This window comes from Marmota monax, unplaced genomic scaffold (genome assembly GCF_021218885.2).
Source record: "Marmota monax isolate L192 unplaced genomic scaffold, Marmota_monax_Labrador192_F-V1.1 WCK01_AAM20220418_F8-fsc00004, whole genome shotgun sequence".
NCBI lineage: Eukaryota > Metazoa > Chordata > Mammalia > Rodentia > Sciuridae > Marmota > Marmota monax.
The window spans coordinates 12,862,428-12,992,936 of NW_026692881.1; the positions used below are offsets into that span (position 1 = coordinate 12,862,428).

Here is a 130,509-nt window from a genome sequence, read left to right on the forward strand (position 1 = left end):
AAGCTTGTAATACTGCATTAAGTGCTACATTTTGAGCTGATTGTTTGGGTACTAAAAATGTAAAAGTTTGATCAGGGGTAACTGCTGCTGCTGTACCATTATTTGACCCATCAGTGAATATATTTGGAGCATTCATGATAGGGGTTTTTCTTGTCATCTTTGGAAAAACTACAGGATGCTTTGGCGAAAAAGACAACAAAGGATTAGATGGTAAGTGATTATCAAATGAAACATTAGATTTACACATGATTATTGCCCAAGTATATAACTCATTAGCTAACTCATCATTTTGATCCATAGTATATGGAGTAATAATTTTATTGGGAGAAATCCCAAACACTCCCTTTGCTGCTTTTATTCCTTTGAGTATTAATTGTCCTACAGCCTCAGGATACCTAGTAAGAATAGTGTTAGGAGAATAAGATAAATGTATCCACAATAATGGGCCTTCTTGCCAAAATACTCCTGTAGGAATATTTTTTGTTGGTAGTACAATAAATAATAAAGGCAAACTTATATCAATTCTATCCAAATGCATATTTTCCATATGTCTTTCAATGATTTTTAATGCCTTTCTTGCTTCAGTCATTAACATGCGGGGTGAATTTAGATCTGATGGACCTTTTAGGATATCAAATAAAAGTCCTAGCTCTCCTGTTGGTATGCCTAGATAAGACCTTATCCAATTTATGTCTCCCAATAACTTTTGAAAGTCGTTAAGTGATTTGAGTTGATCTACTCGTATTTGAATTTTTGGTGGACGGACCATGGTTGAGGATAATAGAACTCCTAAATAATGAATTGGAAGATTTAATTGTACTTTATCTATTGCTATCTCTAGATTATAATTTTTTAATAAATTTGTAAGTGTGGCATAACATTCTAGCAATGTGTTTTTATCTTTATGTGCCAACAACACATCATCCATATAGTGAAATATTTGTAGTTCAGGATTTTGATTTCTAAGTGGCTGGATTACTTTGTTAACATAAATTTGACACATAGTTGGACTATTAGCCATCCCTTGAGGGAGTACTTTCCATTCATATCTCTGATCAGGACCTTCATGATTTAGTGCAGGGATAGTAAATGCAAAATGTGGACTATCCTCAGGATGAATTGGAATTGAAAAAAAAACAATCTTTAATATCTATAACTAAAACATACCAGGTTTTTGGCAAAGCAGACAATTGAGGAATCCCCGATTGAGCAGGTCCCATAATAACCATCTCATTATTAATGGCTCTTAAATCTTGCAATAATCTCCTTTTACCAGATTTCTTTTTGATGACAAAAATGGGAGTATTATGGGGAGATACGGAAGGTTGTATATGTCCCTACGCTAATTGTTGTTTGACCAGGTCATGGGCTGCTTGTATCTTTTCTTTAGTCAGGGGCCAGTGAGGAACCCACACTGGTCTTTCTGATTTCCAAGTAATTTTGATTGTCTCAGTGGCCCTTTCTGAAAATCCAATCCATGTCTATTTATTCCTTGATGTATTTGAATTGGTGCTGTTATACCTTGTTCTTGTTCTCTTAATCTTTTTTCTTTCCTAAAGCCTTGTCTAGCCCTAGTAGTGGGCGGGTTAGGATTGATGTTATTTGTTAATGTCAAACCTAATTGATCCAGGACATCTCATCCCCATAAATTTATAGGAAGATGATCCAATACATAGGGCTGTATAGTTCCTTCACATCCTTCAGGATCCTTCCAATCTAATACCATTGCACTTCTATGGGGATTAGTTGCCACTCCTAGGCCTCGAAGCGTTTGAGTGGCTTGTTGTAATGGCCAATGTTTTGGCCATTCTTGACGAGATATGATGCTAAGGTCAGCACCTGTGTCCAGTATCCCATTAAATTCATGTCCTTGAATATTTAGTTTTAGCATGGGGCGAGAATCTAAATTTAAAGACAGCATAGCCCAATCTACACCTGTGGAGCCTAATCCCCTGGAACCTCTTTCTACAGTACAATTGGAAAATTTATCATGCAGACTGGGTATTATTAATAACTGTGCTATTCTATCTCCAGGTGAAATTACTGATATACCTCTTGGAGAACTAGCTATAATTTTTATTTCACCCTCATAATCGGGATCAATTACCCCAGGACTTATCATAAGTCCTTTTAGTGTAGAAGAACTGCGTCCCAATAATAAGCCTACTGTTCCTTGGGGAAGAGGTCCTTTTACTCCTGTGGGAATGATTTGAACTCCCATCTCTGGAGTTAGTACTGCTGTGGCAGAGGCACAGATGTCCAACCCTGCTCTCCCTCTAGTTTGTCTGATGAGGGATTTAATGGATAATGTGTCCTGGGCACTACCCTTATGGTGTTGCTGGGTTCCTCCATTCCCTCGTATATTTGTGGTTTTGGGCTCCGGAGCATTGGGCCCCCCAGTCCATTTTTTGGCAATGGAGCCTCATGCCTTTCTCCATGATATCGTGGGTAAACACTTGGTCCTCGTCCATTTTTTGATAACAGAGTACCCTCTATGGTGGTTTGAGAACGGCATTCATTAGCCCAATGTCTCCCTCTACGGCATTGTGGGCAAATACCCGGTATTCTATTCCTTTGATACCTAGCTTTGTTAAACCCTCCTCCTATGGGGCTACTCCTTTTAAAATGTCCTGTTTGATCACAATTGTAGCATGTTTTTGGCCTGGCATCTAAAGCCTGTTGTACTGCTGCCAAGACTTGCCCTTGTTCATTAATGTCTCTACATAATTTAATATATGTGTTTAAATCTTCATGTCTCCATGGTCTAATGACCTCTCTGCAGCAACGATTTGCTTGGTCATAAGCCAGTTGTTTTATAAATGGCATTGCCTGTTCTGTATCCCCAAATATTCTGGAAGCTGTTTGAATAAGCCTATCTACAAATTCAGCGTAAGGTTCATTAGTTCCTTGTATTACCTTAGATAATTGTCCTTGTAAATCTCCATACCCCTATAAAGTTTTCCATGCCCTAACCGCATCTACAGCAATTTGTGCATATACACCAGGATCATATTCAATTTGTTGCCATTGACCCTCATAAGGTCCTTTTCCTAACAACATTTCTAGATTTCTTTGAGGATAACCAGCTGCTGCATTTCACCTAGCTGTCTCCATGCAAAATTCCTCATTGGCAACCTTCCATAACAAATATTGTCCTCCATTTAGCACAGATCGACACGTTAGCCCAATCTGCTGGTGTCATGTCCAAGTTGGTAATAGATTTGACCATACTTATGGTAAAGGGTGCTTGCGGGCCATAGGTTGTACAGCCTCCTTTAATTGCTTCACTGTTTTAAAATCTAAAGCATGGTGAATTCGTTGCCCTCCTGCCTGCTCAAGTACAGGGCATGCTAATCTTTGAGGTCCTGCCTCGGGATTCCGTCCATCAACTACGGGAGTTGAGGGCCACTCAGCTGTAGATGGAGCTGTTGGTTGAATTACGCCCTCTGGTGATAGAACGTAGTTAGTAGCAGCCTCCTGTTGTAGCTCCCCCCCTGATGGTTGTTTTTCCTCTAAGCTTTCTTCCTTTAAATTTTCCTCTGTCTGACTAGCTCGAGAGACCTTCTCTTTTGCTTGACCTAACATGTTTTCTACCATAGTCTGGACCTCTAACAATTTACTTAACAGTCTTTCAGTTTGTTTTTTTACTAATTTCTAATCTACTATAAAGGTAATGCAACCCAATAAGATAACATAAAACAAAACTGAAACAGAATGAAACAAAAACGGAACAAAAAATGGTTGTATCAATTTTCTCTTTCTCAGGGCCGAACAACTTCAAACCTTGAGCCAACCATTTTTCCCAGTTTGCCTGAGAAAATTCCAGGGATAGGCAGCTTGAAACAAAAACAAAATAAATCAAAACAAGAACACATTGTTTTTTGAAATGGTCACCCATTCTTTCGCCTTCCCTCAGGGGTGAGCAATTTTACTCACCTCCAAGCTTCAGGTGTTCCCCGTACGGGCCACCAATTGCCACAGTCTAGCTGGGCACAAAATCACGAGCCACTCAAGCAGGAACAAACTTTATTTTTGAAACTGCCACCAATGCCCCGTACGCTCCCGGGAAGATAGCCGACTGACCCACGCAGCTTCTCCTGGGTTCCAACAGGAACTCCCTCCTCTGGAATTCCCTCCTACCGCACTTCCCCAACCATTGGGAACTCTCCAGGAGTCCCGTAGCAGGCCGAGGTGAACAGCAGGAGTCCAATATCCATATGAATGCAAATCTTAACATAATCATATCATCTCAATGGCTTGCTGGCATCACCTTTCAACCAAAAATGCCATGCATCATATTACTTGGCTGTGGCTCTTAACAATTGATAATCAGAGATAAGCATTATTATAGACATAATCAGAAATTTTGCAAGCCAGAAGACAGTATGATGACATCTTAAAGTGTTGAAGGGAAATTGAAGTCATCTTAAAATTTCATAGTAAAATGTCCTTCAAAAAATGAATATATAACAGGACCCCAAATGTACAAAATTACAAGAGACTCACACCAAGTCACATTATTATGAGAATACCTAACATACAGAATAAGGATAGATTTTTAGACTCTGCCAGAAAAAAAAAATGACATATTACATTTAGGAGGAAACCAATTCAGATCTCAGCTGATTTCTCAACCCAGACTGTCAAAGGTAGGAGGTCTTGGAATAATATATACCAAGCTCTGAAAGAAAATGGATGCCATCCAAGATTACTATATCCAGCAAAATTAAGCTTCAGAGTTGAAGATTAAATTAAAACCTTCCATGATAAACAAAAGTTAAAAGGATTCACAACTAGAAACATGCACTATATAACATTCTTGGCAATTTTTCTTAATATTTTTTCAATATTTATTTCAAATTAAAAACTGGAAATAAACCAAATTGACTGGGAATACAAATCATATCTCAATAATAACCTTGAACACTAATAACCTAAACTCATGAGTCAAAAGATACAGACTGGCAAATTGGATTAAAAAACAAGACCCAACTATATGCTGTCTCCAAAATACTTTATAGGCAAAGACATACACAGACTGCAGGTGAAAGGATGGGAAAAAACATCACTCACATGGATCATGTAAACAGGCAGGGGTTTCTGTCATGTCAGATGAAGTGGACTTAAGCCAAAGTTAATCAGAAGAAACAAGAAGTATATATCATACTGCTTAAAAGAATTATATGTCAATAAGACATAATAATCATAAATTATTATGCCCCAAACAATGGAGCATCTACATACATCAAACAAACCTCTCTCAATTTCAAGAACCAAATAGACCACAACACAATAATACTGGGTGACTTTAACACACCTCTGTCACCACTGGATAAATCCTCCAAACAAAAACTAAACAAAGAAACTTTAGAACCAAATAGTACAATCAGTAACTTACAATTAACAGACATGTAGAGAATGTTTCATTCATCAATGATTGAATACACTTTCTTCTCAGTAGCACACGAATCCTTCTCTAAAATAAACCACATCTTATGCCACAAAGCAACTCTTAGCAAATGCAAAAATATAGAGACAATACTTTGCATTGTATCAGATCATAATGGAATGAAATTAGAAAACAATGATAAAATAAAAAATAAAAGCTACTCCAACACCTAGAGACTAAGTAATATGTTATTGGATGACAAATGGGTAGCAGAAGAAATCAGGAATGGAATAAAAAAAGATACTTAGAAATAAATGAGAATAGTAATAAAATATATAAAAATCTCTGGGACTCTATGAAGGCAGTTCTAAAAGGAAAAATCATTGTATTGAGCTCATTTATTAAAAGAATAGAAAATAGTCAAATAAATAACTTTACATTATATCTCAGTGTCCTAGAAAAAAGAGAACAAATCAACACCAAAATCAGTAGAAGGCAGGAAATAATTAAAATCAGAGCTGAAATCACTGATATTGAAACAAACAAAAATTTTAAAAATTGACAAAAAGCCAGTTCTTTGAAAAAATAAATAAAATTGATAAACTCTTAGCCATGCTAACAAAGAGGGATAAAGCTTAAATTATTAAAACATGATGAAGAAGGAAATGTCACAATGGACACTATGAAATACAAATGACAGTCAAACTATTTTGAAAATCCATACTCCAATAAAATATAAAATCTTGAAGATATTGACAAATTTCTAGAGATCTATGACTTACCCAAATTGAATCAGGAGGACATACATAATTTAAACAGATCTATTTCAAGCAGTGAAATAGAAGACTCCAACAAAAAGTCTACCAAGTAAGTAAAGCCCAAGACCAGATGAATTCTCAGCTGAGTTCTACAAAAAAATTCAAAGAAGAATTAACACCAATCTTCCTCAAATTACTCCATTGCCGCAGTCTAGCTGGGCACAATTCAGGAGCCACTTGTCAAAAGAAACGAACTTTATTTTTAGAACACACACACCGCACCACACAACTCTTCAGGAAAACCCTCAGAGCCCAACTGCCACCACCAACTTCCCACAAGCCTCTCAATCTCCCCCACTCCTCCTACTCTTGAGGCCCATTGGCTGGGTCGCATGGGCGGAGCCAAAAAAGTCCCCCAGTGAGCAGCTCCGTGGTCTGAAAGGGCGGGGAAACAACACAATGAGCATCACCATAGAGGAGCCAATCAGTTGGCAGCTAGAAGTTTGCTGGGGCCGCTGTGAGCCAATCATCAGCTGGCAGTTGGAAGTTTGCTGGCAGCTGGAAGTTTGCTGGGGCCTCTTAGACTGTGGCTCTCAACATCTCCCCCTCTCTGTTTAAACAACAAGCATGTGGCTTCGGGACCATGCCTGCCTTAGGTTGTCCAATAATACATATGGTCTTTACCCATCATCAGATGAGCTGACCTCAAGGCGTCATGCTCCTGTCTTAGGTTGGTACCATTGCAATTGGATCTTACCCATCATTGACTACCAGTCCAGCATACAGCCACACCTGTGGATAGGTATTTGTACCAGCGGGGGGGTGAGATTCTTTGCCTCACCTCTGTTGGCCCCCAAATTTTAGCTGAACGACCATCACAAGCAGAAGGGAGGAGGATACACCAAGCCAATTGATGGCTCCTTTTGGAAAATTTGTACCACTAATGACACCATCAGCAAAAATACCCCAACACGACCACAAGTCACTGCACCAACAGATAGTTCACAATGCATACAAGTGAGTTCACAATGCATACAAGTGATACATAGTCCAGGCAAGTTCTGCAAGCAGTTCAGTGATAGCTATTGCAGAAGCTGTAGATTGGTTTTATCTTTGTCTTCACCGGCACTGGGATGAAGATAGGAATTCTGGCAATAATGGCTAAAGAAAAAATTATGTAACATTCCAGAAGGCACTAAAAGAAAACAATTTTCTGAACAATTTATATTATCTTGAACAGAATTATTAAATATAATGAAAGGGAAAGGTGAAAGTAAACAAACAGATCTGTTAACCTCCTTTTTTGTCCACATATTAAAACAATCCTCAACAGCTGTTTACCCAATTTAAATTAAACCATTTAAATCACGTGAATAAAAAAAAAATATTTGGATCCATTTTTTCATGAGGGCTCATCATATATGATATATGGACATACATACATACAAACATACAACACAAAACACAAGTGTGCACACATAATATAATACATACACCACACAACATAATAGTAAAGACCTTATAACTTGTTACAGGTGAAATCTCCATTGCAATGTTTAAAAACTCTATAGTCAAAAAATAGAACTGATCAGCAAAACATTAACCTAGGTCTGTATGAGCTCAAAAAACAAAATAGAACTTCATGATGTGGGAAAGGGTAATAATAAAATAGATATTGAAAAAAGCATCCTGGTTCTGCCGCAGATGTAAGAATAGCCAAACTGGAGGTTTGGATATCAGCTGTTATAGATTTGAGCCAAATCATCTTCTTTTTGGTCTGTAGAAATCGCTTTAGTTAATCTTTCTGGAATCCAAATCCGCTGCTGTTCTCCCTGTGGAAACACACAAACAGACCCCTGACTCCAGACAATCACTGGGTCAGGACCTTAGTTAATCTCTCTGGAATCCAAATTGGCTGTTGTTCTCCCTGTGGAAACACACAAACAGACCCCCTACTCCAGACAATTACTGGGTCAGGACCTTTCCATTATCCTGTTAGAATATCCTTCCAAAGTACCTTGGGCTTATGTACCTTTTTTGGACACATATGCCTTTCCACAGCACTAAGCCCTGATGAATCCAAATTTAAAAAGTTTAGAGTAAAAAGGGTTATTTTAAGTTTATCTTTGGGGAATATATACCCCTTCCCAATTCCCTCTTTTTGCTTTAATAAGTTCATTTTAATAGTTTGATGAGCTCTTTCAACTATGCCTTGTCCCTGTGGATTGTATGGGATTCCTGTTATATGAGTAATGCCAAATGATGAGCAAAATTGTTTAAAAGGTAAAAGTATAACCAGGGGCATTATCTGTTTTTAACTGTTTTGGAATGTCCACAGTGGCAAAATTTTGTAAGCAATGAGCTATAATATCTTTAGTTTTTTCTCTGGCATGAAGGGAGCCCATCAAAAATCTGGAAGAAGTATCAACTGTAACATGTAAATATTTTAATTTTCCAAATTCTGGTAAATGTGTGACATCCATCTGCCAAATATGGTTAGGTATCAGTCCTCTAGGATTGACTCCAAGATTAATTTGTGGTAAAAAGGTCACACAATTTTGACATTGTTTTATTATTTGTCTAGCTTGTTCCTTAGTTATTTTAAAATGCTTTTGTAAAGTATTAGCATTGACATGGAACTTTTTATGAAAATTTGTAGCTTCTTCTAGTGTAGAGAAAATATGTATGCCATGTGTAGTTTTATCTGCTAAATCATTGCCCAAACTAAGGGCTCCAGGCAATCCTGTATGTGCCCTGATATATCCTATAAAGAATGGATCTTTTCTGTCCCAGATTAGACTTTGTATAGTGGAAAGCAAAGAGAAAACAGTAGAGGAAGTGGAAATCCTACCAGCATCTTCAAGGGATACTATAGCATTAACTATATACTGACTATCGTAAAATAAATTAAATACAGAGTCTTTAAACATCACAAAAGCTTGTAATACTGCATTAAGCTCTACCTTTTGAGCTGATTGTTTGGGTACTAAAAATGTAAAAGTTTGATCAGGGGTAACTATTGCTGCTGTACCATTATTTCACCCATCAGTGAATATATTTGGAGCATTCATGATAGGTGTTTTTCTTGTCATTTTTGGAAAAATTACAGGATGCAATGACCAAAAAGACAATAAATTAGATGGTAAGTGGTTATCAAATGAAACATTAGATTTGCACATGATTATTGCCCAAGTATTTAACTCATTACCTAACTCATTAATTTGGTCCATAGTATATGGAGTAATAATTTTATTGGGAGAAATCCCAAACACTCCCTTTGCTGCTTTTATTCCTTTGAGTATTAATTGTCCTACAGCCTCAGGATACCTAGTAAGAATAGTGTTAGGAGAATAAGATAAATGTATCCATAATAATGGACCTTCTTGCCAAAATACTCCTGTAGGAATATAAAGGCAAACTTATATCAATTCTATCCAAATGCATATTTTCCATATGTCTTTCAATGATTTTTAATGCCTTTCTTGCTTCAGGTGTTAACATTCGGGGTGAATTTGGATCTGATGGACCTTTTAGGATATCAAATAAAGGTTCCAACTCTCCTGTTGGAATACCTAGATAAGGCCTTATCCAATTTATGTCTACTAATAACTTTTGAAAGTCATTAAGTGATTTGAGTTGATCTACTCGTATTTGAATTTTTGGTGGACGGACCATGGTTGAGGATAATAGAACTCCTAAATAATTAATTGGAAAATTTAATTGTACTTTATCTATTTCTATCTCTAGATTATAATTTTTTAATAAGTTTGTAAGTGTGGCATAACATTCTAGCAATGTGTTTTCTTTGGGTGGTAATAATACATCATCCATATAGTGAAATATTTGTAGTTCAGGATTTTGATTTCTAAGTGGCTGGATTACTTTGTTAACATAAATTTGACACATAGTTGGACTATTAGCCATCCCTTGAGGGAGTACTTTCCATTCATATCTCTGATCAGGACCTTCATGATTTAGTGCAGGGATAGTAAATGCAAAACGTGGACTATCCTCAGGATGAATTGGAATTGAAAAAAAACAATCTTTAATATCTATAACTAAAACATACCAGGTTTTTGGCAAAGCAGACAGTTGAGGAATCCCCGATTGAGCAGGTCCCATAATAACCATCTCATTATTAATGGCTCTTAAATCTTGCAATAATCTCCTTTTACCAGATTTCTTTTTGATGACAAAAATGGGAGTATTATGGGGAGATACGGAAGGTTGTATATGTCCTTCTGCTAATTGTTGTTTGACCAGGTCATGGGCTTCTTGTATCTTTTCTTTAGTCAGGGGCTACTGAGGAACCCACACTGGTCTTTCTGATTTCCAAGTAATTTTTATTGTCTCAGTGGCCCCTTCTGAAAATCCAACCCATATCTGTCTGTTCCTTGATCTATTTGTATTGGTGCTGCTATACCTTGTTCTTGTTCTCCTAATCTTTTTCCTTTCCTAAAACTTTGTGTAGCCATAATAGTAGGTGCATTTTGATTGATGTTATTTGTTAATGTCAAACCTAATTGATCTAGGACATCTTGTCCCCATAAATTTACGGGAAGATGATCCAATACATATGGTTGTATAGTTCCTTCACATCCTTCAGGATCCTTCCAATCTAATACCATTGCACTTCTATTGGGATTAGTCGCCACTCCTAGGCCTCGAAGCGTTTGAGTAGCTTGTTGTAATGGCCAATGTTTTGGCCATTCTTGAGGAGAGATGATGCTAAGGTCTGCACCTGTATCCAGTAGCCCATTAAATTCATGTCCTTGAATATTTAGTTTTGGCATGGGGCGAGACTCTAAATTTAAAGAAAGCATAGCCCAATCTACACCTGTGGAGCCTAATCCCCTGGAACCTCTTTCTACAGTATGACTGGAAAATTTATCATGTAGGCTGGGTATTATTAGTAACTGTGCTATTCTATCTCCTGGTGAAATTACTGATATACCCTTTGGAGAACTGGCTATAATTTTTATTTCACCCTCATAATCGGGATTAATTACCCCAGGACTTATCATAAGTCCTTTTAGTGTAGAAGAACTGCGTCCCAATAATAAGCCTACTATTCCTTTGGGAAGAGGTCATTTTACCCCTGTGGGAATGATTTGAACTCCCATCTCTGGAGTTAGTACTGCTCTGGTGGAGGCACAGATGTCCAACCCTGCGTTCCCTCTGGTTTGTCTGATGAGGGATCTAATGGACAATGTGTCCTGGGCACTACCCTGATGGGGTTGCTGGGTTCCTCCATTGCCCCGTATATTTGTGGTTTTGGGCCCTGGAGCATTGGGCCCCCCTGTCCATTTTTTGGCAATGGAGCCCAATGCCTTTCTCCACGATATCATGGATAGACACCTGGTCCTTGTTCAGTTTTTGATAATGGAGTATCCTCTATGGTGGTTTGAGAACGACATTCATTAGCTCAATGTCTCCCTCTATGGCATCGTGGGCAAATACCCGGTATTCCACTCCTTTGATACCTAGTTTTGTTAAACCCTCCTCCTATGGGGCAATTCCTTTTAAAATGTCCTGTTTGTTCACAATTGTAGCATGTTTTTGGCCTGGCATCTAAAACCTGTTGTACTGCAGCTGCCACGACTTGCCCTTGTTCATTAATGTCTCTACATAATTTAATATATGTGTTTAAATCTTTGTGTTTCCATGGTCTAATGATTTCTCTGCACCAACGATTCGCTTGCTCATAAGCCAGTTGTTTTATTAATGGCATTGCTTGTTCTGTATTCCCAGAAACTCTGGTAGCTGTTTGAATAAGCTTATCTACAAATTCAGTGTAAGGTTCATTAGCTCCTTGAAACAGAAATGGAGAAAAACCTTTCCAAACCCATTGTATGAAGCTGGTATACATCCTGATACCAAAACCAGACAAAGACACATCAGGGAAAGAAAACTTCAGACCAATATCCTTCATGAACATAGATACAAAAATTCTTAATAAAATTTTGTCAAATTGTATACAAAAATATATTAAAAAGATAGTACACCACAATCAAGTGGGGTTTATCCCAGGGATGCAAGGTGGGTTCAACATAAGAAAATCAATATATGTAATTCATCACATGAATAGACTTAAAGACAAGAATCATATTATTATATCTATAGATGTAGAAAAAGCATTTGACAAAATACACTAGAAACACTAGGGATACTAAGCCCAAACCTCAACATTGTAAAAGCTATGCATGTTCAACCGAAGGTCAATATCATTCTAAATGGAGAAAAATTGAAAGCATTCACTGTAAAAATTAGAACAAGGGGGCTGGGCTTGTGCTCAGCTATAGAGTGCTTGCCTAACAAGTGTGAGGCCCTGGGTTCAATCCTCAGCATCACGTAAAAATCAAGGTATTGTGGCCAACTACAACTAAAAAACAAATGCTTTTTTAAAAAATTAGAACAAGGATGCCCTCTTTCTCCACTTTTATTCAACATCATCCTTGAATCTAGCCAGAGAAATTACAAGAAATTAAAGGGATAAAAATAGGAAAAGAACAACTCAAACTATCCCTATTTGCCAATAACATGATTCTACATTAAAAAAAATTCCCACCATAAAACTTCTAGAACTCATAAAATGAATTCAGCAAAGCAGCAGGATATAAAATCAACACCCATAAATCAATTGCATTCCTTTACATCAGAATTTAGGAAAACAATCCCATTGTGTGTTTGTGTGTGTGTGTGTGTGTGTGTGTGTATTTGGGGATCAATCTAATGAAAGAGGTGAAAAACTTTTACAGTGAAACCTACAGAACTCTAAAAAAAGAAACTGAGGAAGACCTTAGAAGATGGGAAGGTATCCCATGCTCTTGGATAGATAGAATTAAAATTGTCAGAATGGACATACTATCAAAAGTGCTATACAGATTTAATGCATTAAAATCCCAATGACATTCTTCATAGAACTAGAAAAGGCAATCATGAAATTCATTTGGAAAAGTAAGAGACCCAGAATAGCCAAAGCAATCCTTAGCAAGAAAAGTGAAGCAGGAGGCATCACAATACCTGACCTCAAATTATACTACAGAGCTATAGTAACAAAAATATCATGGTATTGTCACCAAAACAGGCATGTAGACCAATGGTAAAGAATAGAAGACACAGAGACAAACCTACATAAATTCAGTTATCTCATCCTAGACAAAGGTACCAAAAACATACATTGAAGAAAAGATAGCCTCTTCAAGAAATGATGCTGGGAAAACTGGAAATCCATATGTAGTCAAATGAAATTAGACTCCTATCTCTCACACTGCACAGCTCAACTCAAAGTGGATCAAGGACTTGGGCATTAGAACAGAGACCCTGTGCCTTCTAGAAGAAAAAGTAGGCCCAAATCTCCAATCATGTTGGCTTAGGAACTGACTTCCTTAACAAGACTCCTCAAGTGCAAGAAGTAAAATCAAGAATAAATGGGATGGAATTAAACTAACAAGCATCTTCACAGCAAAGGAAACAAGAACACGAAGAGAGAGCCTACAGAATGGGAGAAAATGTGTGTCACCTAAACCTCAGATAAGAGGATTAATCTCCAAAGTACTCAAAAACTTAACACCAAAAAGACAAATAACCCAATCAAATACAAGGAAAAATGTTTGACATCTCTGGCAATTAGAGAAATTCAAATTAAAACTACACAGAGATTTCATTTTATCCCAGCCAGAATGGCAATTATTAAGAATACAAGTAAACAATAAATGTTGGTGAAGATGTGGGGGAAAAGGTACATTCATATATTGTTGGTGGGACTGCAAATTGGTTCAACCACTCTGGAAAGCAGAATGGAGATTTTTCAGAAAACTTGGAATGGAACCACCATTTGACTAAGTTATCCCACTCCTTGGCATATATCCATGAGACTTAAAATCAGCATATCACAGTGATGTGGCCACATCAATGTTTATATCAGCTCAATTCACAATAGCTAAGTTATGGAGCCAAACTAGGTGCCCTTCAACAGATGAATGGATAAAGAAAATGTGGTACATATACAGAATGGAATATTACTCAGCTATAAAGAATGAAATTAAGGCATTTGCCAGTAAATGGATGAAACTGGAGACTATCATGCTAAGTGAAATAAGCTAACCCCCCAAGAACAAATGCTGAATGTTTTCTCTAATATGCAGATGCTGGTTCACAGCAAGAGGTGTGGAGGAAGGTCAAAGAAGAATAGACGTACTTTGGATTAGACAAAGGGTACTGAAAGGAAAGGAGGGGAAATGGGACAGTCGAATGAATCAGACATTACTATCCTATGTACATATATGACTACATGACCAAGTCTACGTCATATCCAACCAGAAGAATGAGAAGTTATACTCCATATATATATAATATGTCAAAACATATTCTACTATCATGTATAACTAATAAGAACAAATAAAAAGTACCTCTGAAAATGGGATAAAATTTTGAAATAAAAAATGAAGATATAGAAAATACAATATAACAATTTTGAAATGTGAGCTAACTCATCAGCAGTAACATTGCACTATCTGAAATGTTAAATTTTTCAGGTGGAAGGAACATGATACCAGGTTGATATATGAATCTACACAAAGAAATCAAGAGCACCGTTTGTCCCTCTCATTGTTTATTTTAAGGAAAAAATTAGCCATTAAATGCAAATAATAATAATAATAACAAAAACTTTACAGAGGTTTTTTTTAACACATAGCAGTAAAATGCATAATGGCAGTAACACAAATTCAGGAAAGGGGGAATGGAGGTGCACTCTTGTATTTGAAGAATGACTGTGAGTAGTCCAAGATGTATGTTGTATACCTATGTTTTAGAAAGCACAGCTGTCAATATTGAAGATAGAATAGATTTTTTTGAAAACCCTCAATTCAACAATAGGCAAAAAGGAGGCAAAAGCAAAAAGAGGTGGTAAAATATGGAAAACAAGTAGGAAAATGGAGGATTTAATCATATTAGAAATGATATAGAATGCGAATTATATAAACACTTATTAAAAGGCAGAAATTGTCAGAGAGAATAAAAATTATAGATTTCAGAAGCAAAACTAATACTAAGGATCAAGAGGAATATCTCAATGTTAAAGAGATCCATTTATTAGGAAGATACAATCCTAAAGGTATATGCATGTAATAATAAAGCTTCAAAAAACATGAAGCAAGTCAGACAGAATTATAGTAAGAAATCAACAAAACTACAATTAGGATTGAGACATTTACACACTTATCTCTCAGTAATTTAAAAAAAAACTAGCAAAAAAATATGTACTAAGGACATGAGAGGAAGACTTGAGCAATATTATCAATCAACTTGAACTAAATGACATTTACAAACTGACATCTATACTCCACCCAAGAAGAGCAGAAGGCACCTTTGTTTTTTATAAGTGTGTATGGGAAATCTACTAGATAATTACAAATTTTCAATAAATTTAAGAGAACAAAAAACAGAATTCCATTATAAATCAGTCTTGGAAAAAATATTTGGAAAAATTCAAAATCATTTGGAAATCCAACAGCATGTTTCTGATTAGCCAGTAGGTTAAAGAAGAAATCACAAAGGGAATTTCAAAATGTTTTAATCTAAATAAAAGTAAGAAAACAATATCAAAATTCTTTGGATGTCATTAAAGCTGTGTTTGGAGTGAAATTTTTCAGCTTTAAATACTGTTATTAGAAAATATTCAAGATTTTGAGGCTGGGATTGTGGCTCAGCAATAGAGTTCTTGCCTAGTGCAAGGCCCTGGGTTCAGTCCTCAGCACAACACAAAAATAAATAAATAAAGGTTTTTTTTAAAAAAGAAAAATAATCAATATTTAAAATCAATTATATAGGCTTCCATCTTTAAAAAGTATATAAAGAAGAGCAAATTATATTCAAAATAAGGAGAAGGAATAAAAAATTAAGTGTCCATGGAAACCAATGAGTAGAAAACAAACAATAGAGAAAATAAATAAAACCCAAACCAGAGTCTTTGGAAGGATCAATAAAATTGATAAACCTTTAGCTAGACTTACTAAAACAACAAGAAAGCAGATGTTTATTACCAATATCAGGAACGAAAGTGGGAGATTACTATGGTTTTGCCATATCTTAAAAGTATTATATTAGAATATTATCATCTTTATGAGAGTACATTTGGTATCCTGGTTGAAATAGAGTCTTTGAAACACACAAAATTAACAAAACACACAGAAGAAACAAAGTCACAATATCCTACATATATTAAAGAAATTAAATTCACGAAAGGGGAAGATGGCGGCGAGGGGAGTGCATTGCCCCCGTGTGCCGCGCCACAGTGTGGGAGAATGACGAGTCAGGACGGCTAAAGGCTATCTTGTTAGGAATTTCCAGCAATAGTGGGGTGCTCCGGAACCTGGAAGAAGGATTTCCATCGCACGAGGATCAGCTACGGGGGCTCAAACGCGAGAGATTTGTCCGCATGGAGGGTCACACTGCTTATTCAGCAAATCGCCCCGCGGCTAGAGTCTGCGGTGCGCACTGGGAAACGAGGAGATAGCGACACAGGGATACAGCGCTGCAGTTTCCGCGCGCTTCTGCCAGCTGTGCAATTACCTTACTAGGTGCTGAATTCTGGGTTTGAGACGGGGGAAGGAAGCGGTCCAATTTAGTCTCCACACCGGTCAGACCACAGAGGAGGCCAGCAGCCACCATCTTGGAGTGCTGACGTCACCATCCCTGTTTTCGACTGATCGCAGCTCATTCAGCCATAGAACAGGTAATTTCAGGCTGCCATTCGCCTGCGGCTTGCAGACAAATTACTCAGGCTCAGTGCTGAATAACCCGCGGAAACTGCTTCTTGGAGCCTGCTCTTATCAGAGCATACACCCAGCACGGAGCGGCCGAGTTCCGGCTCCCGGAACTGCTCTGGCCCAGGGCTAAGGAGCCCACGGAAACTGCTTCTCGGTCCGGGTCCTGCTGAGTACTATGGAGGTAAATACCAACCGAGCCTTTGTGGGCAGTGGCAACAGGACTGAGACGGGGCCTGTGAGGGCCGGTCAGGACTCACCCGTTGCTTTGGTCACCCGGCAAAGGGAACAAAATGCTGCCATTCGCATAGGATACCAACATGGCAGAGATCTGATATCATCAGAAAGCGGTGGAGGAGAGAACTTCATCAATACCAGCGGCGACAGAAACAGTTGGTCTCCTAGTAGGGAGGGTGAGTCACAGACACCCGAGTCTCTCTCACTTTGTCCTTGAGCCAGAGGGGAGGAGTGGGGCCGCCGCCTGCGCCCAGAGCAGGCCCAGCGGCTCACCGGCATGGTGGTCGTGTGACCCCAATTGGAGAGGGGGCAGAGCGGAGCCGCCACCCGTGCCCGCAAGGTGGGCAGACCTGCGACCAACCTGCAGATCAGGCCCAGCGGTCCGCGGGCATGGTAGGAGGGGCAGGGCAGAGCTGCCGCCTGCTCCTGCAAGGTAGGCAGACCTGCAACAGACCGGTGGATCAGGCCCAGCGGCCTGCCGGCATGGTACACACGTCACCCCAATTGAAGTAGGGGCAGAGCATACCCGCCGCCCGCACCAGGAACAGGCCCAGCGACCTGCTGGCATGGTAGTCACGACACCCCAATTGGAGTAGGGGCAGAGCAGAGCCACCACCCGTGCCCGAAAGGTAGGCAGACCTGCGACCGACCAGCGGGACAGGCCCAGTGGCCTGCCGGTGTGACAGACACATCACCCCATTTGGAGTAGGAGCAGAGCAGAGCCTTCGCCTGCACCCGGAACAGGCCCAGAGGTCTGTGGGTGTGGTAGACAAGTCACACCAATTGGAGGGGGGGCAGAGCAGAGCCCCCGCCCGCGCCTGCAGGGTAGGCAGACCCGCGACAGACCGGCGGATCAGGCCCGGTGGCCTGCCGGTGTGATACACACGACACCCCAATTGGAGTAGGGGCAGAGCAGAGCCGCTGCCCGCGCCCGGAACAGGCCCAGTGACCTGCTGGCGTGGTAGTCACGACACCCCAATTGGAGTAAGGGCAGAGCAGAGCAGCCGCCCACGCTTGCAAGGTAGGCAGACCTGCGACCGACCGGCAGAACAGGCCCAGGGGTCTGCGGGAGTGGTAGACAACTCACACCAATTGGAGGAGGGGCAGAGCAGAGCCGCCGCCCACGCCTGCAAGGTAGGCAGACCGCCGCCCAACCCTGCAAGGGAGACTTTTCAACTACACAAGAGCAATATAAATATATAGGAGGAAAATTTTTTCAAAAACACAACAGTTTCACCAAGCAGAAAGAAATGCAAGCAGTATGAAAAGACAAGGAAAGAAAGGACCACAAGCAATGCAGGTCAACTCAACTTTAGAAGAGGTAACACCTGCAGCAGATGGAATGTCAGATAAAGAATTCAGGATATACATGCTTCAGATGATCTGGAGTATCAAGGAAGACATTAGACAGCAAAATCAGACAATGAAAGATCACTTCGACAATGAATTACACAAACAAATCCAGGAAGCAAAGGATCAAATATACAGGGAGATAGAGGTTATAAAAAACAAACAAACAGAAATCCTAGAAATGCAGGAAGCAATAAACCAACTTAAAAACTCAATTGAGAATACTACCAGCAGAGTAGAACACTTAGAAGATAGAACATCAGACAATGAAGACAAAGTATTTCAACTTGAAAAGAACATAGACAGCTCAGCAAGACTGTTAAGAAACCATGAGCAGAACATCCAAGAAATATGGGATAACATTAAGAGACCAAACTTAAGAGTCATTGGGATACAGGAAGGTATAGAACTCCAAACCAAAGGAATGAGCAATTTATTCAATGAAATAATACGAGAAAACTTCCCAGACTTGAAGAATGAGACAGAATCCCAAATCCTAGAAGCCTACAGGACGCCGAATGTGCAAAATCATAAGAGATCCACACCTAGACACATTATAATGAAGATGCCCAACATACAGAATAAGGAGAGAATTTTAAAAGCTACAAGAGAGAGGAAGCAGGTTACATTTAGGGGTAAGCCAATCAGGATAACAGCTGATCTTTCAATACAGACTCTGAAAGCTAGAAGATCCTGGAATAACATATTTCAAACACTGAAAGAAAATGGGTTCCAACCAAGAATTGTGTATCCAGCGAAATTAAGCTTCAGGATGGAAGATGAAATTAAAACCTTCCACAATAAACAAAAGTTAAAAGAATTTGCAGCTAGAAAACCATCTCTTCAAAACATCCTCAGCAAAACATTACAGGAAGAGGAAATGGAAAATAAGAATGAAAACCAACAGTGGGAGGTAGGACAGTAAAGGGGGGGAAAATAATCAAAGAGGAAAACAAACCATGTTTAGTAACAGAAATAAACAAATATGGCTGGAAGAACAACCCATATCTCAATAATAACCCTAAATGTTAATGGCTTAAACTCACCAATTAAGAGACACAGGCTAGTAGAATGGATCACAAAACAAGACCCAACAATATACTGCCTACAGGAGATGCATTTGATAGGAAAAGACATACATAGGCTGAGGGTGAAAGGTTGGGAAAAATCATATCACTCATATGGACTTCGGAAACAAGCAGGAGCATCCATACTCATATCAAATAAAATAGATTTCAAGCCAAAGTTAATCAAAAGGGATAAAGAGGGACACTACATACTGCTTAAGGGAACCATACACCAACAAGACATAACAATCATAAATATATATGCCCCAAACAATGGTGCAGCTATGTTCATCAAACAAACTCTTCTCAAGTTCAAGAGTCTAATAGACCACCATACAATAATCATGGGAGACTTCAACACACCTCTCTCGCCACTGGACAGATCTTCCAAACAAAAGTTGAATAAGGAAACTATAGAACTCAATAACACAATTAATAACCTAGACTTAATTGACATATATAGAATATACCACCCAATATCAAGCAGTTACACTTTTTTCTCAGCAGCACATGGATCCTTCTCAAAAATAGATCATATATTATGTCACAGCGCAACTCTTAGATAATATAAAGGAGTAGAGATAATACCATGCATCTTATCTGATCATAATGGAATGAAACTGAAAATCAATGATAAAAGAAGGAAGGAAAAAGCATACATCACTTGGAGAATCAACAATAGGTTACTGAAAGATCAATGGGTTATAGAAGACATCAAGGAGGAAATTAAAAAATTCTTAGAGATAAATGAAAACACAGACACAACATATCGGAATCTATGGGACACATTGAAAGCAGTTCTAAGAGGAAAATTCATTGCTTGGAGTTCATTCCTTAAAAAAAGAAAAAACCAACAAATAAATGATCTCATACTTCATCTCAAAATCCTAGAAAAAGAAGAGCAAAACAACAGCAAAAGAAGTAGAAGGCAAGAAATAATTAAAATCAGAGCTGAAATTAATGAAATCGAAACAAAAGAAACAATTGAAAAAATTGACAAAACTAAAAGTTGGTTCTTTGAAAAAATAAACAAAATCGACAGACCCTTAGCCATGCTAGCAAAGAGAAGAAGAGAGAGAACTCAAATAACTAGCATACGGGATGAAAAAGGCAATATCACAACAGACACTTCAGAAATACAGAAGATAATCAAAAATTATTTTGAATCCTTATACTCCAATAAATTAGAAGATAGTGAAGGCATAGATAAATTTCTTAAGTCATATGATCTGCCCAGATTGAGTCAGGAGGATATAGACAACCTAAACAGATCAATGTCAATTGAGGAAATAGAAGAAACCATCAAAAGACTGCCAACTAAGAAAAGCCCAGGACCGGATGGGTATACAGCAGAGTTTTACAAAACCTTTAAAGAGGAACTAATACCAATACTTTTCAAGCTACTTCAGGAAATAGAAAAAGAGGGAGAACTTCCAAATTCATTCTACGAGGCCAACATCACCCTGATACCTAAACCAGACAAAGACACTTCAAAGAAAGAAAACTACAGACCAATATCTCTAATGAACCTAGATGCAAAAATCCTCAATAAAATTCTGGCGAATGGGATACAAAAACATATCAAAAAAATTGTGCACCATGATCAAGTAGGATTCATCCCTGGGATGCAAGGCTGGTTCAATATACGGAAATCAATAAATGTTATTCACCACATCAATAGACTTAAAAATAAGAACCATATGATCATCTCGATAGATGCGGAAAAAGCATTCGACAAAGTACAGCATCCCTTTATGTTCAAAACTCTAGAAAAACTAGGGATAACAGGAACATACCTCAATATTGTAAAAGCAATCTATGCTAGCCTCAGTCTAGCATCATTCTGAATGGAGAAAAATTGAAGGCATTCCCTCTAAAATCTGGAACAAGACAGGGATGCCCTCTCTCACCACTTCTGTTCAACATAGTTCTCGAAACACTGGCCAGAGCAATTAGATGAAAGAAATTAAAGGCATAAAAATAGGAAAAGAAGAACTTAAATTATCACTATTTGCAGATGACATGATTCTATACCTAGCAGACCCAAAAGGGTCTACAAAGAAACTATTAGAGCTAATAAATGAATTCAGCAAAGTGGCAGGATATAAAATCAACACGCATAAATCAAAGGCATTCCTGTATATCAGCGACAAATCCTCTGAAATGGAAATGACGACAACCACTCCATTCACAATATCTTCAAAAAAAAAAAAAATCCTTGGGAATCAACCTAACAAAAGAGGTGAAAGACTTATACAATGAAAACTACAGAACCCTAAAGAGAGAAATAGAAGATCTTAGAAGATGGAAAAATATACCCTGTTCATGGATAGGCAGAACTAACATCATCAAAATGGCGATATTACCAAAAGTTCTCTATAGGTTTAATGCAATGCCAATCAAAATCCCAACGGCATTTCTTGTAGAAATAGAGAAAGCAATCATGAAATTCATATGGAAAAATAAAAGACCCAGAATAGCAAAAACAATGCTAAGCAGGAAGTGTGAATCAGGCGGTATAGCGATACCAGACTTCAAACTATACTACAGAGCAATAGTAACAAAAACAGCATGGTACTGGTACCAAAACAGGCGGGTGGACCAATGGTACAGAATAGAGGACACAGAAACCAATCCACATAACTACAACTATCTTATATTTGATAAAGGGGCTAAAAGCATGCAATGGAGGAAGGATAGCATCTTCAACAAATGGTGCTGGGAAAACTGGAAATCCATATGCAACAAAATGAAACTGAATCCCTTTCTCTCGCCATGCACAAAAGTGAATTCAAAATGGATCAAGGAGCTTGATATCAAATCAGAGACACGCCGTCTGATAGAAGAAAAAGTTGGCTACGATCTACATACTGTGGGGTCGGGCTCCAAATTCCTCAATAGGACACCCATAGCACAAAAGTTAATAACTAGAATCAACAAATGGGACTTACTCAAACTAAAAAGTTTTTTCTCAGCTAAAGAAACAATAAGAGAGGTAAATAGGGAGCCTACACCCTGGGAACAAATCTTTACTCCTCACACTTCAGATAGAGCCCTAATATCCAGAGTATACAAAGAACTCAAAAAATTAGACAATAAGATAGCAAACAACCCAATCAACAAATGGGCCAAGGACCTGAACAGACACTTCTCAGAGGAGGACATACAATCAATCAACAAGTACATGAAAAAATGCTCACCATCTCTAGCTGTCAGAGAAATGCAAATCAAAACCACCCTAAGATACCATCTCACTCCAGTAAGATTGGCAGCCATTAGGAAGTCAAACAACAACAAGTGCTGGCGAGGATGTGGGGAAAAGGGTACACTTGTACATTGCTGGTGGGACTGCAAATTGGTGTAGCCAATTTGGAAAGCAGTATGGAGATTTCTTGGAAAGCTGGGAATGGAACCACCATTTGACCCAGCTATTCCCCTCCTTGGTCTATTCCCTAAAGACCTAAAAAGAGCATGCTACAGGGACACTGCTACATCGATGTTCATAGCAGCACAATTCACAATAGCAAGACTGTGGAACCAACCTAGATGCCCTTCAATAGACGAATGGATAAAAAAAATGTGGCATTTATACACAATGGAGTATAACTCTGCATTAAAAAATGACAAAATCATAGAATTTGCAGGGAAATGGATGGCATTAGAGCAGATTATGCTAAGTGAAGCTAGCCAATCCCTAAAAAACAAATGCCAAATGTCTTCTTTGATATAAGGAGAGTAACTAAGAACAGAGTAGGGACGAAGAGCATGAGAAGAAGATTAACATTAAACTGGGATGAGAGGTGGGAGGGAAAGGGAGAGAGAAGGGAAATTGCATGGAAATGGAAGGAGATCCTCAGGGTTATACAAAAATACATACAAGAGGAAGTGAGGGGAAAGGGAAAAATAATACAAGGGGGAGAAATGAATGACAGTAGAGGGGGTAAAGAGAGAAGAGGGGAGGGGAGGGGAGGGGAGGGGTGATAGTAGAGGATGGGAAAGGCAGCAGAACACAACAGACATTAGTACGGCAATATGTAAATCAATGGATGTGTAACTGATGTGATTCTGCAATCTGTATATGGGGTAAAAATGGGAGTTCATAACCCACTTGAATCAAAGTGTGAAATATGATATATCAAGAACTATGTAATGTTTTGAACAACCAACAATAAAAAATTTAAAAAAAAAAGAAATTAAATTCATAATTTAAAACCCTCACATAAAGAAAGCTTCAGCCCTGATGTCTTTGTCAGTGAATTCTGTGAAAATATTAGGAAGAGTCAAGTGAAGTAATGCACACCTGTAGTCCCAGCTTCCCAGGGAAGCTGAGGCAGGAGGATTGCAAGTTCAAGGTCAGCAACTTAGTGAGACCCTAATTCAAAATAAAAAATAAAAGGACTGGAAATGTAGCTCAGTGGCAAAGCATCCATGGGTCCCATCCATAGTACTGATAAAAAGCATTAGGAAAAAATAGTGTCAATATCAATAAAATAATACCAGTGCTACATAAATCTTCTCAGAAGAGAAGGGAACATTTTTCTTGTTATCGTATAGGTCCAGTGTTAACACTGATTCACAAACCTGGCAAAGACATTACAAAAAAAAAAAACTATAAGCCAGTGACTGTTATAAATATATATGCAAAAATCCCAAATACTATATTAGCAAATGAAATCTGACCATTTATAGAATTATAGAATGGATGATATGTCATGGTTAAGTCAGGTTTACTCCAGAAAAGGAAAATGGAATATTCACAGTACAGATACACACCAAGGGACTTGTATCTAGAAAATACAAAGCATACTTACTGCTTGTTAAAAGGGGAAGAATAATTCTGTTTTTGAAATAGACAAAATATTTGAAGACACATTTCATGAAAAAAAGACATGAAAAGATGTATAATATCAGATACCAGGGGCAGGAAGCAACTGAAATCTCACACATTGTCAGTACAATTTCGTAGTTTCTTATAATGTCAAATATTCACTTTCCATGTGACTCAGGATTATCATCCCCACATATTTACCAAAGAGAAATGAAAACACATATTCACATAAAGGCTTCTACACAAAATGTTCATACAATTCATCCATTTAGCCCCAAACTGGAAACAACCAAATTCCTATCAATAAATGAATGGAAAAACAAATTGATGCATAGCCACATGAAGGAATATGATTTAGCAATGAAAAAGAAAAGATGTGATACATGTGAATATATGGATGATTCTCAAAACCATGCTGACCTTCAAATGGGCCATTTGAGTTTTCAGTTATGATAACCTCGTTTGTTGAGAATCGACTATGTCATAATAGATAAGCATTTGGATATGCTAGTCTCATTAAAAACCCTTTAAGGTAAATGAGTGTTTTTTCCTAAGTTTCCTCCGTTTCCCTTTTTGATGTCATCTAGCATTTTAGAACTTTGGGCATGGGTTAATCCAGTAGTCTCTAGCCTCTTCATTTTCAATTTCGTACTGTCAGAAAGTTTTTCACAAAGCAATACTTCTTTATGTCATCATGAAAACAAACAAAAATAAAATACAACTGGTATTCATGTTAACATTGAATACAATTCTTTGTAGACCCAGTCCTTCCTCCAAACCTCAGAAGAATACCTTCTAAGATTTCTTACTAAACCAATAAAATATTTTTTTCTCATATCAGTAAGTTGACTTGTGAATGTAAGTCTTCTGACTTGTTCTGATAACCTACTCCAGGAGTTGACGTTGACATTTTTTTCTTAGCTTTGCATGATTAAAAACATAATCTGGTTCCCTCTCCAGACTTTTCTCCTTTGGTTAGAGGGACTTCCATTCTTCAGGTTATTCAGGTTTGAAACAATGGAGTCCGTGGATCATCTCTCTTTTCTATCCCCCCATATGCAGACAATTAACTTTTTTGTATTTATTCATTACATATTTCTTTTTCATCTATTTCTTTATATAGGACCCCAACCACTATGATAGTTTAGGCCTCTGTCTCCTCACAGTAGGTTCTGTGATAATCTTCAACTTGGTGTTCTGTATTTTTAGACTTCCAAGTGGGAGTCTAGAAATATAGAGTCTTGAGTTTTCAGTTATGAAAACTTCATTTGTTGAGAATCGACTATGTCATAATAGATAGGCGTTTGGATATGCTAGTCTCATAAAAACCCTTTAAGGTAAATGAGAAACCAAACTCATTGAATAATTTGTTCAAGGTTATAACAGCTGTTGGGGGACAGAACTGGCAGGAATTCTATGTAGGCACCAAAGCCCATTTATATGTAAGAAACAGAAAACAGGTGAGATTTACAACACTCTACATTGGCAGAGGGAGAGGATGAGCCATAGCAGTTGAGATGCAGTTTAGAGCACATTGGTAGGTACTATTTTATTCCCTCTTTCAATTTTTTATTCAAGTGTTTTTCTAATTAGAGGCTATTCTTTTAAGTACAGTATTTACTAGACAAAAGTTCTGCTTTAAATTTTTATAAAATGATAGCCCTGATTAAAATATATTTGGATACCTTCAAGGATACTTCCTTTCATATGCCTGACACTAAGACATCCAGCAAGCTCAGTAATTGTTGACTGGATGAATGAATACTAGTGCACGCTTTTGAATATTTACAATTTTTCTTTGTTTTTTTTTTGAATATTTACAATTCTTAATATGCTCATTGAGCAAACCCATTAGGCAAATTGTCTTATCATCTCCATCTGACAAAGGGAAAAACCAAGTTAATACCATCTGTTGTATGGGTGAAGCTGGGATTAGATTTGAGACAATTTATTCCAAAGCTTTGTTCTAAACCACACCAGTATCCTGTTTCTCATCTAGGGGAGGCATTACTTTCAGGGTTATCCAGGTTTCTAATAGAATAGTAGGCCCATTTTGTTATGTCAAAGTTTAAGAAGAATGTAGAGTAAGGTTCCTTCCTGTCTCTGTTGTTCACTTGAATAGACTTGCCTTGTATCTTTGGATCTTTGATCCATGGTTACGCCTCTGGCCCCTGGATTCATGAAAATTGATGAGAGATTTTGTGCATCTATATTAATACATTTTTCTCCTTGGGCAAATGCCCATACTCTCAGCAGATCCAAAGAATTTTACAACTACAAGAAGATTAAAAACCACAGACATATAGAAAACATTTGGGATTTTTCTTGAAAGATAATCAAGATTATTAAATGCCCCCAAATGTATATAGGTGGATTTATTTGAAGAGTTATCCACAGCTTATTTTTTATCTTTATAAAGGAGATATTGGTTAGGGAACTAGGATGTTGATTATATAATGTTGATTATATGCTAGCTTTTTAAACTCTGTATGATTACCAGAAAGATATATATATATTTTTTACAACTGCAAAAACCAAGGCTTAGAGTGGTAAGAGGTAAGCCGAATGATCTGGTGATAAATGGTAGACCTAGGATACCCAGAAGTGTCTAACTCTAAAGCCAATATTGTCCCACCTCGTGGGTAGACACAACCACTAATTGCCCTGGGTATTTGTGTGCAGCTAGCCTTGTGGAGCAGGTCCCTTAGTTATTTCATGCAACTCTATCTACAATAGAGGCTGTGTTATGTGTCATTTTAAGGACATTTTGAAGAACAGGAATTCAGTCACACTTTAAGATTATGTCCCAAGTGCTGGTGGCTTTTTTTCTTTTTTCCATTGCTGCATTCTGATCTCTGGGACTCCCTGCTAGGCAAAGCTGACCCAGCTGCAGTGACTAACTTACAACATAGTGCAGGCTTCTGATGGCCACAGGCCAAGCCTTCCTATCTCTGTCCACTTGAGTAAACTTGCAGCCTTCCTATTACCACAGCTGCAGTCTGGTTTGCAACATTCTTGAAACAGAAACAGGAACTGGGATGGTGTGTTTCCTTTTTAGCTTCTACATCATGTACTTCTCCTTGACTAGCATCTCCTATCCCATCACCTACCTTGCTTGAGAATTTCTCTGTGAACAAACACTTGTTTGTGAAGCCTTGAAAATTACAACCAGGCTTTTGAGATCTCTTGAAGGCTTTTCTTGCCTCCTCCAGAACACACTTGCAGAGGAAGGTTTTAGAGAAGCAGGTAGTGTTGCCCTCCAGTGGACTCTTCTATGCAATTGGGGGTGGGGAGGAGATTGGCATGTTGGATTGGGTATTTCTCCCAACACTGGGATAGAGAGAATTCTTCTGCAGAGAAGGCCTCCTAGGGCTCTCAGCCCCTGCTCCAAGAAATCCAGCTCAGCAGTGCTGAATATCAATTTGAAGTTAGTGTAATCTTACAGCTATTATCCTCCACTTTACTGGGATAGACCACTTGGGGGAGGAAAGTGGGGACCAGGCAGAAGAGGCAGTGATGGAGCCAGGGTCATGGTGGCAGCAGAAAAAATGAATGAGGATTTACTTACACTGAAGAAAGCAGATAAGAACTGACACTTCATACTGTAAGTGGGTTCTTTGCTTTACAAAAGATTACCCATTTTCTTTAAGTTGTGAATTGTCCTTTTAAATATATTCTAAATTACTCCACTGTTGACTTAAAAGGGGAAAGAAAACTTCCCATACACAAAATTTCCAAAAACCACACCTATCTGATTTCATTGTAGAAAGTATATATGAATTGTATTAGTTTTCTAGGGCTGCCAAAACAAAGTGCCACAACCCAGGTGGTTTAACAACCCCAGGAATTTGTTATCTTCCAGTTCTCGATGCTTGAAGTCTCCAATCAAGGTGTCAGCAGGGTCAGGCTCCCTTTGAAACCTGCAGGGGGTACTGTCCTTGCTTCTTCTGCAGGTTTGTCAGCAATCTCTGGCACTCCTAGGCTTTAGGTGTGTCATTCCATCCCCTCATCTGCATGTGGTCTTCTCCTAGGTGTCTCTATGCATATACACAGACAGATCAATGCATATCTCTTTGTGTCCAAATCTCTTTTTTTAGAAAGACACCAGTCCCTAGATTAGCCCCTACCTTCTTGACATCACCTTAACATGACTATATCTGTAAAATCCCTGGACACAACTCAACCCATAACGTAGTTATCATGAAATACAACACTTAAAAATGCCATTATCTTTGTGAGTCTGTGAGTTACTCTGAAGTCATTACCTTCTACCTTTCAAAAACACTTTCAGATACTGTTTTCTTATTCAGTGATCAAGTGTGTTTCTCATCTAGTTATTAGTCTTAATTAGCTGCTGTATCATTCCAGTGCAGTTACACAGTGAAAAAGAGGGCTTTGATATGAAAAGTATAATATATTTCTGGGCTGATGTTGAACCTTGGACATGGCTGCTCACAATGGTACCTTTTATTCCTTTAATGTTCATCAGTATCTGCTTTTCTGCCTTTGTTCTGTGGGATGTTTTCCTTGGAACTGTCTTTTCCATCTACTTTTTCTGTCATCTTACTTTGAACTTCATATCAAGTTTAGGTTCCATTTAATAGGCATGCAGATCAAAGAGGGCATAATTATCTTTAATAAGCAAACCTAACAGCAGAATCCTGGAGAACTTTCAGAAAGTTCATTTCCTTATACATCTACCATGGTTGGGGGCACATACAAAAGGATCCTTGTCTGCACTTAGAAACTCCATACATTACCTATAGTATTTTGTTTTTCTACACATTAAAATTTTAACAAAGACAAAGTTGGCAGACACTGACAATAGACAATTTGGCTACATTTGTGCACTGGCGACCATTGTGGGGCTTACATTTTCAACATCTTTGTTTTATCCAAGAGTAAAGTTTTCTCATTTTGAAATACAGTGTTCTTGAACGTGGATGTAGCTCAGCACGTGCAAGGTCCTGAGTCTGGTCCCTAGCAACGCACCCCCCACACATACATACACAGAAGAAGTACAGTGTTTGTTTCTTGTAAGACTGAAAACACTTTATTCCTATCTCTTTTAAATACATTTAGTTGGAGAATATCAGTAGCATGGTAACTCATCCTCTCCAGGTGTTATTTTCTCAGGTCAGGCAACAGGTGGTCACAAGTATGTGTGAGCATCTTATAAAGGAGTGGATGACGACCTCAACAGCTGCCTTTATCTTCTATTTTATTACTCATGATTCATAATCCAAAATATGAAGTTTTGGTGCTTTTTCTCAAAAGGAGAAACTTGAGGGAAATGTCTGAAGCAAAGATATTGACCTTCTTCTCCTTTCTTCATGAAACTTTAACTGCATATTTCAGTCTTGTGGAATCTTTTGTGTTGTTCTGACTGTCAATAAGAACCAGGGGACTGTGCTGATGATTCTTGATGATTTCAGCAACACTTCCAAAGTACTAGAGGAAGAAAATACAAATGAGTTAGAATGGGCACTTATGTGAACTTCACCTTCCACTCCTCTCATCTTCTCTCCTTTTCTCAACCGAGTAAAAAGTTATCAGGTCCCGGTCAACATTCTGCCCCCAGAAATGCGGTTTAATAGGGCAGAACCCTTCAGGGTGGCACACTCTGGACTTTCCTGTATTTAGTAAGATGAAAACACACTGGCATCCTCAATTAGTGTAACTTCTCGGGGTACTTACTTCACTGAGTTATGATACAATATTTTAACATCTTGCTTTTTAATTAATGTCAAACATGAAATTATCATACAATATATTTTTATATTCTTGATAAAACAAATTAGTATGTCACACAAGTCTTAGATATAGGGTGCTGCAATTTGGATCTTGAATGACTCCCAAAGGTCCATGTGTTAATGGTTTGGTTTTCAGGGTGGTGATTTGGAAGATAACGGAAATTTTAAGAGGTGGAGCCTAGTAGGGGGCTGTCTTTAGTTCACTGGGTGTACTGCCCTCAAGGGAGGGTATAGGGACTCTGGTCACTTTCTCTCCCTTTTTTGTTTCATCAAGCATTCCCACCATGTTCTGTTGCCTTGCTGCAGGTCCAGGCAACAGAGCCAATCATTATAGACTGAAACTTCCAAAACTGTAAGAAAAGTAAATTTTTCTCTTTGTAAGTTGATTATCTCAGGTATTTTGTTATAGTGACAGAAGCTGACTAAAATGCAAAGACCAAAGTAATAAACTAACCTTAGAGTTTAGTATTGGAGAAAGTTATTTCTAGATAAATTTATGGTTTTTTTTCTCTTCAACATGTAAAGAAATCTTTATAAACCCTCATATTTCCATACATGCTTGGCTACTAGAGTTAACTCAGTGCTTAATTTACAATGAAATTTCATGATAGCCTCTTACTATACAGATTGTTTTGCTCTATTTTAATCCCTCTTGTATGTAGGTTTTAATTTAAGGATGTCACAAATTTTGTTGTGAAAAGTTATCAAAGTTTTCAACGTAAGATTAAATAAAATGTAACCCAGACAATGAAATAAAATGCCTTGGGGATACAAGAGTGCTATAAAATAATTTTTAATATTTATTTTTTCATTGTAATTGGACACAACATCTTTATTTTGTTTGTTTATTTTTATGTGGTGCTGAGGATTGAACCCAGGGCTTCTCACGTGCTAGGTGAGCACTTTACCGCTGAGCCACAACTCCAACCCCAAAATAATTTTTAAAGAGGTAATTATTCAACAGCAGTGCTGATAATTTAGTAATTAATATCAGTTTTTCTCATCATCTCTTAGTTTTTTATATAAAGAAAAATATCTAGAATAAAAAAATTTTAGAGCCTTCTGTTTGAATGACTTCCAAAATCTATATATTGACTAAAGCATTCAGAATATTGGTCAACCTTTTCAAATGGGATACCAGTTGTCTTTTAAATAACTGGCCATTTGAATATTAGGTAAGAGAGGGGAGGGAAATTCAAATACTTTTATTTGAAAAGAAAGTTCTTTCTTTCTTTTCAAATATCTGTCCCTTTTGCAATCAACAATGAAATTCTTTTATAATAAATCCCCTAATACAAGCATTCTGTTTGCTTGGCATAGAAAGCTATTAAGATTAATGCAGTTGGAAATTAAATTTCTAGACTAAATGGCCAGGAAATAAAATATCATAGCCTCTCCGAAGTGGGCTGTAAGTGAAAAGGTGTGTTCTCAACCCAGGAAACACAGAAGAGAACTGCTCCATGAACACTAGCAAGCACCTCATTCTCTCCACCCAGTCCCTGAATATGTTTGAGTACTGTTCTGTTGCAGTGTTGGGGACTGAAATGTTTGCAGTAGGGACTTGCCTTGAGTTGAAATATTTAAAGTAGGGAATGGAATTTAAGCATATCTGTAATTTAATGGAAAGCTGAATTAGGCATATTGTAGTTGCAGTTTTCCCTCAGTTCTGTTTTTTTTTTTCTGTTCACATTGAGTTTATTTGAGATATTTACATAAACACAGAAAAAAAAATGTTTGATAACTCAAAAAATCTCATGGCCAAAAAACTAAAGCAGACAGTTGTCAAAACTGTAAAATTACTCAATACTGTATCAACCAACGCCAAAAAAACTGCATGGAAAGTTAAACAATTAATAAGTTAGTTATTTACTGACCCCTATGCACAAACACATATACACACACTTCTGGAAAATATATCCATACACACGGTCAGTATTATGTAACCTAAATTTTCATTCTCCATTCAGATAATCAATATATAGAGACAGGATTTTCTTATTATAGATAATTTAAGTAAGGGTTTTAATTGACTGTCAGTACATTCAGATGCCATCATAATAATACATACTAATATTTTGACCCAGGGGATGGATATGTTAGGAATGGGGTGAAGTACTGGGTATTAATTCTGGGATAAGTCAAGAACTTCCTAGCAGGACAAGAGAGCTCACAGCCCCTTCAGAGGCTCAAAATTTCTGAGAGAATTTCAGGACCCTTAAGCAGGATAGCTCCCTCACCCAACTTTAAGCCTCACAGAGAAGAGCTGGACCCCAGAGGAGGCTTTAAAATGAAATCCTCCCTCCAAAGTCATTGTTTCCTACCAGGATCACCACTATCTCCTGCCATTGATTGTGATTAAGAAGAATTTTTAAAAATTTGTAAGAATAAAATTTTCAGCAAGAATGAACAGTTTCATGAATGAAGAAAAGCAGCTAGTTTTGTTAAGTGTTTAACTTATGTTAAATGACAATGCATTTTTCCCCCTACAACTTAAAATCTGCCACTTAAAAGCCAAGTTTGGTCTTAGTGGTCTCTGAATTAAGAGTTTCGCATTTTATGATTGAGATTTTATTTTAAAACCCAAGCTATAAAAACTCTAGGAGAAACAGGGAACAGCTTTGTGACACTGGATTTGATAATGACACTAAAAAAACCCAGGCAGCAAAACCAAAAATAGACAAGACGACATCAAACTTAAAAACGTCTGTTCATCAAAGAGCACAATCAACAAAGTGAAAAGGCAACCTAAGAAATGGGGAAAATATTTGCAAATCATTTATCTGTTAAGGGGTTAATATCGTCCAGAATATATAAAGAATCCTTAAAACAGAATGAAATAAGCAGATCAAAACATAGATTAATGTTTTGAATAGACATTTATCCAAATATGATATACAAGTGGCCAAGAAACATATGAAAAAGGTGCATTTAGTAATTATCAGAGAAATACAAATCAAACCCACAATGAAATATCACCTCACTCTCATAAGGATGGTACACACACACACACAGACACACACACACACAAACATACACACACTAACAAGGGATGTGAAAAAGTCAAACTTTTGAACAGTGTTGGGATTTAAAAATGGTTTAACTACAATGGAGAAGTGTGGTGATACTTCAAAAAATGAAAACTAGGAGTGTGATATGATCCAGCAATCCCACTTCTGTATGTATACTCACAAGAATTAAAAGCAGGGTCTTGGAGAGTTATTTGCACACTCATGATTATAGTAGCACCATTCGCAACAGCCCCAAAGTGAAAGCAACCCAAATGTCCATCAGTGGAATGAATGGATAAATAAAATGTGGTGTATATACATAATGAAATACTATGTAGTCTTAAAATATTTCTTAAAAAGGAAGGAAATCCTGTCACATGCTACAACATAGAGGACATTATGCTCAGGGAAATAAGCCAGTCACGAGAAGGCAAATACTATACGATTTCACTTATATGAGATATCCAAAGTAGTCAAATACATAAAAATAGAAAGTATAAGGGTGGCTACCAGAGGCTGGAGGGAGAGGGGAAAAGGGAAGTTGTTTAGTGAATATAGAATTTCAGTTTTACAAGATAAAAAATATATGGAGATCTGTTTCACAACAATGTAAATGTAATCAAACCTACTACATCATACTTAAAAATGGCAAATATGGTAAGAGTATATGCTTATGATAAGTATTTTACCACAGTTTTTCTAAAAAGCTAAAGAGAGAATACAAAAGAACTTTTATCTATTTTCCTGCTTATAACTACTCAACCAACATTTCAAGACATTTATTTAATAAATATTTATCAGGTACTCACTGAAGCCAGTCATTGTATTCTGGTTCTGGAAATAAGTGTACAAGATATGTACATATGGTCTTATCCAGTGGAGAAGACAATTGTGATATTTTCTCACAAGTTCTGAGTTTGGAATGGGTGTGGCTCTTTCTGAAGGAATTTGGACAACAAATATTTCTTAAACTTTGTTTATGTTGTTTTCTCTGCTTAAATTATTCTCTCTCCACTTTTTTCATTTTTCTTCCTCCAACTATTATTCTTTTTTAAAGTGATTTTTAATTGATTTTATTTTTTAAATACATGACAGCATTACAATTCTTGTTACACATATAGAGCACAATTTTTCATATCTTTGTATATAAAGTATGTTCATGCCAATTCATGTCTTTATACATGTACTTTGGTTTTTTTGCATTACAATTCTCATTACACATATATACCACAATGTTTTTAATATCTCTGTTTGTATATAAAGTAGGTTGATACCCAATTTGTTTCTTCATACATGTACTTTGGATAATGATGTCCATCACATTCCACCACCCTTGCTAATCCTCTGCCTCGCCTCCTCCCTTTCCCTCCCTCCCCTCTTCCCTATCTAGAATTTATCTAATCCTTCCATGTTCCCCCTCCCTACCCAACTATGAGTCAACCTCCTTATATCAGAAAAAAACATTCAACATTTGTTTTTTGGGGGGATTGGCTAACTTCACTTAGCATTATCTTCTCCAAGGCCATCCATTTACCCGAAAATGCCATGATTTTATTCTTTTATTGCTGAGTAAAATTCCATTGTGTATATATACCACATATTTTTTATCCATTCATCCACTGAAGGGCATCTAGGTTGGCTCCACAGTTTAGCTATTGTGAATTGTGCTGCTATAAACATTGATGTGGCTCCTTGGAAATCTGGGAATGGAACCACCATTTGACCCAGCTATCCCTCTCCTCGGACTATACCCAAAAGACTTAAAAACAGCATACTACAGGGACACATCCAACTATTATTCTATTAATTAAATTCAACCCATCATTTAAGACTAGAATGAGTTTCACCCCCTTTCTGGACCATCTGTAGATTATACTGACTCATATTTCAGGGCTTATTACAGGAACAGGCCAGCTAAACTGAGATATGCTAAGTTTGGGCTATGGTCCAGGTTAACAGATGTGTTGAAGTTCATGTATGGTTGATATTTAAGACCCATGTGATTTTCTTCCCCATGCTGCAGGCCCATAAGCTAATTCTGGTCTAAGAGCTGTTTCAAATCAAGCTCCCACATCTTTTCTGGCTCCTTCCCTGCTCACCTACCTTGATACTGGAATTGAGATTCCAGGTCTCAACTTTGCAGGTCTAGACCATGACCTTGATTTTTACAACCTTAATTCTCCATGACATTTCAACCTTCATTTATACATCCTCTTGGATGAATATCTTAGGTCAGAGTAACCGTCTCTTTTCTGTTTTCTCATAGGAAATACTTCCAAAATAAAGTATTTTATCTTGTTTTCTCTTTATGACATGTAAGCAAGCATAGCACTAAGCACTCATAGCCTTGTTCTTCATCTCTAGCACATAATACAGTGTGATGTCACTGTGCTCCACGTACGGTTACAGAATGGGAACAAGAGGGAAATTACTGACCTCTTCACCATTTTTCTTTCTGCCCAAAGCATATTGTTTCGTTGCTTCAATAAATCGCACAGGAATATTATATACTCGCTTATTAAAGAATACAACTAGTGTATATGGCTGTTTGGAATCATGGCCAGAACTTTTTCGAATAAGAAATGATCCATCCTGTTTAATAAAAGAAAAGCATAATTATAGTTAGTATTATTTATGTTTGTACAGGCTACAATCAATTTACAAAGAATACCTATATTATATTCAAAACATGATTAAATAGCTTTATTTTTTATTATTAATTATTTTATTTTATTTTATTCCAAGGAAATAGTTCAGCTAAATACAGAAATCTATATCCTGATCAAGGTCAATACTAGCTTTTTTTTTTTTCAAACAAAAACTTTCTTTTTAAAATTACATATATTTGACTTCCCAATAATCCTATGAGATTTCTTTTTTAAATTATTTTTTAAATTTTGGTTTATTATATATGACAACAGAATGCATTACAATTCATATTACACATATATCAATACTAGCTTTTTGATGTGTTAACTAACATATCATGTTTATAGGCTTTAGAAATGTGTGGAGGAGGGCTGGGGATGTGGCTCAAGCGGTAGCGCGCTCGCCTGGCGTGCTGCCCGGGTTCGATCCTCAGCACCACATACAAACAAAGATGTTGTGTCCGCCGAGAACTAAAAAATAAATATTAAAAAATTCTCTCTCTCTCTCTGTCTCTCTCTCCCCCCCACACTCTCTCTTTAAAAAAAAAAAAAAGAAAGAAATGTGTGGAGGAATACATTAAGATAAAACCTAGAGAACATTCCCAAACTAGGAAACAAGTCTACAATTGCCTATGAACAGAGTATCAAATGTCATCCAAAAGTAATATAAGAAGAAAACAGAGCCTGAGTATTAAACCTTCTAGCTGATGGAAATTCTCTCCTTTAACATAACTTATGTTAAGCAGAAAAAACCTATAACACAGTACTCCAATTTTCATTAAATATTTCGTAAATATATAAAATCATAAATTCAAAAATTTAAAGCAAAAAATAAACAAAAGGCAGGAAGAAGAAATGCAACAAGAGTTGATCAAACTCAGGGAAGAATTTGAGGAAAAGGAAACAAATGTATCTCAGAAACAAAGAAAAATTTACCAAGCTGCCCAGGGGCTAAAAAGACCCAAATGAAGATTTAGTTCACAACACTGAAGGTGTGCAAACCACCAAGACATTTAAATAATGAGAGTTACGCAAGGTGTGGTGGCCACACGCCTGTAACCCAAACTGCTTAGGAGGCTGAGCAGCAAGATCCCAACACTGAGGTCAGCCTGGGCAATTAAGCAAGACACTGTTTCAAGGGGAAAAAAAATGGCTGAGGATGTAGCTCAGTGATAGAGTGCTTGCCCAGCATGTTCAAGGTCCTGGGTTCAATCCCCAGTACTGCAAAAGGAAAAGAAGAGGAAGAAAGAAAAGAAAAAGAAGAAAAAAGAAAAAACAATGAGAGTCTAAAATACATGTAATTTGAGACTTTAAGAAAAAAAAAAAAAGCAAAGCAACAGAACTGCCCTAGTTGAGAAAACGTATTGAATATAAACAAAAACTCACAATTACATATTGAAAGGACTTCTGAGTACTTGAGAAAATTGACCTGGAACAATCAACTCAGAGACATGTTTTGAATAACACTATTAGACTAAAAAAAAAAAAAAGTTGCAGAATCTTCAAAATAACCTATCAAAGTTTACATAAGGCAAGAAAATGACCTTAGCCTCAGGCTTCTCAAGAGGCTCATATCAAACAACATAATCCAACAGACCAATACTTTTAAAGACTCAGGCTAAGGATTTTATATCCAGCCAAGATTTCCTCCAAGTATCAGGCTATGAACAAAATAGCTTTTAATGTGTCAGAACCCGAATAATATAAACACAGTTCTTCCTGAGAATCCAATGCCAATATGCTTCATCAAACCAGAGGCAATTGGGTGCCACAGAAGGACTGATGGGAAGTATTGATATGTTTGATTGCAGAGGGACGACTAAACAAGGACAGGGAAGAATGGCTTGTAAATGCTGCCTATTCTGACAGAGTAGGAAGTGACATTTTACCCTTCGGTTGTCCAAGCTGTCCACAGTCAATGTTCCTAAGTGACTGGGGTTAGGCCCTCAAAAATTTATTTCCAGGTTTTCTGACTCATTTGGACATTTTGGCCCAAATTTTTAAACCCACCAATCAATCCCAAACAGCCTGTCACTGCTCATTCCTGAATGGAGCTCAGTCACAGCAAGCCTTCCAGATTCCTCCCTGGAATCCTCCTCTTTGCCATTGTTTGGAGAGCAGTAGAGACTGTGGAACCTTGACATGAAAGGACTGGTAGGAAGGAGGCAGAGGAGCCAGGAGGGATGCTGGAGAGAGGAGATGGAGTTCCTCTTGATTAAGGAACAAGATCTCTGAATCCATATTTTTGCAATTACATAATCAGCATTGATCAGGATTGACAGCTTTGCCTTTCTTAGCTTTCTTAGGTCCAGGGCACAACAGAGTTTAAAGATGAGCAAACCTTGTTAGATCTGTATAGCGCTTCTTCAGCCGACTTGCGATCGCAGGCACCAGCATACCATGGCTTACCGTGAATGTCAGCTTCCTGTGAAAGGCAGGCATTGTTAGGTGAACACAAGCTGGTCCCTAGAAGACTCTGCAACTTCTGTGCACTGGAAACAAAGATCCATTTTGCACAACCATGACAGGAACCAAAATTGTATATTTGCAACAATAACATGAAAATGAGTTAGAGCTTCCTTTGGCCAACCACAAGAATTATGTCCCAGTACTTGCACATAACTAAATGCCATCAGGTTCCTGAACCATTTATTTCCTTCTCCTAGATAAGCTAGTCTCTCCACTGTGCTTTCATCCTTGTTGATTTGTGGAGTGTTTAATAATTTCTGAAGTGTTTCTATGAAAATTATCTTATTTGATTTTTTGGGGGGAGGGTATCAGGGATTGAACTAAGGGACACTCAACAACTGAGCCTCATCCTCAGCCCTTTATTGTATTTTATTTAGAGACAGGGTCTCATGAGTTGCTTAGCATCTTGCTGTTGCTGAGGCTGGCTTTGAACTCTCAATCCTCCTGTCTCAGCTTTCCATGCCGCTGGGATTACAGGCGTGCACCACAGCGCCTGGCCTTATTTAATTCTTGAAGGCAAGAAGGATTCATGCTATTGTCTCTATCTTACATTTTTACCTAAACTCAGAGACTTGTTCGAGTGCTCAGAGTCCTTTTTCTGACTGTTTTTAAACTACACTGTTTTATATGTGTTTTAATATTATAAATCTTCACAGATCTATTCTAAGGAAATTACAAAGTTTAAATAAATCCATGTGAGAGGAAGAACAAAGAACATAACACATTTCCTTGCTATTTTGAAGAAACCTGAATTGTTATTCAGGGCATCTGGAACACAAATTGGAATTAAATGAGACAGTTCTTAGTCATTGAAAAAAAAAAAAGGCTATTTCATGCCCCTTGGTAAATGACAACTCACAAAACCAACTTAAAAGACAGGTTCTGTTCCCAAGCCTTCTCCTGACTTTCTCATCTCCAAAGACATACCTTTTCCTGCATCTTCCTGTAATAATTTAATATATCACAAGTTCATGATATACACATGTGTGAAATCACTACCAATGAGTCTCTGCAAGGTACACAGCCAGAGGAATGAGAAGTCATGCCCCATTTGTGTACAATGTGTCAAAATGCATTCTACTGTCATGTATGACTAATTAGAACAAATTTTAAAAGTTCTTGATATACCTGTTCTGAAAAAGTGGAATTAGATGAAAGGCTGAGAGATGGTCCATCCACCGTTGGGCTTCCCCCTTCTGAAAATCCTGAGAAGGATTTGAAAAATCAATTAATCTTCACTATTTCTTGAGCAGTTACTATGCCTACACCTCATTGCTGTGCTGGATGCTGCTGGAAATACACATGCCCCAAATCCTTAGGACAGTGGTTCTCAAAGTGTGGTCCAAGGAATCTGTGAATGAGCCCCCCAGATCCCACCACCATGCTGTTTTTCTTTTATAGCACCTTAGTGTGTACCGGATATTGCATTGTTTGTTAGGTGTTTATTTATATAGTCTATTTTCTTCAACAGAATATTAGCTTCATGAGGACAGGGTCTTTCTTTGATCCATCTAGTATCTCCTGTGTCTAGAACAGTGCGTGGCATATGGCACATCTGGTTAGTAATGATTGAAAACATGACTTGGGTTGAAAAACAAGAAAAGAAATAATAAAGTTTTTTAAATAAAGAAAAATAGATTCCTCTAGAAAATCACTTTCACAGTTTGTGTTTCCAGAATTAAAATATAAAGACTATTTAGTAAAAGTTTTGTTTATTTAAGGTGAATCATACATGTTATTATAACCCCCCCAAAAGTGTTTTTTTAAAATATGCACATAAATTTTTTTGTAAATGATAATTATTCTGTTTATTTGAATGGGCTTAATATTAACTATTTTTTACTATATTACAAATTATCCATATAAGGTAGAGTTCCTTCCCCTACATTGGATAGAAATAAAATTAAGGTTTGGGGCAGTTACATTCTGTGAGCCTGACTGATCTGATTCAGAAATTTTTAGGGTGAAGTTTGCCTTGGGAAAATTATCCAGATACTTGGATAATTTTTTCAGGGTCCTTTTGTAGATATATTTGATGATCAAGATGTATTTTAGATTTAAATTAAATAGCTATCATTTATTGAGAACTTTCGTGTACCAAGTATTATGCTACGTACTTCCCATATTTTGTTTTCCTTTATCTTCTTATCTTAAAAACAGCTGTAGTGATTTGCTAAAAACAAACAAAAAATCCAGCCAGTACCATATTAAACCAATACTGAAAAAGAAAGAAAAGTAAAAAAAAAAAAAATGTCTCCATCTATTTACCTTTCAAAGCAACACTACGAAACAAATATTCTTGCCCCCCTTTACAAACGAGGAAACAAGCAAAAGGAGTTACAAATACCACACAGCTAGGAGTGACAGTGTTAGAACCTAGGACCATCAGAATTTAACCCCCCCCCCCTGAGGCTGCTCTTCATGATTCTATTGTACTTACTTGGCAGAGGTATGGGTTTTTGATGGACGGGTCTGAAAGGAAGAATTGCAAGTTAATTAAACAGCAAAGGCACAATATGATTTTTTTGTTTGCTTACACTAACAATGCTCTAAACGGGCACATTTCAAAGGAATCAACCCCAATGACCAATAAGACATATTTAAAGTTAGGAGAGGCACAGAAACCTCAAAGATAAGTAATGTTGTTCCCTTTGGCTTTGAAAAAGAAGGAGCCTCAACTAAGGTATTATATTTTAGTTAAGTCCAATAATTAACCCTGACGATAGGTCTCTGCAATTCTTCACAGTTTGAAATTTGCTGAACACCTTTTAAAAGATAATTACAAAACAATGAAACATCGGATCTTTACTAAGCTCTACAAGCCAGTGTCATTATGCAGTGCCACAAAGCACATGCTAAATCCCACAGCAACAAGAGGAAAGTTGTTTTTGAAGGGCAAGATTCTTACTTCTGAGCAGGAGGAAACACTGGTGACTGCACAGCTTCTTGTCTGTGACTAGACCCTCGATGGCGTTCAGCAGGTACAGGCTTTTCTGGATTAGGAGAATTCTCATATTAGGATTAGAGTGGAAGGTTTGTCTCCATCCCCAAACCCAGCCACATTAGCCTAGGAGAACCAGGTTTGGTTAGATTCTTCCCAGGACATCATTGATCTGTACTCCTGCCAGTTTGCTGCAATTAGGACTCCTACCCAACAGTGTTAGAGGTACACCATACACCTCTGTGCTCATCCTCTGGCAAAGTTCATGGAGACTGAGTGGGTGGGGGCTGGACTTTTAAGTGTGTGAGCATAGGTGGGTGCCAGAAGATGAGCAGGTCTCAACACCCTCTGCACCCTACTTTCTATGTAAGATAGCTTCACCCACCTCCCGCCACGTCCTACAGTGTGTCTCAACTAGCCAGAAGATGTGGTGTCATTTGTTACTGATAAGAGGTGAACATCAGGATTCATGAATTATTCACTCTTTTTGAAGAATTAATTGGATCAAATTGAAATTTATCTCTGTAATAATGTTAATCTCACTGGCGTTTCACTGTTTTTGCTTGAGGAGTGGGTAGACAATGGACAAAAACCTCTAATGTAAGAAATTTAAGTTGAAGCCCATGGGGAACTTTACTCCTGAACCATTAATAAATATGATCCATAAATTATTTTAATGATTTATTCTCCCTTTTAGTCTGGGAGTGTGTTAAACTCTTGGTGTATCTGTGGATGAGTTTCCTGTATGGAAGAAAGATGGAGAGCTATGGGAACCCCAAAGGGAAAAAAAAGTAGCAAGAACTCAAAGATTTAAATACTGTAAGTGGTAAAATAGACTTCAGGGTTTGTTGTGGTGCTCTGAAGTTCATAAAGTGTGGCAAGTTACTTTGAGCTGCCATCTTTTGCTCATGGCTTTAAAATTTGGTAATTTCCAAAGATGGTACAAGAACCACATAGGTTCCAGCAGCTTTTGAGCTCTGACCACACCTGGTTTGCTTCTACCATACTGGAGGCTTCCTTTCAGGTGAGAGAAGGTTCTTCCCCTGTTTTGGTTTGGATGGCCATCATCCCTGCTTTTTAAATAAATACACTGGAAGTGACATGCTAAGTTCCTGTGCTGGGAGTCCTTTGAGAAAAAGGACTCTTGAGCAGTAGAACACATTCCCTAAGCCTGGTTTTTGGAGGCTCCCAAAGCCATGAAGTTGGCACAGGGTTGAACTTACTTCCTACAGAGGCTTTGAGTCTCAGAAGCCTCTGTATCACTCTATGTTCCCTGCTCAACAGGCAGGAGAGATTGCAAGGGATGGAAGAGCATGCGAAGAATACCTAGGATGTCCAGGAAGAGGAAAGCATCACAGGAAAGGCAGAGAAAGCTAGAGCAGAAAAGAAGTGCTGCCTCCTAAATAACTTGGGAGAAAAGACACGGGAGGTAGAATGGAAGACCCCAAAAATTAAAGCAGAGGTATGAGTTGTAGGCACAATCAGAAAAGATCCATTGTCTATCATCAGAGAAACCAGCACATTCCATGTAGATATGTCCACATGAATGCAGGAAGCAGTGAGAGGAACCTTCACTATGGCTTTAGCATTAGGTAGCTAAATTGGGTATGGAATTAGAAGTGTGTAGGACTTGAATGGCTATGTAATGTTTTAAGTGTCGATATTATGAATGATTCTTATGTCCTTGTGTTTTTTCCCATTACACATTTTTCAAATGTAAATATTTTTAATAGGGAAATTATTTAAAAGGTAAGATTTTTGAGTTATGATAAAACAAAGGCAGAAGAGCAATTGAAGATGTACTAAGACAGTCGAATTTTAAAAACATCAGTTTTAAAACTTAGCAAAAAGAACTTATTTAGAGCTGGGAATATAGCTCAATGGTAGAGCCTTTGCCTAGCATGTGTGAGGCCCTGTGTTCTTGAACTGGGGGGAGGGGGAGAAAGAAACTTGTTCAAATATTTCTAAGATACGTTAATAGCTCTAAATGAGTTTTTACATCTATGTAGGGCCAATGCATTGTCTCCTGGCCAGTCATATCTGTCTGCAAATGAGCAGGTATTTGGCAGGTAGACTGTAATCTACTCCAAACACCCTACATGGTAATCTCTCGTTCTGAGCTAGCTTTGCTACTCACTACTCATTGCAAAGTGAAAGGCTATTTAGAAAATTCAACTTTATATTTGTCATTGCCTTATAAAGAGCAAAGGAAAGATAAAATTAGATTTAGTACAAATCCTTAATTGAAATTACTTTTAAAGGACATGCTCATTTTTTCAAAGTAATAGATTTACCTTCACAACCACTTGATGCATTCTGTTGAGAGGCAACTGGAGTCTGTGTGAGAAAAAAAAAAGCAAAGATGGTCAAAGAGTGGAATATAGAAGTAAAAGCCAAAGCAGGGTTGGGGTTGTGGCTCAAATGGTAGAGTGCTCGCCCAGCACGTGTAAGGCACTGGGTTCGATCCTCAGCACCACATTAATATAAAATAAAGATATTGTAACCACCTAAAACTAAAAAAAAAAATATCTTTTAAAAAAGCCAAAGCACTATTACTAAAATAAATATGGCAGTTTTCTTTGATGCATAGCTAAGTATTTCAATCACAACAACAATTATAAATACACAGTCCCCATTCCAAACTTTGCATTAAATGATAACTGACTGGAAGTGTCTCATAGGAGAAACAGTGTCATCTTCTGTTCCATCATTGGGGTTCATGGGTATGGTGACCACAGTAGCTGCCCAGGAGTAGCACTTGTGCTTTGGTCTCTTGACTCCATCTTATGTGTGTGTTTGCTAAGGGATTGTCAATGTCAGGTTCCACAGAAGGGTTTTTTGAATTATGATAAAACAAAGGGCTTCCTTATATGATGGGGTGGCCCAGGTTCACCAAGTTCTGGCCAGAATCTGAGTTTAGTCTGAGGCTGTGTGCCTGATTGACAATGGCCTGCCATTTTAATGGAGGGGGGGGGGTATAAGGCATAATGTAATGTGGGGCATGTTGCATCAGAAAAGAGGAAACTTAACTTGCTGGCTGCACCCGCTTCCCAGTCCTGGGGCCACATGTGGCTAAGAGAGCACCTAGCGATTAGCCAGAAGGCATTGCCCTGGGTTGTGATGAAGAATCGGACCACCTCTAGGATAGGCTCAGAACCCCTCTGCCCTCACCGACATTATTACTGCCTGTAGGATGGGTGTAGATGTAAATTCTCCCCACCCTGCTGACCTTTACCCTGATTGGCTCCTGTACATTACATTAGCTGTGTATGTTTTCTCGTTAAATGAGATCCTGCTTTGACAGTTCTCCCTGGTGCGTCTGATTGTCCTCTGGGGAGGGAGGGCTGGGTGTGGGCAGCTAGTCGACCTTTACCTTTCTTGGCCTGTCCTGGTCGGGGCATGCTCCCCCAATCTCTCCCACAGGTCAGGAGGGAATGGGGGGCTAAAAACCCCGACCGGGGAGGTGGGTGGCCAGCAAGACACAAGGGCTTCCTGTGGGAAAGGCAGAGGTGGTGGGAGGCAGAGAGTCTGGCCCCCACTGGTGATCTGCCGCACACCCTCAGTGAACTCACCAAGGTCCAGTGAGGACAAGCTCCTCTTAGGCAGCCCCTTCCCAGGTTACCTGAGGACTCCAGGTTCCTCTGGACTAGTTGGATAGCAGCTAGTTGGATTGCTGCGTTCACTATAGCTGGAAACATTGTCAACTTCAAATAAGTGGATAAGAATAAACACTGCAGAAAATATGAGACACTTCTAACTGCAAAATTAACTTACCGTCTTCAGTGGTGTAGCTGGTTTTTTCCTGGGGAATAAAAAGAAATTAGCTTTGTTAAAACACAATGAAGATAAAAGTAGCTACCGTCTTATTCCCAAATTTAAACTAGAATAATGAAGGAGATAGGAGTGGGTAGGAAGGCTGTCCTTGAAGGGCAGAGAGGGATGGAAATAGGATTTGGTGATGTCCTCCTGGTTCAGAGTCCATTGACAGATGAGGAAAGGCTAGGGGCGATGGACAAGAGCAAACAGGTACAGCTCTTGCTCCAGTTCTGATTACGAGGTGACCTTGGGCCCTCTCTCTTGACTGGGTGGCAAATCTGAGCTTCAGTTTCCTCACCTGTGACACAAGGACCAGAGTCAGCATTTTCAAAGTGTGTATGCAGAGCCCCCTGCTTCCCTTCTGGCACCTGAGCCACCTGCTTAGGGCAGGAGTGGAATAAGAGGACAGTGAGGCAGGGCAGGTTGGGGCCGGTACCTCTCCACACCAACCTCCGCCCTGCTTCTAGGTGACTATTCTCTTCTACAAGTCTGTGTAAAATTTCATTCAGAGAGATCCAAGGCCAAACGAGTTTGCAAACCACTATGAATCGTGGCCCTGGAGGTGCTGCCTTCACTAACATTTCTGTTTCCAATACAGCTGGGAACCTAATACTGCTCAGGTTTTGTGCTTCTCTTGGGTGTTTATTTAAATCTCCCCCCTCTTCCTTCTCCCTCTGGCTTTTTGACTGAGAGCTGCAGCTAGGGGGATAGGAGAGGTATAATAACAATTACCCAGTGCCTGCAAGAAGCCTAAAGTTGGGTTAGGCTCTCCACAGTTATTTAAACCTTTTACAATGGCCCTTTCAAATGGATATTATCATCATATTTTAGAGAAGAGAAAATGGAGGCTTAAAGAGACTAACTTGCCCCAAGTGATAAAGCTGAGCCAAAAGAGAAGTGTGGAGAGTTTTGGTTCATAAATCCCTGAAATTAAGTTTTTCTTCCCTTCCTTCCTTCCTTCCTTCCTTCCTTCCTTCCTTCCTTCCTTCCTTCCTTCCTTCCTTCCTTCCTTCCTTCCTTTCCAGTTAAGGCAGAGTTAAGATTATAACCATGCAGGCACTTTAGGCATAAATATATTGAAGTGTGCTTTTAAAATAACCTATTGGGCCAACATAATTTCACAGGGTCACTGTTTGTAATATTAACGCATTACAACATTCATCTGACCATATACAAAGCCCCTTTGGATTCAGTAAGAAAGAATAACCCTTTTGTGTCACCTTGGAAGGGAGCCTCCATGGTGTTGCTTTGAGCACCCTAACGTAGGCTGCAAATGGTACGCACATTTATTTATAGACCATTAGAAAGTAAAGATAAAACCCGTTAGGAAGCCTCAAAATTATTTTGGTGCTGGAGCATCTAAAAGTCAGGGTGTTGTGTTGAACACAGTAAGTCAACGGTAAGTCAAAGAACTCAGGATTTAATTAGAACTCTATGGGAGGATACACTCCTCCCTTCCTGTCTCAGCAGGGGTTCCCCACGTCCAAAGTGCAGCCTGCCCTGGAGGTAGAAGAGAACTCTGCTCAGAGTCTACAGGACAGCAGGGTCCTGTCGTCCCACCCCGTCACATTTCATAGAGATGCTTCTGAAGCAAGTACTCACCCAACCCTCGGCAGTGGGGATGGTGCCGCTGGTGAAGAAGGTGACTTGGATTCCCAGACCCCGCTGTTCCGACCTGCGTTAACATACACACAGTTAGTCCCTGTGTCCTGCGCCTGGGGCTGATGGTCTCAATGGGGCTGGCCTTTCTGGCAGATTCAGGAACATACACATTTTGTGTTGCATATATTGCTAGTTGTGAAGCCAAGAGCTCACACTTGCATCCATGTACAGATGTAGAGATGTGCATCACAGGGGTGCTGAGAGAAAAGGTCAAAGTCACCACTCCTGATACACAGTATAGACCCTGCTCACCCATAACCCCACTTCCATACTGTACGTGGTACTTCACCTCACATTGGATATTCACTTGTTCATTGCAATGTTCTCAGGGCCTTTGCCTAGGGCACAAATAGTCCAATTGGGACAAGTGGCAGGCTTCTCCCCAAATATCATCTTTCAAAGTCACAGAAGAGACCCAGAGGGCCTTGTGCCCTAACCCAACTCCCTTCTCACCTGAAGACAGAGCCAGACAATCCTTATGAGGGAGGAAGCATGAGAGGCAGGGGGAGCTTCATAGCTGGGGGAGAGGGAACGCCTGGAGCAGGGAGGCCAGAGCTAAGCCAGCCATCAGTGTCTGCTAGCTGCACCCCCTCAGGCAGATGCTGGGCTGCTAGGGCATTGTTTCTCAATGAAACTTACGGGGTTCTGATAAGACCTCTTGTCGAATCAAATTAAATTGAATAAATATTTAATTAAGAACCACTATATTGATAAGTCCACAATTCCTAATGGACTTATAGGAGATGCTCGTAAGCATAAGTTGGACCTGCTGCCCTTGGTATATATTATTTTAGTTTGCAAGACAACTCAGAAGTAACACTGAGACAATAATCAGAGCACACAATAACACTGAGGCAATAATCAATTGCCAAGAATTATTGAGAGCTGGTCTGTGTAAAGCACTTGAAGGCCTCGTGTCGGCACCCAGTGGGGTCTTGAAGGAGTGGACCAAGGCCTCCGCCTTTTTGACACAGGCAAGACACGTGTACCCCATGTTATCATATCTGAAAACTAACAAGAGAAAAAGGCCTCAAAAAGTATTTAAAAAGAGATAGCAGGGTTTATTCTCATAGACTTTACTACAAAGAGGCCCTCAGGCTTCTGCTCAGAGCCCAGCTACTCTTTTTCTATGCACAGTCCTTGCATAGGACTAACTTCCTAAACACAAGCAACAGTGACAGCAAAAAGTGGGTAGTTTTGCTGGGTGCAGTGGTGCACGCCTGTAATCCCAGCAACTTGGGAGGCTGAGGCAGGAGGATCGCGAGTTCAAAGCCAGCCTCAGCAGATTAGCGAGGTACTTAGCAACTCGGTGAGGCCCTGTCTCTAAATAAAATATAAAAAAGGGCTGGGGATATGGCTTAGTGGTTAAGCACCCCTGGGTTCAATCCTTGGTACCAAAAAAAAAAAAAAAAGGTGGGTAGTTTTTCCCTAGGACCCGATGAAGCACTACCACCTCCAATGCCACTCCTACTTACAGGCTGCCTGATTTGGATGTGATTTTTAAAAGCTATTTGGGAAAAAGGCTACATTTAGAATTTTACATTTCATGTGACAATAAACTGAAATGTCATCTCAATATGTCATATGAGTCCAACTGAGTTTAGTTAACTAGTGTACAAATTGAATACTTAAGCTTGATGCTGCTACAGTATCCCTGGGTTGCTCATAGATTTTAGTGGAAGATTTCAAGGAAGAGCAAAAAAAAAGTTCTTGTCAGAAAAATAAGGAAGTAGAAAGAAGGTCTAAGTCAGTGTTTCCTCCCAGGGGTTTCCCTCTACTTAAATGTCAAGGACTCATTTGGCCTTGGTAAGTTATCTTTGTCAGACTTACTGCCTGGCATTTCTACTAAGCTTCCCCTTCCCTCATATCTCCAAACACCCTGCCAACATCTTCCCTTTCCTTCACCTCTCCATAAATAACTTCTGGTGACCAGAGGAGAAGGAGGGCCTCCCAGCTCTTCTCTGTGGTAGAGGACAAGTGCTGGCAGAAAACCGGTGGTCCTGAATCAGGAAGACAGGGTTCTCGTTTTTCACCTGTCACCCAACTGGCTGGGTGCCTCTTGCAAGCCACAGTGCCTCAGTTATGCCCTCTGTGAAATGGGGGCACCACTACCTACCTTATCTAACTCAGAGTTAGTGTGGTAAGATAATATTTTAACTTCCAATTTTAAAGAACTGGTCAAATATAATAATGGTAATATACTGGGAAGAGATTTAAAGTTTTTGAAGGTCAAAAACATTATGCTAAGGAAAAGGAGCCCAATGCAAAAGACTACATATTGTATGATTCTATCTATATGAAATGTCTAGAAAAAGCAAATCTATAGCAACAGAAAGCAGACCAGTGGTTGCCTGGAGCTGGGGGTAGAAACAGCAGTAACTATAAATGGATATAAGGGATCTTTTGGGGTGGGGTGGGCATCGAAATTTTCTAAAACAGGACTATGGTGTTGGTTATATAACGTATTACTATAAATGTAATGGTTTACAAAAATCATTGAGTTATATGCATAAGATGGGTGAGTTTTGAGATATGTAAATTATAACCGATGAAGGTAAATTATAATTCATGAAGGATCTTGGGAAACATGATTATTATTGTCTTTGTTTTAGTGTCTTTTGATCAACCATCACAGTCTCTCTAGGGAGCCAGCAGAGTGCCAGGTACTGTAAATGCGTCACCTGCAAGTCTCATGTAACATCAGGTAGGGCAAACCGGGGCTCCCAGAGGGTGGGTGGCAAGGCTAGAGTTTACGCCAAGGGTATTTGAGCCTAAACCTCTGGCAGACACTTTGCTCCCCTGCCAAGACGTCACAGGACATGGTTTAGCAAGTCAGATTCGCTTGTTGCTTCTCCCTTAGGAGGTGAAAGAGAAAGGGAATGGGGTGGGGGTACTTTTCTGGATGCCCAGGGAAGATGGAAACTAACTATATCATGGGCCAGGGTCTTCCAGCTGCTCTGGGACTCCAGACCCAGTTCACTTGATACCTTCTCCTCACTTCCAGGATCCTTGCTTTCTGGGAGAGCTTAATTCTTGGTCAGGATGCTTCAAGGGAAAATTTGGAAATGCAGTAGATATTTCTGGTTTCTAGGGGGAAGAGGCCAGGGATGCAGCCAAATATCTTACTCCGGGGCAGCCTTACTATAAAGAATTATCTGACCCCAAATGTTAATAGTGCCAAGGCTGAGAAGCCCTGATTTAGAGTAAAACTTTATATCAGAAGGAAGAAACAAAATTGTTCCCTGAGAGGTATACAGGATGCTCCACCAGAATGGTCCCAAATCAAGGCAGGTAAAAGAAGGGGTTCTTAAGGGTAACCGTAATAATGACAGAATCTTTCATTTTATGAGTGTGATCCTTATGTATTTATTCCTTTACTTCTCATAATACCACTAGGCATAGGTGCCCTTTCCTCCATTTTTCAGAGGAAGAAACAGAGCGATTACTTCACTTGCACAAGGTCCTAGCAAGTGTCAGAGCCAGGACCGGAGCCCTCTGGCCTGGAGTCTGGGCTGGGTCCATGCCTCTGTGCTTCTCAGGAGGCAACACCAAGGGAAGGGCAGAGCCTGTCGACGCACCTCATTTCCTATGTCTTCCTCAGTGAGCACCTTACTGGTTATCACAGGGCCAAAACCAACATTTTCCAGAGGTCCTAATGTGGTGTGGTCCCTCCCAAGTCACCTCACTGCTTCTAGCCCCCGTCCTTCCTCCCATCTGCATGCAATAATCCCATAACCAGGACATTATTTTCTTGTTTAGATTTCGTTTCTTCATCTGATGCCTCTAATATTAAAATACAGCTCCACTGGGTTAATATCAAACTTGTGAGTAATACATCCAATGGTTTAATGCCCTCGTGATGGTGCCATGAGATTCTTTAAATACAGCCAGTGTTTGGGGATGTCCCCTCTTAACCAACTGGCCCTTCACTATTTTGGTGCCTCCTTTAAATTAGGTCCTGAGCCAGCTGGGACATGGAACTGAGAGTCTTAGAGGAAAGAGAGGAGTCTCCCCAGGGGTCATGGGATAAAGGGCATGCACAGGGCAGTATAGGAAAACACATGATGGGACCCTATCCCAATGTGGGGTAAGTAAAGGCCTCCTGAATGAGTGCTGTCCATGCAAAGGTCTTCAAGGAGCCTCTAATATACTTGAGAATTAGATGAGACACAGAGTGATCAGGAAATAGGTAAGGGTCAAGGATATATACAGGGAGACTTTTGGTAAAGGAGAAGTCTCTGAAGGCCACAGAAACCAGAGCGGGAGGCCTCACACTGGGTCTTGAAGGATGGACAAGATTTGGTGCCTTAAAAGTAAAAACCCACATAAAGACCAAAGAGCAGGACCCATGAAATGCAGGCAGATTGGAGTACAGGGTGTGTTTTAGGAAAAAGTCCTTGTAAGGCAAGCAGAGCTGAGATTAATAAACTGCTTTCTAAAGGAGGATTCATTCATCTGTAGTCAAACTCTCATCCTGACTTGGCTCCCCATTTCAACGGGGACTATAGTAGCCTCATCATGACATTCTGGGCTGGCAAGCTGCCCTTTGTTCCCAGAACATAAGATGAGCTGAAATAGGGCTCTGACTTCCCATTTCCCACATTCAAAGAGGCTGTGGGTTCTGAGGAAGAGGGTGAGACTAGAAATTGTGAGAGAAAAGTGAACAATTTCACCAGGAAAGAGTCTAAGAAATGATTTTTTAAAAATAGTTTCCCCTTCAATTTTCTCTCAAGGATCCTTTCAATGGAAGCAGAGCCTAAACTTCCAAACCCTTGTGTTCAACTCTGGGATAGGGTATGTGTGTGTGTGTGTGTGTGTGTGTGTGTGTGTGTAGGGGAGACAGAGACAGAGAGAACACTCTGGGAATGCAGGAGTGGGAGTCCCACCCCTCTCTGCTGGTAATAAGGTGGGGAGTGGGTACCCCTCAGTATCTCTGGTCTTGAGGGTTGTGGGTACTATTCAGTATCTACAGGTTTGGGGGCTGCCAAAACCTACAGGAGGAGACAACCAGGGACTTCTTCTGGATGTCCATGGCTTGGGTAGGAGTGACACATAATGGGATGAGCTGGCAATATCTGCAGTAGTTCAGAAGCTCATTCTTGTTGCTAAGGAGAGAGCCGAGAGGCAGGGGTGTGGCTAAGTGATAGACCAGAAGGTATGCAGTGATAAAGGAAGAAAGCCCCACCTAGGGTATAGCTGCTAAAATGGAAGAGCACATTTGGAAGGAAGAAACAGCAGGCTTTGGAAAGAACTCAGGAACTCTGAGATGTGTAGCCTGGAGGAACCAGGATGGCAATAGCTTTGAGCTCAGTGATGGCAATATTGAGCTTGCAGGGACACTATGACCCTCAGAAGGGAAATCAGGCAGGGGCTGGATACCAGGGAGTTATCCCATAGACACAAGAAGCAACGCCAGAAGAATGGACAAACCTAAAAATATGAAAAGTCATCCTCTTTCCTGAACACTGACGGTGTGCCAGGCACTCATTAAGAGTTCTTGTCATGACTTCAGAATTCTCCTGTCAAGGGCAGGGGTTATTGTTTGTCTCCACTTACAGATTACAAAATCTGGGGAGCACAAGTCCAGGATGGTACAGCTGGTAACCAAGGATTCCAACCCAGGTCTATCTGACTCAAATCCCCTGATTTTAACACCACAGTGGAAGAGCTGAGGGCCAAACCCTGGGGAAATCCTCATCCAGGGGCCAGAGACAGGAGAAGCCGTCAAGTGCTTAGTGAGGTGGGATGTAGACCAGGACTTGTCTAGTAGAGGCCAGAGGGCCTGGGGTGGGGATTCTTTCCACAGAGGGGCCACCACACTGTTCCCATCTACTAAGAAATGGGAAATACAAGTGCTAATTTCTTCATGTTGGATCTGAGCTATAGATCTCATTTGGAAAAATTCAAAACCAAACCAAATCACGTGATACTATACCTGAAGCTGTTCCGGGCAGAGAGGTCAGCTTGGAGGAGCTATTTGGCTTGGTTGATCTGTTCACCATAGGAGCTTAAACACACAAAAATATATACAGATAACCATGACAGATACATTCTCCTGGGGAAAATTACCTCATCAGGAAAACTAAAGGGTCCTAATGGGTCAGACTATGGAATTTGCCAAGAATGAGTAAGAGACACCCTTATTAAACACACAAACCATTCAAAGAAGTCTCCTCACAGGAAATCTCTGGAATGAATATATTAAGGATTAAAGGAATAATCAGATTATTTTATGACAGGGATTTGTTAAAATGAATACAGGGAATATCATTCGCCAAACTGAAGTTCTAGGAGATGAATTTTTTTTTTTTAGTAGAAGTATGTTCAACCTAATCATGGAAAGGCCAAGTTAATAGTCCCCCCAACTCCCCAACTTCCCTTCAACATGCAATACATACAATTTCTCTTGGAGTGTGTGTGTGTGTGTGTGTGTGTATTTTAGGGGGAGGGTGAAGAGAAATATGTATGTGTTGTTTTATGGCAATGGTGGCTTGGGAATTCAGGTGGGTCTTAGGGGTACAGGAAAGTGTTGCTACAGGGAGGCAGACTTAATACCTTGCAGTCAAGTTTATTAGATGGGTAGTGTTACCTGAAGTGGCAAGTGCATGGGATTATATTCTGCAAAGGAACTACATTCAGAATAAACATGCCCTATTTTGGTGCCAGACCTGAGAGTGTGGCACTGGCTTTTTTAGGGTAACTTGTTTGTGAGAGCATCTGCTACACTGTACAGGATTTATAAATGTGATGTTTCTCATAAGCCTGGGATACCAGTGTTGAGAGCCACAGTTTAGTCGGAATGACACCTGGCATTTTGTAGAGGGAATGGTTGAAAGGTGACCCTGCTCCGGGATTAGGGCGGATCCTGCTGCCTCACCCCCCCCCCACCACCACCACTTTGGAGTTCCCGTTGAGTTCTCGCAGGGTTCCCTGAGAATTGGCACGCGGAGCCCGGTGGAGGGAGTGTGTTACCTGGAAGTGTGTGTAGAGAGCCAATGAGAGTTCGGGAATAAAGAGTTGCTGTTTGAACCTACAAGGCTTTGTGGCGGCTCGGTTATTTGTGCCCAGCCAGACTGCGGCATACCAGGACCTTTTAAGAATCAGGATTCACAGCACAGTTCACTCTTTCACCCCATCAGTCCTCTATGGAAATTGTTCCTAGTGTGCCACTGTATAAGGCAACATGGTGGCTTGCAGCTCTATTCGGTTTTATGAGAAATCTTTCTATGCAAGGGCAGCTGAAGGTAACCCAGTGCTTTTAGAAGTTGGGATGGAAATATTAAATCATGGGAGAGGAAAGTAGAATGAGGAAGGTAGGGGGAAAGGCTCCAGAGATGAGTTGCTCACTGATATCTCTGCTCCACCAGCCAAAGGAGGCCCATGCTGTGGCTACACAGGAGAGAGGCCAGGGCATTGCCATGTCTGAACCCTTAATGCTTACTACTAAAGAGTTCTGAATGCCCTGAGTAACTTCTAGAAGTTGTCAGATGCGGGAATCTGCAGACTCTTACCTTTTTCAGATGGAGGTGAACTGCTTTCTGTTGGATGAATATAGTTTTCATCATTATCTTCTACAGGGACAACATAATCAGCCTAAAGGAAATGCAGAAATTAATGAGAAAAATCTGGGTAGTCATAGTTGACTGTGGGGAGGGAAGGAGGAATTTTTTAAAACAAGGCTTTACTTATAATTCACATGCCATAAGACTGCACTATGTAAAGTTGACTACTTAGTGCAATTTGGTATATGGCCATCCCTTGGTATCTACAGGGGTTAATTCCAGGACCTTCTCCCTCCATGGATACTAAGTTCCCTATAAAATAGGTAGTGTTCACATATAACCAATGCATACCCTCTTGTAGACCTTAAATAATCTCTAGATTAGTTAAAATACCTAATGTGATACAATGCTGTGTAAACAGTTGTCAGGCAATAATGACAAGGAAAAAAGTTCATACGTATTCGACACAGGCACAATTTTGTAAAAATTATTTTCTGAACATAGTTGGTTGTATTCACAGAGTTGTGCCATCATCACCACAATCTAATTTTAGAAGATTTTTATTACCCTCTAAAAAACCTTGCACCCTTTAGTCATTCTCCCATCTATCCCCTCCCCTGACCTAGACAACCACAAGCCTTCTTTCTGACTATACAGATTTGCTCATTCTGAACACTGAATATATAAAGGAAAGCATACATCATGTAGTCTTTTGTCACATATTTACTTACATGATGATTTCCAGATTTTTTTCATGTGTCATCATATCATTCCTTTTTATGGACAAATAATATTCTATCATATGAATATACCACATTTTGTTTATCGGTTGATGGGCATTTGGTTGCTCCTACTTTGGGGATGTTATGAGTAATGCTGCTATATACATTTGTGAACACATTTTGGGGTAGACATTCATTTCTCTTAGGAATTCACCTCCTAGGAGTGAAATCACTGGGTCAGATGGTAGCTCTGTGTTTCATAGTGTGAGGAACAGTGAAATGTTTTCCAAAGTGGCTGCCCCATTTTCCACCCCCACCAGCTTTGTGTGATGATTCTCCATATGTTCACCAATACCTGTTATTGTCTGTCTTTTGGGGTATAGGAATCCTCACAGGTATGAAGCAGTGTCTCTTGTAATTTCGATTTGCATTTCTTTGATGACAAATGATGGTGAACGTGCTCATTTGTATATCTTTGGAGAAATGTCCATTCAAATCCATGCCCATTTTTAGTTCAGTTATATTTTTATTGTTGAATTCACAGGAGTTCTTTGTATGTTTTATATACAAGTCCTTTATCAGATATAAGATTCAAAAAATTATTCTCCTTTTCTGTCAATTGTAGTTCATTTTCTTGATGGTATCATTTGTGGCATGAAAGTTTTAAATTGTGAAGTCCATTTTATCTTTTTCTTTTGTTCCTTGGGCTTTTTTGTTGTCCTATCTAAAAAAAATATAGCCTAAACCAAGGCCACAAAGATTTCTTCCTGTGCCTTCCTCTAAGAATTTTATAATTTTAATCCTTACATTTAAGTTTATAATTCATTTTTAGTTAATTGTGTATGTGGTATTAGATAGTGTTTAATACTATCTAATACTAATACCACGTTTTTCTTTGGTATGTGGTTATATAGTTTTCGAAGCACTATTTATTTAAAAACATAATTCTTTCTCCATTGTCTTGGCACCTTGTCAATAATCAATTGACCACAGATACAGGGAGGTAATGATTTTATACCGATAAGCTATAAATGAGATAATAAGATCTTAAAAGCAGTTTTTACAATCTGTCCTGGTGGGTAGTCAAGAAAGGTACTAGGAGAAACACAAACCAATATTTATTGCCAGGTGCTTTTCTAAGTATTTTGCACACATTGTCTCATTTCATCTTTCTAACAACCCAATAAGGTATGTACCATCATTGCTCCATTTCAAAATAAAGAAACTGAGACACAGAATAATTAGACAGCCTGCTCAAGGTCTCACAGTTAAAAAGTGGTAGATCTGAGATTTGAACCTAGCTGGTGCAAGAATTCAGGACTCACACTCCGATCCACAACACGCTAGTACTAGAGTCTTCCTCCTTCTCTTTCTGTCATATTTTTAATCATTTTTTCATTTAATTGCAATTTCTCATCTCTTTCTTCACTTCCAAACCTGGCCAAAAGGTCCCGGGTTGTTCTATTCACACATCACCTCAATTCTGCAGTCATCTTTGGCTGCAGATGATTTGGCTGAGGGAGTGAGGCTCTGGAGTTGAACAGACCTGGGAGGAAATTGTGCTGGGCTCTTGTCTGGTTGTATGACCTTTTTGTGGGGAGGGGTGTACATTGCTATAACAGTAGAGTCTTCTAGATCTGCCAATCAGAGGGGAGCTCTTGCCCTGTGCTCTGTTGCTAGACTCACTGTGTCAGAGTGTAGATTCTGAATAGGTTCTCTGATCTGTGTTTGTATTTCCAGTGCCTGTATAATCAAGAGGCTCAGAGAATAGAATTGAAATTGGCTAATCCAAGAGCCAAGGCTGAGGTAAGATGATTTAGCAGCATTGAATAGTGGGCATGTTGAGAGGCTCTAGTATCTTTGAAGGACCCTTTTGGCCCCATGGGTCAACCTTTCTGGATTAGCTGGCAGTTTGAGCAACATATTGCCAGAGTCTAGCTTTTCTTGCAGGGACTAGTTCCTGTGACAGAAGAGGCTGAGTCCCCAGGAAGCATGTCCTTGCTCTCAAGCCTGTAGTCAACAAAACCCTCAAATTTCTTGTATCTGAACACAGAACTTTGGCATTGGCACTTGGCACCAATACCTGATGGTTATAGGGAAGCCAGAAGCACAGTGCCCTACCCAAAGCTTCCTAGCCCAATTTCACACTTCAGAATTGATTCTTTCCTCTGAATTCTCAGTTTGTACTTGTTTTGCCTGCAGTGCTTGATTACACTAGAAGCTGTTTTATCTGTAATGTCTAGAATTTGAGCTATTTAGAATAATGATATTTCTGGAATCAAGACATTTTTATTCCAAAAGAGCAATACAGAAAAAAAAATCGCTCTAATTCCAACAAGTTCTGTTTGTTGGCTTTGCTTTGCCTTTTATAGGGTTTACAGACAGGGAATGCATAATATATGTTTCCTAATTGCAATTAAATGCTCGAAGATCATTACCTGACAAAATAAGTGAATGATCAAGAACCATCACAATCTATGTCCTAAGGAAATCACCCTGGCATTGCTGTATCTTATAAACCCCATTATCACATGAACAAATCACAAATGCTTGGCTATAGTGACATCATTAATTGCTCTTTTGCCCCCTTGGTACTAAGGATTGAACCCAGGGCTTTACACATGCTAAGTAGGCACTCTACCACCGAGCAACATCCCCAGCCCAATAATTGGTTTTTTGACATCAAGTAGATTGTTCTACTATTGTGACCTATGTTAATTAGCAATATTTTATTTATTGTAATATCATGATTCAAAAATATAAGTGATTGCTCTTAAAATTATCTTAGATCAACTTCAGCATTCATATGTTTCAACGTTCATATGTTTCAGCATTAATATACCATTCTTCCTGTCTGCCTTCCCCTGGACTACAGATTTGAGAATCAAAAGTGCCACAAATTCATCCTATTTTCACTTTCCCATTGCCCCAGGCCCTATTTGTTTATCAGGGGTCATTCTGATTAGCTATTACATGCCCACACACAAGATTCTTCCTTATTACACGTCATATGGGCTTTTAATAGCTTTATACATTATTTTGGTGATTTTTATAGCAATACCTACCATGTTTGGTACATTCTGATTTTACAGATGAGGAACTTGAGGGAAATTGAGTGATCTGTTCAAGGGTCAAAGACCACAGATATAAAGCCCTGTAAGAACAGGTACTTGGTCTGTTCTGGGCATCACTGAAGCCCTGGAACCACACAGTGCTTGGCACATCTGTGTTCAATGAGGGGCCAGTCTCTCCTCAGTAGGTGTTGCAGAGGTGGTACTGGGGAGCTGTTCAACACCCAGCCCCAACACCTCACTATCTGGGTTCAAATGCCAGCTCCACCATCCACTTCACTTCCCTGCTGTATCATGGGGAGATTCCAGACGGATTTACTGTACCTCATCCTCAAGGAGATCTTTAGGTTTGGGTGGGATCTGAGGCTTCTGCAGAGAGGCTGGGATCGGCAGCGTGGAGGCCAGTCTTGCTTTTGCTGAAGGCCAGCTGGGCTTACTGGGAAGTGTCTTGCTGAAGGGTGGAGACTGCCTCTGGCTAGACCGATTATCTTGAACAAACAAACAAACGAAAAACAAAACACAACTCAATAGAGGTTCCGGACTGTTCCTTGAGTGGAGGCCAGGAAGATCTAGAAAGTATGTAACTACTGGCATCTATGTAGCTACAAATGATCAGTGGGGCAGTCCTTAAAGAGCAAAGTGGAATGTTCAGCAAAAAGTTTCTGTTGTCTCTGACTTACACAATAAACCCCAGAAGAACATCCTCATGCAAAACATCCTCCCGGGGGAGTGACGGAAGCCCATAGGCCCAGGAATACCGCCAGGCCAACACTCTTACAAGCACAGTGGACCGAAGCAGCACAGGGAGGGTGTGTGTCTGTAAGTGGTGTAATTCTCAATCCTGTTAAATATCAGAACTAACTGGGGAGCTTTAAAAATCCTGAAGCCTCTGCCCCACCCCAGGCCTATTATGTCTGAACTTCTTTTAAAAATTCCCCAGGCTATTCTAAGGTACATCCAGAGTGGCCATCACTTGTGTGGGTCAACCTATGTCCCTTCCCTCAATGACTTCCTTAAATTCCTAGAGGACCCTGGCAACCCCCTTGCACCAGGTCTGTCTATTTTCAGCAGATGTTGGGGAAAGATCCAGCTCTGAAGCCAAAATGGGTCTGGGTTCTGCACCCCCCTCTGCCACTCACCGCACACGGCTGTTGGGCTGGCTATTCAACCTCTCTGGGCCTCACTTCCTCATTTTAAAATGGAAGATCATGCTTCAGAGAGTTATCATAGGGATGAGAAAGATGGCAATGAAAGCAGCAGGTGGGGCATGCCTGCCTAATAAGCAGAACTAACATTACCATGCCAGGCCATGAGGGCTTAGGAACTGCAACTCTACCCAGCTGATGCTGTGAGCTAAGTTTTGATTTGGACTGATACAGTTTGGGAAACTCTAAGCGTAGGAACAACCTGGTGCATTTCCTACCTTGGGGACAGTACCTTTACTTACAGTGGCCTACACTGCCATCATTGGCTTCCTGCTGCTTCCTCTGTTATAGTCCCCCTAGCTTGGTATAGCTGCCCTTGCACGTTATCCCCCTAACTTCACACCCTCCCCTGATGCCTGTTCTTGCCCTCAGCCCTTGCTTCTTCCTTGTTGAAGGTATGTAGTTAACGGCACTGTTTACTGTGCTTTTGTACTTGGGCATCCAATTGCTGTGCCTATTAAGTTTTATTTACAGTTCTTGGAGTTTGCTCAGATTTCTTAATGCAATATTCAAGTCCATCCAAGGTAGCAAAATGTAGAAGACAGGTTTTGAAGTGCATGCCCTTGAATGAACCACCTAGCCACCTTTGCGGTTTCCTGGTCTGCAAAATGTGCCTAGCAAAACCCTTCCCTTTCAGGGTTATTACAAAGACTGAACAAGATCGGTTACCAAATCCAGTGGGCAGTGCCTGGAGCACAGTGGGTTACACACGAACCTTGAGGACTGAGAGGTCAAGTTCACACAGAACCTCAGCAAAGTTAGTCCATTCTTCCAAGCTGCTACTTTCCATCCACTGCCCCCCCCCCCCCCGCCAACTTGAGATGGACCCCAGGGACACTCTCCCACTGAGCTGCATCCCAGCCTTTTTAATATTCAAACAGGGTCTGTGCCTAACTTGAACTTGCCATCCTCCTGCCTCAACCCCCTGAATTGCTGGGATTACAGGCTGGTGCCAACCTCTTCCTTTTTAAAGAGGTTATGAAGAGAGTTGATTAGGCCATGTCTGCAAAGCACTAAACTGTGAAGTATAAAGTCTGGGGAATATGTTGTCCTGTCTCTGGCACATAGTAGGTGCTCTACAGACTAACTGTGGAACAAAACAAGGAGCAGTTGTAGTCAATGAGAAAGGACAGAAGTCCTTTCCATGAGGAAACACTTGGTACAAATGCTAGCACTGCCCCAACTGTCATGGACATGCTGGCTGGCCTCACTTTTGGGGAACTCAATGTCTCCTGCTAAGATTGGAAAGTAAATTGTTTCTTTATGGACAATAAAAGGAACATGCAGCCCTCAAGACCAGACCTAAGCTGTGTCCATTTGAGTTGTGAGGCTAATTCCAGGGCTCCTAGGCTTTCCTGACCCTCCTGCCCTGTGGGCAGGGGGCCAGGATTGTCTGGTATGGGTGGGAGTAGGGATCCTTGAGGGTGGTCAGAGTTCTATATGAACTTCTTAAGCAAAATTCCATGAACTCGTGTGCGGGAAGCCCTAAGAGAAGCAGAGGTTGGATTGCCTTGGGCCTATTGGGGCAGGGGCGGGGGGCGGGGGGAACATCAGGGTGTGCTTTATTAATTTATTAATTCTTTTATTTTTGACTATTTTCAGTGATCCTGATTTAGGACAGATACCTTTCACCTGGAATGGGGAAATTTGCCATTTGGGCTGCATCTGTGAGCACCCAGATTTCCTGCTTCGAAGAGTGAGCCCTAATGGTGGGCAGAACAAAGGGCACTTGGGCAGCAGCCTGTTTGTCCACCTCTGTCCCTGGGGGCCTGGAAGTCAGAGCAGCTGGTGTTGGAGTATGTGTGTGTGTGTGTGTGTGTGTGTGTGTGTGTGTTGGGGTGGGGGATGGCCTTACCTACATACTCGCCCCTGGTGAAGGGCAGGGCAGGATGGATGGTCCTCGTTTCCTGCTCGGCTGGAGGCGGCTCATAGCTATCATCCCCATTCTCCTCTGCAGGCATCACGTACATCTCTGAGTCTGAGTGATCATCTGGGTTTTCATAGTCGCTGTCCTGCAAATGTAGACACTACGCTCAGTGTACCTGTGTCCCTTAGTCACCAGCACAATTCCTACCATCGCAGGTCAAAGTGGTTCCCCCAGTGTAGTGATGGGTAAGCCAAGGCTGGGAGATGCTGACCTTGCAAGGTTAGGCAGCTAACAAGAGGCAAAACGGGGTCTGAGCCACACCTTCCTCCCTCCAGAGCTTGTTCCCTTAACCCCTGCAGCACACTATTTCAACATGAGGGTGACTGAGACTCTATTTGTAGGCCAAGAACAGAAGATAAAATACATTTTTAAAAGACAGAAAAAGAACCCAATCTATAAATAAAATAACCAATAGGTTCTTTCTATCATAAATGCCGAGAAAATAGGAGAAGGTGAGGGGATGCCCCAGAAAACAACACAGATGTCTTTGAGGGGATGTGGGTTGTTTTGTTTTGTTTTAAGCAGAGCTAATAAGCCAGGGGAAGAGAGGAGTCTAGACCTGAAACACATTCAGAATCCAGTCTCTTTCTTTCTTTTCCTTTTTTAAAAATACACATTTTAAATCCACATTAAAATACACTGGTATGGTCTGATGCTCAAACAGTGAAGATGAAGTCTTTCTAGACTCTTCTCTCCCTTGACACAGGGAATAGCTTGTTGTAAACGTTTTCCATAGATAGCTTATCTAGGTACCATTTATGTATACAATAGTTTGGAGGAGATGTTTGACTCAGACTTAAGAGGTCTTCTGACCTCTGCATCCACCTCCCTTCCCACTGCCTATCACAATGCATGATCCACACATGGATTTCCAATGAATGGATGGGGAACTTGCTTTTTTAGCTTATTTCCTTTCACTTGCAATTTTTATAACAGGAATTTCTCAGGCAGACCTGGAGGCTTTAGGAACAAGCTTGGATTTTATCCTGTGTGCAATGTTGGACCACTACACGAAAAGTAATGGTGAGTGGATGTTTACTTAATTCTTGTTACAGCTGGTATCTTCATTTTGGTTTTTTGACTTTGGGGCAAGTCATTCCCTCATCTCCAAGCTGGTTTTACTTGTGTTTTCTATGCCCCCACTGTGTGCTTTTTATTCAGACCGAGAATTCCATTTTCTCTCTCCTCTGGATGTAGACCACTGGGCTTCTTTGTTTTGCTGCAGATGCAGCCTTGTGATGCAGCCAGAAGGGGGCGCAGCTGCAGCACGTCTGGGGATCAGCAGCTGCAGAGAGCTCTCTGGGAGGGACTCCAAACCCAAGTGGCTGGTAGGGAAATCACCTCTTCCCCTCATTTTTATTTTCTTTTTCTGTGGTTGAAAAAGGGGGAACTGCTATATCCTATGGCTGTATAAGCTCCAGGTGGTATATACAGCCCAGAACTGGGCTCAGGCCTGATTTTGCTGCCTACATGGAGTCTGCCTCCTGGGTTCTCATTCCACTGGCCACTGATTGACAGAGGGAAAATCATTTTAATTCTCAGCTTCCATTTTCTTCTCTGGGAAGTGGGTGCCTAGGTGTGTGGAGCCTTCTTGGATTCTCTGTATATCTGAAACTCAGATTGGATCAGGGTGGCATTCTAAATGAATTTGATGTGCATTAGGATTAATTTTTGTGAGGAAGGACATCTTGTCCACACAAGACTCAACCTAAGAGACAAGTGGCTTCAGGGGCTCTTGCAATTGTGACAATACCTTGGGGAGGTCCACAATTCATTCTGGCACACCACCTACCAATGTCTCCATGGCCTGTTCCCTCTCTCTTACTCTGTGGTTCCCAGAGTTCTGATAATGTCCTCCAGGTCACAGTAGCCACCTCAGTGGTTGTGAGTCTGGTTGTGAGCTCTGAGGGCCTGGGTTTGAATTTGGAACTGCAAGTTACTGACACTTTCCATAGTTGGTCCTGGAGGTACTTTTCTGTAGGTATTAACTCTTTCTTAGTGTGTTTGGGCTCCAGGACAGGGGTCAGGAGGTGACAGAACACAAGGGAATGTAGGGCAGAGGCATTTACCAACGGATAGAGAAATCCTTAAACATTTTAACATCTATTTTGGCTGTGTGGTGACAGCACTGAAAATCTCGTTAGGGCCGAGGTGAGAATTAAATGAGACAAGGAAGGTCAAGTTCTTAGCCTGGCACATAGTGAGTGCTGGGTCAAGCCGGCCATCCTGAGCTCACTTCTGCCTCGTCTGCAGGTTGCCTTTCCAGACCTGCCCTCTTCCTGTGAGGTGCAGCTGAACACCAGCGAATAATTCAGAAACAATTCCTCTGCAAGGCCTCTCACAGGGCCTTGGTATCCTCCCAGACCCCGGAGCAAATACTTACAAAGTCATCTGACCACTGCTCCTCGTCAGCAGGACTCTCTGAAATGGTATGAAGGACACAGAGTGTATAAGCATAAACCTCAGCTGGCCAGCTCCAGCCTGTCCTCAAGTCCCCACACCTGCATTCCCTTTCTTGGGGCCTCCTGGTGCCTTTTCCTTAGCCTTAAATAATTATTGCAGTCAGATGTTCATTTATTTTTTAGTTTTTTTTTTTAATTGATTCTCAAATCATAAAGTTCCACTGGAGCAGAGCCAAGGTGCTTCTGACCTGTGCCTGTCTTTGTCAAGGGACACTTCTGGGGCCTTAGAACAACTCAGTAGAGACCTGCAGTCCATTCCATGGCTTCTAAGGCTTTCTTTGGATCAGTATGTGAATCAACATGGAGTAGGAAGAGCACTGGACAGGGAGACAGGTCTTAATTCTCATCCTGATTCTAAGTTTGATTTTGTTGTTGTTAATAATAATAATAATAATAATCCAGTGCTTTACTTGTACCAAGCAATGTTATCAGAGCTTTGCACCTTTTTGGCATCCTCAAAAATCTTGTAAGGAAACTGAGGCCTAGAGCAGATAACTCATGTGTCCAAGGTCAGAGAGTAAAAGGCAGAGAGAGTAAAGGGCAGGAGCAGAACCCTGCAGATTGACTTCAAAGCTCTTTCTCTGAACCCCCAAACCATATTGCAGTCAATGTCCTGGGGTCTGTAGGGGACATACAAATGAATGTGACAGGCTGTGGGCCTAAAGTAACTTACAAATTTAAAGAATAAGGAAGGTCTGAATATTTCTCCTCCAAAACACATTTTGAGTTTAGCATCTACCCCATCACATAAACTGACCATACGATGGTAAGATGTTTTTGTTTTGACATTTCAATAGAAACCTTTAGACAATGCCTGTATGAAATCCAGTGCCTCATCTTCCTAAATCAGATTTGCTGAGCCTTTTCTCAGTGAGTCAGGGTCTACTTTACCACTGGGTGAATGTAGTTGCAGTAATCATCTAACCAGTTCCTCTATCTATCTCATTATCTTTCTTCTCTAACTCATCTGTCCTTCAGTTTCTGGTTGTTTTCTTGAAACAAAGATTGGACCATGCTGTTCCCTTTTCAAGGATCATCGTGACTTCCTATGGAATAAAATCAAGGTTCTGCATCGAGACATTCAAATGCTCCGCCCACTGTCCCTCCTTGGACTTTTCTTGCTGCAGCCTTCCATTCCCGCCTTCCATTCCCAGGAAGCTTGCTCCCGGGAGTGTGCGCTTTCAGAAGTTCTCTGCTCTGCTCATGCCGTTCCCTAGCCTGTCGTCCTTCCTCCTTGGAAATTCCTATCCTTCCTCCCCCATAAAGTCTTCCCCAGAACCTCTTGACACAATCATTTGCCCTCTCTTCTGGGCCCTCTTGCATGCCCCTTGCATCTCTTTTGGTGCCTTGAAGTCATAAGCACTTCACCCTCTCCTGGGCTATAATTAGGTTGTTTGTGTCTCTCTGGACTGAAAAGCAAGGCTTATCTAACTTATCTTTGTATTTGGATGGTGTTTTGCATTTGAACTGCATGCACTGGTCAAAGTATGAACTAATAAGTGAGTCAAATGAAAATCAGGATGATAATAATGGATTCCTATGGTCTGGGTGCTAGGCTAATGTTATAAAAGTCTATCCTGATAATAACACTGGGTATGTGTGGTTATTGTTTCTGTTTTATAATTAAGAGGTCTGGGCCTCTCTTAGAGAGGTTGCAAAAAACCCTCATGATTGGTGAATATAGGGGATGAATTGGAGGCCAGGCTACCTGTGTTGGCACCTGTTGCTGATATCTCATGTGAACTGCCTAGCCCTCCACTGAGCATTCAGATAAAACCAGGGAAAGCAAGAATGATCCAGTCCAGACATCTTGGCACAATGGAGGCAAGAAAAGGTAAAAGGGGCCTTGAGGTAGAGGTTACTGATGGCATCCCACCCACCTAGCTACTTCTGTCTAGTCCAAGGGCAATTCACAGTACTATGCTTGCAAAGTCACAACCTTGCCGGCCATGACCTACAGTACTAGACCCAAAGTCATGGCTGACTTTCTGGTGAGTCAGGGAGCCTCCCGAAGTGTGCAGGTGGTGGTTTTAGAACCACGCAGTCTGGGTTCAAATCCCGGCTCTGCTCTGTACTAGCTGCTTGGCCTTGGAGCAAGGATTTAATATCATTCAAGGCTCAATTTTCTCACTGTAAAACAGGAATAATAATAGGGACTGCCTCATGTTTTAGGGAGAATCAAGTATACAATACCTGTAAAGTGCTTTGCAAAACCTGGCAAACAATGAGGATTAATTTTATTTTTGCCTTGGATATTGCAAATGTCACAATAAGCCCTCAAAACACCACCAATACTAATTTGCCCTAGGGACAATCATGCAGTATGGCCACCACAGACAAATGGACCCAAGAAAGCCTCTAGTGTATTGGCTAAAATGTTGGGGAGGATTAAGTTCCTGTTAGCTCTGGGCCAGTGGTTTAATTGTGTGTGTGTGTGTTTACATAGCCCCACCCAGAGAGCTAATATCCTGGTCAGGCCACCTTGTCAGGCAAAGCCTTTCCCAGTGTGTCCTTTCTGGGACTTATGGGCTTATGCTCCATTTTTCATGTCAGAATCCCATGGTGTACAATGGAGGGAACCCTCTGCCTGCCTGGTCCAGGCAATCAGGACTCCCATGCTCAACCTGACCTATGGGACAGCACCAGGTACTGGGAGGCACCTGGGAGTGACTGTGCCTGCTCTGGACCAAGACACAGGGGGTTGAGGTTGGGTGCTAGGGTCAGACTGCCCACCTCAGAGCCCTGAGCCTGCCACCTGGCAGCAGCATGGTCTTGGCCAAGTTGCTTAACATCAGAGCCTATTTCCTCGGCACTAATCTGGACATTGGTTTAGCCTCTTTCGAAGTTTTGAGGGAATGAAAATGAAAGAATATTGCAAAGTGCTCAGAAGAGTATCTGACAGAGTAAGGGTTCAATGAATGTTGTAAAAAGAAAATTTGCATTCTCTGCAATTCTTAGAAAATCTTAAAGGGTAGATTCTTTTTCTACATCAAGGATCAGAGGCTCAGAGGCTCAGGAAAGTTGCAAAGCTGTTCCAAGTTCACACAGTGCTCAGAGGGCAAAGCCAGGATTGTAGTCCGTCCTAAATGACCCCAAAGTCCAAGGTCTTCACACCAAAGCACATGCATAATGGAAATAAAAGACCTGAAGACTGAAAGCACGATCACGCATTAGATGGAGCACAGTCCACAGTAAGGTAAAATTTCTTGATTAGCATGTGGCACCTGGACTCTTTGCCAGGTGCTGGGAAAGCTCAGAGAGAGGCGCGTTGCATATGAGGTGCACCTGGCTGAATGCTGGATGTAGGACCGAGAGGGACTTTGAAGGATGGGCAGGATTCCAGGGGGGCATCTTCCTCCACTGGCTAAGCAGGGGCTTATGTGTCAGTCCTAGAGGAGGGCTGAGCCAGTGGACAGGAAGGGACCTCCACAAGGAGGCACAGGAAGCCATGCTGAGTGGTAACACAGAGCTAGACGGGCTGTCAGCCACGGTGCACCCTGCGATGAGCAGCTGATGAGGGTGGCTTTGAAGACATGAGGGCTGTCCAGACTGGGATTCTGAGACTGGGGAGAGATGGCTGGAAGGACAGCCCTGTGGTGAGGCTGGAGCACAGTGGGGAAAGCGCAGGTGGGAATCCAGCCTCTGGGTCCCGAGTCCCCAGGAGTGCCAGAGACCCTAGAGCAGATGCCTGAGGTGTCTTGGCCTCAGTTGGGTCCTCAATCCTGCTCTGCAGGCCATGCTCTGGACCACTGGACCCTGCACATTTCTTCCCCTACAGAGCTGGTGGTGGCACTCCGGAAGCCAAAGGGAAAGAGGAAGGGAGGCAGGCAGTCAGCTGGCAGTGGTGTGGGGATAGATGCAGGGAGCTAAAGAAACCACAGAGCCTATGGGGAGACAGTAGAGGCCTGTTCCACCAAGCACCACCCTGAGGGAAGAGAGTGATGTGATTTAGTATAGAGGCAGAGGACAAGGCCAGGGCCAGGCTGGCTAGGAGAGGTGTCTAAATACTTAACACTTAGGAACTTCCTCTGTCTGTATGTTTATTCATCTTTCAAGGAATCATCCGCAGGGAAGTAGGGTACAGTAATGGGGCCTACAGTCCTGGCTCAGCTGGGACCTCACTGTGTACCTTGGGTGGTTACTTTGCCTCTCTGGTCTCCAGTTATCCCTAAAATGAGAAGTGTGGGTTGGGTGATCCTTGAGAACCTTCTAAGTTTTTAAAACACCTTTGAGTCCAAGTTTCCTTCTTCTACTCTTAGTTCCCTGGGCAGGACTCATCCTGAATACCGCAGCCCTCTGCATTGGCTTCGCCGTACCCGTGCATCAGAGCATAAACAAGGACATAGAAAATTGAGAAAATGCTGGCCTGGGCAGGATGCCAGGGCATGGCAGGGCAGGAGCAGTGTTAGGTCTCACTTCTCTAGTGGACAAGGATGGCTGTGTCCCTTCTGCATCTGTGGTGGGCATTTACCCAAAAGTGCCCCTGGGAGTCTTTTCCCTTTCCTTCTTTTTTCTTTTTGAACAAATAAACACTTATTTAATTTAATTTAATTTAATTTTTTGAGTGGGAGGAATTTTTATTTTTTTTTATTTTTAAATTAAGTTTATTTTTAACTGACACATAAAAACGTAAAAATAATACATATTGATGGGGTAATGTGACTTTTGATGCATTATATATTGTATAATATTTAAATCAGGGTAAACCATCCCCTCAAACATTTGCCATTTCTTTGTAATAAAAACTATCAACATCCTTTCTACTAGCTTTTTGAAATGTACTGTACACGGTTGCTATTTGGAGCCATCCTACTCTGCGGCAGCCAGAACTTCTTGCTTCTATCTAATGGTGAATGAGCACCTGGTGGTCAACCCCCTCCCCATCCCTCTCTTCTCCCTACTCCCCCAGCCTCAGGAAACCACCATTCTAGTGTCAACTGCTGTGAAATCAGCTTTTCTAGGTTCCATGTCTGAATGAGATCCTGGTACTTATTTTTCTGTGCCTGGCTAATAATGAGCACAATGATCTCTAGTTCCCTCAGGGCTGCTGCGAGGACAGGACTTCGTTGTTTATTTATGGCTGAAGAGTATTCCACCGTGTGTACAGGTACCACATTTCCTTTATCCACTTAGTAGTTGATGGACACTCAGGCTGTTTCCATTTCTTGGATCTTATGAATAATGCTAAATTAAATATGGGCATGTGAATGTCTCAGCATATTGATTTCATTTTACACACATACACACACACACACACAGTAGGAAGATAATAGGGTAGTTCATCCGTTTGTTCCTTCCTTCCTTTTTTCTATACTGGTGATAGAGTCTAGAGCCTCACACATGCTAGGCAAATGCTCCGCCACTGAGCTACACCCCAAGTTCCTATTTTTAATATTTTGAGGAACTTTCATATTGTTTTTCATGATGAATGTACTAATGGAGTCTTTTTCTTATAATTGCTCTGATCCCCTCCCTACGTAGCATCAGTAGCAAGAGAAGGAGAAGAAGATGGATCTCCCGAAATGTCACAACAGCCCCTGGAGATCAGGGGCCAATGGTACAAGAAAAGAGGCCTTGTTCAGTTTGGGCCCAACAGGGGTTTGTGGAGTGACCAGGGGGCTTCTGCAATGACCCTCAAAAGCTCTGAAGAAGTGTCCCCTGCCCTGTGTCCCAAGCCAGATCTCACATTTCAAAGATGTAGGAGACAGTTCAGCTGTGAAGGCTCAGGAACTGGGAAGCAGGTCTTGGGGTGGTTGATGTCAGGGCCTGGTGCCTTCAGAACAATAATACATGTTCTAGAAAAGTGTAAACCTCTTAGCTTGGGTCAAAGGGAGAAGCAGTAGAAAGAGACTGAGTTGGGTTCCCCCCTTAGTGGCTGTAGTTACCTTGGGCAGGTTATTTAATGTCTCTGAGATGCAGTTTGCTCATCTGCAAGACTGAGACAGTAATTTCTGCATAATGGTGTTTGTGGGAAGATTAAATGAGATATACTGGTAAGGAGCTTAGCATAATGCCTAGAGCAGAGTAAATACCCACAAGTTTGGGATTTCTTCCTTCCCACAGTCAAGCCAGCTCCCTGAGACCAACAGAGAGGGCCAACCATGAGGTCCCTGCAGTCAGGGTTGGTGGGTCTGAACCTGAAACCTCAGGTCTCCATTATTTAGTTACCTCGAGCTTTGTTCTGCAGTCTAAGTAGGGGAGGAACTATCACAACTCTCTTAACAACTTTTAGCTGGACGCTAGCTCTGTCCACCAGCTGCCCCGGGGAAGTCAGCATCACTAACGTCAACCTACTCCTGGCTTAGAGGGATTAGGCAAGCCATTTCCCTCCAGGACTGAAAACAGAACATAATTCCAGTGTCTGGGGGAAACAGGTGGGGACTATGTCTCCTCAGGTCTCTGGAGAGCAGTAGTCTGGCCTCCCAGGTTCGGGGGTCTGGTGGGCTCAGATATTCCAGCACTGGGATCGCAGAGGTCCTTGAAGACTCCCTGGGTGCAGGAGGAGCTTCAGGGCTGATTTTTGAGGCCCTGAGCATGCAGCTGGCAGGGAGTTGTGGCTCAGGGGAAGCAGCTGGAAATGCTCCTGAGACTTGAATAGGGGCGAGGGAGAGAGGGCTGGGGGGACACTATCTGCAGATGGTGATGTTGATTTTGCCAAAAGACAGTTTCCAGGAATTGAGCGTAAGAGCAGAGAGTCTGGGCCAGACTTTATTGGCAAAGCAAAGAGTAAGAATCCCTGAATTTCGGAGATTCTGGACTCAATGGATTTGGGGGGACCCACTTGTCTTTCACGTTGGGAGAATCGATAAGGACAAAGATAGCAGTTTATAGCAAGATCTCTTAACTTTAATCTGCATGATTTCTTATTAAAATGCCCATTCTTAGGCAGTGGTCATAATGCAGAACTGAGATTTCTCTCTCTCCCTTTTAAGTGTTACTGGGGATTGAACCCAAAGCCTCACACATGTTAGGCAAGTACTCCACCACTGAGTTAAATCTTCAGCCCCTTTTCCATTTTATTCTGAGACAGGGTCTCACTAAGTTGCCAGGTGGACCTCAGATTTGCAATCCTCCTGCCTCAGCCTCCTGAGTAAGCTGGGATCACAAGTATGCACCACTGCACCAGCCGAGCAATAGTATATTTATGACAAGTTTGTATATTCTGTTGCTGTTGCCAGGCTACAGAGAAAGAGCTTAGAAAACCCGTCTTCTAAGTTGGGCCATGTTTCTGTATTCCAAGAGACATCGCGCACAAAGGCACTGATATCAAGACTATTTGGAGTATTTCAGGGGAGAGAGCAGATATCTGAGGTCAAGAAAGAACACTTTGGAGCATCAAGAAGATTGGAAGATGCAAATTCCTAAAGCCAGGGAATTTTAGGAAGGGCTCACTTCAACACAGGGCTGCTGGCCCCAAAGATCTGTTTCCATAGATGTGCATAGGGTTGGCACTGGAAGATCCAAACAGACTCCCATCATTGCACCTGCCATTTTCCTTCATAGCAGTTACCATGCTTGGGAAATGACACTATCTGCTTGCAGTCTGGTGCATTATTTGACTTCCCACTAGTCATTATGCACCTGAAGGTCAGAGACTATATTCTGTTCCCTATTCCATATCTAGCTCAGTGAGAGTCACAAGGGACACACTTATAAAATATTTGTTGAGTGAGTCCAAGCCTGTGGAAACAGCAGAAGCACCTGGAGGTGTTTATTCGAAGGAAGAAACTATCCAAATGTCCTAACTCTCAATTTGGTGCTTTGGAGTTGCACAGAACAACTGTTTCTACTGTCTTTATTAGTTAAAGATTTGTGTTGTGTGGCCATCAGGATAGACACAGGAACCCACAGGAAATGAATCCCATCCATGTCCAACCAGGGCTGTCCATCCCTCACTGGACCACACAGGTTTGAGAAACCATCACTGCAGGTGTTTGAGCAAAAACTGGACTTCCTCTGTGAAGGGACACAGTAGTGGAGTAGGGTTTAAGTCTTATATAAACTCTGGAGTTTCTTTTAAATCCCAAGAAGCCATAATTTCATAATTTTTCCATCAAACCTATTTAGATACTTGACAGTTCTGATCTGCTTTCTTTCTTTCGTTCTTTTTTATTCTTTCTTTCTTCAGAACTTGGATAGAAGAATGCATTTGTTCTCATTTAACCAAGCTTTCTTGACTTGTGCATTAGGTAAATTGTAAAGCACAGGACAGGATCCTGTCCTGTAGTTCCAAACTACTTAGGATCCCCTAATCAACTCTCAACCTCCTGACTGGTTAGTGAAGTCAAAAAAATACTCTGTGAGTTAGGGAAAATGCTATGAATTAGTGACTAGACTTGGGTACGTTGGAATTTCTCTACGTGATAAGAAGAACTCAACTATATTATTCATTGCTCTCTTGATCAGTGGCAGAAAAAAAAAGTGATCATCACTTAAGATTATGATTTGGTTTTAGCTATGGTCCCACAGAGGAAGAATGATGAAGGATGTCTGTAATCTTGTGACTTTCTCTCTCCTTCTTTTTAAAATATTTTTTAAGTTGTAGATGGACATAATATCTTTATTTTATTTATTTATTTTTATGTGGTGCTGAGGATTGAACCTAGTGCCTCATATGTGCTAAGCAAATACTCTGCCACTGAGCCATAATCTCAGCCCAAATTCTGTGGTTTTCACTGAGGAATGTATAGACATATCATCTTTAAACTTAATGCTATAGATCAAGATTTTAGACTTATCTTCCCATCTCTCTAGGAAAGGAAAGTGTGTTGGATATTTTACTTTGTTCACAAAACTAAACCTTCTCCCACCAAAGTTGATGCTAGCTGGAATGGGGTTGTAGGCTAAACTCAGAGAAGACTGAGTCATCACAGGCAATCAACAATTTATTCCCTCAACCTTTCAACCTCCCTCAACTATGCATTTAAACAACTTTTTGCGGAGGAAGACGTCCCTCCCTGCATCACCTATCACAGATTAGATTAGGTCCCTCTACTACACACTTTCCATCCCACACAGAATTGTAATTACTTCTAACATCAGCTATCTTCCCTTCTGGACATAAATTCTATGAGTGTGGAGACTGTAGCTAACTTGTTTAACCCTTTTTCTACTTAAGACCTTGTATATGCCTGGGACATGCAAGATGCCTAATAGATGATAAGTAGCTGAAGAGATGGATGAATAGAGGGAGGGAGGGACAGGGGAGTGTTATATCTGCACTACAGTCAAATGTCTAATGGGTTGGGTCATTCTTGAAATCAAAATTGGCATCTTTTTTTTTTTTCAAATGAGTAGAACATATTTCCCTCTCCAACAAAAAAAATATATAAACATTAAAATTAGTCAAAAATCAGTCACAGTATTTTAGAAATACTCTTACCTAAAGCATAGTCCCTTCGAGGAACACTTGGAGGTGCTTTGACTTTCAACCTGTAGATAAAATCCATTAGACCAAGGGTCAGTGGGTAGGACAACTCTTGCCAATGCACACAATATACATAGAGAGAACAAACGAATGACAGAGTAAAGTCCTCTTTGGATCCATCACATTGAAGGATTTAATGTGCTATAAACATAGTGAAGCCATTGGTCAGAGGTTTCCCACCCCTCCCGAGCTCCCCAGTGCACCGTGTGGCCATGACTTGGTGGAGTCGGGTGGTCAAGGGACTTTGAGAGGTCAGAAGGTCAGTAAGCACTGAGTCAGAGGTTCAAGGAAGATAAGAGTTGGCTGGCTGCTAGGAAGGTAAGAGAAGATGAGCTGTATTTTAATAGTTTACAAATGCTTTAAATAAGAGGACAAAAATCAGCTATAATAGCACTTTAGTTATATTAGGCCAAAATTATTTTGGGGCCAATTAAAAACATGACAAATAAGTGAGCACCGAGTATCTCAAGATGTAAGGTTTATAGTAGATTATTATTTTTATAATAATTACCCATTCTATTTAAGAATGGCTTGCTTAATTTTAAATACATACACAAAGCTTATATCCAGTAGCTTTGTCTGACTAAAATATCATATCCCTTTATATAAGCAGTACAGGGTAACCATTATATATAAAATTTATTTTTTTCAAAAAACATAGCACAGAAATTCATGTTTGATTAAAACAAGAAAAAACTTTACAAACTAGAATCATTATTTTGCCAAGAAAAACATTAATATTTGTATAGACATTCTTGAGTGCCCCCCATAGTCTCTCATATCTATTATTTCATTCAATTCTCCTCACGAGGCAACAGAGTATACTGGGAAAATATTATCATTAAACTTATGATAAGATCTGGAGGGAAAAATTGGCCAAGGTGTCTCAGGGGGGAAAAAAAATCTGGGTCTGGTGCTCAGGTCAGTTCATGAAACAGTAAAAATTCAAAACACACAAACCAACTATTATCCACTATTGCCACCATTATATAGAAGGAAAGAAAGGGTATTTTAACAACCCTAAATCATTTCTCAATAAAGACCAAGCTCAAGAAAGAACTGCTGGTCACTGACTACAGGTTGGGAATAAAAGGAGTGGTTTGAACTTGACTTAGAAGCTGGCAGCTACACACCACCCCAACGCTGTACTGTCTTTCTCTGCTCATGTAGCCACGGACCCATGAAAACTGTCATGGTCTTGCAGAAAGGAAGCTGTGTGTTCAACTGTGCTTCCGCCTTTCAAGGGAGCACCTGTCGCCTTGGCTTCAAGTGAGAGCTTAATTCTAAGTCACTTTCAATCAAGGGGCCCTTGACTTCACCCAGGGTAATGACCATGGCAGCCATGTTTGCCAGACTGAGAGGAAACATGATTTGTCTAGTAAAAGTGCTCTGGGGTACAATGGACAGAAAGTCTGAAATAGAAATTGTCAGTGAACATGCCGTGAACATGACCGACCATGGAACAGAGAAACATTCTGTGCAGAACTTTCATATTATTGAGAACTGGAGGATTGTAAGTCTGGTAACTATGAGACACTTAATCTAGACTTACCAGTAATCATAACAATGATTAGTGGGGCTCTCTCATGGAGAATGACAGTCTGTATGTATCAGAAATAAATGAAAATAGCCAGGTATGTGTGGTGGCGCACACCTGTAATCCAGTAGCTAGGGAGGCCGAGGCAGGAGGATTGAGAGTTCAAAGCCAGCCTCAGCAACTTAGCAAGCAAGACCCTAAGCAACTTAGTGATACCCTGTCTCAAAATTTAAAAAATAAAAAAATAAGAAAAGGTTGGGGATGTGGCTCAATAGTTAAGCACCCTTGGATTCAATCCCTGTTCCCCCAAAAATAAATAAATAAGAAATAAAAATAAAAGAAAGAAAGAAATGAAAATAATCACACACCTTTCCCAGTTATAGGCCAGAACAGGATGACAAATTCTTCCCCTCTATAAGATGATCATTGCCCAACAAGCAGAAAACCATTTTAACTGCTTCATGATGATTACTGATTATATATTGAGATTCATTTATAGTTTTCAGTCTAAAAATACCACCAAAAGTGATTTCATACTTTTATGTTCAGACTTTGAAGTTCAGCAAAGTCCAAAAGAATGACGATACCCTGCTCTGAAGACAGAGAGAGATGAAATTTTTTTATACACTATCATTGGCACAAAATTTTGGGAAGGAAATTTGGTAATAGCAATAAAAAAAATTTAAGGCACAACTCCTTCCATTCATAAATTTTATTTCAGGAATTTAGTTTACTGATATACTCCAAGTCTGCAAAGAATATTAAAGTGTTATTTGTGACAGTTAAATGGAAATAAATGGCTAGAAGTTTTTTTAATATTTATTTTTTAGTTGTAGTTGGACACAATACCTTTATTTATTTATTTGTATGTGATGTTGAGGATCAAACCCAGGGCAAGCACTCTACCACTGAGCCACAATGCCAGCCCTAGAAATTTTTTTATTGATATGATCAAACTGCCCTCCAAGAAGGTTTAAACTCACATCCTCCCCCTTACAAAAATGTCCGCCAATATACAGTTTGTTTCATTATGTTTATGATAGACTACTGATCAACTATTTGGAAAAATGATGTTGCTTACCTACTAATAAGAAAGATGTCCATGACAAAGCATTAAACAAAACCCACAGCCAGGTGCCGTGTTGCATGCCTGTAATCCCAGCAACTTGGGAGGCTGAGGCAGGAGGATCGTGAGTTTGAGGACAGACTCAGCAAATTAGTAAGACCTTAAGCAACTTATCGAGACCCTGACTCAAAATAAAAATCCAAAGGGTTGGGGATGTAGCTCAGTGGTTGACTGACCCTGAATTCAATCTCCAACACCAAAATAAATAAATAAATCCAACCGAGCAAGTTGGTAGAATGGTGTATGTAGCTTGATACCATGATGAAAATGAAATGTGCATAGATTCTATGTTGGTGCATGAATATGTGTGCCTGAATATATATATATGTATATATATATACATGCATATGTATACAAACACACACACACACACACACAAACACACAGAACTCACTCAGGACAATGTCTCTTTCTGGGGAATGGGTTAAGGTAAGATTGTGAGAAGTGGGCAATTTTGACTTCAAACAATTCTGAATTCTTTCATTTTTTTCTCCCTGCCAAATCTGTATTACTTTCATCAAAACAAAACTGAACACAATATTAATTTGCCTCTCTTTTTGACTTAGATTTTGAGTGGCAAGTGCAGGTACACAGAATTTCTATTTTCTCTGTAAGAAGCTTAAGGGGTTTTGGTGTACAGGAAGATTTGGAATTCTAGCTTTCCTTTCCCATGTGCTTGTTGAAAACACTGATAATTAAAATTATTTAAAAAGTGGAAATCAAAATGTAGGTGACAGTTATGGCATCTCAAAAAAGTGAGGGCTGAGTTTTGTGACTTCTTATTTGGATTTCTCCAGGTGTCTTGCTTTGGCATGTGCTAGGCACCCTGAATGAGCACCGCTCACCTCTTCTTTGGTGAGAAGGAAATCCTGAGTTTCCCCTGAATACCAGCCCACTCACGGTCTTGTTTCCAGAACATAAATGTAACCCATGCTTCCAGCCACCAGCAAGAAAGGGTGGGTGACATGCTAAACAGGTTGCACCTCCCTGCTGGAGTAACAGGGAGTTGCACAGGTTGACTTATTTCATATAAATAAGTATTTGCTTCTCTCACTTAGCAAAGTTGACTTATTTAAATACATAAATATTTAAATAGAGTCTCACTTACTTTTTTATTTTGTTCATTATTCCTCCTTCATTGTTCTTAATATCATGGACCATCTTTTGAAGTTGCCTGTAAGAAATAAAATTAAACAAAAATGTTAATAGCAGGAATTATATTGTATTTAGTTAAGTGAACAATTTAAAAACTTTATTTCCGGCCTCATTTCATCAGGTTTTTTTTTTTTCATCAAATAAACTCCAGAATCTGATAGACCAGTGGTTCTCACTTTAAACTGCACCAGAATCCCCTACAGGGTTAATGAATGGTCGCGGGCCAGGTCCTGCCTCCCACGTTTCCGATGTGGGTGTATCTGTGGTGCTCCTGATTTGCATTGCCAACAAGTTCCCAGGGGTTGGGACACCTCTGGTCAGAAGATCATCCTTGAATCACCACTGTACTGTGATAGATCAGAACTTTTCCCACTGTAACCTTTTAATTGCCAAAGTAAAGCAAAATAACTGCATAAGAAAACTAAGGTCCTTACTGACCCATGTGCAAAGTTTTAAATAAATCAGCTGAGTTGTCAGTCTGATAACAAAATGTGGGAGTGTGCTTTATTAGACTTGCATCTTGACGGGACTCTTGACTTTCCTCTGCATGGATTTAGACCACGCTATGTCTGAAGGTTGGTTCATTTTGTAGTCACATTGCTGGCATCCTCCACCCCACACTGCTACTGGGAAAGCCAGGGCTGCTCTGCCTGCTCTCTTCAGTGGTTTGCAAAAGCTGCTGATGGAGATGAAGGGATTACAGGCAAAACGCCTCTCACATTGCATGAGCCCCACACGGGGTGGGATAATTTTGCCATTCCTAACACAGAGCTCTAGAATGTAGTGATGTTGGGGACTGTAAAATTAAATGGAAAAACAAAACAGAACAACAACATGATCTTTCTCTTTTCCCTTCTCATTTTCTTTTCTCCTTCCTCCTTCCCTTATTATCGATCACATAAATTATACAGCCTTCAATTTTATAACTACTTCTTGTTAAAAATGGACTATAGTCTAAGTGAAAGAAGCCAATCTGAAAAGGCTACATATTGTGTAATTCCAACTATGTAAATGACATTCTGGAAAAGGAAAACTCTGGAGACAATAAAAAGATCAAGGCTTTCTACAAGTTTGAGGGTAGGAAAGAAGGGGTGAATAGGTAGAGAATAGGGGATTTTTAGGAGAAAGTAATTTTGTATGAGACTGTAATAATAGATACATGTAATATGTATTCATTGTATCAAAATTTGGAAATAATATTATAAAACCACTCTTTGGGGGGAATTCTTTTTTGTTGGTTCTTTTTATTTATACATAACAGTAGTGTCCATTGTGACAGAATTATACAAGCACAGAATATGTCTTATTCTAATTAGAACTCTAGTATGGAGTTTAACTTTCTTTTTATGGCTGAATAATATACCATTGTGTATATATGTACCATGTTTTCTTTATCCATTCAGCAGTTGATGGACACTTAGGTTATTTCCATTTCTTGGCTCTTATAAAGCTGCCATGAATGTGGGAGTGCAGATGTCTCTTTGACATGTTGACTTCATTCCCTTTGGATATATGTACTATAGTGGGAGTGCTAGCGACATACACAATGGTGAGATTAACTGTGGTGCATTCACACATGTACCTAGGAAGGTTGTCAGATCACTCTACAGTCTTTCCTTTTCCTCTTCCCCACTCCCTTCCCTTCATTCCCCTTTGTCTAATCCCCTGAACTTCTAATTCTCTTCCTCCCCCTTATTGTGTTAGCTTCCACATATCAGAGAAACCATTCAACCTTTGGTGTTTGGGGATTGCTTGTTTCACTTAGCATGATCGACTACAGATCCATCCATTTACTGGCAAATGTCATAAAGTCATTCTTCTTTATGGCTGAAAATAATATCTCATTGTGTATATGTATCACGATTTCTTTATCCATTCACCTGTTGAAGGGCTCCATAGCTTAGCTATTGTGAATTGTGCTGCTATAAACATTGATGTGGCTGTGTCACTGGAGTATGCTGATTTAAATTCCTTTGGATATATACCAAGGAGTGGTGTAAGTGGATCAAATGACAGGTCCATTCCTAGTTTTTTGAGGAATATCCATACTAGGTGAAGTAAGCAATTACCCTTCGTAGCTTGGTGTGCTGCTTCTCTGCCCGTGTGATCTTTTCAGACCCATCATGAGACCTTGATAAAACCATAGAAGCAGAATGTTTGTGCAAGATTAAATAGTGGTTGCACTAATTTGCTGTCCCACCAGCAATGTATGAGCGTACCCTTTTCCCCACATCCATACCAACATTTATTGTTTCATGTATTCTTGATAATTGTCATTTTTCCTGGAGTGAGATGAAATCTCAGTGTAGTTTTAATTTGCATTTCTCTGATTGCTAGAGACGTTGAACATTTTTTCAATGTATTTATTGATCCTTGGTATTTCTTCTTCTGTGAAGTGCCTATTCAGTTCCTTTGCCCCTTTATTAATTGGGTTATTTGTCTTTGGGGTGTTAAGTTTTTTTGAGTTCTTTGTTTATCCTGGAAATTAATGCCCTACCTGAGGTACAGGTGACGAAGATTTTCTCTTATTCTATAGACTCCCTCTTCATGCTCTTGATTGTTTCCTTTGCTGTGAAGAAACTTTTTAGTTTGATTCCATCCCATTTATTGATTCTTGATTTTACTTCTTGCACTTTAGAAGTCTTGTTAAGGAAGCCAACATGTTGGAGTGTTGGGTCTACATTTCCTTCCAGTAGATGCAGAGTTTCTAGTTTAATTCCTGGGTCTTTGATCCACTTTGAGTTGAGTTTTGTGCAGGGTGAGAGATAGGGGTTAAATTTCAGTCTACTACATGTATTCCCAGTTTTCCCAGCACCATTTGTTGAAGAAGCTGCCTTTTCTCAAATGTATGTTTTTGGCAACTTTGTCTAGTAAGAGTTAACTGGACTTATGTAGGTTTCTGTCTGAGTCTTCTATTCTGTTCTATTTGTCTTCTTGCCTGTTTTGGTTTTAATATCATGCACTTTTTTGTTACTATAGCTCTGTAGTATAATTTAAGGTCTGGTATTGTGATGCCTCCTGCTTTGTTTTTCTTGCTAAGGATTTCTTTGGCTATTCTGGGCCTCTTATTTTTCCAAATGAATCCCATGACTGCTTTAAAAAAAAATCCCTCTTAATTCAACTTCCACCACTATCACTCAATTAAAAAGCCTTCCAAGTTTGTATTACCTGTGTATAAAGATGGACAAAGTTCACAAAAGTAAGTTCATCTTTGACATTTTGTAATCTGCATTTCCTACTTCATACATACGAACACCATCAATTTGTTCAATTTCAAGTTAGTTAAAATTAATAAATATGTGAGTATTCATTCATTTTATATACGTATGCATTTATATAAAATAAATATATATAGTTATTTTTAATTAACACATAAAAATTGAACATATTTATTGGGTACCATGTGATGTTTCAATACATTATGACATTGCACAGTATTCATATCATGGTTATATTACCTAATCCTTAAATACTTATCATTTCTTTGTAGTAAAAATATTCAAAATTATATCTTCTAGGTGTTTTGGAGCACACAGTAAGTTGTTATTCATAGGCAATAGAATACTGACCAAACCATAACTTAGTACCCCTTGATCAACCTTTCCCCACCCCCCTCTTTCCCCTGCCCTCCCCAGCCTCTGGTAACCACCAGATATCCTCAACTTCTATGAGATCGACTTTTTTAGATTCCACAATAAGTGAGGTTGATCATACAGTATTTGACTATCTGTGCCTAGTTTATAACAGTGGTCCCTTCACCTTCTGAATATAGCCCTTGTTTGTTTTAAAGCTTATTTATTATTTTTTTTTAATTTTTGTTTTGGGGTACCAGGGATTGAACTCAGGCTCACTCAACCACCGAGCCACATCCCTAGCCCTATTTTGTATTTTTTTAAGAGACAGGGTCTCACTGAGTTGCTTAGCAACTCGTTGAATTGATGAGGATGGCTTTGAACTCCTGATCCTCCTGCCTCTGCCTCCTGAGCCGCTGGGATTACAGGCGTGTGCAACTGTGTGTGCCAGTGTAGGCTTATTTTTTTTTAATGTCTTTTTTCCCCTCTCTTCTCCCCTCTCCCCCTCTCTTAACAAGATTAGGGAGACAGTGTTCTCTTTTTTTCCCTTAGTTGTTCTGCCTTTGAAAACACCACTACAGGAAGGAGATGCCTGCTGAGATCTGGAAGTTAATATCTCCCAAATTAACAAGTGAATCCTAACAGGCCATCAGGGCACCCTGGGACCCCCTACCAGAGCACACTTGAAATGTATCCCTTGAAAAGTTCCTTTAAAACCCTCCTGTTCCTCCTGATGGGGAGAGTCACAGCCTTTGGGACAGGAATCCCCTGTGTTTCTCCTTTGCTAGCAAAGCAATAAACCTTCTTTTCCCCTTTTCTCAGAAACCATGTCTTCATTATTAAATTGGCATTTATTGGCATTGGGGACAAGGACTGAGCTTTTAGTTACAGGCTTATTTCACTTATCGTAATCATCTCCAGTTCCACCCATGTTGTTGTAAATGATAGGATTTCATCTCTTTTTATGGCTGAATAATATTCCATTGTGTATATATGTACCATGTTTTCTTTATCCATTCAGCAGTTGATGGACACTTAGGTTATTTCCATTTCTTGGCTCTTATAGAGCTGCAATGAATGTGGGAGTGCAGAAGTTTCTTTGACATATTGGCTTCATTCCCTTTGGATATATGTACCAGAGTGGGAGTGCTAGAACATAGTATAGTTCTACTTTTAATTTTTTGAGGGACAGCTATATTGTATTCCATAACACCTGTCCTAATTTCCATCCCCAGCAACGGTGCATTAGTGTTCCGTCCTCTGCGCATCCTCTCCAGCACTTGTTATCTTTGTCTTTTTGATAGGAGCTATTCTAACTGCAGTGAGATGATATCTCATTGTGGATTTGATTTTCATTTCCCTGTCTCCTTTTGAGAAAAGTCTATTTAGGTCTACTGCCCATATTTTAAAAATTAGATTGTTGGCTTTTGCTATTGAATTATTTGAATGTGGATATTAACCCTTTGCCAGGTGTATAGCTTGCAAATATCTTCTCCCATTCCGTTGAGTGTCTCTTCACCCCATGGGTTGTTTCCTTGGCTGTGCAGAAGATTTTTAGGTTGAAGTAACTCTATTTATCTATTTTCGTCTTTGATTTCTGTGCTTTGAGGTCATATCCAAGACATCCTTGCCTATCCTAACCCACTTCATGTATTTAGAACATTCAAACCCATCTTTTCTGCCTCTGCCAACCAAAGGGCCACTCTGTCCTGTCTATCAGGACCCTCCAAATTAAGAGAGGAGAGAGAAGACCAAAGCAGAGCTGAGGAGTCCTAGAGAAGCCAGTGTAGTGTGAGAACCAGTGCAGATTGCTGGCTTCTGGGAGCCTTGGATCAGGAAGGAAAAACAGGGAAGGAGAGAATCCCAGGTCCCTCGGTGCCAACAAACCCATTCTCTCTCTCCTAGGTTGCCCTCTGAAATAGTGTTTGCTGAGATACTGTCTAAAGATCACCTGAATCTGGTCTAAAAAGTTTGAATTACTTGGCCCTGAACTATACCAATGGGAAAATCAAGTGGTTCCCACCAATCTGTATTTCAACAAATTCCCCAGGACTGGCAACCCTTGCGCACACCAAAGACTGAGAACCGTTGCTAAAAGGATCAGGTCTGGTTTATTGCCTTCTAGACACTCAGGGGCCATTATGGTAGGACAATGCAATAAACCCTTGGGTTGCTTTTTTACCCTTCTGCTCTTTTCAACAGACCAGTCATGAGACCCTGATAAAAGTAGAATGTCTGCACAAGATGAAATTGTTTCTGGGGAAAAACCGAAACAAACTCTGTGGCTTCTTTTGTTCTTTAGCCAACTTAGAACTCACTAATTTGGGAGGTCATACAGCTGGCTCGTGGTTAAGACCCTTAGGTGGCCTTCTGCTTTCAATTGCAGTTCTCACAATATTCTCTCTTCTTTTTGGCCCTTGCCTATGTAACTTGCCCAAGTTTGTCTCTTGTAGGTTTCAACAGTTTCAAACAAAATTAATGGTTGCCTGGTGGCTTCAGCACATTCCAAGTCAGGAACTCATGCCACTGACCCCTTCAGATCAGGGAGCGGAAGATTTCTATAACCTTCAAAGGTAGGTAGCATCAGTGTAAGAACGTCACCCTGAAGAAGTCACAGAAGAAAACTTTGCTCCTTGTCTCCTAAGAGAAGGGGGATAAAATTCTCTCAGGGGGGAATGAGATAGTCAGGGCCACCCTAGGGGGACAAAAGGCTGGGACAATGAAGTAAAGCCCTGGGTGAAGTAAGCCATTACCCTTCATAGCCTGGTGTGCTGCTTCTCTGCCCCTGTGATCTTTTCATCAGACTCATCATGAGACCTTGATAAAACCCCAGAAGCGGAATGTTTGCGCAAGATTAAATTGTCATTGGGGAAAAATGCAAATAAATCCTTCAGCTTCCCTTGTTCTTAGTCAACTTAAAAATCACTAATTTTGGAGGCTGCACAGTAGACAATGCATTAGTAGCTTCCTACTAGTTTTGCTGTAGATAACACTTTTGATGAGTGTGCTATCCAATGATAATGGTTGCCTCGGTTACTTCTCTAGGACTTGAAGGGAACTTCTGCTGAGAACACTGACTTTTCACTTGGGCCTGCAGATGTCTGATGGGTGGCTAGAACAGGATGAAAAGCCTCAGCATCTTTGTTTTCAGACTATATCTGACCTCTTTGCTGCTCTAACTTTTGGGTCAGATTCTACTTCCTCTACCTATAGATGTGTTGATTGCCCACTGGAGCTGAAAAGTGTTTTTTCCTACCCCAAACTTATGCTTTTTCAGCAGCTACAAGCAGCCCAAGCACCCAAAGTGCTTCACCCCTGTCATAAGGCCTGGATAGAGCCCCAAGGCCAGGATGCTCGCCCAGGATGATGGTGCCAATCATAACAGTAACTTAGCCATTCTTAAGACAATTTGACTGTGACCACCAGTGGTTCAAGCTTCATGCAAGAAGAAGCACCTTTTGGAATTGTGCCCCTGGCTAGTGGGAAAATTACAGACGTTAGCCCACTCCAGCAAGTCAATAAATGTCTACATCTCCCTTTGTTTGGGAAGCAGCCTGGTCTTCCTCTTGATGGGTGCTTTGCCCTGTGTGCTCCCAAAACTTGGTTCCCTCTCATTTCTATTGTTTCCAAACCAAAAGATTCCATCTCCAGGAACAAAAAAGAGTGAGAAATGGAAGGCAGGTGTTCAGGAACAAGAAGTGCAAAGGCTCAGAGACGACATTTTCTGAGATGTTTGGGGTCTGGAATGAAACTGACAGAGTCAAAGATGAGACTGAGGGGTTGGAGACAGGTGTCAAAACCTTGTTAGTATAAAGGCCAAGGAAGTGGACAGCAGGAAGCCCTCAAGATAGCTTTCCTCAGTGTGTGTCATAATCAGGGTTGGCCTGGGCCAGGGGATTCTGGTGATTGGGAGATCAATATGGATGCCGCTCTGCTGAGCCCTACTCCAAGCCCATGACAGTGAGATGTGAGGTGCCAAAAGCTATGGAATGACATTAGGAGTGCCATTTGTCAGCTGGGTAGGAGGAGGAATTTGTGGCCACCAGGCTGAGAGCTCTCAAAGAGGATATTGCTGGGACAAATTTGTACTGGCTGTATTCGGACCTGAGACAAGAAAAACAACAATAGTGATTTTGATCCTGTCTTCATTTAAATTTCAATATTTAGCTTATCACAAATTTATTATTATTATTTTTGTGAAAATATTATTTACCTTGATCTACTTCCTTTTTTTCAGTCTCCCCCTTGAAGCTTAATGTCATGATTTGTTGTTTTATGCAAGACATTTATTTGTCTTATTTATTCCATAAACATTTAGTAAGTGCACATCTGGGACACACTTATTTGTCTTATTTATTCTACAAACATTTAGTAAGTCGCATTCCAGGATACAGACCCAAACTGAACACAAGCCCTGCCTTCTGTCATTCAGGACAGAGGTTCTTCTCACCATCTTATCACCTAAAAAAATCCTTCTGGCCTATGCAAAGTCAGAGAAATGAGAGACAAAAAAGAGATTGGGGAGGGGGATTCTAATTTCTATTGAAAGACGAAGTCTTCAGCTACCAACCCATCACTTTGAAACAGAAGGCCACTTTTTCACTGTGTGGTTATTAGCACATGGTGGGATATCTCCATGAACAGCATCCGCCTCCCTCCTTCCACAGTCTGGTCCGGTTCTAGCCCTGGTTTCCTGGGGCCCACTTCCTCCAGCTTGGCAGTCCTGTGGCATTGTTGGGGTTATAATTAGATCTGCAAATTCAGCACCCAGGCTGCTTCCTTCTACAGAGTGAGCTCATGGTGGAGCTGTCACAAAAGTTTCAATAGCCCCTTCTACAGTGTGATAACCTGAGCAAGCCCCCCAAGGTTGAGTTAGTGCCCCCACCCCACTCCTCAGATGCCGACACAGGCCGACTGAGTACATGATGCCATTTCAGACCATCTAGCTCTGAAATCCAAACTCCTAATTTTGCCTTTAATTAAAGTGGTCATAGAAATTAATAAGTGACAGAGAATTCAGGAAAATTATGCACGAACCTCCTCCTGTCCCAACAGAGAAATTCATATTCCAGGGAAATTTGGCAATTGCTCCAAGGTTAATTTCATGGAAGATTCCCCATCTCTTTTCATTGTATCCTGCTCCTTCCCTTTCCATATCTGGTCTGAATCTCCTGGTAGAAGATAAGCTTTTCCATGGCAGGGAGGTGCCTCCACCGTCCTTGGCCACAGCCCAGAGCCATGATTATAGCACAAACCCTATAAGCCATTGTTGAAAGACTGCCTTGCACAGACCAGTAGACAGACTTGGAGAACCAACAATCGTGAAGGCAGCATTTATGGAGCGTATATTATGTGCCAGATGTCACATACATCATCTCACTAAGCTCTCACAAGCTCCCCATGGGATAGGTCCTATTATTATCCCATTTTTTTAGTGGTGATAAAATTCTTAACTATGTTTCACTAGGATTAAGTATATCCACACTGTTGTGGTTATCCCCATTTTTATAAATGAGAACATTTGGCTCAGAGAGGTTATGTGATTTGTCTTGTCCTACAGCTGGTAGACCACAGAGCTGGTGTTCCAAATCAGTTGTGACTCCAGAGCCCATTCACCCAGCACACTGCCTTGTTTTAACTTGGCGCCTCATCAGGGCAGGTGACTAACTTCACCACAGGTCTCTCTGGTCACCTTCCTCTCTGTCCCAGGAGATGGCATCCAGTCCTTCTATCAGCACAGAGGTCTTGTTGGGGACACAGGTGATCCCCACCCCTTCCCTGCTCTGCTGTTGATTCCCAAGGTCAGACTTCTTGCTAGAGGGAATATGGGTTCTTCCGGCTTGTTTCAGTCTTTAGGAGAAAAAAAGAAAAAGGGACATATGGGGACGGGGGAGGGGTCAAGAGAGAGGATGGTGCACTCAGGTGGCCGAAGGGAATAGGGTAGGGACTTTCTGGGTCTGGAACATGCTCAGAAGTAGAGTATGTTTATCTCGACACCTAGTCAGAGTGGCTACCTGAGAGTGCCTGAGAAGAGAGACTGTCCACCTCAGGCGAGCATCTTTCTGCCAGCACCCTCCCTCACTAACAGCCTGTGAACCACAGAAAGTAATTTGCAAGTTTCTCCAGGCGGTCACACCCTACCATTTCTTTCTTTCTTGCCAAGATCTGCAAATATATGGTGTTAGGGTTGGCATGTCTGGACCGTTGAGCTGGGTTATAAGCAGGCAGAAATCTGGCTGACTTGGCACAGTCAGGACTACGATGATTCCACTAATACTCTGTATCTTAAAAAAAAAAAATCCTGGTCCCATTTACCTTGAAAGAGGCAGCTAGGCATGGGACAGCCACACTGAAACTGATGAAATGAAAGGAAACTATGCTACAGACCAGATGTTGTGTTTGGAAGAGACTCCCGAGGGCAAGCTGTTTAATTTTGTCTCTATGTTAGACTCTGATGGGCTCATTGTTCTACAAGGTATGGATAGTTGATTTTTTTTTTTTTCTGTAATGGGGATTGAATCCAGGGGTACTTTACCACTGAGCTGCTTCCCCAATCCTTTTTAATTTTTTATTTTGAGACACAGTCTTGCTAAGTTGCTAAGGGCCCTGCTAAGTTGCTGAGGCTGGTCTTGAACTTGTGATCCTCCTGCCTTGGCCTCCCAAGTCGCTGTGATTATAGATGTGCACCATTATGCCTGGCTGACAGTTGGAATTTTGATAAACTCACAGTATCTCCTCTACCAGCATCAAAATCACTATGCAAAAACCCATGTTCCTAAACCAAAACAGCTGCCAATAAAAGTCAGTGGCAAAAAAAAAAATTCTAATTCCATTTCAAAAAATTCTGAAAAATTGAGGAAAATACTATGTTTAAGAATTCGAACATATCCTTTAAAAAATTAACTTCATAATTAATGGGTAAAAAGAATCTTGGCTGTGCCTACCTGGTACCATATAGTATTGTCATCTGCTTATCCAGCCATCTATTTCTGCAGCTAAAAGCAAAGATATTTTCAGGAAAACAAAATGATTTTGAGGGATGCTTTTGTCCTGTATACTAAAAATATTTGACCCAGTTAAATTCTTCTTCCTGGGATCTGAGTTAAAAAAAGGTATTGAGAATATCTTATGTGTCGGGGTCAGGGTAAAAGTAAACCTTCCAATTCTTAAAAGGCATCTAGAAATATGTATCAAGAGTACATATCAAGATAAACTTTAAAACAATATCTAATTGGTCAGAGGAAAATATCACAAGCCCTTCAAATACACTATTTTATGTTAAATAAACTAAGAAGTTTCATTATCAGTTTTAATTGTGATAAAACACACAAAATATAAAATTCATCCTTTCAACCATTTCTATGTGTACAATTCAGTATCACTTAGTAAATTGGCAAAGTTGCACAACTACCACCAATACCTAGTTCTAGAACATTTTCATCATCCCAAAAGGAAATCTCTTACTCAAAGAGTAGGAATTAGCAATTTTAAAGCAATTTTTTTTTCAATTTGTTTTTGAGGTATCATACATGAATAGCTTTTTTAAACTTTATTTATTTATTTATTTCGTGGTCCTGTGGATCAGACCCAGGACCTTGCACTTGCCAGATATAAGTGACTTACCACTAAGCTACATCCCCAAGTCAGGTTTTAATCATTTTAAGATGTTGTTGACTGTATTCACCCTAAAAAGTAGCTTTGGATATGTCAGGCCCAATCACTAGGGATTGGCTTGGAAACTGTAATGACCTTTGAACACACTATGAAATAAGTCCTTCTACTGCAAAGAGGACCTTGACCCTGAACAGGCTGTAAAGACAAAATAATCACATATCTGTAGAGTCCGATTTCCCTGCAGTTTGGTATTGCGAGTCTTATTTTCTTCCTTGGAAGTATATTTGTCATGTTTTTATTTGATTCTATTGTCATTATTTGCATAAAAATAAATGACTCTTTCTTCCCTAGTATGTTCAGTACCAAGTATAGCATTAACATACTTTTTGTGCTTAAAAACTTATTCCTCACCCTGCATCTTTTTATACTTTGAACCAGGTAAAGTTGTCAAGTGGTCGGGGCAGATGGAGCACAGGAGGAATTTTGTCTTGTGTTTGAGCTCAAATTCTCTATTTCAAGCACCCTTGGGCACAGCCTCCCCCTGGCGAACTCCACTTACTTAGGTGTGGTCATTGGCTTCTGACCTTTCCTTCTTTCTCACCACCTTCTTGAACAATGTTCCATTCATCCAGCCAACAATGTTGATTGAACCCTCCTCTGTGTGGGAGGTGGAGAGGATGGCTCTGTGGCCCCTGGGTCTAAGCTGGATAAATGATTCCTGCCTAGGTGCTGGGGAAAGATAATGATTTGACTCCTTAACCTGTTCCACTTGGGAGCTGGATTTGAAACCAGAACCCTGAGACACTACAGATGGAGGGGCATGAGGGAAGTTGAGGCTGGGGGATAATTTTCGGAATGGGACATTCACTGAGCTCTTTCCCTCCATTTTACATGTTTACAGATACAATGTCCCTATTATTTATGCTATATATTATTAGTATACATTTTTATTTCCCTTTCCAGATTAAAAAAAAAATAAAAGACTAAAGAGGATTATGACCTTCCCAAAGACTATGAGCTAGTTAATTGCAAAGCAAGAATTTAAATCCTATTCTGTTTGAGTCCAAAGTTCATCTTTCCAGTACAGCAAAAACACCTTCCCAGGATACCTGCTAAATGATACCACATTGGTGTTGCATGCTCAGTCTCTCTGTAAAGCCAGCTCTGCTCTTTGTAATTATAACTCGCTCTCGGATGACAGGAACTACTGTGGGAGCATTCTTTGAAAAACATATAGTAGTTTCATGAGTCAGCGTGGAATTCAAGTTTGGGCCTGAAAGCATGCAATAACCTGAAATACTGACAGCATGAAACTCAGGTTTCTGACTCTTAAGTTAGCTGCCTTTTAGTTAAAAGAAAAAAGTCTAGGAAAAGTACAGAACACTGACTAAGCTGGAATGGTATATTGGCAATAAAATTACATACATGGTAAGAGTAGAAACAGGGGACATGGCCACCTCTTCTTCCTCCTCATAAGCAGAGAGGAGGTGTACCTCAAGGGTTGCCTTTCATGGTCTGAGCCTGAACAGGAGGCTTCACCTCTCTGACCTGTTTTCCTAGCTGAGGAATAGAAGGCTGGAGAGATGTCCTCTCAGGTCCTTGCAAGATGATCAATTATGCTTTTCCATAATGCCATGTCTCTACACATGGCAAGGTAAGCAGGCATGGCCACTCATGGCCACTGTGGCTCATCATTTCTAGGGTCTCATGTAAAATGAAAATGCAGACCTCTTATTTGAAATTATAAGGCAAAAATTTCAGGACAGCATCATCAGAGCATTATACTAAGCACAGAACCCTTCTGTATGCATGGCCACTCACCAGGAAGCTCAGAGGCCTGGCTGTGTGTTCCCTGCCTTGTGTGAAGGGATGAAATCTGGGGCAGCTGGAGCCCCCAGAAGACTGCTGGGAGGCAGGGATGCTCTTGGAGTAATGAGATCCTTCTTCAGGGAAGTGGTCAACAGAAAAGAGCAGCCCAGCAAGGGGACACCGCATGTCCATTAAGCTGGCTACTTGCCTTGCTTTTGAAGTAAGCATTGACACAACCATGTTGGACTCAGGGGCATGGTCTGTTTAGGAGGCCCAGATCACAGTGCTGTAAAAGAGTTGTGCAAATATCATTAAAACATAAGCTGTCAGGTGTGGCTGCCAGTGGACTCCCTTTTAGAAGGGAGATGAAGGCAAAACAGGCAGGAGAGGGTGGGTCAACTGAGCAAAAGCAGGAGGCCCGCGGGAGGAACTCTTAGGAGGCTGATAGCCTCAGCTGTGGAACAAGGCACGGAGAGGAAGGAGGCGGAAAGGGAGACGAGCTTGCTCACTGATGGATGGAGAACTGGGACAGAAACATGAATTTGCTGAGGAAGACACACAGCCAGGAGGTGGAAATCCCTGAGAGGTTTCCACCCCAGCCAGGCATCTCTGAGTCCCCACCAGCCAGCAAGAGCCTGCCAGCCTACAACAGTGTCATCACACTTCAGGGTCCCCCCTCCCCTGATCTGGAGGCAGGCACAGGGATGGGGCTAGAATTCCATCCCATCAGCATTTCTAACCCTTAATTGTGTGCTTGGTCCCTGGGGTCTAGGAAGCACAGTGGGGACATGGAATGAGAATAGCAAGGCTGTCCCTGAGAGCTTAAACATCAAAAGGAGAGAAATAAGGTCACCTTAAAGAAGAAGAGTGGCCCCCCAAGAGCAGTAGGTGGTGGTTTGCAGGGGCTGGGAAGAGAGGGGTCTGGGGTAATAGTGTAATAAGCACAGAGTTTCAGTTTTACAAGATAAAAAAGACCCTGGAGATGAATGATGGTGATGGTTGCCTTGACATTATGAACGTACTGAATGCTACTGAGCCATACACTTAAAGTTGGTTAAGGGGTAAATTTAATGTTTTATGTATATTGTTGCAACAAAAAGGAATAGAAAACAAACAAAAATAACAAGGAGACAATTGGGTGTTATCATAAATCCAGGACGCAAGTGTCTGGCTGGGAAGCAGTATCCGTGCCTCTGACTACCATCCTACATGGAGTCTTGGTGAAGTGGAATTAAAAATTTCCCATGGGCTCTGTCTGTATTGGGTCAAGGGCCCCACAGCCACATGAGCTTGGAGGCAGGATCTAGAATCAGCCACCAATGGGGAGCAAGTGACATCTCAACAGAGAGTAGTCCCCAACAGCCAGGATCCCTCTTGGGCACCTCCTCTCCTAAGAGCATCAGAGAAGCCATTTCCTGAGATCTGGATAAGATCGAAAGCAATTTAAAGAGTCATTTTTTAGAGGGAAGAGAGAGAATTACTTAATAATAGAGTTGGAATAAACTCTTAAAAAGATTGCACCCTCAGAACCCACCCACCAGTTTAAAAAATCTCCACCCCTGACCACAGAGAGGCCATCTTGGCTGATAGATGAGTTATACCACATCTGGGTCTCAGACACCGCTGCAGGGTTTTTAGTTTTGACTAAGAAGTTGTTAAAAGACATCAAAAGCATACCATATCTCCTGCACCTCTTGCTTTGTCTTTTCCTTTTTTTTTTTATTGAGACATATGTATATTTCTGGGATAAAAGTATGATCATTCCATATAGGTATATAGCATATAATGACAAAATCAGTGTAATAAACATTTCTATCTCCTTGAACATTAATCATTTCTATGTGTTGGGAACTTCCAGGTTCTCCTAGTTACTTTGAAATATATTACAGATTGTTGTGGTCTAGTTATCCTACTAGGCTACAGAAGACCAGTACTAATTCCTTCTATGTAACTAAGACAGTCTCTCGCTATCCTGCTCCCCATACCCCCTGAGTTCAATGACCACTCTTCCACTCTGTTCTTCCATAAGATTAATTTTTTAGTTTCCACAAATGAGTGAAAGCATATGATATTCATCTTTCTGTGCCTGGCTTATTTTACTTAACACAATGTCCTCCAGTTCCACCACTTTGGCACAAATAACATGATTTCACCTTTTTAATGGATGACTAATACTCCATTATATGCGTTCATGTGTGTGTGTGTGTGTGTGTGTGTGTGTGTGTGTATCCAGAATCAGCCACCAGCCTGGAGCATCTATCTAACTTTTGAACAGAGAGCACACACCACATTCTTTATCCACTCCTGGTGGACATTTTGGCTGATTCCAAATAATCTTGGCTATTTGAATGGTGCTGCAGTAAGTAACCATGGAGTGCATCTCTTTGATACATGATTTAACTTCTCTTGACTCTGCGCCCACTAGTGAAACTGTCTGACTAAATGGGAGTATGCAAGGAATGTCCATGATGTTTCCATAGTTGCGGTACTAATTTATGCCACACAACAGCATAAAAGTTCCCCTTTTTCTTGACATCCTTGACAGCATTTATTTGTTGTCTATTTGATAATGGTCATTCTAATGAGGGTGAGGCAACATCTCATTGTAGTTTCCATTTGCATTTTCTTGGTGATTAGTGATACTGAGCACTTTTTCATATTCTTGTTGGCTATTTATATATCTTTTGATAAATGTCTGTTTGGGTCATTTGCTTTTGTCTTTATCCAGGGTCTCCAAGTACTAGTATCCCTGGACCTCAGGACAGCAAATTCTGCTCCAGAACAAGCACAGTGCACCCACTTCTGCTAGAATTTGGGTATGGGAGACCCACCGCCCTTGGATGTCTTTATAACTGCTACCAACTAATCTGCTTCTGTCCCAACTTTCAGGATTTCCACTCAATGTTGACTCAGTCTTACTTATAAAAGTAGAAACAGAGACCATTTCAATCCAGACTCATGTCTGGAAATCTTCCTGCTCTCATTTCTCTGTCTAGGGGAGAATGATGGATACCTCAATGGTGCATGAAGCTCATGGAATTTAGTTTTGTTTTTTTTTATCATTTAAAATTAACAAAAACAACTCATTGATATTCAAGTCCAAGAACCTCTAGCCTTTTCCCTTGGCAACTTCTCCCCCAAATCTCTCAGATGAAAAAAAAAAAAATCTTCTGTGAGCAGAGGCCACACCAATTGCCAAGATGTCTATCATATAGTCTACATATTAAATACTCATTGTTACTCTAAGCATCAAACAAAGGTGTACTTCTTGTTCTAGAGATAATTCATTCCATTTGTTTGGAGTCCGGGTTTCTGAGGGGTGGCACAATTTACATTTTGGACCAGATAATTCTTTGTTGTGTCCACACTCACTAAGGGGATTGTCAATTAGACTGTCTAGCAATATTACTGCTCTCTGCCTACTAGATGTCAATAGCCCCCAACTGTGAACAAAATAACCCCTGGGGGCAAAATTGTCCCAGGTGGAGAAGTTCTAAAAGATAGTTAAGTCTTGGGTGAGGCCAAGGGGAGGCTATGTCTATGCATTTTCTTTTTTTTTTTTTTCCTTTTTTTTTTTTTGGTATTGGGGATTGAATTTAGGGGCACATGAGGACTGAGTCACATCCCCAGCTCTATTTTATATTTTATTTTAGAGACAGGGTCTCACTGAGTTGCTTAGCACCTTGCTTTTGCTGAGGCTGGCTTTGAACTCTCAATCCTCCTGCCTCAGCCTCCCGAGAGGCTGGGATTACAGGCGTGAGCCACCACCGGCTATGTCTATGCATTTTATTAAAAAGCCAAAGAAAGCTATCAAGTGCTTCAATTTCCCTCTAAAAAGCCCTCATTTAACCTCTCTCCCTTTCCCCTCTTGCACATGTTCTTTAACAGATTCCTTGATGTCATTATAAGAGGCCACAGTAAGGTCTCCTTTAAAAATCAGTTAAGTAGCCGGACACGGTGGTGCATGCCTGTAAACCCAGTTTCTTGGGAGACTGAAGCAGGAGGATCTCAAGTTTGAGGTCAGCCTCAGCAACCTGGCGAGGTAGTCCTAAGCACGTTAGTGAGACTCTGTCTCAAAATGAAAAATTAAAAGGGCTAGGGGTATGGCTCAGTGATTAAGAACCCTGGGTTCAATCCCCAGCACCAAAAAAGGGGATGGGGGAGAAAGAGAGGGAGGGAGGGAGAGAGAAAGCCAAATGAGTAAATTCTCCATGTAGTCAATGGAGTTAATCATCTGTGGGGAAAACCCAAGAGACTATGAATGTGTGCCTCAAGCATTCAGTACCAGCCTCCTCCAATCTCTGATTGATCTACGGGCAGGGCTGGAATGCAATTGTAGCTCAACTCTTGGCAACCTAACCTAAGTAATTATATCCCAACCCTTTTGGAGATGGTTGCATGACGAGGAAGGAGCTGTTCCAACGTAGCACACATCAGTGGTTGGATGGGGACAGAGGGTGCCTCAGACACGCAGACACGGGTTAGTGTTTTCCAACCATACTTATGCACAGATGGGCGAGAGAGTCGCCTGAGTTTTCTTGGCTGATGACCCTGAAGTCCACACTCACTAAGTACATTTCTGATAATGTGTCTCCTGTGGAGCTTTCCCCACAAGAAGAAAGGATCCTTGTCCAGTTGCTCTGAACATTCCATTCATCATTGTGACACAAGACAGTTGGGTAGATTCTTGGTGGACGTGAGGCAGGTAGGCAGTGTGAGGTGAATGGGAAGCCAGGCTGCCTGGGGCGGGGTGGGCTGTCCATCTCTACCATCGGGTGCTGTGGCTCCTGTTCGCACCCTTGCCCTGCCTGCTGCTCCAGTTAAGGGGGAACTGGATCCATACTGGGAGGAGGAGAAGAGATAACAAACAACCATTCACAATGGGTGGGCTGAGGTCCTGGCTCTTGGGTTCACTTTCTATTTACTTCTCATACTGACCCAGTGATATCTATTATGCTGGGTACTTTGGCCCATGTCATCCTCCTTTGTCTTCATAATAAGCCTGGGGAAGACAGGCCTAATCTCACTTGACAAGTGGGGAAATTGGGGTGGGCTAAATGGCTTCTTCAGGACCCATGGCTAGTAACCAAACACTGGAATCAACCCTTTTGAACTCTACTTGCATCTTCCTTCCAAATTAATGAAGAAGTATCTCCAGGGGGTCACGGGATAAAATGGTAACCTTAGAGACTATAACATACCTAATATATCTCTGTGCTGCAAGGATTGCATAGCGTTAGAGTGGAGAGGGATTTGGGGGATTGTTTGGTCCAAACTCCTCATTTTGTAGAGGAATTTGGACCAGACAAACATAGGGACCTAGAAGAGATGAGAATATGTCCAGGATCATGTGGGAGAGAAGAACACAGAAGTGCCAGAAAGGAAAAATCCGGGGCGTGGTAGGTGAGTGGGCTTGGGTGGAAGTGCAGAGAGAAGCAGAGGGGAGGATGAGTCAGAGTCAGAGTCGATCATGAAACCATGACAGAAACAGGAAGGACCAGGGAGGGAGCTAGTGATGGAGAGGTTAAAAGAAGTTGAATTTGTTTCTGAAGAATTGAACTTGAGAAGTCAAGGAACTGGGAACTCCAGTTGAAAACTCTAAGACCTGAGAAGAGAAAACATATCCCAGCAACTGACGAATCTCAGGGCGAGCACCCTAGCACCAAGACCCAGGCACCCATGGCAGGACTCTGTCATGCTCAACAGTTTTACTGGCCGCTTAGATGACAGCTGAGAGGGATATCTGTCATGTCTATAATCCATGCAAAGCAAAATACCACAGATGGTCACAGAATCAATAGACAAAATAGTCAGAAAGAAGAAATGAAACTAGCACCAACTTTATCAGGAATCAATGTAAAATCCACTGTTCATGTTCAGAAAATCAATTGCACAGAATTAACAAGAGTAACAATGGTAATAATATTAATAGCTGTTATTCTTAAATTCAATAATTGCCATGTGCAAGGAATACTGTGTCATCGCTTCACAAGATTACTTAATCCTTATAATAGTTCCGTGACATCTTTACCTTACAGGTAGGTGAGGGAGGCCCAAAGTCACAAACACCTTGATTTGTCTGTCTGAAAAACACCATACTCTCTATCCAATAAGATGAGGATTAGGGAGACCTGATTTGACCATGCTTGTGCCAAAGGCCTTTTCTACTTGTAAAATAAGCAGGTATGTGTGTGTGTGTGTGTGCTACAAAGAAAAACACAAGCACAAATGATGAGCGAATTTTCCTCTTCAAATTGGTTTCTCGAAACTGAAAAGGATGAATTTGAGTATGATTCAGGATTGCAAAATTGGAAATGTTCACCTAGAAGTGTAAAATTTTTAAGATCATAAGGACAATTTTTACTGTGGAAGAATTGAGAACACAGAGGGGTTTCTAATGATATCACCACCTTATAAAATGCAAGGGAAAACCACAGCTAAGAATCCACTAGAAGATCCAGAGAGTCTGTGCACTCCCCGTCAGATGGGAGCCCACCTCATGTTGTGCTTTGGTGGAAGCAAACATCTCTGTGGTCATGCCCAGCTCCCTTGCCCGTCTCAACTCCTCTACACAGACACTTGAGGTGAGAGCTCACCCCAGCCTTCCATATGGGAACCTTCCCCTTCTCCCCCATCTCAAGAATCCTCTACTTCCCTTCTAATCCCGCCCGCCCTCTTCCTTGGTTCACTCTGTTTTTCTCCTGGTCACTCCTTTTGCCTCCATTCTCATTTCAGCCCTGGAAATATACCCCGTGGGCCAGGGTCCTCCCTTCTGATGCTTGGACGGACACTCATTGTCATTTTTTTTTTTTTTTGGCTAAGAATTTGAGCAGATTCCAATATAGCTTTAACAAGCATAAGAGCATAAACATAGCTGTCTATGTATATTGTCAGCTGGTGCCAAATAATTGCACAGTAGGTGATCTTCTGAATCAGTCTTAACCCAGGAAAAAGAGAAGACACAAGTCCTAGGGGGCATGTGTTCCATCTATCTATTCCTCACCGGGTCACACAATTACAGGAAAGATCTAGGATAATGTTTTGAGTCCCTTGTGTTTACAATTTCATTTCTTTGGAAAGTTCCACGTCTACGGTGCATGTTTTATGAAAACAGTCCTATGCTGTTAAGACAACTTAGTAACCAAGTGGGGGGGAAAGCTACTTTTCTCTCAGCAGCTGAGTGCAGTGTATGATTATCCACCATATAATTTTGGTTTTCTGTCCTCTAATCTATGGTTTCATATTGCCTATCAGCTACTCTGTGATCAGGCTGGACTTTGTCCCAGAGGGAGGGATCATAAAATGATTCACGTTCTATTGCCTTTCTTTATTTAGATTCCATGAGAATTTCCTGAAAGAGTTACCAAGGCTTAGTGTAGCTTCAGGTTGTGGAATATGTCTGAAAAGACACTTTGGAACCCTCTTACTCCTTGGAGATGGTGCCTTGTTAGTTTTTTCTCTTTCCCATCTTACCCACCTCTCCTCTTTCCCTTCTCACTGCTGTGCCCAGGTCCAGGCCCACAGTTCTAGATGCTTGGATTACTTGAGTCTCCCCCACCCCTGCAGCATCCCTGCCTCCAGGTTCCTCGGTCTGATCCTTCCTGCTACCCCCACCCCCAAGCCTGAAGGCATGACGTTTCCAATCACACAGCAGCAGGCTCTCCGGCTCCCGTGACTAGAACCTTCGCGGTATGTTCCCAGCTGTCCCCACCCTACACATCCAACCTTATTAGGACCTTCTGGCTCCACACATCCCACTCTCCAGCCTCTGCTGGGCAGAAGACTCTCTTCACCATCCCACAAGTGGACCATACTTGTGTCAGCTTCTGCATTTCCACCCTCCCAGCCTGTCACTCTCTCCCTGCTCTACTCTGGTCCGTCTCTCAAATCCCAGCTCTTGACATGTCTTGTCCATGGAAATCTCTCCACTCTCCAATTCTCTTCTCTGCTCATGGCGTCCCTTGCTACTTCCATTGTGTTACCTCCCTCCCATGGGGGAACAGCTACCGAGACCAAAGACCCAAGGCAGCTATGGCACCTCCTCCTTTTCCCCAGCAGTGCTGATGGCTCCGCGCTCTCAGCATGGAAATAACGGCTGCCCTGCTGAAGCTGCCTGCTCATTGCAGATCACAGAGGATCTTGACCGGCCTCTTATCAAGCCCCAACCAGGTAGAAGACCCATATCCTAACTGTGAAGGGCTGTTCCTCTGCCAATTCCAGGCTAATTTCTCTTAATTGTTGTCTTAAAAACTCCAATTCTTCAGTTTCTAATTATTTTTGAGAACTCATCTGCTACCCATGTCACATCACCCCATGGGAAACTGAAGCTGTGGTGTGCAGGTGGGACGAAGCACACTTCCGCACATTTCAAAGTTCCAATTTCCACAAGCCATGATGTCATTATAGTAAGACAAAAAGAAAATCTTCGAAATCAAATTTTGGGAAGTTGCCTTTTCCATATCTCCTTGACTTATGCCCTTGGGCCACTTCTGGTTTATTCTAAGTGTTTTGTTTTGTTTTTACAAAACCATTGTGACAATATCATGAGGGCAGATAAAGTCCCCCCAATAAACTTGTGATGAATATACATGAAATAAATGACAGTAAAACTAAATAAATACACATGATTTCAAGTATCCTGAAAATTCAATAGCAATCCACAGTGAAGCCGGTGCAGACTCAGTTTAGACATACTCTGCATTAGCAAAGTCTGTTGCATTCTGAAAGCTGACCTTTGGTAGAATCTGAGCCGTTGGTTTTTCTGTTTCATTGTCTCTCCTTATATTTATCACTGGCAAAAGCCAGAGCTAGAGCAGGCCGACTTGCTCCTACACATTCCTTTTAAAGTCCAGTTTGCTTCCCCATAGTAGTTGCCACCCACTGCCTTCAAAGTAGCAGAGTATTCCAGGGTTTCAGGATTTCTGAGACGCTATAAGATCATTGGGATGGGGAGATGGAGGTGCGGTAAGTACCAGATGAGAAAAATCTTACCTCAGCTTCTGACTGGCTGGGACAGTTATCTTATTAAGCTTGTCCATTCTTTTGGATGAGGGACACGAGTTGCCAACCCGTGGTAATATCAGCAGTTCCTGGCCCTCCTAGGGAGCAGCATGGTAAGCCTCTGATCTCAGGGCTTCAGTCACTGGATCTGACTTCTGAGAGTGCAGGCTGCTGGCAAACACCCCTGCACTAGGGAGAAGTAAAACTTGCTGGAGCACATAGTCAAGTTTCATGTTTCTATGTAATCATGTGACCTGGGGAGCCAGCCAGCCAGCTTGGCTGATTACTCCACGTTGTGTAAACTTTGATAGCGAAACCTATTGGCCATGCAGATTTCTTTCCAGCTGCTTTCTTTTAAAATCAGGGTTGTTACCAGGTTGGGACAATGTTGCTGGCTGGTCACTACTTCCTGTTTGTCCCACATACATGTAGTCCCCAATTTTAGCAGGTGTCCGGCTGTCAGCAGAACTTCCTTGGCTCAAGAAAGAACTTAGAATAATCAATTCCATCTGAATGTCTTTTGGGGACTTCCTGAACATTTGCATCAAGTTATGGATAAGCCTTTTCCATTTATAGAACTATTACATGAAAATGGGACTTTTATAGCACTGTTCCTCCAAATGTCTATCAGGGTGGCAGAGATACCATGGCAAGAGTTTACTCAGAAAGTTAGAGTCTCTCTTTTCCTGGGGTTCTATTTAAAATGGGATGGGCAATTCTTGGTGCAAGATCATTGGAAGGGGTGACCTGGGCCAGAGAAGATGATTTCCATTATAAATGGTGTGTCCTCCTTATCAGCTGGTGGATTTCAGAGCTCCCCTAGTGATAGCCTGGTGCTCTCAAATAAAACCAGGATGTACTCATCTATTTCCCAAAAATGCAATTCCAACATCAGGAGGACATCCCCTTAAAAGCAGTGTCACTCCACTCCCTGCCTTTGTCCTATTCTTATCCACTGCTTACGTTCTCCTTTCATCAGACCCAGCGGCATGCCAGACAAGGGGCATCCAGAGCACAGACAGGTGGAGCAAGGTGGAGCGAACCCTACCTGCCGTGGCCGTGGCCGAACCCACCCAGGAAGCTCTACTTCCCTCTTGGAAGACTTCACAATTCTTCTGCCTGATCTGAAAAATCAGGCTTATCTGTCATTGAAAGAGCAGAAGGCAAAGTTAGGGTCAAGGAGAATGACAACAAGAGGGTTCTTCCTTTTGTACCTGGACATACTTCCCTGCAGCTAACAGGGACACCCTGGTCACCTCTGTGAAGGAAAGCGCAGGTGTGCCACCTCAATCAAGGGGCCAGCCCTCTCCTGGGTCTGAAGAATATATAAGGGGACAAAGAAGAGGGGTCCTAGTTACCTCTCTGTTACAGACTCAAAGTCTGGCTGAAGCAAGATGAGGAAAGAGTAGACAGAAGAGGGGAGCTGGAGAGGAGGCAGAGGAGGTGAAGGACGAGGAGAAGCAGCCGTGGTAGTGGTAGAAGTGGGCACATAGATGGATTTCTTCTCTCCTGGCCTCCTCTTTGCACAGAGATCCTATAGTTCTCCAGGTAACCTTGATTATTTACAGTCATGAACTGCATGTCAATTTCTGGTTCTACTAGATGTGGAAGGGTGGGGACTGTCTGCCCTGGCCAGGCCAGCAAGAGAGCAGACAATCTTCATGAGAAAAATGCACGCGCTTTGTTTCCTCTGATGGTTTATTTCCCCCAGTCCAGCAGCTTGATTTTCTTGCAGGATATTCTAAAAGAGCTCCAGACCACTGCTATTCCTTTCCCACAGCTCTTAGCTGAAAGAAACAAGGAAATCAATATGGTCAAGGCACACACATTGTCATCAAAGACCAGGAAAGCTGGGCTTCACTGAAGGGATGGTAACGCTCAGCTCACTTCTTCTGAAGTATTGTAAACTGCAGCCACTGGCCCCTTGACTTTGTCCCCATCAAACAACTCTCTTCAGCACCTGGGTTGGCAACTTCTTATTTCCCCAGAGAAAAAGACAGGTGCAAGGGTCACACTTCTGCTTTTTTCTTTTTACAGCCACTTGTCTTTCTTCTTTTTACTGTATTTAGTCTGACATGATGAAAATGAGAGTCTGCTTTTCCAGACTGGACATTTTGCCCCCGGTGGTGTGTGGTGTAACCACCTGGTGTTCCAGGCCTTCCACAATTGCTCTACACCTGGAACTGGCTTACCAGGAAGTTCAGTGCAAGTGTGGAAAGGGACACTTGGTGACTTGTAAATGAGGTGAGACCACAGCCTGCTTCTCTAGCACATGTGGAACAGCACACCATGATAAGCATTCTGACCTGATCTATAGGCACAGTGGATGAGGAAATTAGTACATCAGAAGATTGACAGATGACAAATGGACACTTCCAACCTGAAATAAAATATAAGGTGTGATCACTCTGGAAACAATTGGGATTATCCAGCAAATTTGATAACATATCTATGGCCCTGTATAGATCATAAATGTGAGTGTTCCTAATAATGTAGGCCAAGGTCATGTGCACAAATTTTCATAGAAGCACTGTTTCTAGAAGAAAAAAAAAAGTCTTGGAAGTAAACCCAATTTTCCCTCAAAAGAAAAATAATTGTGGCATAGTCACATAATGGAGTACTACTCAACAGTAAAAATTGGTGAACTTCATATATATCACTATGGATAAATAACAATAATTTGAGGAGAAAAGACAAACTAAAGAAGCTTAGGTAGTATGATTTCATTCACATTAAGGTTAGAGGCATATAAAACAAAATGTTATTTAGGATACACACATATGCAGCAAAACCAACAAAGAGAATAATAAATGTAAAAGTCAGATGTGTGGTTATCTTAGAAAGGGATTGGAGTGAAGGGGCACATAGGGTTTCCAAACAATGGCAGTGGCCTATGTCTTAAGTTGAATGGTGGGCATAAATGTTCATTTTAATGTTTTTATATCTCACCCATATTGTAGGTATTTATTTAAAAAGTAAATAATTAATGAAAAGAAAACATGGCTTAGGATTATTGGGGAAAACCAAAATAGCATGCCTAAATCTAAGTCAATTCTGTGAGATGACAAGGCTTTGACAGATGACAGATTATCCTGGAGCCTGGGACAAGATCGAACCAGATCACTCTTGGGTTCTTTCTCTAGCATCTCTGGGGGAAAACTACAATGCATGCTTATTGAATGCTCCCTGTGTTTCCTTTACTATGCTGACATTTATTTTACATCCTCAGCAAGGGTAAGTAACTGATCCACAGTTATGCCACTTGTCAACGGAAGAGCTGGGATTCAGACCCCCCACGTCTGTCTCCACAGTCTAAGCTGCTAATCACATGGCTCTGCCATTGCAAGGGAGAGCTTTTGTGAGGGCCCTGCCCTGACATTGACCTTGGGTGAGTCACTTAGTCTCCCTGACTTCAACTTCTCACTTTTAGAACATAGGAACAGGGACTCAGGAGGACTTGGGCTCCTTTTGACTTGGAATCTGAACACTGCCAAAGTGACCCACAATTCTTTAGCACTAGCCAAAACTCTGAGTTTCCAGAAAAGAAGTCCTGGATTCTCATTATGAGACTGCTTCCTACGGAGGGGATGGGTCGCTGTGGCAATTACAAAAATTTGAAGGTTTTTCTAGTTCTCACTGGGACGGGGAGGTCAGTCCCAGTTCAACCTATATGCTCTGCTATAACCACCCATAGATTGCTATTCCCCAGCAGGACCAGTTTAAACAAACTGCAAAAGGAAGTAGGCACTATGTGGTGTTGGTTCTCCTATGCAGAACCATCTTCTACTCTCGTGATGTTCAGCGCAACAACAACCCTGTGGGGGTTACTATTATCATCCCTATTTAAAGATAGTCCGAGCCTCTGGAAGGTAACAAGATTTACATCCACCCAGTTTTCCTGACCCATCAGCTGGGGTCCCTAACCCCCAAGTCAGTCATTCTCTTTTCCTTTCTGGTGCCCTTTCTCGGGATGGGGTAGGGGGCGCATTCTGCAGCAACAGCAGCCCAGTCGCTCTCTGACACAGGAAAATGGAGCAGGAGCTTGCCAATGGTCAGGCCCAAGGCTAGTATTCTCAGCTAGTGCCAGCTAAGGGCACAGATGGAAGATGCGCCGCTGGGAGGAGGCCAAGGAGCCCGCAAGACAGTGGAGGAAAATAGCAGAAGAGGATGGGGAGACAAACAGAAAAGGAAGTGCGGTTGAGGCTGGTAGCAGTTTGTCTGTTCTCTTTTGTGGCAGGAGAGGCAGGAAGGGAGGAAGAAGGAAGCTTGAGCAAATGAGCAAGGGCCCTTTTAAGCTCAAAACTGTTCTTTCTATGACACAAATCAGTTCTCTATTTTATCTGTACAGTAAGCTTAACATTCTGTCTATCAAACTGGCCTGGAGTGAAGCCCTGTATTGTTAAGGGAACAATTTAGATGAAAACAGCCTGTACTCACCGCGCTGATCCAAGCCCTGTTGAAAAGAATGTTGCAGCAGCCTATTGGGATGGACAGCTCCTGGCCTGTGTGTCTTCATCTCTCCTCCACCCTGTGAAATGTTCCTGCCATCACCTGCTCTCCCTCGAGCCTTGGCCTCCCCTCTTGCTACTTCAAAGCTCAATCCACCCCCACCCTCAGGCTTTAACAACAGACCCCTCTTTAGGGCTTCGGAGGCTTTTCTGTTCTTCTAGAACCACTATGGATGCTATGCACGCCCCTAATGGCTGAGACTCCTTGTTGATCCATCTTATTCCACACGGATTCCTAGTAGGTGCCAATCTCTTTGGTCAGACTGGTCACCAAACCACATCCGTCATATGACGCAACCACTAATGCAAAACAGCCATCCAGAAACAGGCCACCAGGAGCCCAGGTGGTTCTCAACAGTCAGGCCATAATAAAGCCAAAGAGCAGGAAAGGGTAGAAAGACAGAGTTCTCTGGCCTAGTAATGGGTACCTCAGAAATAGGGGAACCAAGATAAGGCTCGTGGCCTCCAAGAGTGGAGGCTCTATCCTTCGGGAGAAGTCCTCAAAAGCACAGGATGTGGCTGTTTGTTCCTGTTACCTTTTATCTGATGAAGTTAGATTAGTCTCTGGTCTTCCTACCTAAGCAGTCCATGTGGGTTCAGAAGGTCCCCAAATAAAAGAAAGACTTGAGCAAATGAGATCATGTTCTTAGATAGATGATTCAGCATTATAAAGATGTCCATTCTCTCCAATTTACATTAAGTAAAAGTTTAATGTAATCCCAATTGAAACAGCAATAGGACTCTCCCCCTCTGCTCAGGCTGGCACTAGACAAGTTGATTCTAAGTTTCTGTATGAAAATAAACAGGTAAGAAGAGCCATAAAAGCCCTGACAAAGAAGATCAAGGGGGTAGAAAGGACCTGGCCCAGCCAGATATTAAAGCACACTGAAGCCTATCTAGTAAAAATAGTATGGTAAAAAATAATAATAATAATGATAAAATAAAGTACTACCAAAAAGATAAAACAGCACAGTATGGTATTGCTGTGTGGCCAATGGAACTACAGGGAAAATGCAGACATAAATTGGAGAATATAAGGAAACGAAGCCTGTTATGAGTGTGAATACTTAATGGAGAAAAAAATGGGCTTTTTTAACAAATGAGAAAATTATAAAGCCATTAGGAAAAAGACAAAAGATCAGATTTGTACCTCAAATCATTTGCCAGAGAAAACACCCAATGTATCCAAGATCTAAATATAGAAAGTGAAGAAACCACAGTTAAATTACTTTACAACCCTAATTATGACTTAAAATCTAGAAGTAATGAAAAAACATTTTGATAAATTTAGCTAAAGAAATAGAGAAGATTTTCATGCAAAAAAAAATACCATCATAAGCAACATCAAAAAATATAGGGTCAATTAAAAAAATTGCAAATATATATATATGGTCTACAAACTGGCAGTAGAGAGTTACATTATGTTTTACAATAAAAGGCTACTCTCTTTAGTGGATCAGGAACTCATTAAAGTTGAGAGAGAAAAACCCAGCCCCGCCCCCCCTGCAAAAAAAACCCTAGACAAAAAGTGAACAAAAATGGTCTTTAAATGCATGAAAAGATATTCAATCACACTTCTATTAAGAGAGAGGTAATTATAACCAGGCTGACGAAATATCTCACATATCAGATTTTGCAAATCTTAAAGCCTGATGATAGAATGTTGTTGAAGCTCTGATGAAACACTTTTTTTTTTTTTTTAGAAAGAGAGAGAGAGAGAGAGAGAATTTTTTAATATTTATTTTTTAGTTTTCGGCGGACACAACATCTTTGTTTGTATGTTGTGCTGAGGATCGAGCCCGGGCTGCACGCATGCCAGGCGAGCACACTACCGCTTGAGCCACATCCCCAGCCCATGAAACACTTTTTTATAAAATATATTTTTAATTGCAGATGGACACAATATCTTAATTTATTTATTTTTACATCGTGCTGAGGATGGAACCCAGTGCCTCATGCATGCAAGGCAAACTCTCTACCATTGAGCTACAACCCCAGCCCCCTCTGATGAAACACTTTGGCTTGCAAAGTGTCACATCCCTGAGAAGTGAAATGGGCAATACATAACAAAATTATTTGCATTTGCCTTGTGACCCAGGAATCACTTCTAGGATCTTATCCTGAAGATACACCTTCACACATATATACATGCAACATCTGCATATAATTGATTATTGCAGTTACATTGGTAATAGCAAAAAAATTGAAAACCTAAATATCTACCAGTAGGGATCTGGTTGTATAAATTTTGGTATATACATATAATATGTATACACATATGCACACACACTTATTATTGCAGATATAATCTTGGGAGTGGTAAATCAGAAGCTAATAAAAATTGTCACCCATGGGAGACAGAAGGAAACAGGAAATAGAGCTAAAGTGATAAGGATGTAGATAGATTCTATGGCTCTTTTTTTTATTAATTTCTGACATTTAAACTAGGTAACTGTGTGACATATCCTAATAATAGAATTAAAGCAAAAAGAAAAAAAACAAACAGAAACAAAATAAATTTCAGCCATAATGTATTCACAGAGAATTATTTCAAGTAACTGTGAACACAGTTCTCAGTAAAATGTATTCAACAATGAAAATAACTGCAAAGAGACTGTGCTTAGTTTTTTGTATTTTTAGTAGAAAAATATGTAGGGTGATTGTTGAGGTGATTTTCATATAGTACAAAAAATTAGTAGGAACCAAGGTTTATAGTTTAATAAAGAAAAATATGAACACAAATTCAAAGAAGAAAAAATTTGATAATATTAAATTTAGTTGGAAATATCTAGCTGCATCATGATTAATAATATTATTACTATTATTTTATTATTAACTAATAATAGTAATAATAATAAAATAAAACCTCAAAAAAATAAAAACTGGAACTTCTTAGAAGTGATAAAATTTCAAATTTTAGACACCACATGGAAAAATGCTAAATCACACTTTTATTAAGAAAAGAGTAGATTCCCCACCAAAACTGGGCAGGGGCTCCTGTTGAAGACAGCATTGATTTCAGGTATGGGTGGGAAAAGTAGAAAATGAACCTGAGCCCTCTTATTTTTTCTTTCTCCTCAGAAAGCAAAGAGATGCTGAAAGATAGTGATGTCGGAAGAACATAGGAGCGACTCCTTGAAGGGGATTCCAGGAGAAAATTTTGAGACAATTTGAGTATTCAAAAGAATAATGACTGTATTTTAAAACCTCAAACAAGCCGGGTGTGGTGGCACACGCCTGTAATCCCAGACTCTTGGGAAGCTGAGAAAGGAGGATTGCAAGTTCAAAGTCAGCCTCAGCAAAAGTGAGGCGCTAAGCAACTCAGTGAGACCCTGTATCTAAATAAAACACAAAATAGGGCTGGGGATGTGGCTCAGTGGTCGAGTGTCCCTGAGTTCAATCCCTGGTACCACAGGAAAAAAAAATAATAATAATAAAATAAAACCTCAAACAAATAAAAATCCACTAGTCCACAATAATAAAACTAAAAACATCATTTGCTAACCTTGGAGGTAACTATTTTATCAAGTCCACAATGAGAAATTTTAAAAACTAGATTAATTGCATTGACTCTAATGTTTCAAGGAGGAATTGAAAATCCTACTTGACTTTCACAGAAAAATGTTAATTAGTAATTGCAGAATGAAGGTTAGAATAAGAAAAATCACCATTTAGCAACCCGAAATAGTTGGTTGAGCCAAAGACCACCATCAATTAATGCCAAAATGAGTTGTTGAAATGTTCCAATGATAACAGCCCATCTGTCTCATCCAGAGATCACTGGCTAACTGCAAAGTGGACCTTTTCAGAGCTGAGATCTGGCTCTCGTTACCTTAATAATATGATCAAACTCAACAGTATTCATATTGCTTCCTGATGTGGTATAAAACTAAGTACATCCATCTCACTTATGAAGTATTCTTGCCATAAATATTCAATCTCAGTCTAATTAACTTGTAGATTTAACTTTCACCTTCCATAGAGTGGACATATAATTAATCATCCAAATGAGGGCATTCTGGGGAGTGAATGATTAACAAGTGTGCTATGCCCAAGCTGTAAACTGGATATTCCTATACACAGGGAATACAAGGTCCTTTGAAACTTACAGGAAATAAGGGGATAAAAGAGCAAGTTGGGCAGCACTAGGAGGAAATAGTAATCATTTAAAAATTCCAAATGTTAGGGCTGGGGTCGTGGCTCAGTGGTAGAGCGCTTGCCTAGCATGCGTGAGGCACTGGTTTGATTCCCAGAACTGCATATAAATAAATAAAGGTACATTGACAGCACACAAAAAAAATTAAAAGTAAAAAAAAAAAATTCCAAATGTGGAGAGTCTACAAGGCAACTACTTGGTCTTCTAAAAAAGTGGGGAGGGGAGTAAAGGAAATATTCAAAATTAAATCAGACTCAAGATCCGTGACAACCAAATGCCTTACATGAACTTAAATAGGATATTGGTTTAAGGAAACCAACTACAGAAATAATTTGTGGACAGCTGGAGAAATGTTCTGAATATTAGGTAGTATCCAGGAATTATTAATGTGCTTGGGCATGATAATGGTATTATGGTAATGAAGGAGAAAATCCTTATTAGGGCATTTTTTTGGGGGGGAGACATGCACTGATGGATTTAAGTTTTAAGGGTTATGATGTCTATGATTTAAATGGTTTAGAAAAAAATGTTAGCAATGGTTGAAGCGGGTTGATGGGTGTCTGGGTGGTCATTGTGCCATTTTTCATCTTTTCCATATATTTGAAATTTTCACGTAAGAATTTTTAAAAAATGGCTGGGCTCCAAATGTCTTGACTCCTTAGTCCCCTCTAAAGAGTCACTGGGGGCATTGGAATTGCCAGTGACCCAGCCCTCCTCCTATGCTGCCTTCATAAAAGGAGAAGAAAATCCTGCTTGGGAGACATCTGGTATAGTCTTTCCATCTCACATCTGTTAATCCCAATCTTGACCATTTTCTAATTTCTAGTGGCCTTCCCAAATCTCACTCAATGCCTACTTTCTTCCAGAAGCTTGTCCCATTTCATTCAGGTCTACTCCTCTGATCTCCATCTCTTCTTCTCATATTTACTTATTTATTTATTTGTACTGGGGACTAAACTCAGGGGTGCTTTTTCACTGAGTGACATCTATTTCTATTTTTATTTTAAGACACTAAATTGCTGAGACTGACCTCAAACTTGTGATCCTCCTGCATCAGCCTTCCAAATCACTGGGATTACAGGCTTGTGCTACCATGTCCATCCATCTACTTCATATTTGGACTACAGTTTTGATGTTTATCCATAAACCAACTCTTTGGTATTTGCTATACTATATATTCCATTACTTTAGTAAGATTATAAACACCCCTATGAAAGGACTATATTCTATTTCTTTGATCTTTCTTTATAGCAAACATAAAACTAGAATATTATTTATAAATTACAAAAACTTCCTGAATTAAATATGGAAGTTATTAAAAGACATCCACAAAACTATGAAATAAAAAGTAGCTGTGAGAATTTTTACTCCTCACACTTCAGATAGAGCCCTAATATCCAGAGTATAAAAAGAACTCAAAAAATTAAACAATAAGATAACAAATAACCCAATCAACAAATGGGCCAAGGACCTGAACAGACACTTCTCAGAGGAGGACATACAATCAATCAACAAGTACATGAAAAAATGTTCACCATCTCTAGCAGTCAGAGAAATGCAAATCAAAACCACCCTAAGATACCATCTCACTCCAGTAAGATTGGCAGCCATTATGAAGTCAAACAACAACAAGTGCTGGCGAGGATGTGGGGAAAAGGGTACTCTTGTACATTGCTGGTGGGACTGCAAATTGGTGCGGCCAATTTGGAAAGCAGTATGGAGATTCCTGGGAAAGCTGGGAATGGAACCACCATTTGACCCAGCTATTCCCCTTCTCGGACTATTCCCTGAAGACCTTAAAAGAGCATACTACAGGGATACTGCCACATTGATGTTCATAGCAGCACAATTCACAATAGCTAGACTGTGGAACCAACCCAGATGCCCTTCAATAGATGAATGGATTAAAAAAATGTGGCATTTATACACAATGGAGTATTACTCTGCACTAAAAAATGACAAAATCATGGAATTTGCAGGGAAATGGATGGCATTAGAGCAGATTATGCTAAGTGAAGCTAGCCAATCCCTAAAAAACAAATGCCAAATGTCTTCTTTGATATAATGAGAGCAACTAAGCACAGAGCAGGGAGGAAGAGCAGGAGGAAAAGATTAACATTAAACAGAGACATGAGGTGGGAGGGAAAGGGAGAGAAAAGGGAAATTGCATGGAAATGGAAGGAGACCCTCATTGTTATACAAAATTACATATAAGAGGTTGTGAGGGGAATGGGAAAAAAAACAAGGAGAGAAATGAATTACAGTAGATGGGGTAGAGAGAGAAGATGGGAGGGGAGTGGGGGGGATAGTTGAGGATAGGAAAGGCAGCAGAATACAACAGTTACTAATATGGCATTATGTAAAAATGTGGATGTGTAACCGATGTGATTCTGCAATCTGTATTTGGGGTAAAAATGGGAGTTCATAACCCACTTGAATCTAATGTATGAAATATGATATGTCAAGAGCTTTGTAATGTTTTGAACAACCAATAAAAAAAAGTTGCTGTGAGATGCAACTACTGTTCAAATTTAAGAATCAAATATATGTTTAAAATAATTGAAATTCTAATGCTAATGCAGGAACAGGAACTATGTGGCCATGAAAAATTTTGTTTTTTGACCACAATACTTCTCCAATACAGCCTGAGTATAGACTTAGCATCCTTCTCAAAATGCATCCAGGAAGTACTCAAAGTGACACTTCAGCAGAAAATTATTTATCATCTCTGTCCTTAGATTGAGGAATCAAACTTTTGCCTCCCCTGGAACTCATCATCTGCATGTAACTCCAATGCGACAGTCTCTGTCATGTTGCTTCCCTGATCCCACTCTCTTGTCTTACCTATATCCAAACTCTTTCCCTAGTCCCCAGGAGGTCCAAATGAATCCCTGGCCTTCCCAGGCCTCACCAATCTTCCTCCATCACCATCCTTGGAACAGTGTCCTCTGGAGGACGTCATCCCCTGCAGTACAGAACCCTGATTGCCCCAATGCGCAGTGTCCTGAGATTAGACTACATTCACGGTCCTGCATTCATAGCATTTGTTAGACCTAGAATAGGCCTTAGAGAGAGTTGCCAGATTCAGCAAATGGAAATGCAGCATGCCCAGTTTAATTTTAGATAAACAAATGATTTTTTTTAAAGTAAAAGCCTGTCCCAAATATTACATAGTATTATATATTTTATCTGGAAAATCTCAGGAAAGAAGAAAATCAAGCCCCAGAGAGTGAAGTGGTCTGTACAAGTCCATTTCAGACAAAGACTCCAAACCAGAAAACACACACACACACACACACACACACAAACAGAGTAGAAAGAACTAAAACCTCTTTACTCCCAACTCACATATAATGTGTGTGTTTTTTTTTTTTTTTTTGGCAAAGAACACATCTGTGGTTGAGTTGTATTTAATCAGAACAAGGAAGCCGATTGTTTATAAAAAAATATTTTGTTCATGGTTTTTAAATTATTGAACAAAATAATTTGAGCTCTTATGGTGAAAAAGTTTAAGAAAGTTCTCACATCTCTGAGCTCTGGTTATCTGAGTGAAAGAATTCAAATTCCCTCGTAAAAAATGGCAAATCAAAGACTGACAGACCAGAAATGTCAAACAGTGCAGGTGGTGGCCTTAAAATGAATGAAAACCAAGTGGATCACCGTCATCCTCCCAGACCATGACTACCTGGCCCATGAGATTTCAATATTCTGCTCTTCTATAGATGGAAAGACCCTGCATATAAGTGAACAAATATTTATAGAAAGCCACTTGATATCAGTAGATCTATATGGATCACCTATGACATAACTATATAGATTTTTTTCATATTAGTAAGTAGAGGACATTAGAATACCCCACAAGAACATGAGTAAAGAGCATAAAAGGTTGATTCACAAAAGAGGAGGTACGAGTGGCTGATAAAGATATAAACAAGTCCACAGTCTTACTAAAGCACAGAAATGCAAATTAAAGCAAGTATAAGATGCCAATTTAACCTATCAGAATTAGTTAAAAATTAATAACATTCAGGTTTGTCAAAGGACATTGCTAAATGGGTACTCTTGCTGAAAAATGTACTATAAATTGATAGGAACTTCCTAAAGTAATTTAGTAATATGTACGAAATTCTTAAAATGTTCATGTACTTAAAAGAAAGTGAAAATTTTCTGAAGTTTTCCCTAAGTTAAGCGTTATTTATAAAAGTACACAATTAGATTCTATGATGTAAATATCCAATGATAATGCAATAATTTTACAAATTGTAATCGCTCCATAGTATGAATAGAAAACAACATTTAGAAACAATATTTAATAGAATAATCAATAGAAACAATATTTCCAAATAATCTATGGTGACATGGGAAAATCAAACAATAAAGAAGTCGGACTTGAAATTTTCCATATAGTTTATGGACAATTATAGTTAATGAGTCACATTATAATCACACACACACACACACACACACAGACAAAACACAGAAACATTAACAATAATTATCTCCAGATGACTGTCATGTCTAAAGTTTCCTGATTTCTAAATAGATCTTTTATTTGTTTTTAAAAATAGAGTAAAAATTTAAAAGATGTTTACTGTACAGGTAAAATAATACCACCTTGTGTTGGTTTCATAGGACTGCCATAACAATTTATGGCAAATTTGGTGACTTAAAACAACAGAAATTTACTATCTCCCAGTTCTGGAGGCCGGAAGTCCAGCATCAAGTTGTCCGCAGGGCTGTGCGAAGGAACCCTCCTCTCCTGCTCCTTGTAGCTCCAGGCTCTCCTTGCTTGTGACTGTGTAACTCCTCTACCTCTGTCTTCCCCTGGTCTTTTCTCTCTGTGTCTCTTGCAAGAATGCTTACTACTGAATTTAGAACTCACCTATTTAACACATCATGATTTCAAATTGAGATCTTTAATTCTATTTGCAAAGACCTCTCCCTTTCCAAAAAGGGTGACATTCACAGATTCCCAGTGTTAGGGCATAGACACATCTTCCTGGGGCAAATATTCAACCTGCTGCACACCGTAAGATGATGGAGGATAAGTCACTTGACCTATAAATATCAAATACATGATATTTTCTCTTAGTCCTAAGAGAAAACCACAAGTGATAGAAAACCCAACTCAGGCTGGACTAAGTAAGAAAGGAAGTAGTTGAATAATCCAAGTGTCCTGTGGCTGGGCAGGCAGGAGAATTCAGGCCCAAATACCATAGTTAGGACCATTTTCCCACTTTCTGGACCTCCTGGCTAGTTCCTTCTTTCAGAGTGGCTAGATGGCTTTTTCAGTGAGTAGCTTGATCCAATTCATACTATCCACTGAGAGACAATTTAACTTTTTGAGAATTTTGTGAACCTATTGTTAACACAGCCATTATTTGGAAAACAACAACAACAACAACAACATAAGATTGCAATTAAATAAATTATTTTAAAAAGAAAGTTAATAAATACACTCACCTCTTCCTCATTATTTTACTTTTATTTATGCTTTTGAGATTATTAACATTTGTTCCATCTATCTCTATAATAATGGAATAATGTTGTGCTACTATACATTTCTTCTCAAGTTCATGTTCACTGACATTATGGGGGAACTTAAAATCAGTCATAGTAGAAGTATTTTTACCGCAGGATCTGGCAAATGCTACAAATCAGGAATTTTTTTCCCAAGAGCCAGTCGTTAACCATTCACTGACACACACACCACTCTGGCCCCAGGTTCAAGTACAAGGGGATGGAGACACACCCTCAGATAAAGTGAAGATCCAATTTCATTGGATATTTTGGTCACATCTCCATTTCTGAACTGAACACCAGGGCTGGGGGAAATTGATGCTTTGATCTCCATTATGAAGCTAGGTGAGAGGCCCACCCAAACCTACAGATTTAGGGTAATACCCACGTGAATATCAGGAGCTGTCAATGGAAGGAGGAGGAGATGGCTATTGGGGAAAACTTATAGTAGTATTACCACCAAATATTGTAAAGTAATAGGCTACACATCGTCTCAATCTGCCCTAAACCTCAAGGTCTCATTCATCCATTCATTTTAGACAAAATGTGCATGATGTTGGACAGTGAGGCTCCTGGTAAGTGAAGTGAGATGGGTAGTCCCTGACAAGAGAGGTCTTCCCCAGTCTCTAATCTTCCCTTTGGAAGGATAATGACTCACTCTTTTCTCCTAGGTTAGTGGAGGACACATATTCAAACAAATAATTGCAAAATGATGTGATGTGTGCATTCCTAGAGATGTGTAAAGGCTGGGCTGAGGACTAGTAGGGGAGTTAGGAAAATGGGGACAGCTCCCCAGGGAGGGTGTGTGAGCTGGACCTTTGCATACACATAGGCAAGAGAAGCACAGAGGAGAGTTGATGTTCCTGGGGCACCACGGGAGCAATGGCCCCTCAGTGTCACCCAGCTTCCTTCGCGCCTCCTCTCCTTTTCCAACCCTCTAGACTCCTCAGGAAGGTAGGGTTCCTCTCTCGCTCTCCTTTCCATTCTGAGTCAAAAGCTGGAAACCAGAATGGCAGTCACACAAAAGTATCGCTTGGTGCACCCTTGCATGGAGAACACCCAGGTTTTCAATGGAATCTTCAAAGAGTCTGGACCACTTGGGAATCTCCAGCTGCCTCACCACCTCTGGGATGAAAGCCACTTGTCCTCAAACGTGGCATCCAAAGGCACAGGTTCTCGCTTTGTTAGCTTTTCTCTTTGGCTCAATTACTCTCTTGCCACAGAACCGTTTTCTATTTTCATCTCCAGGGAAGACATTTCTACAACAGTCTTTTGAGCCTGGGGACCAAAGTACCATTTATAGCTCTGCTTCTATGGGGAAAAGTGCTTTCAAGAGCCCAACATTCAACTTACAAATAAATGATTGAACTCAACTGCAACTGCTTTTAAGCAAAGAACTTCCTGTAAGGTTTGCACACTTCAGTGCTAAAGACTGGTGTGTGTGTGTGTGTGTGTGTGTGTGTGCCTTAGAATTTCTAAATATGACCACCAGGTGTTGCATTTTCAGACTGACCAAGTGTGACCTTTTTTTAAAAAAAAAAAAAAAAAAACCTCTTAAAGCAACAGAATCATATATCTGTTTCAAAGAACACTTGGCTTAAAAAATGGCTAGAGTCAAAAATAAATAAATAAAAGAGCAATACTGAAAATGTAAGGGGAAAAGATATATATTAGCACCATAAAGAAAATAGGTTACTTTATTTTTTAATTTTATCATTACAGATTAAGGCAAGCTTCCAAGTCCAGGGAGAGATCAGAGATCAAAGTGACCAGCACAAGCTGGTTTTCCTTTGAATTCAACCATCCAAAGAAATAGTCATGATGAGGTTTCTAGTCTGCTTCAAAGCAAGCACAGACCCCTCGTCAAAAAGAATAAGAAAAACGTTAAAAACCACATAATGAAGATAGCACATACTTTGTCTCCCTGATAAATCATCAGATAATTCACACATCAGAAGAGTGATCAATTGCTTTTTTTTTTTTTTTTTGCATTGAAAGAAGGCTGCTTGCTGGGCTCAGTACTGCATTGCACCCTCCCACCTCTTGATTCTTATTTCTCTTCTACACCCTTGACTGACCTTCCCTCCTCAGTTTCTTTATTTCTCTCTCACTTCCTGTAATCATAGGGTATGACGTGGTTAGAATTAATGCCCCTGAACCAAAGAAATTAACTTAACTGTAGTTTTTTTTTTTCCTTTCAAAACTACTTACTTACTGGTGTTATTCAAGATCCATGTCCTATGTATAAACATTGGCAAGATGACGCCTTGTTCCTGTAAACACTTGTATATAATTTTCTATGCACATAGATCTGTTTTTTTAATAATGCTATTAAACTTTCTACAAACTTGTTTACAGTTTGAATGAAATCCAGTATTTCCCAGTGAGCTGAGCTGATTATGGGCTCTTTAGGATCCAATGCAAAAGGAACACGGGAGGCCCCTGACACAACAATTTTTAGGGATTTCGAGACGATGGTGGCAGAACAGTGAGCCAAGTGTGGGGCTCTGCTGTGTGCGGGGGCCCTGGGTGACTGAGCAAGTCACACACCCATGGAATTGGTCCTGCTGGTGTGTCTTTATTAATGAGAGCACAGACTTGTACAGTTCTCTAGGCTGGTTTGGAATGAACAAAAAGTTCACATTGAAAATTAAGTAATGTGCCCCCCCGCCCCCACCAAAACAAGTGTCAACATCCTGTGGTGGTTTCCAATATACTTCCTGAGAATTCACTTATTTACCATAACTGACACAGAAAATGTTGTCATTCATTAAAGCACCTGGACCAACCGATGGAGAGGGTGTTTTGGGTGACCCATCTTTGAATTTTTAGAATTTAGTAAGACAGAATAAAATTGTGCAAACAGTGGAAGGAATTTTGAAGTCACCTTCCCCCTGGGGCCAGAAGCATTTGAAATGTATGACTAGCCCCTGAGCGACTGAGAACATAACTGACATTAGCTATGATGTAATTGACAGCTGGATTGATGGAAGGGGTGATAAAGCTGAGAGATTCTGGAGAACAGGTTTCTCTGGTTCCAACAAATCAAATCATCATCCCATTTTCCATTAAGTGTCTCATGGTTGGAATTAAATGGGGTTTCACTTTGTCCTGGTCCTTCTGAAATTTCCAAGTACCTCCTCTTTACACCCCATCCAATGTCCTCACCCTTTGTCCTCCTGGACACTATGCCTTCCCTGTGTGATAATGCAGTCATAGTCCTCTGTCCTTTCTTGCTAAGTTGGCAGGATATTAGTGACATATTCTGTCCAGACTTCTATTGGCTTTTAAGTGAGGAATGCCGTTGGTTCAGGAAATGGAGAAGAACATCAAAGTTCCAGTAGCTGGATGGCTTGCGGCTAGATTCCACTGCATGTCCCAAGAGCAAATACAAGCTGCCATCAAGAAATTTATCCTTTTCCGTCAATCGTCCAATCCAGTCCCCCATCAAGACTCACCTGAGCACCAGGAATTTTATCTTTACAACCCTTTGGGCACAAATGAGAAAACTTGAACTTGGAGAGATTGAATAACTACTAAAAAGGGCAAGACTGTGTGTCAGCCATGCATGGTCTGACTCTTGATCTTATTCTTTACTGTCCACAAAATGCTGCTATAAATTATACGACCGAACATTTTCACATTTTCTAGGAAACAATCATATTTATAAGACTGCAAGTAGCTTATACAATTTCCAGTGGTTTTCCCTATCTTCGGTCCCTCTGTCAATCACCTTACTGATGCCCTTGAGGCTCTAACAGTCATCCTCCCTTAAAACCCAAAGGATGCTACTAACTTCCCAGTCACCCCACCCAACCCCCCACCACTGCCCCTTCTCAGATGCTGTTAGAAGAGGGGAAAAAACTAAAAGCAGCAAGCCCAAGAATACTTACCACCAAGGAGAAATAAACTAATCCTCCTTAAAGGAGTTGAAAATATTTCAAGAACATTGAAACTTTCAAAAATCTAGAGTTGTGTTGTGTAAGTTGGCTGTAAAAATGTTGCACTGCCTTGTAAAAATTCAAATAACAACAAATGTGCCGGTAGCACTTTATAAAGCTCTTTCACATACCCACTTGAACTTCACACCATGTTATGGCACAGTTGCTAATATTAGGTCCATTTGACAGAGGAGAAAACTGAAGCACAGAGCAGTTATGTGACTTGCCCAGAATTAGTCAACGTGAGAAGTGAAGTTAGGTTTTCTGATCTGGGAGCCCAGGTTCTTTCCACTCTCCCACACAGCTATTTATTGAACTATATCTTCAGCTCAATGCACATTTATTTCTTCTTTTTTTTTTTCCAAATGACAGAAAGGGCTGAGAACTGCTGTAAATCTCTGCAGCTTACACATCCTCTTGCTGCTGAATTTAGAAGTCATTGACCTTTGCTATTCTTTCAAAATCTGAGTAGGCTTCAGATCACTGGAGAAATATGAATTATTTAATTAAAGAATCTAGGACAGCGAGGAAGCAACCCAAAGGAAAAGAAACTTGCATCTAATACCTCGTTTGATCCACAGAAATAAATTCCAGTGGATTAAATACTGAAATATGAAGATAAAACTATTAAAAAATGAGTCGAGAACATGGGACTTCCCCTTCCCACATGAGAGGGCCAATTTTGTAATATCTAAACTAGTCCCAGAACTCAAGAAGAAAAACACAACACATCCAGTCGAAAAATATGCAAAAGATATAAATGGATGACTTATTGAAATACCCATTACCCTTAAATAAAGATGCACAATATGTTACATATTAAAGGAAAAGCAAATGAAAACTCCAATGGAATATCTTTTTCCAGATATCAGGTTTGCAAAAAATAATAATAATAATAATAATTTAAAGTTTGGTAACACAGTGTATGCTAACTGTGTAAGAGAATGAACCCTTTCTCCTTGCAATATATAATCTGAGTGTAAATTGCTACATCCTCAAAGAGCAATTTGAAGATTTCTATAAGGATTTAAATGCACAGATGGAGGATTTCAGCAAATTACTTGCCATCAAATTGTCCATGTCATTGATGGAGCCTGGAGTTTACTCTAAACCCCAGGCTATGGGCACAGCCCTGGAGCTGAAGGACCAGGAGGTCAGAGAGGCCTCTACCTACACATTAAATAGACATCAGTGAGCACTCATCTCAACAAGTGACACCTTCTTTTAAAATGAACTTTGTTGTTGTTGTTGTTGTTGTTGTTGTTGTTGTTGTTTTGTGGTGCTGGGGATTGAACCCAAGGCCTTGTGCATGGGAGGCAAGCACTCTACCCACTGAGCTGTATCCTCAGCCCTGAACTTTTTTTTTTAAGGGAAGTTTTAAGTTCACAAAAAATTGAGCAGAAGGTACAGAGATGTCTCATAATCCTCCTGCCCCACCTGTGCACAACCTCCCACATTATCAACATCCCCCACCTGAGTTGATGAATCTGCACTGACACATTATCATCATTCAATGTCCACACTCCATTATGGCTTCTTCTTGGTGTTGTGCATGGGTTATTCTGTCAGTTTGGACAAACGTGTAATAACCATGGTAGTGTCATACACAGTAGTCTCATTGCCCTAAAAATCCTCTGTGCTATGTCTATTAGTTCCTTTAATTCTCATGGTAAACTGGAAGAAAAATGTCTATTAGGCATGTTTTAATTATGAGGAAATCACGACTCAAAGAGGTCAACTTTCTGGCCCACGGTCACAAAGCGGCTAAATGGCAGAGCAATCCAATGCCAGGCCAGCCTCTATATTTACAGAACTGCTGTCTCCACCCTGTTTGTACTACCAGCTAGAATCCCCAAAGCTGGGAGGTGGGGAGACCTGTGTTACATGATACTGCTCCTCAAAATGTGTTGTTCAGGCTGAGGTGTCGGCAGGCTGGCGAGCTTGGGAGAGCGTGGACACAGCAAGGAGGAGGCTGATTACTAGCCAGAAAGTGGGTTCTCCCCAGATGCCAAATCTGCTGGCATTGGACTTGCCAGCTTCCAGAACTCTGAGGGGAAAAAGGTTTGTTGATCAAGTAAAAAAAAAAAAAAAAAAAAAAAAAAAAACAGAAAAATGTGTTGGTCAAATGAATGAGTGTCACCATCATAATCCTGATATTGGCCTTTGCAGATAAAAAGGTTATTGCACAAAGGAAGAAGCTCACAAAGCAGAACCCAAAACAGTGAAGGCTAAAAAGGAAGGCCATTGAAATCTTTTTATCATTTATTCATGATACTCAGGACTTAGAGACTCCAACAGGGACTTTGCTTTACAGCCCAGAGACTTTTTAAACAGAAAATGCTGGCACCAAGTGGTGACAAGCAGAAAGAACATCCATGCCCATGGCCAGCGCTGGAAAGGAAGCCCTGTCTGGCCTGCTCACAGGCCACCAGCTCCCAGGCAAAGTGGCTTGTCAATGACATCACCGACAGGTTCATCTCGCAGCACTTCTCAGATGTGTTTATGGGTTTGCTCCCAAGAAGCTGGAAATCCCTTCCCTGCCATCAGAATGGCGCTGCCACGGCAGGCCTGTGCTTCTGGGTCCTCATTTACACCGCCTCTGCCTACAGCGTGTGCATGGTTCAACACACACGTGTGTGGATTCGCAAGTTCTTGTATCTGGTGCAAAATCACTTATCTTACCTTCTGTGTACAGAGGAAATATGAGCTTCATTATTTTATCTACAGAAGAACTGATTTTCCTTTCTTCTGGCTGGGATGTGCATAAAAACTAAAGTTTAGTCTCATCCAGTCATTTCAGTCCAACCCAATCATTTCAACTGTCCCTTTATATGACTCTGATTTTTTTGTGCTTAGATGACTCCAGGAGGTTAACATCATTCAGAATTCTGCTCCCTCTCCCCAAGGGTAACTGTCCTTGTGACATAGAGGTACAATGTTTCAAAGCATGGCTGAGAAGTGGAGCCAGTACTCAAAGGGAAGATGATACCTTCCTGCCTGCTGCCACCTGGTGAGTGCTCAGGGGTACAAGTTTAAGTTGCCCACGGTATTGATGAAAATGCTCCACCAATTAAAAGTGGTTATTTCACTTAGCAAACCCAAATATCAAGAAGGAGTAAGGAACTGGGCTCAGCTGTGCATTCTTATAATCCCAGAAACCTGGAAGGCTAAGGCAGGAGAATCACAAATTTGAGGCCAGCCTCCAGAACTTAAAGAGAACTTGTCCCAAAATAAAATAATTAAAAGGACTGGGATGTAGCTCAGTGGTAGAAGGCCCTTAGGTTTAATCCCCAGTACCAAAACAAGGGGTATGGGGAGACTAGGGAGGAAATCTATAATTTTTTTTTTTAGATTTACATAAAGGAAGACATAGTGGAGGTGTCCATCTCAGCCATGCTTCACAAATATTCTGAACCAGTAGTTTCAAAGCCTTGGCAGCAAGAGAGGATCTTGTAGAGCCTGTAAAAAACGCAGATACCCCATTGTGCCCTTGTTCTTTGAGATTTGGATTCCACGGTCTATTATGGGGTCTGGTCATTGTTAAAGGCTAAGGTAGTTCTACCATGTAGCCAGGGTTATGAACCAAAAGTTTAAGCGCACACACAAAAAATTATATAACACTGCATGCATGTAACAAGTAAGCAACATTTTTGTTTTTCACTCTTTACTATGGACTGAATGTTTGTGTCAACCTACCAAATATAATTCACATAATAAGCCCTAATCCTCAATGTGATGGTATTTGGAGATGAGGACTTAGAGAGCTAACTGGGTCACAAGAGTGGAGCCCCCAGCCAATGGATTAGTCCCCTTATAAAAAGAGACATGAGATTGGTGATCTCTCCATCTACGACATGAGGATACAGCGAGAAGGTGGTTATCAGTGGTCTACAAACCAGTAGGAGAGCCCTCACAGGAACAGCCAACTGGTACTCCAGAATGGGGAGAAATAAATTTCTATTGTTTAAGCCCCCCAGTCTAGGGCATTTTTGTTATAACCTGATCTGAAGAAGACATCATAGCGAGCTAGAAGACTCTAATGATGGAATTTGCTTACTTTTCCTCTCAGAGGTACCAACCTGCTGTTGGATTTACTTTCTCTCCTGACCCTCATTGCAAGCTATCTGAGGCAAACCCCTTCCTTCAGCAGAAGCTCTTACTGTCAGACCCTCGGCTCCTCTACCTTTTCTAACAGAGTGTGACTGAGTAGAATGCAAATTTACCTCCTCTGACACCAACAAGCCTGAGGTCTTTTGAAAGGAGCCTCCTTTGTCTCACAGTAGCAAATAGTTGGTGTGAGTTAAAACATTTTGGTTAAATATAATCACAACATTTGGCAAGTAACCATAAGCTATTGTCTCCACAATTTTCAACACTGGATGTGACATTTTTGACAATTTAGAAAATAAACAATTACTCACAAGACTTTATAAAAAAAAATTACTGTATTGCAAATGAGTCCCTGCTCCCCCCCCCCCCCACTGGAATTAGTCTCTTTGAGAAACAAACATTTAAAATACATTTCTCGATTTTTTTTTTGCATGAAGAACTGAACATTTGTGATGTGAGTTTGTTTCTGCTGGGCCGTTGAACCCCTTTTTCCTCCCAGGTGGTAATAAAAGACTTTCACTTCCTGGCAAGGAATAAGAGAGGTGTTTTGGCTCCATCCCCAGCAAAACCAGCTTCAGAGAAATAGCCTGGCACAAACGCTTGTGGGCCTGACAGAATTCCCATCGGTCTCTGGGTGGAGGCAGAAATGATGTTCTTAAGCTATTATTAGGGACTGTCCACTATGTATAAGGACCTGTGCTAAGGTGCTTAACACATACAAAGAAGGTTCAAATATAACTGGGAAGATAATCCCCACTTGTCCACATAAAGAAAGGTAGGTAGGGACAGAAGGGGAATAAAATAGGGTATTAAAAGTGTGTAACTTCCCGGGAAGCAGGCCCTGAGATGGGGATTGGTGTGCAGGAGGCATTAGGGTTGGGCTTGGGATCAACATCTGTGGGGCAGTGAAGGAAATAGATTGGGCAGCAGGAGGAGAGGGACCACAATACAATCCCCACACAGCTGGACATGCTGGAGTTTGGTGGTCTGAAGAGTTGTCTCCATTGAAACAAGATGGCCTGCCCTTCACAATCTCCCCTGGGCCCTTAAAATATCAACTAGTGATTGCTGTGGATTGGTCCCAGGAAGGGTTTTGACCATAGATGGGAGACTCACAGCAAGTCTGTCCTTAAGGGGGCTCTGAGCACCACACCAAAGTGTCCTCTACAGGGGGCTATCGTGACCTTGATGATAAACATTTAGAGCAAGAAAGGAAAGTGTCCCTTGCAAAGAGACCAGGAGAAAGTAGGAGATTTGAAGCACATTATCATCAGCTTCCATTTGTCATTCATTTCACCCAAGACCAGATCAAACCTCTGGGGTTACAGATACTACCATGGAGTCAAATTTGCCCCATCAAACCCAGAAAAGAGCAGCTGAAACACTCAACAGACTGTTTTCAAATCATAAGAATAAAACACACTTCAAGTTGGATTTAATTCCATGTACCTTACAATTTGGGTCATGATCTATTGTTTTCCAATTCATTATCTAAATGATCATGAAATTCTCTTAAAAAAAAAATTTGTTTCTGACTTGCCTCCATGGTCTGACACATTTATCCTCTAGTCCCCATTTCCTACTGCTCTTAGTTTCTTTCAGGTCACCTCCTTAGTAAAGCCTTCTTGAATCAACTGAGTCATAACTAAGTTACCACCCCAACCCCCTCCTGGCAGGTCGTACCCCATCTCTCTGCACAGCATTTACAACACCTGGCCTACTGTAGTTTATGTAATTATTTTATTTATTTTCTGTTTCCTTCTAATAGAATGTAAATTCCTGGAACACAGTGATTGCTCTATTCAGTCTACATGTCCATTGTCTAGAACAGTTCCTGGAACATGGTAGGTACCATAACAACCATTCAGTGAATGGCTGGCTCCAGTTCCATCTGCTCTCTCCTGACCATTTGTAATAGTGCCCCAGCCAGAGTCCCAGCTTTGGGTCTCCACGTCTCCGGGCACCCCCTTGCCAGACTCCCCTCCCAAGGGGCTGTGAACTTACCGGCTAAATGTCCAGGGTGTTCTGAAGAGGAGGCATGTCATGAAGACCTTACAGAGACCTTTATTACTAGTAGGTTATTATATCATAAACTTTCCCACTAAATTTTATGGGTCCTGAAGTTTGGAGCTGAGGAATCAAGTTGAATTCTCCAGCTTCCCAATGATGAGGTGGATGTCATAGTTGGTGGCAGTGATGTGTCAGGCCAGCCAGCACTTCAGAGGAGCGCCAGTGCTAAGGAGCATTGGAGCTTTGAAAGCTGCCACTGACATCCGACCTTCCCTCACTTCCTCACCCTTATCTCCAGCCCATTCCTCCCTGTTGAGCAACACACACACTTAAAAACTTTCCCCAGGTATACTCCTTGCTCCCCAAGCTGATCCTCACCTCTATCCCCACCTCCAGGTCTACAGGGCCATGGCTGATGGCACCCTCCCACCCCCACTCCAACCAAGGACCAACATGGTAGGCATGTTGGTCAGCCTGGCGTCAGATTCAGACTGCCATCTCACTTTAGGCTATTCCCGTTCACATCTTAGGACAATTTTCTCCTGTTTCCCCTTCTCTCCCCGTCTCCAGCTCACCTCACTCCTCTCTGCCTGATTAATTTCATAAGGCCCCATTTTGGTCACAGTTTGCTTTGGCTCAAGCACCTTCCATAGCTCCCAAATTTATTCTTTGCAAATAATATTCCAGCTCTCCTATCCCAACTCTTCCTGGAGGCACATACCTATGCCTTTTTCACTTTGGAACTTTTTAACTTCATACCTTATGCTCAGGCTGGTAGCCCACTGTTTTGTCATCAGCTGGAGTTTAATAAATATGTGTGAGTAAAGACCAGAAGTCACAACTAAGCTGTTTCCATCAGTTCCCTTGTTCTGTCGTTTCTCCCTTTGTGAGTGAAGGTAAAACCCCATATGTTAACTAAAATATAAGATATCCTTGTGCTTATTAGGTGTCTAGGATAGATAGATAGATAGATAGATAGATAGATAGATAGATAGATGATAGATTCGTATGTGTAAAGATACATATCGCTTCTCAATGGCAAGAAGCAAATTTTCCAAGATTTCTTGTTACACAAGAAACTCTACCAGTTTTCCTGGCTGTTCTGAGCTCCAGGGACACCTGCTGCCAAAAACCAAACACAGCTGCTCAGGCAACAGAGGAAGCCGGTGCTCAGTACAAAAACCAAAACAAGACCCTGCTCACACAACCAGGGATGGCAAAGTTCCCAGATCTACAGCTTGAACTCAATAGATGAACTAGGGTCTCTGATATAAAAGTAAATAAAACTGCCGGAAACAGAAGTTTTCTCGTTTAAACCGACTCCTTCCAAAGAACAACGGCTGGACTCCTAAGGATAAAAATAATGTTTGTTGATTAGAAGACACATCACTTTTCCACCAACCAGAGAAACATCCCACAGAGGTCTCTAAGAACAATCATGTGGACATCATCTAATACCCCAAGTGGAGAAAAAATCAGTATCAAACTAAGAAGGGAAATAGTGGTGGACAGGGATCACAAGTGCTGCTTCCTCTCAGCTTCCATTACCCAACCAGGCAAGAGCACTGGTTAGTGCCTGCCAGCAGCAGGACGAGCACCCACAGAGGTCAGGTGCTAATTTTCATGTAACCAGATCCATCCTATGCAATGCTGTGAAGTTGGCACTGTGATTGCTATTTTGCAAATCCGAAGCTGAGAATCGCACCAGTTCAGGAAACTGCCCCCGCGCACACACACACCTGCTTGCTTGGTGGCAGGTGGTTCCAGCTCATTTCACTGGGGAGCCCCCCAACTGTGTTCCACAGGGTGTTCTAAACGTTCCGTTCCGTGGAACGAACAAAAAACAAACAAGTTGGGAATATGCTGGGCAGAACAAAATTAACCAGGTTTCTTTACTGCAGGGCTTCTCGAGACCTGCAGTGTTTGAACCCATATTGCATGGAGTTTGTCTGGATTCCCCAAATTTAATTCACTGCAGACTTTTTTTTTTCCTTGTACCAGGGATTGAAGCTGGGGGTGCTTAACCCCTGAGCCACATCCCCAGCCCTTTTTATTTCATTTATCACTGCAGACCTTTTTGTTTGACCTTGAATACTCCTTGAAGCTCACATTCCCTGAAGACCACATTGGGAATCATTTCAGGACACCCTCCAGTCTCACTGAGAACCTGGGTTTGTTCTTGAGTGGGCCTGACAGCATATGTTTATGGATTCAGGGAAAGCAAAAGACCATGGAGAAGTGCTCTGGCAGGAATACCTAGGAAGTCATGGAATGGGCGGGGAAAAGAGAAGCTTGAGCCCTGCTACTACCCGTGAACAGTGGTGAGCACTCATTGTATGCCAGTGCTCTTTGAAATGCTCATTTCGCCTGCATAGGATAGATTCTATTATAATCCCTCTGGCCGAGATGAGAGAATTGAGGCACAGAAAGGTTTGTAACTAAGGTCACACAGCTCATGTCTGAATGTTCAGTTCAAATAGTCTGGCTCCTTAATTCCTGTTTTCTACTTGCCTGTATTGAAGCCATATTCAGGTGGGAATGTGTAGGGTGGAGAAAGGCAGTTAGGAGAGAAGATTCATATATTTGCTGCACAAATGGTGTAAAAGCTTAATAATGGCAACTTACGTGTGAATTCTAATTTGTTCTGCAAACATTTATGGGTGCCTACCTCACCAGGTACTATGCTAGGTACCAAGGATTCAGCTGTGAATACAGCAGATTTACAGTCCAATTATAACACAGGATGGCACGTGCTGCTGTGGGCAAGCAGGAAGGGCACCTGACCCAAACTTAGCATAGTCCTTTGACAGTTAATGCAGGACTTTCCCTTCCAGATGTTTGAGAGGAGGAGCAGTCGGTCTGGAAGTATTTCAGGAAGAACAGACCTTCTTTGCCCAGGACCTCACCAACAAATTGGAATTCTGGGAACAGCACAGTGTGGTCCTCTTCGAGCTGCTTCTGCAGGAAGTTCAGGGTGCTGGGACCTCCCTACTTTCTGCCCTAGACTTAGCACCCATGTAGTGACAGCCCCTTGGCTGGGAGTCTCCACAGCCATCAGCCAGTTCTAAGCTTGATGCTGGGCATGGTAGGAACAGGAAAGCTCCCCCAAATCCCACTTTTCCCTGCATTTCCCATGCTTGCTGCTGTTAGGAGGGGCTGAATGACTATTTTTAGCTAATGGGCTATGAGCACCAGTAATATATATCATTTCCAAGGCAAAGCATTTACTCTTGATGCAAGAACCTCAGTGCTATCTTCTCTGCTGCAGTGTTTGAGGTGGCTTCATAGTCCAGATGTTGCAGACCCAAACGTGTGAAGCCTCCATCAGCTGAGTCTCCAATGGAGCTGAGCCCTCCATCAATAAGTAGCATTAAAGGAAAACAAACTTTGGAGGTGTTAGGCTGACACCAGGTGCTTGGGAATTATTGAGCAATCTACTGGAGTGAGGGGGTGCTCCACATTTGATGCAAGTATCTCCAGAAAATCATGGTATGGTAAGATGGAATTCATTTCTGCCATTGGCAGCAATGCCAATGAGGATAAGAACAACTGACCTTGGTACTGTGTTTCCTAATTTTCAAGGCACTTCAATAGCATGATATAATATAATCCCTGAAATGACAAAGAGACTTTGGTGTCCTCAATTTTAAGGTGGTGCTGAGGGATTTCCCAACTCCCTTCATGAAGCCATGACCACATGTTAGTCCATTTTCTGTTTCTAGAACAAAATACCCAAGACTGGGTCATTTATAAGAAAATAAGTTTACTTGGATTCCCAGTTTTGAAGGTTGGGAAATTCAAAAGCATGGGGCTTGTGCTGCCTCAACCCACGGTGGAAAGCAAAAGGTCACATGGATCTGTGTAGGAGGAACAAACATGGAGGACGGCTCCACTCCTGTGTCAGCTGATCCATCCCATAACAGTGAGTACTCACTCCCACGAGGAAGGCATTCATCCTCTTAAAGGAAGCCACCCAACGCCACCACAATGGCAACCAAATTTTAATGTGTTTTGTAAGGGACAAACCAGAGCACAATGGCTTCCACTGTCCTAAATGTGATCCTAGCATGGGTCACTTGATGTCATTGGAAAGAACCCTCTGAGGAAGAAAAATGGAATCAGAAGGCACAAACTCCATCCTCAGAGAGCCAGTTTCAGTAAATTATCAAAGGCAGGTGGAAACAAATCCCCTGTTTTCTCCAGCAGTGGTGTCCTGTTTCAGTGGCCAATGGCCCAGGAAGATGTGCCTGTCACATGGAATACAAGGGTGTTTGTCCTTCAGCCTCGTAGGCTAGGGGACTAGGAAACACGGTCAACTGCTGTTTAGCTTACTTGTGACAACCTGACTGCCTTTGAATCATAACTCTTCACTAAGGCCAATGGTGTAAACTCATGGAAATCTTTTTTTTTTTTTAAGTAATTCGCTTTGTGATTATAAGCCTGATTTGTGTTTATTGTAAAAAATTTGTAAAACACTGAAAAGCAAGCAGACAAAAAAAATGATGAATAAACACAACAATGTATGAAATCCACTATTTTAATGTTCCGCTTGCGTGTGTCTCTCTAGTCTTCTTTGTCAAAGTCAGTATCATACAGTTATCACTATGTTGTAGGCTGATTGTACAAATATTATATTATGAGCATTTACCCATGTTGTTTAATAGTCTCAAGTTGGATGATTTAGGTGGCTGCATACTGCTCCACCAAGTCTATCAGTCCCCTATTACTAGATGCTCACACTGTTTCTAAGTCTTCCTTGTACAGGTAATGTGGCAAATATCTAGGGACAAATATTTTTATGTGTCTGTCTCCTAAAAAAAAAAAAAATGGAAATGTCAGGTTGCCCTCAATTTGGACATCTTAAAGATTTTTTCACACTGAGGTCAGATTTCTCTTTAGAAAGAGTGTGCCTCCAATAGCATAAGGGAGTCCCCATTTTCTACACGCTGACTTCCACTGGACATTGTATCAGTCCAGGTCCAGTTAGGAAAATGAAAAGTGCAGCATGGGATTCCAACAGAGAAAACTAGATTTGGGCCTCTGAAGGCTGAAAAGAAGCAAAAAGAGGACACTCAAAAAGAGTGACTTCAGGAAGCATGTCCCATTCCTAGGGTTGGGACAACAAAGGGATGTAGCTGGGGTTGTTGGAAATTGGCAGTGTGGAGCAGGGTCCCCATGGAGCTGAAACACAGACTTCTGAAAAGGGGGTGCTGCCTGCTGCTGTGGGTATCATCCACATTAACAGGCAAATCCCTGCTGAGCTGGGATTTCGATCTTTGAGAAAAAGATGTTGCCTGGCTGGTGTTGGTAGCTTGGAAGGCCGTAAAGAAGCTGGATCTGGTTGTGCCAGATTCGGAGGCTTTTACCAATTACTAGGCCAGATTGAACAGCTATTCCTAGAAGACCCTGAGAGCAGCAACAAACACAAGCACCAATTCCTTCTCCAACTCTCCCCACTTGCAGCCTCCCTCTAGTGCCCCCTATTGGCCGAGCCTAACTCACTCAGCTGACAAAAGAGAAATAGGATCTGCCCAGTTCTGGCTCCAACCTGGTGGAACCTGTCAGAGAAAGGACCACACAGTCACCATCACATTTAAAAGTTTTGTTGGTAGCTCAGGAGGCCAAGACAGGAGGATCATGAGTTCAAAACCAGCCTCAGCAACTTAGTGAGGTCCTACACAACTCAGCTAGATCTCATCTCTAAATACAATAAAAAAAAAAAAAAAAAAACATGGCTGGGGATGTGGCTCAGTGGTTAAGCCCCTCTGGGTTCAGTCAATCAATCAATCAATCAATACTGTTGGTAATCTTTTCAATATAAGTGATTCAAAACATGAATCATGACATTGGTGAATGTGATATTTTGATGATTCAATAGTTTTATAAAACATATAGATCAGATTTCAGATTGAACCAGGATGCAGCTTTAAAAACAAAACACAAATTGCTGGTGACATGTATTTAAAATGCTTCCCCTGTGTCAAACACTTTGCGTAGCAGGTTCGATGGCTATTTCAGCCCTCCTTTTACAGCTAGAGAAATTTGAGGCTTAAAGAAGTTAAGTAACCTGCTCAAGGTCACAGCTTCCAAATAGTGGAAGTGGAATTTTTATGGCCAGTCTGACATCATTGCCTGAACTCCTATCTACAACTCTCTACTATCGCCCTGTCCCTTTACTGTTTGGGTGGCACACCTTTACCAGTCCGTGGCTACACCCTGGGAATGAACACAACCACCCCAGACTCTGGCTAGACTACTTTGCTTTCTCCATGCTGTGAGACCACCTGGTAGCTAGGACTGTTTCTGACATAAAGCCTTCATCACCTCAGTAACCAAACACCTAGCAAACTGGGCTCCAAATGGCTTCTTCTCCAAATATTGATCTTGAGCAAACAATCCTAGTATTCTGGAATCTCTAAAGACCCTTCCAGATGTTTTAATTCCTTCTGTAATATTTCAATAAAGAGTTGTCCAGCATCTGCTTGAACACTTTTCTAACATACCACATACACAGCAGCTCCCTATATTTTTGACAGTTGTATTAAAAACTTCTTATTTGCAGAGCTGAAATCTATTACTCTACAACCTGCAGCTGAATATTTCCAAGTTTGCTTTCCTGAGCAACATGGAGAGCTTTGCAGATGCATGAAGGTGTCTCCATTATTCCTTCCCTGGTATCACAGCGAGGTGCTCACGTGCTTTTGGAGGTAGTCAAAGTCCTAAGTAATATGGCAGGGAAGGTGGGCAGAGCTCTGGTTTGTTACTGGGGAAGACCTGTGTACAGGAAGGCTTCCTGGTGGTGAAGACTGTGTTTTCTTCATTAGATAATTTTAATTATCTTGGTTCAATTATTTCTTAGTTGTCACCATTTATGAACTCTGTAGTCTTCATCAAAAAACAAATTAGAATGGCCATACCTACATGACAGTAGCTCTGTAAGGATTTAGTTAGCAAAAAATGGTAGGTGCTTATCCACATAGTAGGTGCTCAGGAAATGAGATCAAGTGTGTGGATGAAAGTCACAAACTTCATTTTGCCTAGAAAGTAATGAAAATATCTTTCTATGGCAGTGATTCTTGGTGAAAGTGATTATTAGCTGAAGTCACAGCCTATTTCAAAAGACAGATTATATAACTATTTTAGAGTTATAGAATAGACTACACTCTGGACAACCTCAGTCCATTGCAAAAACTGTACTTGAAGTCAGAAGAACTGAATTCATGACCTTGTTTAGCCCCTTATTCTGTGATCTCGTATTTATCTGAGCCTTGGTTTCCTTACTTATAAAATGCACCCACATAAGTGAACATGTGGTCTTTGCCCACCACAAAGTACCGTGGAGCAAGCAGAAGCAGCAGAGTAGAACACAGATCTGAAAAGAAGTTCTGGGTGACAAGCAGAGTAAGAAATGTAGCCATGTCCTTTATGTAAAATCAAAGC

General features: G+C 40.8%; 1 protein-coding gene across 2 annotated transcripts; it reads right to left on the bottom strand.

Annotated features, from left to right (window-relative positions):
- Positions 1-29,011: 29,011 nt before the first annotated feature.
- Positions 29,012-99,038, bottom strand: Blnk (B cell linker). Of its 2 annotated transcripts, none has more exons than XM_046450064.2 (17): positions 98,816-99,038; positions 76,783-76,848; positions 72,967-73,016; positions 63,506-63,543; positions 61,051-61,222; positions 58,315-58,478; positions 54,207-54,288; positions 52,631-52,702; positions 46,636-46,708; positions 44,992-45,019; positions 43,512-43,554; positions 41,185-41,269; positions 40,717-40,748; positions 39,405-39,481; positions 38,149-38,232; positions 35,596-35,751; positions 29,012-29,849 (listed from the first exon to the last, which is right to left on the bottom strand). In XM_046450064.2, the coding sequence occupies exons 1-17, from the start codon at positions 98,860-98,862 to the stop codon at positions 29,730-29,732; spliced, it is 1,389 nt and encodes a 462-aa protein (XP_046306020.1). In that variant the 5' UTR covers positions 98,863-99,038; the 3' UTR covers positions 29,012-29,729. The 2 variants fall into 2 exon arrangements, with proteins under 2 accessions (XP_046306020.1, XP_046306021.1); XM_046450065.2 differs by having other exon boundaries at positions 61,051-61,207; positions 98,816-99,036.
- Between the last annotated feature and the right edge of the window lie 31,471 nt (positions 99,039-130,509).

Coding starts and splice junctions, on each gene's coding strand:
- Blnk (XM_046450064.2), bottom strand. CDS start 98,862: ATGGACAAGCTTAATAAGATAACTGTCCCAGCCAGTCAGAAGCTGAG. Junction 40,749..41,184: donor GTGTTTCCTCCTGCTCAGAA/GTAAGAATCTTG, acceptor TCTTCCTTTCAG/ACCCGTCCATCAAAAACCCA. Junction 35,752..38,148: donor CGCTATACAGATCTAACAAG/GTTTGCTCATCT, acceptor TTTATTAAACAG/GATGGATCATTTCTTATTCG.